At 48.5% G+C, this 115,929-nt stretch overlaps 2 protein-coding genes and 1 non-coding gene across 3 annotated transcripts in view; 1 reads left to right on the plus strand and 2 right to left on the minus strand.

The window, feature by feature from the left end:
• The window catches only part of LOC126518366 (uncharacterized), an 18,214-nt gene extending 4,035 nt beyond the window's left edge, over nt 1-14,179 (plus strand). The window contains exons 3-4 of the mRNA XM_050168230.2: nt 5,201-5,272; nt 13,855-14,179. Of these exons, the coding sequence (XP_050024187.1) occupies nt 5,201-5,272; nt 13,855-13,992 (210 nt within the window). The 3' untranslated portion in view covers nt 13,993-14,179. The remainder of the gene's footprint in view (nt 1-5,200; nt 5,273-13,854) is intronic.
• Nucleotides 14,180-31,656: 17,477 nt separating this feature from the next.
• LOC126517665 (glycine dehydrogenase (decarboxylating), mitochondrial) lies at nt 31,657-97,384 on the minus strand. The gene is made up of 23 exons (XM_050167459.3): nt 95,902-97,384; nt 84,016-84,094; nt 74,072-74,372; nt 71,251-71,328; nt 69,435-69,582; nt 66,938-67,134; nt 64,735-64,937; nt 54,667-54,806; nt 52,718-52,798; nt 52,412-52,512; nt 50,286-50,370; nt 49,475-49,516; nt 48,621-48,763; nt 47,805-47,880; nt 46,845-46,970; nt 45,620-45,699; nt 44,245-44,427; nt 41,294-41,553; nt 37,605-37,700; nt 36,225-36,332; nt 35,278-35,342; nt 33,579-33,659; nt 31,657-33,363 (listed from the first exon to the last, which is right to left on the minus strand). The coding sequence occupies exons 1-23, from the start codon at nt 96,118-96,120 to the stop codon at nt 33,247-33,249; spliced, it is 3,009 nt and encodes a 1,002-aa protein (XP_050023416.1). The 5' UTR covers nt 96,121-97,384; the 3' UTR covers nt 31,657-33,246.
• Nucleotides 97,385-113,694: 16,310 nt separating this feature from the next.
• On the minus strand, nt 113,695-113,797 carry LOC126518397 (U6 spliceosomal RNA). The gene has a single exon (XR_007596370.1). It is a non-coding gene; the product is annotated as a U6 spliceosomal RNA (small nuclear RNA).
• Nucleotides 113,798-115,929: the final 2,132 nt, after the last annotated feature.

Raw genomic sequence — 115,929 nt, forward strand, 5'->3', positions numbered from 1 at the left:
ATCAGACAAATTCATGTACTAACAGTCATTTCCATCATAGCTGAACCGACCTTAGCACCAGGTATAGTAAGACGTTGTTACGCGAACGAAAGATCAAGAACAAAAGCGCGGCAGTTTGGGCGAGTTGGTATGTCATGACTTTTTTAGGCTTGTAGCGCAGCTGTAGGCTTGTAGCTCCGCTACATGCCTAAAGAAGGATAAAGAACTGGAGACTATTTACAAAGTATATTTACAAATGATAACTGCAGCGCTGGCCAGTTCAGTCGACAGCTCGAGAGCCAGAGAGCGTTCGTCGACATTGTCGGGGCGACCACAAAGCAAAGAGTGAGGACGTCTTGTATTAGTAAGATCTTGATGAGGGCTAGATGTTCTAAGTTCTAAGTACGTCTTGTATGTACGAGACATACGATTCAGTAGAAGACTGAACTCGGGTAACAAGCTCTTTTCTAGCAGCCAGCTGCCGATCGGTGGAATTTCCAAAGAGGTCGACAAGCTTCTCCTTGAAACCATTCCAGCTAGAGATCTCGTCCTCGTGTGTCCGGAACCAGACACGAGGAGTTCCGCCCAAGTAGAATAGAACATTGGCTAGCATAATGGCAGGGTTCCAGCGGTTGTTTCGGCTAAGACGCTCATACAGGTTGAGCCAGTCCTCAACGTCGACATTATCTTGGCTGGGGAATAAGACAGGATCGCAGGGATGGGTAACCGTAACGTACGTTGTTGTCGGGGTCGCAGGAGTAGAAGGAGACGAGGTGTCGTCGTCGGGTGCCGTGGCGGAAAGCTGGATGGTGGGGCCGCTGCGGAGCTCCGTGGCGAGGACGGGGAACGGCTGCCTCCACCAAAATGTTACGCGAACGAAGGATCAAGAACTGGAGACTATTTACAAAGTATATTTACGAAGGATAACTGCAGCACTGGCCAGTTCAGCCGACAGCTCGAGAGCCAAAGAGCGTTCGTCGTCATTGTCGGGGCGCCCGCGTGCATTGTCCAAAGGAAACACGCAATATGCATGTATCAGTATAGCACCCCTATAGTAATTTTAGCAGGCAACTCTATGGCTATAGGAGCTCTTCAGCCAGCAGTAGATTGCGAAGTTTGGACAAAAGAATCAACCAACGCCTCCCGTTCGTGAGCTGGTCTCGCGTCCGCGCATGGCTTTGTTAGCTGGAGTATCCGTAGCAGGAGCAGAGCACACAAGAAAGGCGTTGGTTTCTAGGGAAATAAATAGGTGATGAAAGCATAGCGTTCTTACATCCAGGCTTCAAGGCTTGTGACACACTCCGTTTTGTTTGATTCTGTCTGCTGTATCTTGTATGCAGGAAACAAACTGTAGAATAGTTAGCTGAGACACTTTGGAGCCCTAAGCGCAACTCTAGAAGAACCCGAGCGTCATAACTTCTGGCGCAACTTTCTTTTTTTTTAGCATGGCAAAACGGAGATGTTGCCGTACTAATGCGCGGCGTCAGCTACTCCTCGACTCACGAAGATTTTGTGATTTTCTCACGTGGTGCCGTGTGCATTGATGCTATTGTACATGTAACTCATACATAACCGTATAACATACGTGTATGACGCACACATAGCAAAGGTAATACGAGCGTGTTTTGACAGAGTCTTGAAGAAGGCTTCTTGATGACAGTGGCTTAGTTCCATGTTATTAATTGATGTACCTACGCCATACGATCATTTTCCAAGGAAGCCTTGTTCATAGGAGAGTCTCGTTTATGCTGTACGTTAAATGGTAGCGCTGTTTCGTTAGCACTGTTGTTTTGAGAGTTCCTGCAAAACGTTATGCCATTCAGAATCTTAAGCGGAACTTCATGCTTACACGCAGTACTATATATGTATGAAAGAACTTGTTAGTGAAAAACAATGTCAATTCGGCATGTGAAATAATACTTTGGTGCAAAAGCACTGACTGCGGGGCTTTGGGGCCCTCCCCCCTCTCCCCCCCCCCCAGAAGTTTTCCGGGATGGAGGGCATAGCACGAACCCCCCCCCCACTGCCCCCCGCCAATGCCGAAGCCTATCCCTCGCCATCCCTAAACTATCATTACCAGAGTTCTGTTACCCACATCAAATGAGGATATTTTTTTAGTTGCCTCTACCTTTTAACTTAAATTTTATTGTTGCTAAAAGCTTCCATCATTGCTGGCGCGGACGTGCATGGCTTTTAATTCATACTTTCTCTTTATTTCTGCAAATCCTGACAATAGTAGGACAAGCGCATTAGAAACACTAGCCGCGGCCATCTCGTCCATATTTTCTTCACTTCAACATTTTTTTTTTAATTTCCACTGCGAACACCATAGACAGACTTAGAAAATGAATATGTTGCTGTATGATCGTCACGATTCAAATTGCTTTGTGTGCTTTCTTGACCCTGAAAAAGAACCTGCAGACTTCAATGACCCCTTCGGCAGAGTATTTTACTAAAGCGTGTGAAATGCACGTGAATGGAATGCGTCTCAGTATCGCTTCTTTTTCCAGTAGGCATTGCTAACGAGAACACAAGCGCACATCCGAGAGGTCCTTTTCTTGTCTTCGGCGACTGAAAACATACTTGCGGTCGACGACTGGACAAGTCTGTTTGAACTATCTGGCAATTTTGCGCGCTCTCAAAGAACTCCCGCAAAATCGATTTGAATAAGATTGCCGGCGACTTCATTGCCAGATCAAGTGCTCGAATGAACACTTTTTTTTTCACTGATGGTGATACCATCGCATCAGACAACGAACTTATATTTTTAATAGGCAAGACAAAGTCGCCAACTTACAAGTTAAAGCAAACCGCCTGGCTTAGAAAGCAATGAAAAACGTTATACAAGGGAACGAAAATGGGGTTCATAACAGCACAAACAGGGTGAGGCTTTTTGGGTACACAAAGACGCTTGGTTGCGCTAGTTGTAAAATTTCCTAGTCTATGCTGTGCATTTTCCTTATGAATTTTTATGAGTCATATGATGTATTAGCTGCTCAATAACGCAATCCACACCGTTCCTACTTGCTCTCGCGTCCTTTCGCGTTTTTGAGATATCGCTGTGTGTTATTTATTTATTTGTTAATATGGGTGTTTATTTGTGCGCCTGATAATTTATTACTCTATAATCCTCTATGCTGCGTAAGACATGCTCTGACAAGTAATTAATCTATTAAACCATTATTAAACGGAGTCACATTGCCTTCTGCTAATTTTTCGCCATAATTTGTGTTCAGAAATAGTAATATAATGTGCAATTTTTATACATGTTATGCCTTATCTTTTCAACTGACCTTTCGTCAGGAAAATATTTCTTGATTGTACCCGTGTACTAAAACTTTCACACGGCATTACATGACTTTTTAAATTGATGCGCATTTGTGCGATTTAATGCGCTAAAAAACATATTTATGTCCCTAACGTGTTTAACTGAATCCGATTGTCGCATGGTTCGTGCGAGTGACGCCAGTCTCTTGCTAGTTCGAGGAGGCTGTGAAACTGAACTGTCTCCTATTATAAGGTCTTGTAAATACTCATATATTCATGTCCTTTGCCTCTTTGTTTATTGAAATGAAAATAAGAGAGACGTAGTCACCTTATAATGGTGACGGCTACTCGTTTTCTCGTAGCGGAAACACTATAAAAATATGAAAGAAAATGAAGAGAAATGACGTTATAGGGTTAGAAATCCACAGCACAGCGTCCTATACACACAAGGCCATAACAATATAAAAGTAAAATGCAAGTTGCACCACAACGAGTTTGTGAACAAAGTCACAAACACACACAAACGACCGTGATGTAGACTGCGATGAGCATATAAATAGAGGAGGAATTGCATAGAGTTAAAATAATGAACGCACGGAATACAAAAAAAGTATAACACGTAATATACAAGCATTAATAATTACAAAATAACAGGAGCAAGTTATAGTAACATCGTGTGATTATTCAGTGCAATATCTAGTACTTGTTAAGCATGCCCGTCTCCTTGTAAAAATTTTCAAGTGCGTTCAATCTTTTCACTGTGCTATTTTCCATGGCCATGAGCCTAGCAATTTAGCGAGTGAGAAAGGCCGGTGAGGATCAATGAAGTGTAGCTCTTGTTCTAAGCTGCCGTCTTTGCATCGCATATATAGGGCATTCGAGGAGTAGAAGGCGAACATCCTCATCGTCGTCGCCCCAGGAGCAAGCCGGGGAAAGAGCCAGTTTTAGGCGGTATGGGAAATGTTTGGTGTATCTTGTCCAAAGGCGCAGTCGATGAATTAGTGTCTCGGTACTTTTCGAAAGTTCTACATCCAGCTGGTATTTGAGGTGAAGGTCCACTTCGTAAAGAATTGATTCCTTAGTATATTTATTAAACTAGGCTGACCTACACAAGTCCTTCTTTAGTACTCTCAATATGCGTTTCGTGTCCATTGGTGATAAAGAGATGAGTTGAATTTCTGCATCCTTATGGGCCGTTTTGCCAACGAGTCCGCTAATTCGTTGCCTGCTCTACCAGCATGTCCCGGGACCCACTGTAATATGACTTCATGTTTCCTTTCATTAGCCCGAGTTAAACTGTTCAGTACTGCTTATGCTATTCGTGCGTGTAGTTGGCTGTCAGCAACATTTTCAAGACATGCTAAAGTTTATAAGGAGAGTCCGTGCAAATTACCCACTTTGTTGGTGTCTCATATGTCTTGATAAAGTAAGTGGCTTGGAGAATTGCCACTACTTCCCCTATTGTTGGTGACGACGCGTGTCCTAGTCGACAAGAGTACTCTACCTGTAAGGATGGTATAACATAAGCTGCAGTCGCACTTTCTTTGATTATAGAACCGTCCGTGCAGAGGTGCATGGATTCCTGGTACTTGTCAAATAAGTAATGTAACGCTAATTGTTTCGCTGATAATTAGGAAAAGTCGCTTTTATTTTTAAGCCTTTCGATTGACGTTTCTATTTTCGGCGCCTGCAGAAGCCATGGTCTCTACGAGATGAGGTAATGCTGCTTAGCAAACCTCAAGAGCTCCGGGGGGTTTGGAAAGCTGATCCTCCCCCCCCCCCCCCCCACCTCCCCTTGAAAAAACGAAAACTTTCCGTTTATGCTGTCATGTTTGTTAAGCAGCATTAGCTCCTCTCCTGAGAGGCGAGAAATGGAGGCGAAAAACATGAAAACGGAGCTCTTTATTCAGCGGCTGACTTAATGAGTGACCCACTTTCGTTTTGCACTTGGCAGAGTTCCGCGGACGACTCCACGGGCAGAGAACTTGAATCGGCCAGCAGCCGGAGCTACCTCCATCCCGTCAAGGTGAGCCTCCCCGCTTGGAAATACAATATCGCGCTACGCGTGAACCCCTGCGATCGCTTCGTGATTTGTCCTGTCCCGCTATCATTGCGCAGTGCACAGTGAGGTACTGTCACCTCATTGTTCTGCGGTGTTCGACACTCGACGAATGTTTGTAGCTCGGTGGTTGTGTGTCCCGACGCGATCAGGCGCATCGCGCTCTTTTTTGCTGTTCTAAATGCAACTAACTTAGGTTCACGGTTGTAGCCTGTTTCCGTTTTCGGGTGACGGGACCTTGGACACTGTTTCTTCTATTTAGACATTCCTTAGTGGTGTGACCTGCAGCGACCGTGGGTACTACTGTGTTTGATCTGTACTCTGTGTGCGTTCTTAATTCCCTGAGGTTTGTCATCTTGCTCTTTCTTTCGTTCTTTTCTCCCCTTTTTTTCTATATTCCATTTCTATGTTTCTGTCTCGCCCTCCTTTCTGAAGAGTGGGCAGGCGTTGTGCCCTTTCCAGTGGCAGTTTCCAGCCTGCTCCTCTCTTTGTCTTTCCAGTTTAGTATGTATATATGTTTTGAAAACAAATAATAATTATCATAATAATCATTGCGTGTTGCAAACCCCCACATGATGCTTTTGACAAAATTCCTCGCCTGCTGTAGTGTGACGAGCAACAAACCCAATAAACGGCGAAGCGTCAGTATCATCCTCCACATTGTAGTAATGATGGTAAATCAACATTCCGACCACCGCCACCGCCGCAATCAGAATAACTCACAGCAGGATCAAATTCGTGTAATGCTTTTGTACAAGTCTTTTTTAAAATATACGTTTGTTTCTTTGCTTGTCAAAAACACGACTGATTTTGTAACAAAAATGGATCCAAAAATATATGCACATGCTACATTCTTCCACAGTCAATTAACGCTCAGACCTGGTACTAAGCATATGGCTTATACTAAATGATTATGGTTTCATGACTATAATCGGCCTAAGCGCCGGCACTAAAGTGGTTAGCTATAGAACAGAATTAGTGGAACTTTGTTAATTAGTCAACATCTAAGTGCGATCTATTGTGCAAGTAACGCCCGCCTCTGGAAGTGTTCGAGATGATGTGAGGGAATTTCGCTGTGAACTGCAGGCGAGTGTGGATAATTGTTTCAACTGACAAAAAATTATAGGCTACAGACAAACTGCGTTGTCACATTTGCAGTTGTGTAGGTCGGGATATACTACAAAGCGAAATGTTCTTCGTCTCCTTAACGGAGTTCGGCGTTCATCGTCGTTTCTTAGCCAAACATATTTGTGGATATATATAGGGAACTTAGGCTTACTGCTGTCTTGCTGAGTAGTCAACTTGGGTTACAGGATGATGGCTGCGGAGTAAGTGCCCTACCAGACAACTTCGGCACTACGTTACGTGCCACTGAGTATGCGGCCATTCCAAGTCAACGCCCCAGAATAGATGTGCCTGTGTGACACAAGTTGTACGAAGCCTTAAGCGTGTTTTGCTGCGCGTCGTGCTTCTCTGCACATACTCGTCTCATCAAAATTATTCTCCCGACAAGCATCGTGCACGTCCTTCGTCCTCGCGACGGGTACACGCGACAGCGAAGTGGTCGCGTCATCTCCGCTGCTGCTGCTGCTGCTGCTGCTGCTGCTGACGTCACTGACTCAAACAAGTTTCACGTGATTTAGATTACGACGTTGCGTTAGATCTGCGAGTTTTGTTGCGGCAGCAATTGGCACGGACACTCGAGGTGCACTCGAGACGTTGGCGCCGCCGCCGCCGCCGTGCTGTCATCTTCGATGTTTCAGGAGCGGTCCCAGCGTGGAGGTTGACGCTCTTCAGTGATGCAAGTCGCACGCAGTGCGTTTCTCTCGAAAAACGAGGGCAGCGCTCTGCCTTCCGATGATGGAATGAGCTTTTGTGCGCCACAAATACTATATTGAATTCCTCCTTTGCAACTACAGGCGTATCATACGGTGGCGTATCACGGTTGCTATAGGGCAGTAAATTTGCAACTACGAAAGTCGACGCTTTTCCGTCGTATGCATCTCGTGCAGCACATATGCGGTTCGCTTTCAACGCCGGTGGCGGCGCTCCCCCATCGCGCCAGCGTTCTTAGATGCCTGGTTAGGAAATGTTAGCTTTTCTTAGCTCGTTGTTCAGTGGCGTAGCTAGGTCGTCTGGCACCCGGGTCCCATAGGTCTTCTGAACCCCCCCCCCCCGCCCCCCCCGGGTGTAGCCGGCGGAAAGAGGGGTGTCTTCAGACGTATATGACCCTAACCCCCCCCTCCCTCCTACTGACCCCTTGCACCCGCGGCGAGTCGAACGCGACACGCTTATCGAGTCTGTTCACTGGTTGGATACAGGCCTCTTCGTAGTTCGGGATCGTCGTTCTATGTTTTCGGCGGGCTTCTTCCCGAGCCCGACATTCCCAGAAGAGGTGTTCGGCACTCGGGGCACTGATGGTGGAAACACATCGGTGTGTCCTCTTCTTCCCTGTGGCTGCCCCCTAACACCAGGAAGTTAGGGATAAACTTGATTCTAGGTGGCGAAGAAGTACCTTTCCCGATGGCAACGGACAATTGTAGATGGGTACTACTGCACGGATGGCAGCAGCCTTGCGTCCTTGAGCAAGTCTCGACATTTCTCGGCGCGGGTCACACGTCAGTATTCGTTCTGAAGGAGTTTCGTTTTCGCTCACGGGAGACGAGCGGTCAGGAAAGGCCGGGCCCGCGCCGTGGTACTGCTTTCACGCGCGGCCACCTTGCGGTTGTGCGAAGGGAATCAAATCCCCACCGAAATGCACAACGCGGCGTCTGGTCGAAACGCACAACAGATGCGCGCAGCTGTAAGGAATCGAACCCACAACCCCGATCTCGGCAGTATAAGGGAGAAGAGTCACCGCGCTGTGGGCGGTGGCGCGTTCCGATCGATCCCAGTCGGAGCGTGGACTCGATCGATGTGTTGTTGACCCATTGCAAAAGATTAGGCAGCAGGAGAACGCACATAAAGAAGAAAGAAAAATAGATGGAGCAGGAGAATCAATTGCCACATTAGGAGGTGGGGTAAAGCACCTACAGATAACGATAAAGCATATTAGTAGCAGAACGCAATATACGATAACACGTTTTTGCCATCACGGTATACGCTCAGAACGCTTCGCTGCCTAATTAGCTAGTTGTGTCGTGACGACAGGGCAAACATAAATACTGCTTTCACAGCTGAACGTAAAACGTGAGTAATGCGACACACGGTCTAATTATCTCTTAATTAAAATATATCCACGCACTATGTCGTCGAAAAGGGATCGGTACACGGCATCTATAACCTGAAATATTGCCATACTACGTATTAAAGACAAATTATTTAATTATGAACGAATGAATCAAGGTGTTTAACTGCGCAAAGCAACTAACGGGTTATCAGGAACGCCGCAGTTTAAGCACGTACAAGTTTCATTTAGTGTTCTTCACTGCGAGTCTAAAGCGAAGTACATGAACGCTTTTTTTTGTGCCTTTCACTCCCATCAGAACGCGGCCTCCACGGCAGGGAATCGAGCCCACAACCTCGCGCTCAAACGACACAGGACAGTCAATTAGGATCGCTGAATAAGTCTGCGGTCCGATTATGACATGGTTCAGTAACACGAGATAAACACGCTCTTAAGGTTTACCACAAAGGACAGTTAGGGATCGGCTCGCTGCCGCGAATCGATGACCTCGCTATGATGTAATATGTAACTTTCACTGATGTTCAAACCATCACAGCAGTGCTCTTAAAACTATTAAGGGTGCACCGCAAGTCCCTCGGGAACATCTAAATCTTTCGTTCTATACTGGAGCTCTGCATATCAAAACTGCAGTTTTATACGTGCGATAGGCGCGAATGTACACATAGCATATGGCCACTCCCGCACAAAGCATTTCATATCGTTCGTTCGTGTCTTGACCACGGCGCGGTGCGAACATTTTGCCCCAACAGTTAAGGAATAAAGAAAGGAAGGGAGAAAGTGCCTTCGGAAAGCCACGAAGAAGAAAGGAGGAGAGCGGAGGCAGAGTGCACGGCGAAATACCGGGCGCCTTTTTATCACTGGGACATTATTTGGCCGCGTCAAATGTATTGCAAGGTGCTAAAATAAAAAAAAAGTGGATAAATTATGGGGTTTTACGTGCCAAAACCACGATCTGATTATGAGGCACGCCGTAGTGAGAGAGTCCGGAAATTCGGACCACTTGGGATTCATTATAGTGCCCATGAATATAAGTATACGGGTGTTTTCGCATTTCGTCCCCATCGAAATGCGGCTGCCATGGCCGGAATTCGATCCCGGGACCTCGTGCTTAGCAGCCCAACGCGATAGCCACTAAGCAACCACGGCGGGTCTGTAAGATGGGAGAGTCGGCGCTCCTGTTTATCTTACTCCATGGACAGGGTAGTGGTGAGCGATTCCTCTGCGCGTCTGTAAATTGGTACCACCGTACAGTGGCGCTAGTAGTTAGGCAGGAGATATGCGTGGACCACACGTCGTTGATCAGATCTGGGAGGTCATCGGGCTTTTTGGCAACGTTTAAGACCACCATACAAACAGTCTACGCCGTCCGTCTACGTGATCGATGTGGGCGTTGGTGGCCTGGACGTGGCTAAGCAACACCGCTTTACTATAATGGCGAACATTCGTGCCCTTTTCGGAGACCCATCACAGACATTATCGCGACAAAGAGACCAGTGGCTCGAGGGACTGCGGGCGAAGGTGAACATTAAGGTGCATTATTACTGCACATTATTGGCGTGCATTATTGGTGTGCATTATTGGTGTGCGTTATTGGTGTGCATTATTGGCGTGCATTACTGGCGTGCATTATTTTCGTGCATTATTGGTGTGCATTATTGAATCTCAACCCACTGAAGTCAATATGGAGTTGTGCACCAAGCAACGACTTCTTGCATCCCGCCGACTTCTAAACGTGGTCTCTGCGACGACCTAATCGTCGTCGAGTCCAGCTGCTCAGCAATAAAACGACATAAGCACAGCGAGACACTGCGGTGACTGCAGTTGGTAGTTCATAGCCTGTAGTTTGGGAAATGGGTTCATTTCTGACGTTTCAAGAACAAACTGAGTGTTGTAAAGACCTTTTGCGGGAGTAAGAATTTGTCCAATATTTGACTCCATTTTGGAGAGTTCTGATACTTTCCTGCGAGGTACGTTCAACCTGCGTGCTCGTTCCCCCTACGCACTGAGCAGGCCCCACGCCGACTGCGAACGGTCCCAAAAAGGGAATTAAACGTGAGACGTGCTGTATACCATTTTAAACGGTTTATTTTATGGGAACTCCGCCATCACCATCATCATCATCTGAGCCACCGCCATCATCGGAACTCCGCCATCTGAGCCAGCAGTCGAAGAGGTAGAGGACGAAGTGACTCGGGTGTGCGAGCGGTGGTTCAAGGCTCGGCTGGGCGTTCTTGGACGCGGCCGGCCTGGACTGGGGCGTACTGGCGTGGACTGAGGGACCGCGTCGTTCCCACAATTTATTTATTTCTGATTAGCCAAGCCTGGAAATAGTGAATGTATACTGCCGCAGATGGAGAAATTTCCAGAGCTGTTAACGCGAAACCCTTCAGTGGCTCATACCCCCGATCGCCTTGAAAAAAAAAAAAAAGGCGTCGTCCACTCCAATGGCACAAAAATGAGCATCATCAGCAATGGCTCACACCCCCCTAGGCAAGCAAAAAATGCAATAGCTCATCCCTCTCCTAATGCAAAGGCTACAAGCACTCACTAACGTAGGCGTACAGTGCATACATTTATTGGGATCGCGCATACAGCGTACAAAAACTCGGCGTCTAGTCGAGTTGTGAAAAAAAAAATCGCGTGACCTTCTCAGTGGCTCAGATCACGTAAGCAATGGCTCATAGCCCCGTAGGCTGAGACTACGAGCGCTCACCAAAGTGAAGCGACCAGTGCATACATTCATTGAAATCACCCATACAATACACAGAGCACACGTTTCAATCCCATGCTGAGAGGGTGCAACGTAAAGTCGAAGAGAAACGTCGTTGGCGTGTGTCTGACCCCGCTACACAAGCGCACGAAGCCGCAGCTAACGTAGAAAACGAGCCGAAGAAGTGGAACTGCGAAAGCAGCAAGGCGACGATGCCAGACAGCGCATTACCCAAGTGTGCCCAGCAGGCTTCCGCCTTCACGTGTTACAGGAATGTAACATTCTGCCGAACGTTTGTTCTTTGATTGTACCTTCTAGGACAAGAGTCAGTTTGCTCATGTCGATATTGAAGTGCGAGAGACCGATATACAGGATAGTGTATCGTTGTTAGAAATGACCCATTGGTTAGATGTGGCGTCGGCGGTGAACATTTATTCAGACAGACGAAAGAGCCTTTTAGCCTCTCATTCTTCCCCAGAAGTTCGTTACACCAGCCCTTTCGTTAGATTTACCAAGCTATTACCACACCAAAACCCGACACATACCTATACATTACTAAGCTATATCTTACTATACAAAAAAAAAAAAAAAAAAAAAACCTGACAATTTAGTACGTGGCACGCCTTTATTTGGCATTTCTACTGAGTGTCATGAGAATCACTTTATGGTTGTACTGTCGGGTTCGGCTCGGGGCTTCCCGGCACCACAGCCCGAGAAGCCCATCGACCGCTGAAAGGGTCACGAACGTCCGTTGACGTGACCGATGTGGGCGTGCTGTACAGTGCGCCGTGTCGCATCTGCTGGAGGCGACGAGGCTCGCGACCAGTGACGTGGGTGCTCCGTTGGTCGATCGACAAACGACGCAGAAGAAAAAAGAAAGCAAAGGGCACATCTTGAACCGACGAGCTTCGCCTGCAGGCGCACGCTGTACTCCCTGTACTCCACTGCAATGACGACGCGCATGACAACGAAGCCAATGTTGTGCAAGCAGAACGACGTTCAGAGTCATCGCTTCCGTTTTTTTTTTTTTTTAATCAGACTCCTGCGTGAATCGTAATGTCTTACAGAGAATATACGAGACAGAGAAGAAAAACTCTTGAATAACCACGTTCTTGTATTTTTCATGCATTCTTCAATTGCTTGTGTTTTCTTCGATGTTGCTTGCTTATATCAATGGATGATCCCGATGTTATCTCATTTTAGGTAGATCACCTGTTTCAGATAGCATAATCCCTTGTTCTGGAATACTCAAAGGAGCTTTCATTACTGGCCCGAGAAATCGGAACATACATTCAACTAACAAACGTAAATTCTCTAATTAACGTTCTACTTCATTATTTTATGGCACATATTGCAATTTACGAATCGAAGCCTGTGAGCTTGGAGCTAGGGATGAAGTTAGAAGGGTCGTGCAAGAGATGTCGCGGAAAAAAGCGGCAGGAGAAGATCGAATAGCAGTCGATTTAATCAAAGACGGAGGAGATGTTCTTGAAAAGCCGGCGGCCATCTATAAGTAATGCCTCACGACTTCAAGTGTACCAGAGAACTGGAAGAATGCCAACATTATACAAATCCACAAGTGGGGAGACATTAAAGAATTGAAAATTTATAGAGGCATTAGCTTGATTTGAGTATTGTATAAATTATTCATAAAAATAATTTCCCATACAATCAGGGCAACGCTTGACTTCAGTCAACCAAGACAACAGGCTTGCTTCAGGAAGGGATATTCTACAACGGATAACGTGCACGTCATAGTTGATGTAGTTTTGAAATCTGTGGAGTACAATCAACCTCTCTGTATAGCTTTCATAGATTATGAAAATGCATTTGATTTAATAGAGATACCAGCAATCACAGAGGAATTGCACAATCAACACATACAGGAGGCTTACCTGAATATCTTGGAAAATATCTACAAACATTCCACGGATACCTTGCTTCTCCACAAGAAAAGTAGAAAATTACCTATCAAGATGGAGGTCATGCAAGGAGAGACAATCTCTCCAGTGCTATTCACTGCATGTTTAGAATAACTATTAAACCTATTGCTGGGAAAGCGTAGGACTGAGGATCAACGGCGAATATCTCAGCAACCTTCGATTTGCAGATTACATTGTCCTGTTCCGCGACACTGGGGATGAATTGCAAGAAATGATTGAGGACCTTAACTGAGAAAAGTAAGAATAGTTTAGAGTGCATACTGCAGGCTTTACACAAGATCCTGATGCTTAGTTATGTTTTGTGGCTCTGTTGATATGGAACACCGTCCTGTGACTCTTTAAAATGTGTACTAACTGCGTAAGATTTGTTTGCCTGTATCTGGCCCTTACACAGTCTTGTGCGGATTGTCGTCCCGAAACTGGCACGGTGGGGTAAGAGGGGCGGCGTGGTGGAGGAATCCGGATTAAGTCGGACCACCTGCTAATCTAGCCCGTTTTTTAGCTGTTTCTTCTTGCCCTCCTCCTCCTCCTCCTCCTCCTCCTCCTCCTCCTCCTCCTCCTCCTCCTCCTCCTCCTCCTCCTCCTCCTCAATCATCATCATCGTCGTCGTTGTCGTCGTTGTCGTCGTCATCATCATCCATCATCATCATCAACTATTACGATTTTTAATGTTGCTTCTTTCCATATTTTTTTTCTCTTTGCAATGCAGAAGTGGCCTATGCGTTCCCGCCTCTACGCCGGTGCCAAGCCATACGCAGACGACAGAACCAGAAGGCACGCCAGCGACCTGTTCCAGACGAAGAAGTCTGCCAAGAACGTCTGGAGGCGCCAGGACTCAAGGACGTAGGCGAGCTACGACGAAGAGTGCATGCGCCAAGTGCTGGTGCTACTGAAAACATGATGGCAGCTACGCTTGATGTGTTCGGACTCTGTGCAAACTAGGAACACGTTTGGGGACTGTAATCGTGACGTTGTGCGATTGAAGGAAGAAGTCGCTTCGCGGTAATAACGCGTAAATGATATTCAGCCCCCGATACCTTCTTTTTCTTTTCTATGAGTGATGGATCAGCTCTGGTGTCGTGTCTTCTGGGGCGAGCGCCACGTTTGGTCTGGACCGATTTGAAAAACGACTATGGACGTATGCGCACTTATGATTCTACGTGCGAGTTTCGCATGCCATATGGCCTTAACAGGCGCGACAAGGAACGTCTAACACTGGGTTCGTCTAAACACGACAAATACTAAGCATTTCCTATATAAATATCAAACAGGCAAGGCCACCAATGTGCCCTGCGTGCAATGTGATGGGAGACATAGCCCACCTAATTTGCGCTTGCAAGCTTTATACATTACAAAGAACGGCCTTAATGTCCGCGCTCAACATTCACCAACTGTCGTCCTTTGAATCGGGACACGTCCTTGGCTCGAGGACTAGCGCTACCTGTGCATATTGCGCGACGAAAGCATGTTAGTGTTTCATTAGAGACACTGGTGTCAATGAGAAACTTTAGTTGGGTGTTAAGTGCTGCGTTTCGTGTAAGTTGTGTATCCGCGTTGTGCACTGTGCACTTAATTTCATTTTTTGTCCCATCCATGATCCATTAAAGAGCACCCCCCCTCTCTCTCCCCTCTCTTTTATCCAACTCCTCTGTACGCTTCAACTACCCTTGACGCGCTACACGCGGGCCAAATGTTTTATTCGGTATAGAGTGCGAAATTTCAAAGCCATACGACAATACGACTTATGTTCCATATAGAATAGATAGTTATAGTTTAGAGCCATACGACAATACGACTTATGTTCCACATAGAATAGATTGTGAAATTTGGAAGCCATAGGACAATACGACTTATGTTCCACATAGAATAGACCGTGAAATTTCAAAGCCATACTACAATACGACTTATGTTCCACATCCACCTGCCATGACCATGAGTGGAACTGGCTGACACTCGCAGGGCTAAATATAGTACACACAGAAAAATATCCAAGATAGTAGACGGCTTGATGGCCGTCTTCCCCTACACATTCTTTGGCTTCATTACCTGCTGGCGCTATCTGGTCGTGATTAGCGAAAATCGAGCCCCTCTGTTTCCGTTCTTCTTGTTGATACGACTAATCAGAAACTCACATAGGCAGGTACTAACGACGCCATGTTAATAGACACCCCGATAAAAACTTAGTACTCTGCCCTTGTCACTGATACATATACGCCTACAACCTTATTGTCTAGTGTAAAAGTAGACACGTTATCACTGGATGTCAACAGCTTTCGGGAGGGCGCACGTGAGCCTGCCTGCAAAACGTGGCAGCAGGAAATGCTCTCATGGGCGTTGCATGCATGCTCTTTGAGGACTCCAGCACCAGCGAAGTGTCCCTATATATATCTGTGTCCCTCATCACTGTTCCTGGACATGACGTTAACTTGCGCGACTTACGGGATGAGCTGCTCGAATTACTTAATATTAAGGGTCAGCGTCCTCAAATACGAGCTCAGCTGAAAGATGATCGAGAATAACCAGGGGAGCTAGGAGGCTAGACTTTTTCTTTTCTTTTTTTATAAATAATCACATAAAGCCAACACATAATCAAAACAAGGAAAACGCGGTTGACGTTAACTGTTCTTTGGTGTAATGTGGTAATAATTGTAAGTTAGGGTTAATGCTGACATGAACTTGATATTCTTAGTAATAAAAGAAGAAACAGCAATTGGAAGTGTGGGGAAAAGACCGCCCGATTCATGGCCGATCCCCCAGAATGGGTTGCGCCATTCCACTAGGGAACAAGAACAAAAACAAGAACAAGAACTCGCCGCCATTGCAGACTCCGGGCGGCGCTGTTGGTGGTCTATATACTAGCTTAGCCATAACGCATTGGTGCGTAGCCCACACTCGTCATATTGCTCAAGTATGACGCGACGTGCTGGCTTTTTTAAGCTATGGCTTAGCGTAAATAGAGTCGATAGCGTTCCAACAACGGATACCGAGCACGCAGACGACGTTGCGCGCGCCGTCGGCCCGTTAGGTCCAGGGGGGGGGGGGGGAGAGGGGGGGGGCGACCTTCAAAGCTCGCCCTTCCCAAAGGCGTCCGTCACGAGGCGATAGCGTCGCCGTTTCTTCTCGGTATACACACCCCGCCACCCCGTGCTGTGCGATTGGTTCGGGTCACTGTCAGGGCTGCACGAGACTTGCACGCGTTCCTCGCGAAGAAGCTCGCTTTTAGGAGGTCGCCGCTTCCGCCAACAGGAGACGCGCGTCTCGTCTCTCAAAGTGGCACTGCCGCCGTTTCTTTTTTTGTCGTTTTTTCTTGTGTCGGCGTCATCAGCGGCGGCCGCCGGGAGCGTCCCCTTAAAAAACGGCACCGCTCGAGCTTCTATATACAGCTGAAGGGAGAGCCAGCGATACGGTACGGCGCGGCTTCGCGAGGGCTGAGCTCGGTCGCGTGTATGGCTCGTCCGACATGAAGCCGACGATGACGGCGGTCGGACGCCTGCACGACGTTGTAATACGCGATGTTTCCTTCTTGTTCCGCGGCGGTCGTCAAACGGGCCGAAGCTCGTCGCACTCATCGCACTCGTCGCTTGTCGGCAGTCACTGACAAACGAGCCGCTCAAAGCAGCCGCTGTCGTATAAGGGAAGGGGGGGGGGGGAGGGGGGAGACGGTTATCTGGGGGAGGTTGTAGTACATGGGTGTTGATTTTGGCTGCTCGGTCGCTATAGCTGCTTCCTCGCCGCGCTATGTGTGTAGGAAGTAACGTGGGGTTCTAGAACGGCAAGGCACCGACGAGCGATAAGTGCCGCGATAAGTCCCAAGCTAACCGCCGTTAAGTTGGGTATGAGTACAGATTCAAACAGCAGAGATCTGATTAAATCGTGGGGCTTATAACGTCCGGAAACTTTGCTCAGTTGGTTATGAGTTGTGACGTACGTAGTTGAGGGACCCGGATTATTTGGCCACCTTGGATTCTCGAACGTGCGCACAAAGCAAGGTACACGAGCGGTTTTTTTTCTTCATTTATCCCTCATCGGAATGCGGATGCCGCGACCTGGATCGAACCCGCAACCTCGTGTTCAGTAGCGCAACGACATAGCCGCGGGGCCATTACGGCGAATCAGCAAGAAAGCTAACAAACAAATAAGAAGCCAAACTGTACGGAGTCACATCTCCATAACCCCACACAAAAAGTGCAATCTGCGCCGGGGTCACCAGTGGGTATTGCACAATTGCGCAAGAAACCCAACAACAAGTTGCGAGATTGTTCGCATCACCTGCGCAAGTTAGCATTGGTGACAGTCTTTGACGCGGAGAGCATTTATTCAAACACGACCCAGCTCCTTGCACCTCTCTCTGTAGTCCGCTTGGACCAACGACAGTGACAATGGAGTTCATTTATTCTCACGACAATGCATGGAAGGAAAACTCGGAACGAAAAATTACAAAACCTGGTTTGAAAGTGTTCGAAGCCCTCTGCAGTTCACCGCCAGCTTCTCTTCCTACTTTCATTTTTTGGAGACCGTGGAACTAACGCCGTCCTATACAACGGACGACATAAAATGTTGAGTGAGCTGATAAATTTTCTGCGAATCCGTAAGGTAGAGGAAGGATCCGATAGGAAAGGCTTTCATGACGCGGCACGTTGTATCTTAGCATAAAAAAGGATGAAAAAATAACAAGCTGCTGTACCACCTCACTGTCATAAAACACATCATAAAACCCGCTTGCTAACCGTAGGCACCAGGTTGGCGACAAAAGGAAAAGAATGGGCCCGTACGCAAAGCACGGAGCGTCCTGGACGCAAACAATTCACGCCCTGCAAGCCGATCGCGCAGAAGCCTGCAGAGCGTATATGGACAGCACAGATTGCACATTTGCAGGATCATTTCGCGCACGTCCGGAATGCGACCTGCGTGCGCCTTGATTGCACACAACGCTTCCAGCATTAACGGACTCGCCAGCTCTTACCGCACGGGATCTGGGCGCAGCTATCAAAGAAAGCATTTGCATGACGCCGTGCGGAGCGCGAAACTACAAAGAAACGCGAGCGTTTGTTCCGTTGGTGTGCGTTATGGATACCACCCACGAAGCCACACACATGCGCTCACTAGCGCGCATGCGCGCGCACACACACACACACACACACACACACACACACACACACACACACACACACGCACACACACACACACACACACATATATATATACACAAGCACGCACGGCCACATAACTCGGACGTATACGCACGCATGTAATAAAAAGAACGCGAGAAGAGGTTAGCAGTGCCGGTCCATTAACGACTGGAAGGCGTTGGCCAAGCAATTCCAGCGCAAGCGACGTCCCAAAGTGCGTAGGCCTCGCGTCTTTTCTTTTTTTTTCTTTCTTCTATATGTGGCGCACGTCTGTGCCGTGTAGGTGTCGTGGCTCTGCTCGGGCCGGAAGGCGACTACATTGAAGAAGACTGCACGCACTAACTGTGAACGATAATGTCTCCGCCTGCAAAGTTAACGCGAGGTCTTTGCGGAAGCGGCCCGCAACTGCGGCAAAGCGACCATTAGCTATTCGCACGACTCGGTCACGATGTCACCATTCTCGACACGCGCGAGGAGGTGGCTTCAGACGACGTCGTGCAATTATGATAACCAAACTGTTCCAGGCAAGAAACAACAAAAAAGGCATTTACAGTGGCTTGGTATACAGAAGGGCATGATGCAAAAAGAGAGCACTATCTGACCTTGGTCGTCTGCGTTCGAGATGGGCGGTCCTTCCTTTCGATGACGGCCAAGGCACTGTAGGTCACAAATAATATCGGAACTTTCTCGGTCAGCATGCGGGAGCAATTAGTCATGGCCAATTACGTTCTCGATTGTGCGGTTTGTGCTTCGACAAAGACGCGGGCAAGCTGAGGCGACAATGCCGGGACGTTTTTTTGTGTGTTTGTTTTTAACGCGTTTCGTTTTTCATTTCAATCGCCCTTCATCATTGGCTCAGTCGCCGACGTTACCGCCAGCGTCGGTCACTCGGCGAAGGAAAATGATCGAGCAAAAAAAAGAAAAAAAAAAAGGTGAAACGGCTCGTTTCAAACTACGACACCTCGATATACTTCTGCTATCGCTTTTGAAAGCATTTCGCAGCCTGTCGCACGCTTCCAAGTTGTCTCTTAGATACTCGCTTTCACGTAGACACAGTTCAGAGATCAACGACAGGCTGCGTTTTTCTTCGTCGTCGGGACGTTTCGTAGGGTGCCACCGATCTTAGCCACGCCACGCTCGACAAAGTTGCAACGCGGAAATAAGGCTTGCTTTCGACCACAGTTATGGCTGGCGTTGTGAACCGGTTATGCCGCGGAAGAGGAATCTCTTGCGGTGTAATTGACGGCGAAAGGAACGAGGGGGGTGTCTCGGTCCGCCATATTTGTTGCCGTGGTTCTGCTTGCTGCATCCGTCTATGTATAGTATAAAAAAATTCCTTTGTTTGAACGACACCTCTTGTACCAACGAAGAGTTGCCAACATACAGAAGCGACCCTTTCGGAAGACGGCGGCAGAAGCGACGGAATCGCGCTATTTTCGGCTGATCCACCAGGATTCCCTATAGGACTAACACGTGTGCAGCATTGCTTCGTGATCTTCCCGAAGCGCAGGATCGGTAGACTAAGAAACTGTACCTCTGTACGTGGCACACTCCGTTTTAGAACTAATGGCTGCGTAGCCAGTTCCTAAGTCATGGATTAACTGCAAACGAAGATCGTGTGTGTGTGTGCTGCCAAACGCTATAGCGGGTGGTCCTACGTGAGCTGAAAGGGTGTTGGGATTAAAAATAATACAATGATGAAAATACTCCAGCCCGTACCGTTACGTATCACAGGCTCACGTTACGCGTATTAAATAGTGTGGGCAATGATAATTTGCTTAAAAGAAAATGAAGCTTATGCCCAGTATGCTGAACCGAAGCATCGCAGGCTACCAAAATTAACGAAAACAAATCGGACTGCCGCCAAAGGAGAAGTATTGAATGAAAAACAAAAATAATTAAATAAGAAAGAAAGAGTGCAAAGTATACACTGGAACCGCAGCCGAGGGAGCGGGCCAGTGGGTCAGGCAGGGTTTTGTTACACGTTTAAGAAATGATTGACGAGTTTCTCATTTTTTGCACAATTTTTAGGTCACGTCGGGATGTCTCTTATAGTGTTCTGTAGGGTCTTCACCGTTACTTGATGCCTAGGTCTGCTGACCATGTCTCCCCTCAATCTTCAATTTCGCTGGTCCGTTACACGGATGGATAGATTTCAGAGGTAAGTTTAGCCCTAGAATGCTCGCGCATTAAAGAAACCCGTTCCTGCACGCAGGCGAAACTTGCCACGCGGCCTGGCGAGTACGAACTTCGATCTCCGATATCGCTGTATACGACTGTTATCGACGCGTCCTGTGCTGAGAAGGCCGCGTTCACCGGGAGTCTGACAACCCCCCTTTTTGCTCCGACGTTGAGGTTAACGCTCTTTCCTCGCCTAACACGCGAGCGAGCGGCGGCGGAAGGCCAAGTTCATTGAAGAAGAGAGGCTCGGACGACTGCGCCTCTTATCGCTATGGCTCGAGCGTGTTTCGTGCGGGGGGCGGGCACCGCCACCCTACAGCGCGGAGGGTTGTGCTTTTGTGGTTTTGCGCGCCACCGCGGTTCCTTTTTCGTGATTCGAAGCAACAGCGCGCCCTCCACACGGCGATAACGGGTGGTGGTGGAGGGGTGGGGAGGTGGGAGGGGGGGGGGGGGGGGGGTCTCGCAGGGGTGAGCGAACTGTGAGTCTGCTTGAGGAGAGACCAAATCGCGGAAGCGTCCGTCCCTGCCGCGAAGCCGCTATGGCTTTGCAGACGACGATGATATACGCGAGTATAAACAAGGGAAAGGGAGAAAACGAGCTTCGCGATGTAACGGGAGGACAGCGAAACACGACAAGGAGAGAGAGAGAGAGAGAGAGAGAGAGAGAGAGAGAGAGAGCGAGAGAGACAAATAGAACGTAAAAGCCTTGCAAGCGGCCAAGCCGCGTCTGGAAACGGCCACTACAAGTGTGCTTAGCAAACTGGATAGTCATTGTGCTAAGGCACGAGTGCTGCTCCGAGTCCCCCGTACGGGGTCAACGTAAACGTTGGTACTTTTCATATGCGCTCTCTCAGGCTGCGGAGGAGTTCGTTATCGTGACAACATCGGCTAGTTCATATTCAGGCTGGGAACAGCCCTAAAGAGACGGACACAGGTTTGAGCCACGGGGAAAACGACAGGTTGCGCTAACAACTGATTTATTATTGACTCGACGCATTCGACGATGCGTTCTGTAGCGTAATTAAATGTTCGTCTATCACAACAAAATAAATTTGTTGTTGTATTCAGAAATACGTCTGAACTTGATGCCCATGCTTGCTTGACTTGATCTAATGACGCCTGTCGTGAACGCGGCAGAGGAAACGCAATTAGTGTGTTGGGCGTGTCCATGGCAGGCGTCGCTTAGAACGAGCCAAGCGCGGGATTCAAGTTAACATGCGTTTCTCAATACGGGGGGTTAGTCAGAGCAACGTTTCGCTTTCCATGCGCCTTCACCTGTGTCCGTTCCTTTAACGCTGTTCCCACCCAGAAGAGTCCGCCTGCTGCATACGACTGCTATAAGCACGGTGCCTGTTCTTCCATGTAAAGAAGAACTCAGAGGTTCTATTTTTGTCGGTGACAAATACATAAAGCGGGTGGACAAGAAAGATAGGACAAATGAAAGGCGGGGGGTGCTTACCGCGAACAAGCCCGGTTGACTACCCTGCACTGGCGTAAGGAGAAATGGTAGGATAAGACCCAAAGAAGGACACACACACAAAAAAAGGAAGGGGGAGGGTGATTCGACGTGCACTGGATGGGGTAACGTAATTTTTCTGTGCCAATGCCACTGCTTATACCGCGCCAACAGAGGTCAGAAAGGCGCTTGGCGCGCGTTACGAACGGGATCAGGTGGCCATGGAGGAAGGAGGACAAGAGCGACATACGGTCCATTCGATTGGCCCTGCAGTTTGTGAACTAGCTGACGAGGTGTTGCACTTCGCTATTCGTTTCACCAGTTCAACACGGCGGCACCCGCACGTCGCCCATTCGTTTCACTTGGCGCAGGCTTCGTGCAGGACAAGTTCACAGCATCCCCGGCGCTCGCCAGAAGTGTATCAGTGCAATGTTGGTGCAGGAGCTGCCGTGCCGGTTCCGCACGAGCAGGAACTGACACTGCGCTGGTGGGAAATCGTTCGCGAAGTACTGCAGGACGAATCGAATGTACCTATAGAACGGAGCGAGAGGAACCGTCATGTCATACCGGTCCTGGAGTCGCCGACGTAGTGAAAATCGGAGTGCTTGTGCCGACACTCGCGCTATGTGGTTACCTCGAGGAATCGCAGCAGTGCTTTCGTGGAATTTAAACAACGAAGTAAAGCTTCTCAAAATAAGCTGCTCAGAAGGGGACTTACGGCATATTGCAACAAAGTCCCAGTTTCATTTCCTCACCGTAGATGGTAGATGCGCTGAATACTCGTTAGCTGTTCTCAACTTCTAAACAAAGACAAGGGGAACATCTATAGCATATTATTAGGATAAAACATTGTCACAAACCATGGGAAGAACTTCTGCGCGCTGTAGCGCTCTGATCTGCTGGGAAGCCACATCATCGGAGAGGAAGTGACGTATGGCACAGGTGGTGAAGAGAGAGTTTAGCTACACCAGAAGGGCCGCAGAGTGAATAGAGCCCTGTAAGTCGCACATTTCAAAGAAACCTGCTGCCCCCACGCATATGTTAACTTACGTCAAAGAATAGTCGGCGCATAATTACAGTTACTATAGTCGAACGCATCTACAACTAACGCCTCGGCAGCGAAATGATCTGTACGACAAAGGACCGATGATGTCTCGGCTCAATTCTTACCCTTGATACGCATTGTGAGCGCTTCTGCAATGAGGACCACTACAACGAGTTTGCCTCTACAACGAAGGAATTTAGGCGTTCCCGACGGCAGATTCCTTCCTTTACAACGAGCCCCATGTCTAGTGCAGCCTACCGATATCATGTTTTCCTGCTGCACTATACAGAAATCGCTGAATTCGTACGCTGCTTGTATCGCATCAATCGGTGCGACAGCTGACGAATACGTCGCAGTTGATCGTGTCGGGTTGATATAACCATAACTTATAATGTATTTAGCCGCCCGTGGCGGAAAGGACGTGAGTGTTAACGTAGACAACACTGATGAAGATCCTGCAAACGAAAAAAGAATTTCGACATCATTCAGCAGCATTCGACGAGCTGCATCATTACCTTGCGTAGATCCGTGCGTTTCACCGCAAGGCATACTGTGGAGCTCGTTTCGATAAGGTTGGCTGAAATCGTACGTTCTATCAGGAAGTGTGCGGGAGAAAAAAAAAAGATTTATTTCACTCTCTCGTGTACTGAATGTTGACTGAATGTTTTCTTTTGTTGAACGTGCTTAGCTTGCTGAATGCTGTGAACGTTACAGTGCGCGGTATTTACAACGTAGTAGTGACCTGCATAAGGAAGAATCTTGGAGGTCCTGAGAACTTCGTCACAAAGGCGCTTGACGTATAAACTGCGTGCGCTTTCTTAAAGGAAGGGACTACGACGGTCACAAGCAAGGGAGTTTAAAAATATTCAGTGGCGATTTAGCGGTAAATGCGAGAGAAATGCGCTAAGACATTAAGTCGCGCCGCTTTGAGGTCCCGGATGAGTGATTTAAACCGCGTTCACCACATCGCAGAGTTCTTCAGGCGCTCGCTCGACAAACGTCCTGCTTGCAGGACGTTTGTCAGCAGGCAGGACGTTTGTCAGCAGGCAGGACGTTTGTCGAGTGAGGGAGGGGAGAGGAGACGGCGCTTTAGCGCCGCCTCCCCCTCTCTCTTTATCTCCTTCCCAGCTCCGACAGGCTTCTAGACTACCCACACTTTTCTAAGGTCTTCTATTCGTAAGCTGTTGTAAGCCCTCCCGTCCCCTCTCTACCTCTGCCACGTGACCGGCTTCACACACCCCGAGTAAGCCGCGGTTATTTTGACGTCACCGCTTTCGTCACACCGGGCTTGGCAACGGAAATTTCGGTCCAAGTAGCATGACGTCATAAAGCAGAGTGCACAGGCCTGCTATCTTGGAGGCGATCGTTTAGCCCAGTGGGTAAGACACTCGGCATCTGAGCGTCGGGTCGTAGGCTCGAAAGTCATTACCGCCAACGTTTTCCCTCTAAAATTTATTCTGTTTTTTACACAATAATTTCTTTAGTGCGATTATCTAGACGAAGTTAGTACGCAGGCGAGAGCTTAAGCGGTCAAGGAACGCGCGGATAACACAGGCCTCCGAGAGCGAGGGTGACGTGGCGTCGCGGCGATGCCCCCTCTCCCTTCACGAAACAGCTGGAGCGGCAGCAGGTGTTACCTTTCGCCCGCTCAGCTCCGTCGAAGCACGCACGTGACGGGGCTTCGCAACCAATGGGAATTTAGGCGCCGGCTCGCTGCTGCAGACGCCGGCTTTCTCGCCCAATGGGCCATCTGATGCTTTTGCATAAAAAAAGAAAACTCGGTGTTCCGGACCAAATTTTTAACATTGGCGAGTTGCGATATCACGATCTCCCATTCAATTTGCAAAGACGTTCAAGTTTGAATCTGAAGTCAGTGACACAAACAGGCACATCCGGAAGTGTCTATTCGGCAAAATTGGCCATGGTTAAGCCACGGGAAGCGAAGATGCTTATGGTATTTAATCCCATAGTAAGCTGGTGGCGGCCGTTTTTAGTTCCCAGACATCATTTGCACTCGTTTTTTTCTAGAACCTCTTTAATCATTACAGACTACACGACACGCCATCATATTGCATTTGTGCCCTGATGCATGTAATACAATTTCGGGCTTGGTTTTTCTGAACTTAATTTCGACGTTTCTTTGTACTAGTATTTCTTTTAAAGCGAAGCACCTTTCTTTTTCTTTGACCCAATGGTCAAAGAATGGAGTAGCTCCAATATGGGGCTCACGCATTGCCCAGGGGGCGCTGCGAAAAAGGTGCTAAAAAGCGCCCTCTGTCCTAAAATGGGTCGTACCGAGCTCGGTCGTCTGCTTCGGAAAGCACGTTTACAATATGGACTCGCCACTTTCGGTTGTGTTGTATCACGGCCTGCAGCGAATATCGGGCGCCGAAGATTTTTTCAGGAGTGGCACGCTGCGTAAAGGCAAGAAATTATGCAGTGCCGAATAAGTGTATGCCGTTCAAGAATTAAGCGGCGAAGTTTTAGCGCGGTGTCAATCGCAAGTGAAGCGAGTCGTGTACGAAGTAGAACTTCAGGTAAGGTTTGCACGCTGCTAGATTCAGGCGCACAAACGCGAGGAAATGCTTGCTCTAAATGAATCCACAGCAGCGATAAGCAGACATCATGTGTACGGAACTGCTCGAGCAGACGACGGTACGCGCCGCGACGGCAGCGGTCTTTCGACATGCCGCGAAACGGCGGGTCTCCTGCAATCTTTGTTGACTGCATGCCGCTAAACAAGTAGTTAGGCCTGCGTTGTAGTAGCGGCCATCTGTCCCTTTTAGTAACTGGTAATAACTGATGCGATGCATATGAGCTCGCACGTACGCGCGAATCGCGCTGCAGCGCGAGCTCGTGCGCTGCTCGCTTGATGTAGCTTCTAATGACAACGCTCGAAAATCGATCTGCTGTAATCAGTACTATCTTGCTGCGCTGCCTCAACATGCTGGCTTGAGGTCAAGTATGAGCACATTTAACTCTCTAACCTGTGCTTCTCGTAGCGGGGTAGTGAATTGTCACCGAATCAGCCCGGCCATTTGTGGTCATTTGCACACACCTGGACACTTCACCACTTGGCACCGATCGAATTGTTAATTGTCGCTGTGGCCGGGTTTCGAATCGTGAATCACCAGCCATGCCTGCTGCTAAGTCGGTCTGCCGTCGGGACTGTAGGTGCAAAAGACCGAATTTTAGAACCCAGATCTACAATCAAACAAGCTTCAAGACAGGTGAAGCAGTCAGCATGGCGCGAAGTTTCGCTTACCCAGCGCGACGAACTGCAGCTATACAGCGCGCGACGCTCCGCTTCGTGAGGCCTTGTAGGGAAACGATAGAATCGGATGTTCGGACTCAGGCCTTCTTGTTCATGGCAGCCCACGACGCAGCAGTATCAGCGGTGACGCTTTTTCGATGGTGAGCTAGGTCCCTCCGGATCGGCGTCGCCGATTCCTTCTGCTTCCAGCATTACGTCCCACGGCAAACGGAGAGTCCGTTTTCGTTAAACTATAGGCTGCGTCCAGCTCGCAGCGTGGTCGACGTGGTCTGTGAGAAGTGACGAGCCCTTTCGCACTCGCAACAGGCCAGAAAAAAGTGCGACTCGACGCAAAACTCGGCCTAGAAACGTGCTTCGCCACAGCCAGGGCTCAATAGGACCCAAGCTGGTACGACCCAGATGTCGTTTCCCGCGCCGCCACTAGGCGCCGCTACTATACCTCAAACTCCAGCGCAAGACGCCCATAAGAAATTTCATAAAATCAAAAGAATCCGTTAAACATCATGTGCATACCACTGAGAGGCCTGAGCGCTTTAGAGATGCCCGGTAGCCCACATTACATGCACATGTGATACACACATGTCTTATGTGGTGATTTTTTTGTCAGTTATTTACTTTGTCAGCCAGTATTACGTGCGATACGTATAATTTGGAGCATCATGACACTTCAACCGAAGTCTCGATTGGAAGGTGCAGTCGATTACGTCATTGCAAGGGATCTACAGACGAGCTAAACATCGCGCGTTACGTTTCGTATTTCTTAGTATACGTATGTGTGCCCCCATTCTGCGCCGAGAGACTGACAGCGTGGTGTGGGGCACCGTTGTCGTGGTAAGCTTCGCGTCCACCCATTCCCACGGATGCAGTGCAAGAAATTCGAGTTATTTTTGTTGCTATAGTAAGTATACGGACGCTCGATGCGCATTTGCGCAGTTTGCGTAGTCGTTGTCGTGCTGTCTTGCTTTCGATTGCAAATGCGCAGAGGATTATAGAAGGCTTCCCCCCCCCCCCCCCTAGAGGCGCGCGATGCGTTTGGCTCCAAAAGTAACGAAGCCAAATGGACGCACCGTGACGCTCCACTCATTCGGCTATGCCGGAGCCACACGACATTTTTTTTCTTGCTCCCAGCGCCATACACAGCTGAGCAGCGTACATACACAGCTGGGCAGCTGTGTGCATGTGCCACACCTTGCTGAACGTAAAGATTAATTTATTCTGATCATTTCCTTGGATGCTTATTAACGCCGATGGCTTTCTTGCGGTCTCAAGTCGCGCGCCATCCAGGTGCGACGCACTGGGTGGATATTCTATAAGTCCACCTGTAATTTCGGTCACCGCCGAATGGCTGGAGACAAGATGGAGACAAGCTGGGGGCGCTTGTTTCGTTCTTGCTCGAACAGCTCCAGCCAATCAACACTTGAGCAGCGGTCGAAATGTAATGTCGCCTAGGTGGACCCTTACTCTGCAAGTGGATCCTGCAGTTTGCTGGTACTCACGCTTTGATGTCATGCTGCGTGGTATGCACAGCCATCCAAACATTTAGTTAGGCCCAAACCCCAAGCGCCGGGTTTTTAGAGCGCAGTACTTAGGCGGCCATTTCTACATTGAGCGCCGGCCTCGGCGTAACCGGCAGAACGAACGAACCCAGCGAAGGATGAAAACAGAGAGCGAACGCGGAGCGCAGCTGAGGATAAAAGACGGCGAAAGCGACGAGATTGCGAAGAGGAAAGCCGAGGAGGAGGGTACAGCGGAAGCATGAGGAAGAAGGCGAAGGAGGAGAGTTTGGCGAAAGGGTGAGGAGGAACGCGGAGTGCCGCACAAGAGGGCGGCGACCCGCTACGAGATGGCGGCATAGCAGCGTGCGCTACAACCCACCACCCCGTTTCGAAGGGGACGCTCATAGCATGCATGCATGCATGCATGCATGCATCCATCCATCCATCCATCCATCCATCCATCCATCCATCCATCCGTATGCGCAGTCACCCAGTCGCGGCTGACGTCATTACAAAGGCATGCGGCGAGCGCACACACTGATACCATATATGGAAACAAAGTGCTGGCATGGGCTTCGGACATATTGTGCATGCGCTACTTCGCCTGCATGCGCTACTTCGTGTTGACGCTCGTTTTTTTTTTTTTTTTTTTTTTTTTTGCTGAACAACGAGCGATGCAACCGGTGGAAATGCTACGTCTGCCGCTACTGCTAGAACACCTAAACTGCTGCGCTCAAATTTCGCATTAGGGAGTATCGTAATCGTCGGCGATTTTTCTTTACGCTAGTCGCTTATATGATGGAACTAATTTGCGTTATGATCGATGTTAAGCGAATGATCAGGAAGCGGTGTCTAGAGGCTGCTTTAGCTGGGGGCCAGCTCCAATTTCCTTTTCAAACACATGTAAAAGGCCGAAATGCTGTTATTGACAACCGCGTGACAATGGTGTTTGTTGTATTTGAGAAAGTTGGACACCAACACCATTAGGAAATATACTTTTGGTTTAGGACCTAGAATGTGGTATATAATGTGGTATGAATGTGGTGTATGTGACATATGACAAATGTGGTATATGAACTTGCAGCGTCTGTAAGTTCATATATAAAAAATTTTTAAACATTTACGACGGCATTGCAAAAAGTCCTGCTTACAAATGAGTGGCATATTTCAGAGCGGTGCATAGTGGGTCAATTTTGTCCGCTTGAGATGCATTGTTAGGTGCAGTTGACAAATTTTTGATATTCATTGCGGATTTAGAGTTGTCAACACGATACATGTTTTGTTTAATGCTTCTGTTTTGGAAACTGAAAAAAAAAGAAATGGTATAAATTAAACATCCACTCGGAATTGAGGTCGCCAAGAAAAACAATTTCACCGTCATGTATTTAGATGTGATCAATCTTTAGCTCTGGAGCTAACACTCGCCGTCTCGCGAATCCTATCCATCGTAAGTGGCAGGCATACGGAAAACTCGGCACTTGGGCGCAGCCTAGCTGGATATTTCGCCGGCTGTGCGTAGACTTGCGAAAGTTTGAGGATGCGATGTGATCTGTCATATCATCAAGTCGCCGTATACCTAAATGTCACCATAATCGTTGACGTTATGTCATCGCTGTCGAGAAAAATGTTGAGTACGGTAGCATGCGTAATTCTTAACGAAATACGGCGGACACGCATGGTCACCACTGCTTTTTTTTTGTTTCTATGTCTCCGAATATGACCATCTTCGTTACTGTAACTTTTTTTTTTCTTAAACCCCCGAGCACATAGTGAACTCTGCAGACTGCCTCCAATCCAATGCCCCCGGAAATAGGTAGCGAAATAAAACAACCGCTCGTACTTTACCCTCCGTAATACCAAGAATTGTCTTGTGGGTTAGTCATTACAAGATGGCGACTATGTAATTTCTCCACCACGTTTTATTATGTCTGCCCAGACCGTCTACGTGGAGGGCTTTCTACGCCCTGCCGCAGGCTTGTGAGCTGCTTCCTCGCAGTTCCACGGGTATGGGGGCGAGCTCCACCACTGGAAAAGCTAGCGCCACCGTCTGCGTGACGTGGCATGAGGGATCACGTGGACACAGCGGCCGCGTCGACTGCTTCGGAAGCGCCGAAGCGAGCTGAAAACGAAAGTTTAAAGTCCCACCTGCGCCGCGGTTCTGATTAAGTGGTGAGGCTTTACCGCCTTGGGTGTCTGCTTGACAACATTTGGAAGTACTATAATAGGTAGTGGCTGCCTTTGGAGGCGTCAGCGTGGCAGGCTACTGCTCGGTGCCGCAGTGCCAGACGTTTGCAACGGAGCCCGGTGTCAGCCTCATTCACACGTAGCCGCAGGGCAAGGACCTGCGTGAAGCTTGGCTGGCGAAACTTACAACCGGCAGACAGCCATCGGCTACAACTCGGGTATGCAGCAAGCACAGACGCGAGGAAGATTTCTGCTACGGCGCCGGGACTGCTCGATGTTCGGTGAGTAGCAGAAAACGCGCACTGAGACGCTCGCCCGCTGCCCGGCTAACGTCATGACGGTTTCGTCTATGAACTTGTTGATGCCAGATACTGGCAAGTTCACTGGAACGGAAAGGGAGCGGTAAGACGCACATTAAAAAAAGGCACGGCATATTGTCATGTTTGTGTTATGAATTAATGCACTGGATTACAAAAAACAAGCAGAGGGAAATCGGACGCTGAGAAGACCGATAAATATACAGTGCAACGCAACTTGAGAAATAATATTGATATGTCCAAGAATTTAGAAGACAAAAAAAGATTGAATCTTCGCGACGGCACATCTCAGTCGCCGTAGCTAGGCGTCGAAGTCTCTTAACGGAATTATTTTTGAACAGTTCTGATAGCGTCCACGCAACAGTGGTTGCTAGTGTACCGTCAAATTCTCATATGCTGCGGCCTAAAGCTCACGGCATGGTTCGAAAACGCGCTCACAGCGTAACCAACACATTGTGCGCGGACACGCATGCAGACGCGCAGTCGGTCGCTGCGAACCCGTGCGATCGCTACATTGAGGCTTCATTCTGCTATGCTCCATTCGGTTATACAGACAGCCCACTATAACAACATATTTCACATAGTTTACTCTCGGCGTTTGGCTACCTTTCACGCAAGCTGGTTCGGGAGACTCCATCGCAGCGACCACGTGCAGTGGTACTCACTGTACGTATTCGGTAAAGAGATATCGTCTGTAAACGATTCTGTAAACGAAGTTTGCCCAAGATTATTATATCGACAGTCAAAAACTTCCCTCGTTTTGAGAGCACCTGCATAAATGTCCAGGAGGGCTGCCGCGTGGTGTTCTTATTGAGCGCCGTAAGCGAAACCTATGAGGAACGTTCCGCTGATCCCTCATACTACGCAAGGGATCGACAGATGGCGACTCCGCAACTCCTCGCCGCCAATAGGTAACGTATCATTGGGGAGCTTTCTTTCATTATTTCGCGCTGCTTTTTCCTGTAGCCCACTCGTTTATCGTCAAGAGTACGCTTGCTGCACTGCTTGACTTTTGCAGTGCGACGCAACTAAGAGCGCGGCTCTGAGCCCCGCATTCGCTTCTTATGCTTTTTTCTTTTGCCGCCTTCTCCTTTCCTCTCCATCTTTTTCTCCCCACACCCCTTTCCCCGTGCAGTGCTGTTGAGGCGCATGTCCTCCTGTGAGAGACAGTTAGGGCACTGCCACTTACCTCTTCCATTCGCTTCAAAGTCACTTCACACACACATACATTATTTCTGACATTTAAGGCTGCTATCGCCCCAACGACATTCATTACGACGAATTTTTCACGTGCGTGAGAATTTACCTAAAACGCAGGTGAAACAACTTTTCCCACGAAAGCAGCCATAGGCTTACTTCGACTAATGGTTCGTTGTTTGAAATGAAACAAAGTGGTACACGCACGAAGAAAAAAAAGCACACAAGTGGCCACATCTGTGACGTCCTTTAGGAAACTTCCTTTACAGTAAACAATATAATTTACAAAGTATGCGCACATGGCGGCATGGAAACCTGTCGAAGAACAACAGTCGGGAGAGAGTAATGGGCGGACTGACTTGATTCCGCCTGCTGGCCTAATGAACTCCGTTCACGCCAAAACGAAACAACGGCTATTTGATAATCACCTTGCACGTCGCTCACAGCAAAAGACGCATCACTCAGGAATGCAGTTTTGTATATCAGGAAGCATCGTGGACAGAGTCGTAGAAAACATTCTGGTAACAGCGATGAAGTCCTTGCGGCATCACACCATGACAGGAGGCCTAATGTATAGCTTGTCAACGCTGAAGCACAGTGAAAGAATGGAAAGCGACCGGAATAGTGACAGGTGGAAGACGGGAAAACAACGAATTGAGGTGTTAGTGCATTAAGAAAGGGTGCCTTATACTTTTTTTTTAATGCCGCTTACGCGAACACGTAACTCAGCGTCAATTTGTAAGCCATAAGGAAGCTACAAAGCATGCTATATGTCGTTAATGAATCGTGCAAGCAAGTTGCATCACGTGCTGTGCGCAAAAACCAACAGTCGTTAATCGGCGCACGAATGACGCGTTGCAGCTCGTCGAACGTTTCACGCGGGTGCAGAGATTAGACAGGGCGCGAGTCGTAGTTCGAACGACGTGCAAGGTTTCTCAGCAACTCGCAACCAGAAGTAAAAGCGCAAAGGAACGCAGGACGACAAGGAACAAGGACAAGCACTTTCTTGTCAACCTGTCTTCTTTTGAGTTTTTCACTCTTGTTAGACTATGGTGTACCGACTAGGCCAAACTGCCACCCTTCGCAGTCAAGATGGCGACGTGAAACAGACGCTACTTGCAACTAGATGACAACCCTTCAACAAATGCCTTACTGATTGTGCGCTACGCCTTGCAGAGCGTTTTCGTAATGTTAGTTGAGGTCTGTTCGCGATATCCTCTAACGCGACGCCTTACTTCTTGTCAATAGGCAAGTGAACAAATTCGGAACGTACGGAGGCACTGTTACAGACACCGTCATATCACGCCGCATCGTCAAATTCGCCATCTTGCGTGCTCCGATTGGCTTGCGGGGGCAGCTACGTCGTCTATACGATTGGTCCAGAGCGGCATTCGACAATAGTGGAAAATTTGCACAGCGTCCGGAACAACATGTCGAGAGGCGTGGTGCAGAGTCAACCTAGAAGGCGCGATCAAGCGCGCCTTCTTCCCGTTTGAGAGCAAAAAGCCACTGTACACAAAAGAAACAAAAAAAAAACAGAATGACGTCCGTTTTTCTCAGGGAGTGCACGGAGACAAACGCCCGTCAGGTCCGTAAGCTCGCTGCTCGAACCCGCAACGTCAACGGCCCGCGAGCACCACACTGTTCCGAGAACCACTTTGGACGCAAGTTCGCTGCCGGGATGCCTTGCGGGGCCAACCGCCACCCAGGCACGAGTCTCCGGCTCGCACCAGGCGACGCAAGCGCACCACTTCCGGTCAAGGATGACGTCCCGGACGGGTCGCGTACGACACCGAGTTGAAGACGCGAGCTCGTTGGACGTCTAGAGCGCCTCGTACGTCTCCATGGGCGGGCAGCTGCACATGAGGTTGGTGTCCCCGTAGATGTCGTCGATGCGACCCACAGTCGGCCATATTTTCGTCTCCGGCGTCACGAACTTCTGCGGGGAGACGCGAACGACACGTGAGAAGCCATACTCCTACGCCATGACGGTATTTTAATCAATCACTTTTCATTTTCGCGCTTACATAGAGATATGAGAGAGGTGTATGAACAAACAAAAAAAAAAAACGAAGAAGATTGTGTCGACAAGAAAATTTAAAAATGTTTTTTTGGCGCTGTACGAAGAGCCCCAGCAAGAAAAAAGAACCTTACCGCCGGAAATGCCGCCTGTTCCCTGGTGTAGGGAAGGTCCCACTTCGAGCTGATGACCACCTTCTGGGGATGTGGCGCCATCTGTGAATGTGGACGCAAAACGGGGTTGAGAGGGCGAAGAGAAAGAGAGAGAGTACACTTTATCTCCTTCGGTCAGCTTATCGGGACAGCTTCAGCCGATAAAACAATGAGCAGCCTCGTGGTGGCATATGGCGACGATGTGATGAAACAAAAATGTTCTGAAACACTTGTTTTGCGACGCTTTATGGCGGTAAAATAAAGAAAACGTAGCTTTTCGAAGTTTCCGTCTCCATGAAAACTTTCACATCGGCAGGTAGCCTTTGAAAGAAATACAAGGCCACGCGGGTTGGTTGGTACCGGTACTCCCGGTGTATCCTCCTCAGACCCTATAGGGGGCATAGTAAGTTTTGAAGCCGGTTGTTATTACCGACTGATGTATTTTGAACGTGAAAACACAACTTTTTTTCGTTTATGTAGCCCGGCTCGACGCTGGAGTCAGCATCTCCACGATGATGGAGAAAACAACCGTCTCTTTGTGATTCGTGTCACAAAAACAGCTTTTACTGGCCAATAGACATAGATGAAGATCTAACATAACGTGGTACGTTGACTTGTTGATCCCGCATCCTGTATTTCCTTTTTATCAACTCAAAGTAATCGAGAGTTATTGATGGTCGTCTGTGACTACATAATGGCCTAGACCGAATTGGTAGGTATTTTCACAAAAGGTTACAGCAGTATGGCGCCTGAACCACTTTGACATAGTTCCGCGTGCATCAGACATTAAATCGGGGTCTGTAATTTTATGTAATTGCAGCTGAGCTAATCCTGAAACGGAATAAGAAAGAAGATGAAGTTTATTGACTGGAAAAGGCAGAGAGGTCGGCCGGAAAATGGAGTATCTGGCCCGCCTCTCTGTGCAAGGGAAGGGGAAGAGAAGAAAGAGGGTCGCAATGGGGGATGATGATGGGAGAAACGAGATGAAAGAACACATCGCATAAGTGCTACCGTCACAAGCGCGAGTCCAGGCCAGTGTCGCCTAAGAAAGGAACAAAAGCAATGTACCCAATGGGTGCTATGGGACGGAAGAGAACATTGCTAAATCGGTAAAGCAGAATGTATACGTACTACCTACAACTGGCTGCAAAGAAGGATTGCGGAAATCGCTCTCAGTATAAAATGTCACCTTCTTATGTCAACACAAGTCACATTTAGAGTGGAGAATAACCCCACTTGCTTTAAGAGAGACACTATTAGCTTCGATTGGAAGCTCGACGTGTTGCTCTAAACACTGCAATCACGTACTCTTTCTTGTGTCAAAACGGGTCTAAACTGACCAGCAAATCAGCTTATCGACAGTCGGTCATTATACGTGACTGGACGGGTTATTGCTGCTCTTAACCACAGCAGCGGTTAATAAAAGGTCCTTTGTAACGAGTCTGACTGCGGCATCGCCGTCAGAGTCGGGACAAGTCGTCCATCGCTACTTTACTGACCGATAGTGCTCTAACACAAGATACCCGAGTACGCGTAGCCCGAGGTTATCAGACAGTAGTCTCGTAGAAACAACAACAAAAGCAAAAAAGGAGTGCCAGTACATTATGCTCCGGAGCTACAAGTCTTGCCATCGAGTTGAACGCTGAGAGAAAACAAACAAGAGTGCGGAACAGGCGGGCACCTTGAGTGGGTTGGCCTTCATGTCAAACTTGCCGTTCTCGATGTCCTGGATTTCTTGCCTAATTGCTGCACAGGAAAAGAAAAAGAAAAGAAATGGGAGATATCACTTTGGCGCAACGGTGGGTGCAGGCAGACAATTTCTGTGGACAACAGACAAGAAAGGCAGCCGCATGGATGACGACGACGGCAATAATAACAGCAGCAACAACAGCAGCTGCAACAACAACAACATCTGCAACAAAAGCAACACCAAGAGCAACAACTGCGATGGCAAGCGCGGCAGCTGCAATAACAGCAACATGATAGCAACATCGGGAACAACCTCAACAACGACATGAGCAGCAACAGTAATAGCAGCAAAAGAACAACAACGACAAGAGCAGCAGCAACAACTGCAGCAAGAGGAACGACAGCAACAGCTTCCAATCGGAACAGCACGCTGGACGTGTCGCCAAGCAAATCTCTTCCCTTTTTAATTAGGAGCCTCTCCTCTTAACGGCAATAATGACGACAAAGGCAGCTGCAACCAGGTGCGCATCTAAGCCATTACTCGGGGAGAGGCCAGCACCCCCGGGTGGGTGATGGCTATAATACATTTTTAATTTCGAGAAACACACCCGTTTATGCAGCCATATACGAAAAAACAGAGCTCCACTTAAGACACACGTGGCACGTTGAAATGGACACACTGATTTTTTGCCGCTGTGCGCTATGGGAGGACTCGGCTAAGGGAAGCAACCAGCACATTTGAGCACGTGGATACGGAAAATGGATGGCAGTTAAGGTGAAGCGAACTAGCAAAAAAATATATCTCACACGAACCCCACGGCAAAAAGCGCGCGACATTGCTTTCGATGACTGACTATAGACAGCACGGACATTGGGGATGGAAGTCACGGCAGAGGAACAGTCTCGCGTATTCCCGCACGAAAGAGGCGGACTGCTCACAGATCATGGCGTCGCAGAACCGGTCGAGCTCCTGCTTGTCTTCCGACTCCGTGGGTTCCACCATCAGGCATCCGCTGACGGGAAACGACACCGTCGGGGCGTGGAAACCTGTGATTGCGTAAGATTCACAAGAATGAGAGGGCAAAGGTCCTTTTAGCATGAGAGATAGAGAAAGAGAGAGGGAGATACAAGCTACAGAATACACTAAAGAGAACACCAGTGCTGGGATCGTTACGCCACCATGGGGGATGATGTGTAGTACGTAGATTTGTCTAATCTCTGCAGTGCTTGCGGCTTCAGACGTTCCTGTGGCTTTGTTTATTACGCTTCATCCTCTCCAAATTAAACAAACAAACAAATATAGTTACCGAACAGATCAAGGCAATCAATTTCGGCACTCATGCGTAAACACACCGAAATGTTGCCTTTAACGAGTGTATAACGCTATGTTTCGTTAACGATCAACTTTTAAAGTCGCAAAGCCGTTTGAAAAGCCATAAGGACTTAACTTTAGGCAAATCCGTGCACTAACCCTCATTTCCACGCTGGCTGAACCGCCTTGCTTGAATTAGGAAGGAACAGCGCTAAACTAAGACAATCACAAGTGGGGAGAACGACACAAGACAAGCCTTGCTTGCAGCTCTCGTAGACACTATAGTGCCATAGTCACCTCAATTAATTATTCTAGGAAACTATATACTTTTTTTTAGAGTTGGCTGTCCCAATATATGCGACTCGTAATTAAAAAATAAAGAAATAGAAAGCCAGATGAGGACGTGGAACGAAAAGCGAAGAAGGAAGTTTGTGAAACGAATGTTACGACACGACAGACAGCTGCGCACTATACCGTCCACGCAAGATAAACCCGAAATAGAAAAAACAAAAACAAATGCAATTCGAATCAGAATAGCAATATGAAGACTATGCTCCAGATAAGAGAAATATGAAGCGCCTGACTATAACTTCGACGCCCATCCCACCCCAGTTTCCGGGCGAAGAAATCTCACTTTAAAATGAAATCAAGCAAAAGTGATACAAAAATAAATTATTTTTTCGTGCGCTCTTGTTAGAGGTGTCGTGTTCACGCTTCACTTGTCCACTGTATACGGCACACGAGTGAAACAACGATGCAACTGGCAAAAAAAAAAAATTATGAGAGGGAGAACTCGGGCAGAATCTAGCTACCGCTAATTGTCAAGGCGTGGGAACGCAAGCAAACTGTTTCCCTCTTCGCCACATTTTGCGGGATATCGTTTACTGGGGCCAAGCGTCGCGTGAACAGCGACCCAATTCACTGCCGCACTATCTCCGGGATCGGCCCACTTCCACCAACGCACGCCGGATGTCTCGACGGTACAGAGGCCACGCGTTGTCACGCACCGTAGTCCTGCAGCCTCTTGGCGATGTCCATGGCCTCGACGCCGGTGGTCTTCTTGAAGTCCCGCATGTCCAGGATGAACTCGTGCGCCACGAAGCCTGCGTGCCAGGAGAATAACGCGCAAATCACGAACCATTCTCCGTAAGAGTCAACGCCAATCAGCGCTGCGCCGAGAGTTAACGATTGAGAATATTTCACTCGCGGAGTAAAAAGAGCACGCTCCGCCTTTACGTACGCTGCCATGCGCCGTTTTATGTACTTTCCGTCGGTTTCTTATTTTTTGACCAGACGCGTCAGCGTCGTCGAGTAGTAGTACCGCTTGGTCGCAGATACGCGACTACGGTGTTCGAAACTTCTCTAACGTTGTCGGCGATTAAACCGTTGTTGCGAATAGCGTTGTTCATTCTCGAGCGCCCGAGAGCGCGTAAGCGATTAATCTGGGATGCACGGTATCAATTCAGCGGACAAAAACTGGACTCGGGAGACCAGATTCGGCTACTGACGACTATGCTCGTCGCTGACGCTGTGGTTGGAGCATAGCTTGTCCCCTCTGGCCACCCCGTAATAAAGGTTTATAGTTCCTGGCTTACACTACAACAAAACGATATTATACTCTAATTTGCCTCACGCACCAGTTCTTCGACCGCGTGCACTTCGACGAATTATGAAAGCGGGCAACCGGCCGCAGCAGACTAACCAAATCGTAGTCTCGTTATAGCTCTAATTACGATATCTGTCTTCACGTATATACTCTTCGGCCGTTGTGAACCTCTTCAGGTTTGTTCTGTTTTTTTCTTTTTTTTTGGCAATTGGCGGGCAATACGGAGGCCTGAGGCGGTGTTACGTAGGGCGTGTTTTCGTTTTCCGTCTTTTCAACGATTCGTCATAGGCTCGCTAGTCACCACTGCCGCTGCGACCACACACAAAAAAAAAAAAGAAGAAAAGAAAACTTTTCGTCAAATAACCTCTGTTCTGTATACGGCGGCCATTTGAGACGTCTACGTCGTAATTACCTCTGTAGGATTTTCGGGCCTCGTGGTAAGATAATTTAGTCTGTGTAATATCGCATGGCCGATATAATATACATCAACAGCAGTAATACCTTTGTCGCACATGTATTTTTAACGTACGTTATACCACTCGGCACCCCCGACAGTAAAGAAAAGGGGGGGGGGGGAATCAAAGAAGGAATTTATGTCTTATCTTTTTGCGAAATAGTGAGCCAGACAGCCACAGTGTGGCCTAATTTTACAATAATGAAATCAAAGCTTACAACACATATTTATAAGGTTTCCAGTACTGGTCTTTAGGTACCTCGGCTTTCTCAAAGTCAAGGATTCCAAGACCTTAGCGTCAGAGAAATGCCGACGGTCGAGTCGACTCAAGGTGCATCAGACTTGGCTGCCAGGCTATAGACCGTTTCATCGGGCGAGGAGGATAGGGCGCGCGGAGAGCCTTTCCTCCTCTCTGGCTTGGGCGATCCGGCGCGGCACTGCTTGAAAGTATTGCTGTCGCGTGCTGCGGAACGATTCTGAGATGTTTTAGATGGTGCTTTGGGAAATTTACGCCATGTCCGTTCATATAAGGTCCTCAGGGAAGCCTTTCGGTGCATCGGTAACTACAGTAGGCGGAAATATCTTTTGGGGGCGCAAAAATGTGACGCGTTTTATCAGCCGCGGTGTACGCACATTATCAGTCGCGGTGTGTGTATGTGTTGTGAACTATTTTGCTTATATCGGTTTTAATTCAACAAAGAAAACCGGTGTCTCTGTATTAGCAGCATGAAATGGTAAATATGCTCAATATCTGATCGCTTGGCGTAGGGAGTAAAGCATAAAGCATAAGAGCGCATGCTCGCGCACGGCCAACCTAAGGATACCACGAAACATCTAAGCGGCAGGCGCAATCAAATATTTGGGATGCACCGGCATCGTTCTCGCGCATTTCAAGTCTATTGGGCTTCAAATTACCATATGTCTACGGTAGCCTTCCTGCGTGAGGCCGATGGCGCTGCTCAACACAGCGATCACTGCGGTTGGTGAACCAGCACGGTAAATATGTAACCTGTGCGCTTCGGCATTGCCTTTTTTGCCTGCATACAGCCATAATATATGAGGGATCGCATAAAAACAATGCGATGCCTATTTTTGAGGATGAAATTTCCGTAATACGTGTGTGTGCGTCGTAGAGAAAGGAACGAACACAACCGAAAAAGAAATTCGGTTATCATCCTCTTTCTCGAAAAAGCAAGAGAAAACGGGCTAACGCCGCAATAGGGCCTCGCATGGTCACGCCGCACAACGTTTATAAATATATAACCGCTGATGCGGTATGCTTGGACCATGCGGTATATATAGAACAAAGATATATATAATCCAGCACCTACCACTGCTTAGGACGCTCGCGCAGTTCGTAAACAGTCCCTTTGCTGGACAAGCGTAATTCAGACTGTAAGGTATGCTGCTATCACTTGCCAAAACTATTTTATTCACAGGCGGAAACCTCATCCATCGAACCAAGTGGTCACGCAATGTAATCTGCAGCGAACAGTTTGAACGCTTGTCAAAGTATAACACCACAGCTCCTATCGTAGCAGAACTGTACCCACACTCACGCTGTTACGATCGCCGCCTATGTTTCATGGCTCCTAAATCGCAGCTTAGAAATAGAGGATAATACTGCAATAAGGTCACATTAGTGATTGGAACATTCAGAAATACACAAGTGATCTCCGAGGCTGATTGTAGGCGCGAATATGCATGCGCGCACACATCGCGCTGCGTGCTCCGTCCACCTCAACGCCAGCAGAAATTCCGGCCATGACGCCTTAAACCACTTCAGCACGTCTCACAGAACCGTTTACCACGTAGAAGACACACGTCATACTAAACAGACCGCACGACCGCGAAAGCAAGCGCCAGAAACTGCCGCCGAGCGTATACCTGCCATGCAAAGGACCGCTTTCACCCAAGCCAGTATGGCGCTGCTCATAGGCGGCGCCACTGCGTTCACAATATGGCGGCGCCTACGAAAAAACGGTCTATAGATACGCCACGTATAGTGAGTGTCCCTCAACGTTCGCGGATTTCCTTTCCTCCCCCCCCCCTACTCTCTCCAATCATGGAGGGTAGCTGACTGGACAATGTCGTGTTAACATTTCTGGTTTAATTCCTCCATTCCTTCCTTCTCTCTTTCTCCGATGACTGTTAAGTGAGACATCTTACGCGGTTAGCACAATATGGAGCCTTTTCTTTTCTCTCCGCCCTTCTTTCCGTCTTTCACTTCCCCCTTACCCTCCCCCCTGTGCAGGGTAGCAAAATAAAATCTCATGTGGTTAACCTCCCTGCATTTCCCATCCCGTTTACCTTTCTCTATCTCTCTATAGAAGTAGCGTGCCCAAGCGGTTTTGCGTGTACCCCGAAACCCAAACTCCTTTGTACGCGCTTTGTGTTCGTTTGTACTCCTGGTCGATAGAATCCCCCAGGTTCAATAGTACGCATTGCTGGGCTATTCGGTTCACACAGAACAATTTCATACCCCGAGATTTATGGCTAGTTAGCGCAAAAATGGAAAGCGAAAGGGCTTAGGGGACGAGGGAGCGCTAACTTCAGGTCCCCTATTTCTAAAAAGAAAAAAAACTCCCCCAATAACCTATAGCGGGGGTTCCACGCTGCGCGGGGGGCCCACGTACCGTTCTTTCCGAGGTAGAGCACCTTGTAGTGGTCCTCGAGCCGCTTGCGCATGTAGTTCGCGTTGAGCATGGCCACTTCGGTGGCCCGCCGCAGCCCCTGCGAGCCCATCATCTTGATGTAGGCCCACGAGATGGGCAGGATGGCCGACGAGCCCCACGGGGCGGCGCACACGACGCCGAACGAGCTCTGGCCGCCGCCGCCCAGGGACCACGGGTCCACCACCGGGTGCGAGGGCAGGAACGGCGCCAGGTGGGCCTTCCTGCGCGCGGGTGCGCGTGATTACGGGCCGCGGCCTCCTCGGACACCGGCAAAAATCCCTAGTCCCCCGCATTACCTCTCAAATTCGTCTGGAAAAGTGCGAAAGACCCTTCCTGGATCCGATGTCACGGGCATATGCTCGCTGCAGCATATGCCCGTGTATGGGGACAAAGAGTCCCTTTCCCCACTGTGTTCAGGTTAAAGCTTGTTTATTTCTTCGTAATTTTAATTTTGTAATAATGAAATAGAGAAAAAGTCATAATACACATACATACACAGATTATATATATTACAGTACAGTTTTTCGGGTACCTGTGACTTCTCAAAAGTAAGTCAAGGCTTCCAGGAATAAACGAGGCACTTAAAAGAGCCTTTTTTATTTCCTTAAACAATTTGACAGAAATACGCACAGATAATGTTTTTTTTTACCAGCTGATTTCAAAATTTTTCCTCAGATAATTGTTTTTGTGATATTCAAAACAAGGTGTTCTTTGTTTAGGGCCTAATTTGTTCATTAACAGCAACTTGAACAACTTGCAACACGAAGACTCGATTCTGAATGTTCGTCGTGTGTAGGAAGCTATAGATAGTTCCTTCAGGCCATTATTAAGCAAAGGTATAGGTTGTCAGAATTAGTCACAAATAATGCCCACCTTGATACTTTTCTATCATCAGGGTGGGCATTTTTTAATGACTGAAGTTTGACAACCTGTAACTTCGCTTCAAGATTGCCTATATAGAACAACGATTTACAGCTTACGACACACTATGAACATTCAGAATCGAGTCCGCGTGCTGTATGTTATCGTGAAAGTTGCTGTCAATTAGCTGATTAACGCGGCATCCAATGTATGGATGCCGCGTCCCGATGTCTGCTAGCCAGCAACGTGCTTACATGTATGCGTACTGCACGTGTAACTTTTAAATATCGTTCGTTCCGTTGTTGTAGCACACGCGTGAGTGCTGGTGTGCATTTTTTTTATGACGGCGTAGACAGACATTTGACCTTATTCTGTAGACTTGGCGCTGCAATAAGGCCAGTGATTGCATGTGCCGGGCTCGCGATGTGTGATCGACGTTTCCGGCGGTCACTTAGATCTTCTTGCCGCATTGTTTTAAGCACATCCCCCCCCCCCCCCAAGAAAAAGGAAAAAAAAAAAAAAACATTCTACAGCGTTTTGAACAAGTGAAGTGGTCGCTGCGAAACCTGAATGGAGGAGGAGGAGGGGGAGAGGAGGAGATTTTAACGAAGAGAAAGGAGGAGAGGTCGGTCTGGAGAGAGTGTCTCTAGCCTACTACTCCTCACTGGGGAAAGGGGAAGTGGGAAATACAGGGAAAGGTAGGTGGCAGGTCTGAGTGGAGCGCTTTAGCTATTCCTTGCGGGGATGTGCGCTGATCATTGCGCAATCGTGGTGAAAACCACAAAACGTGAACGACATGGCGTAAGGGTAACTCGCCAGCACGAAAAAAAGAAAAAAAAGAATCGTAAGCACTCGCATAACATCACAGGATACACCTCATCTTATACGTGTACAAGTGCAGGACTTAGGATAAGCGTTTACGCGAGCATCCTTTTAGCTGCTCCTCACTGTACTTATATTTAAGCGGATATCCTACTACGCGGAAATAAATTTGCCTCGCATGTGAATTTAGGCGCTTTGAACACTGATTCTTAGTCTCCCGACGCCCGCCCCCCCTTAACCCCATCAAGGACACAATAAAGCTTTATCTCTCTCTCTGCTACAAAAAAGATAAAGAACTATAGTATTACAAGAGTATACGTCATGTGTGACGTTGCAAGGCGCATGACGTCCTAACATGCGGGCTATAGAATGCTCTTTAGCGTGACGTCGTTAGCTTGACGGAAGGTACTGGCAAAAACAAACAGGACGACGTAATGAGTTCGGCCATTGAAATAATGCGGACTTATTTGCATCACTCCCAAGCACATCTTCGCGCAAGCACAGCTTTGTGCTCGAATGCTACGTTCCTTGCTGTTACCGCGATAAACATTAAAACGTGCGTAAGGTCACACGACGATCCTGCCACTGAGCTGTCACTCATTGTGGCGCACCGCGTTTAACTGAACTTCATTATTTTCAATTTGAGAGAGAATTGAAAAAAAAAAAAAACAGGAATTAAAGGGAAAGTTATGTAGGCGTACAAGCCGTGAAGTAGAGTGCACAGCAACTATACATTTTAACTTGATTGTATAGGAATACAGGCATTTTTATAACCAATGCACGAAAGGCCAGAAGCCGAGTTTTTCGGGAACACTTCCAACAGAGTTGGCACAAACGCAAGTCGAACACGCACAAAAAATGCACCAAGGAAGTACCCGAAAAGAGATCGTGATATGAAGGTTATAAACAGGGATAAGGTGCCTCAGAAAGGCTGGCCAACATTTCGATAGGAGGGACCTTGTTTATAACCTTTATACCACAGTGTGCTCTTCCATCTGCCAGCCCCTTTCTTGATTCCTTGACAGAGATTGTGTTTTTTGGGCTTGTTTTTAAGCACAGTCAGCCCGTTTAACTACCCAAGAATCTGTGCAATTAAATCGCTCAAAGCGAAGCGCCGACGTGTGCGTTGTAAACGGGTATAGACGGTGCTGCCCCCTACAGCTCGGTGCCCGAGCGATCTGGCGTACGTCCCAGCGAGAGAGCCACACGCGGCTCGGGCATGCACTCACACTCCGATGGGCCCCATGCCGGGTCCTCCACCGCCGTGGGGTATGCAGAAGGTCTTGTGCAGGTTCAGGTGGGACACGTCCGAGCCGTAGTCGCCCGGTCTGCAGATGCCCACCTGGGCGTTCATGTTGGCACCGTCCAGGTACACCTGGGCACCGGTCGCGTGCACCAGGTCGCACACGTCGCTGCAATGCGCGGCCGCAAACAACGCGTAAGCTTCAGATCGCTTCGAACGAACGAACGAACGAACGAACGAACGAACGAACGAACAAACAAACAAACAAACAAACAAACAAACAAACAAACAAACAAACAAACAAACAAACAAACAAACAAGTGGACAGTTCAGACAACGCCACAGCTCAGAAAGCCCAACCTTCTCCTCAGTCGCTGAGCGTAACCATTGAATAGGGGAATCGAAATAATAATGGAGCATGTAAGAAGGAATACGAATACAGAAGAGTGGTGTTGGCAGGCGCACATAGCGAGCGCGCGCTTTTTATTACCTTCGTAAAGGAGCGCATCATCACGGAAACCGAGTATTTTAATATATACAAAAATTTTATTTACCTAGATACTATTTTACATTTATATATGTATTAGCTCAAGAATTTTATTCACTGCTCGCGCGAATAAACAAAGAGCCCATAATGTATTGGTGGAATGGTCTTATTCAGGGGGGCTGCGCAGCATCAGGAAAAACTAGCTCTTTCATGCAGTGCTGCCCCTCCCCCCCACTACACCCCCCCAAACCACCCTCGAAAAAAAAAAAAATAACCCGGGGACTGCTGATGAATTTTGACTCCCTCGGGTTCTTTAACACGCATCGAAATCTAAGTACACGGGCGTTTTTCCATTCTGCCCCCGTCGGAATGCGGCCGGAATCGAACCGACGACCTTGAGGTCAGCAGTGCAACGCCGTGGCTACTAAGCTATGTCGCGGGCGGGTTGGCCAAATTTCGAGGTGATGATAATGGCGCCGACAACAACCCGTCCGCAACGAGGCCGTTCAGCCCCAATCCCCTTCTCGGTCCTTCGCAAGCCGGATAGAAACGTTGCACGACAGCCGGTGTGTTGCAGGGACAGCTGTTGCACTGAAATATGCACATATCCCCCGCACAGTATCGCGAGGCAAGTTATTGGAGATACGCACAAGCGCGTCATCTAACGTGGAACTGTATGGCCAATTAATACATTTGCGCCACAATATTGCTACAAATTTCGTTGACAACGTTTTTTTTTTCTTTGTCAAGCGACGATTAGCAGCCAGTGTCACTTAAAGGCACCAACTTCTCCTATCATACCACGTCAAAAAATAATAATCTGTGACACGCTTTCTTTGCCCATATTGGCACGTTCCACTGGGAAATTCCGTACCAGATTGTCTCCTCGTAGATTCCGTTTGTGGACGGGTATGTGATCATGATGCAGGCCACCTTTTCTCCGTGTTGGTCCAGCTGCAGCGGGCGCAAGAAACAATAAGGTCGATGTTGGCATAAAGCGCAACACACTACCTGTGCATTCAGCTTTCAACTTACCACACTTCCAACTTACCATTGAAAATGACTAAACAATCAACAAACAAAGATCACGTTGTCATTACAGGTCAAATATTACTGTGGCGCAGTTTTACGGAATGCAAGCACGAACTGCAAGATGAATTATTATCAAGATGAAACAGTCGTTAGTGCGTTGTGCAAGAGAGAAATAAACAATGAGCGCTAACAACTGATTGATCGATCAATCGGTTGATTGATTGACTGGGTATAACGTCTCGAAGTAACACAGGGATTATGAGGGACGGCGTAGTGAGGGTTTCCATTATATTTGTGAGGATTTGGGGTTCTTCAGCGTGCGCTTAAATCCAAGTACACGCGCATTTTTTTGCGTTTCGTTAGAATTAGAATTAGACGTCCGGCAATCGAGCCTGCGACCTGCGACCTCCTGCTGAGTACAGAAGCCTTCCCTATCTACAGACTTTTGGCAATTACAGCGTGCTTGAAAGCGGGACCACGGACAAGCAAGCACAAGCAAGGTGACACCAAGACGATCGAAAGGCACTACCGACAGCCTTGGCGCAGGCGTACAATGCCATCTATTGCTGTGACCCCCCCCCCCCCCTCCCTGTCGACAGTCCCTTATCAAGGATTACAGCTAAGATTGGTCAACGTTCGGACAGAGGCTCGCTGGGGTCGTCCGCTACGCTGCTACATCTATCCCCCAAACGAGTACGAGGCGACTGAGCGCGAGTGTCAAAAACATCGCAGTGACCCACGGGACCACATACGGCGTCGTGACGTCATGACACAGTAGAACCGAAACCTTGAAGTGGCTGCAGAAAACGTAATATATTAAATTATCCGCGGCTTTGTGGGGCTCGACAATTTTTTTTTTTTTTTTTGGGTTGTAGAGGTCTATGACCTTCATTCGACGAAAAATAAAAATGAATAGTCGAAAATATCGTGTCGGTAGCGCCGTAACAACGGGCCCGATTGAGTGACCCGAGAGAGAAGGCCGAGGAGGAGAAGGTACGCTGCACGGTGAACAACCACACACAACCGGTGTGGAAGGAGACAATGCCGTACACCCCCATACAACGCACCTTGGCCTTGAGATGTGCTACGTCCACGCTGCCGTCCTTCTTGATGTTCACCGGGTCGACGGACATGCCGGCCATGTGAGCGCTCGCCGGGTTCGTGCCGTGCGCAGACATCGGGATCAGGCAAACCTGCGCCAAGGAGCGTTCTGTTCGGGCGCACGAATAGCGTTGTAACGACGGCACTGTTCTGCGTCTGCACTCGACTGCGCCGTGACCGGGTCTCACAGCAGACTGTTCTAGTCGCATCGTTTGCACTCCCCATGCATCTACAGTGCTCAGCGATTATCGGAACGCATGCCTGACGGCGCTATCTTTTTTTTTTTTTTTTTTGTGCGCCACCTGCGGGTTCTAGGGACACAGACCTCACGCAGTGTGGTTTACTACGAAGCGAGAGCCTGTGCGAGGCATTGCGTGACTGCATTTGTACCGATCAGATAAGATGAAAAAAAGAAAGCATCTGCAGATATCACGCACTTTAGTAATCAATGTTATGTCAAGCATTTTTACAGGTAGCTGGCTACCTACCACCGGTTGGAATTGCCGTGAGTGTGAGGACATATGCCATGAATACGCGTGGGGCCTAGTGGATCGATCATCCGGCTATAGCACTGGACGACCCTGGTTCAGTTATCACTGTCAGGTACGTAATTCTTTTTCGTCTTTTCTTTGGAGACAGCTTGTGGGACACACCGCTCGCTGGCCGGAAGAGGCAAAAAAAAAACACTTTGCTTTGACGGTGGCGGCGAGTCCTACACAGTGGAGCTCTTTTCGATCAAGTACACGCCGTCCAGAAGGCCCATGATACGGCGGTAAGGTTAAACCTTACTGTCCCGACGTGGGAGCCGCCTGCGTCAACCTAAGGGTTGATCTTCAGGAGATTAAATAAAGTTCATCATACCATACCATACCATACTTTGCTTTGAAAATCCCCTGCATCTCAATGTAGATGGCGTTTACACTTACCTTCCTGTGCTTCTCTCCTTTAGAGGAGAAGTACGATGAGATCGCCCTCAGGCCGGCGTACTCGCCCTGCGCACCGCTGAAAGGATATGACGTCACGTGTAGGTTACACGACTATGAAGATAGGAAATGAGCAGAGAGCAAAACGTGCAAAGTTCACTACAGATAGCTGTATACTTTCCACCTTGAAAAAAGCGCCTCTCGGAACTAACTGAAGCGCAATCGCAGAAAAGTGTAAAGCTGCTTGACACAATTTGTTGGCGTTGTAAAAAAAAAAAATCACAATACAAAAATTGCGGCCGAATCCTAACTTACAAAATAAACTGGAAAACTTATATTGCTTTTGCGAACGTCGTTCGCAGTCTGAGAAGCTTATAGCGTTAGGAAATTGCTTGCACTTTACTGCAGAGCTTTTTAGAAGGGCGATGTTTAGGCTACTGTATTCGCTGGTTTGCTGCGAGCACATGCTGCAAGTTAGTACGCATAGGTACGATACGGCAAATGCCACCAAACGAATCTTCTTTTTTTTTACTGTTCGATTGCTCAAAACTACGTCTGCGGAATGAAAGTCGCCGCAGTGCGATGATCCGGACTAATTTTCACCCCCTGTGGTTTTCTTTTTTTAACGTGCGTCAAGGTCTCGCTGCATCCCTATTCTACGAGTTCAAGATTAATCACAGTGATGCCCTGAGCCATCATTTAAATATAACATTTTCTCTCTCTCTCTCTCTCTCTCTCTGACATCGTGTCCGGCGGCACAACGCGACAGACGCTTCAGTGGGCCATGCGAATCCCGTTTAAAAGGCAGCTTGCACATACCTGTTGGGCTGCAGGGACACCTTGTCGTAGCCCGTTATTTCGCACAGGTCCTGCTCGAGCTCCTCGAACAGCCGGAGGTAGCCCCTGGCCTGTTCCAGCGGCACGAACGGGTGGATGTTGGCGAACTCCGGCATAGAGCACGGCTGCGCGACATCGGTGGAGGAAACAGAACGTTGTCCGAGGAGAGAAGTTGGGAGCACCCGACGTGCAAAAAAAGCTCCGAAGCTGAACGTTCGTTTTGTAATACGACGATTTTTTTTTGTTTCGTAAGTAAACAACTGCCCTCGGTCACACGCTAAAATGCACGACGTCACAAGCAGCTAGTGCTGCCGCTTCCTTCACTTCGCTTCACCTGGCCGTAAGCAGTTTCCCAGTGCTTCGAATAATGCGACCTCGTGCGGCGATCCGCTATAGCCTTTGAGGTTAGCTCGGAATGTGTAAACGACCACCCCGGGTAAAGCCGTTGGCCTTGGGTTATTCAATCCTCGGACCAAAGTGAGTGAGTGAAAACTTTATTCGAAATGTCCGGCGATTTGGCCAGGATGCAGATAAACTTTTTTTTTTTCTTCGGCCGCGAAAACTTCAAGGTAACGTCGCCGCTAGACTTTCGATTTGTAATCTTGCGAGCTGGAACATAAAGCTTTCGGTGTCGGACATGTCTACATCGTACCAAAAGAGGATTATCGTGCCTCATTTGTGGACATGTCGTTATTGTACTATACGAAGAAAGGTAATCTGCAAAATAGGATTGAATACATACTTTCATGTATATGTACTTTAAAAAAACTATAGATAGCTTTTTTAAAATAATTACGGCAGAACCTTACAGCGAACGGTAAGCAACGCCTACTCACCATCATTTCTACGGTGCTGTTGAGTTTCATGGTGCAAGAACCCTGCGAAAATAAAAGAAAGAAAGGAAAAGGAAACTTTAGTGTCATCTATAACCACTGCTTTGAATTTTAAAGAAATCTTCAACTATTCGAACATCTTGACTGGCTGTCATCTGTAGCGTAACGTGTGGAAGATCGGGTGTGATTAAGCTCGACCGTATGAAAAAGCAGCAAAAGCTGCCACACGAGTTGTTAATAAGGAACAGTACAGCAAGATAGCAGTTTCAGATTTACTTTCGACACCAACGAGACTCATCTAATGAACAAGACAAGCAAAATAATTTTAGTAAATAATAATTTTTGAAAATAGAAGCAAAGGTTACAAGCCGAGATTCCGCTCCGGTGGAGGCAAAACTTTGGATATGGGACTCCGCGTCGTAAGCTGGTGAGCGTAACCTCGCGTTAACCGGAGAGGTACCGGAGAGGTTCTGGAGAGGTCGCGTTAACCGGAGAGGTTAACCGGAAAGGTTAACCCGCGTTCCGTGAATAATGTAAACGCCGGAGTGTGTGTCTGTACTCGGTTCGTCGCTTTTACAGGCCGGCGCACTGAGCGTCTCTGGAGACCCTCCACACATACTACGCGCGAGCCGCGCATGCGCCGTCGATACCGGGACAGCACGCCGACGGCGCAGACAGCCCCCCAACGCGCCTCAAATGTCTGTAATATTGCTATCGCAGCAATAGTTTGCAATTAACGGCGCATGGCTCGGAGTTAAGCGGCGGCAAATCAGTGTCAGCTGCGCGCACCGCATTGCAAGTCAAGCGAGCTCACCAGAGGTATCATGGAGTGCACGAGCGAGATGTCCTTGTTCTCGAGCTGCTTCATGAACCGCACGATCTGCGTCTCGGAGTGGTACCTATAACAGATAACACAAACGACATTGAAACAACGTTGAACAATGTTGGAACAATGTCGGAACAATGTCGGGAAAATGTTGGAACAATGTCGGAACGACGTCGGAACTATGTCGATTGCACGGTCGCATTTACGCTGCAGCATTCGACGGCACCTAATGACGGTCTCTTCTGTTAGTCGTACGCTTGAAAAAAATGTCAGCTGAGCAACGGTTACTTGGCAAGTTCTGAAATGCGTAACGAGAAAGCTGTTCGCACTTGACTGTCTTAAAAGTACAGAAAGTAACACAAACACTACCAATTTCTCCGGCTATTTGCTTACTGCATTTTCGTTTTCCGTATGTAATGGCCACATCCCTTGCGTATATATAAGTTTTTCGTAGACGCGTATGCTCGAGGCCAACTCAGATTTCCTATTCAAATACATGCAAAACGCGGAAACGTTCTTGAGCAAGCATAATTCGATGAATTGAAAGAAAAAAGTTCCGTCATTGTGCCTATTAGCCTAGATATCTTAAATCTGACACTCGACTTTTGACAAACGTTTATGCATTAAAAAGAATGTTAAGTAAGATACACACATTTTAAAACTTCACATACTCTAACTACGCAATAGAACCAATTTTGAAAATCACATTTAGTTAAAATTTAATAAACCTGATATACTTTCTTTCGTCTAAATTATATCGCTAATTGGCCAGCATGACTGCTGCAGAAGTGGCGCAAATAACGTAACGAGTCCATGCAGGCTGTAAAATAAATTCGATCTGTTTGCTCTATATGCTCTAATAAATGCTGTTGGCAAAAAGTGGATACCTCTTTTTTGTTGGAAAAAGTTTTGATTTTCTAAGCGTTGGTCGTCAACATCTCTGATATTTAGAGACTCGCGACAATTTTTCTAAACATTTCAGTCTTTGAAAAAGAAAATTCCACGAAGAGACACTAGAATGCAACGTTTTCTATGAAGTGAAACAGATGTCACTCAAGTCGGCTCCCAAAGGAAACATTCCTATCGTTCACATGCATTTCTACCAGGAAACCCCGAGCTAGAGTTACAACTTACTATGTATATATATATATATTTCCCTGTAATTAGCGGATGTAACTGCATGTTATTAAATTAATAAATATCGTTGGAAGTTAGCGCTCATCTGTCATCTCCTCTTTGCTGGCGTGTATATCTGCGCTACAATTCACCATTATGCAATACCAAGAAGCCAAAACAGCCACATTGGTGAAGTTCATGTTTCTTTTTGTCGTCGCGCAAGAGCTAGTTTGTCTCTTTCCAGATCATGGCTAGTTTGCGTCTGCGATCCCAAGCTTTCCGCAAGCTATAACAGAGGTCGGAACGCACAGCTTCGGTGGGTTGGGCCCAGCTTAATTTCTTTAAAATGAGCCTAACAACCACGACACCTGCTCTCGTGCAAATTTCCACCACTTATTTGCGCCCGACGTGACCAGGCGCCGAATCCGAAACTTTGCGCTGGGCAGCGAAGTGTCAAAATTCATGCAGTTAAGGCCGCATTCGAGCGAAATAAAAGTGGTTCGCAAGCAGGGTACCCAAAAGTGCCATCGTGTTTCAATGTTTCAATCTTTAAGAAATAGATGCTGATTATGACAGAACGAATACACTTTATAACGGGCTGACACGTTTTTAGCGTAGCCGCATAGCGGAACAAGAGAGCGGAAGCGCTGACGGCGGCTACTTGCGACGCGGTATTCAATTAGGGTGGATTAGAAGCACTCTGGCCTTCGCGAGCGTTTCCAAATTATTTTAAGAAAGTCGACTAACAAGAGAACTAAGAATATATCGTTTACGCACATTCGTACCTGCACATACATGCGGCGTGAACGCGTTGAACTATAGTTTTGTGCGCTTTAAGTTCGACCTAGCAGCGCGATATTGCGCCACCAGCATTGCAATCCCCCCCCCCCCCCCCCTTCCCCTAAACGTTCACGGCATATCGCAGTATCACTCAGCCTTGTACGCTGACCCGCCCACACGGCGGTGCTGCGACGCTCGACTAAGCATCAGGTGCTCACGTGTTGAAGACAGGATGCGTGAGAAATTGGGAGGTCCTCTTGTGCTCGCTGAACAGCAGGCTGTCGGTGGGCTGCTCGGGCACGTCGCTGGCCAGTTGCGCCTGCAACCAACCCACAGTTTCAATCGGCTCTCGCAATCTTTTCTGTAGATAGTTATCTTTTATTTTTTTTTGCTCCTTTGCGAAAGGGTAGCAAATAGCAACGAAACAAACCGTGTACGACTTGTCCGGGATTCTTTACCCAGTCGATTAGGGAAACAATAACAACAACAACAACAGCGCGTGACAAACATATTCCCATGCTCACCGCCGTCTTTTTACTCTCGAAGATCCAGAGGAGGTCGTCCAGGTCCTTCTCTGTCACGGTTTCGTCCAACGAAACGCCAACCTGCGACACACGGCACATGTAACAGCGGCGCGCCACTGTAGGTTCTACGGGACAAGCAATCTTGAGTTACCTTGTACTTTCATTTCGCGACCCATGTAGCATAGCACGCAGATAAAGCTCACGTTTCAGTAATATTGCTTACGAAATAACGCTAACATGAAAGCTAGAAGCTGTTTCACGCGTACAAGATACCGCTTAACTGTGTTCTGATGCGTCCTGGCGTGCGAGGGCAGAATAATGTGGCTGCATTTTTTTAGTGCCACAGACAATGAAACCGGAAAAAAGCATAACGACGGGGAGGGGGGGGGGGGGGCGTGTATTGTTACGTTTATTTAAAGTGTAGGATGAATAAGATATGTGCAAATGAAAGTGGACAAATAGATAACTCGCAACAGGGGAATACCGAACCACCCCGTCAGCATTACCGGCGTGGTACTTTACCAATTGAACTACCATGGCGGCCACCTCCTCACTCACTTCCTTCGGTGCTTGCGTGTGCGTACAATATTAGCACAGAGAGTGTTAGCCAACGCTCCTCACGGCCAAGGCGGCGAGCGCGGAGCGTCCTTTTTCTATTATTTTTTAATAGCAGGCGTCACGTAGTCCGTTAGTTTAAGAGCAGGCAGCTGGCAAAGGGAGACCACGTAGTCCAACTTCTAACAGACATACTAAGGCATCCCGCAGTCCTAACAAAGCAAAAAAATTATTCAATCACAGCATATAAAAGCATCTGGCAGAGGCTAATTTCCTTCGACATGCTCACACAAGTAGCCCTCACATTCAATTCCAAGATCATCACTCACCGCATTAGCATAAAGACTATGACATTGTGCCGCTGAGCGCGAAGTCATAGGTATGTGCGTGTTTGTGTGTATGTATGTGTGTGCGCGCGCGTGCGGTGTGTGTGAGTGCGTGTGTGGGCAGATGAGTGTGTGGGTGCGTGAGTGAGTGAGTACCTCAGGGATCAGGGTATGATCACTTCTGTCTCAGGGATCTTTACTTGCCTAGCAAAGTCTTCACGATAGAAACACCGTTGCAACTTCGACATCTTCAGTTTGTATAAACCTTCCCGCAACTGCCTGCTGAATAGGATTTATGTTTTAGCTATTAATAGCATCCCCATTTCACATGTCTGTCGGATTTTTCCTGTTCGATATATGCCGATGAAGTTGGTGATAGTTAGTTCCGTGTAACCGGAGTTCTGAAAAGATACGTTTCGTTTAACCCATAGTTTATTAACACTGTGCCTATGGGCGGCTGATCAAAGTTGATATCATTGTTTCGTTTATCCGGAAGTTCCGTTCAAGCGAGATTCGTAGATGCACAGCACAGTTCACTGCAATTACTTTGCTAATTAAATTAAAACTCTAGGCTGCGGCGGTGGACGAATGCCAACACTTCTGTGCAAACATTTAGGTGCTTGATGGTAAACCGCAGCTGTTCAAAACGCAAGGCTGTGCATCGTACATCTTTATCCGCATTCGTCCTCGAAAAGCAACACACACGCAAGAACGTAGTTCCCGGTAGTCTTAGCAGTACTTACGAAGCCATGTGCAGCCGGTAGCCGCCTTATTCCGCAATACTGTGCAACACTGACTGATTTCGTGCGCAGCATTGCGAAATCATATGCAAAACCTACCCATTCTGCATGATCATGTGACGACAGCGAAAAACTGAGTGGTCCAGTTTGCAGTAATAAAGAAACTGCGTTTGCTGATACACCTTTCTGCGTGCGTTTACAAATGTTTTTTTTTTGAATAGTTACAAGCGACTTGAAGCTTGAAATATACAGCAAAACAGTTCTGCTGGCAATACGCAGCTGCAACTTTATATTTACGTGCATCGCACGTTTAGCGAACTGAGCTTACCGTGCCATCGACGAAATACCGGAGATTGACTTCTTTCTCAGTCGCTCGTTTCTTGACAGCCTCTTGGGAGTTCGCCGGCTTTATCTTGAGGGTGTCGAAAAACCTCGGGTGGACCAAGTGATGGCCAGCGCTTGCGGCTCCTACGAAACACGCAAGGAGACAAAAAGTACAGTTTTCAGGGAAACAATTGGAAACTGGCTTGAGATTGCTTGACTTTGTTACGTTTCGCCTACAACGCGCGGTAATGCCGGCGCGGATGCAACGGACGCCGGGGCTTTGTTCAAAGCGGCGGACATTTTGGCCCGTCCAACGCCGCCGCAACGCCTACCCGCCAAGCGTGTCCAGGCGTGTTTCAGTGCCACGTGTCTTCGTGTGTGTGTGTGTGTGTGCCCACGCTTGTCAAAGCGCGGCATCAGGGGAGCGGAGCTCCCCAAGTGAAGGTTGGCGATGCGTCACTACACTCGGTTCAGCAGGTCTCTCGGCCCGACAGTTCGCGCCGTCGTGGGGTCATGCTCCGCCGTCCCGTGACCTTCATCCCGTGACCTTCATCCCGTGACCTTCTCTTTTGGACCGCGACGCCGAGGGTATAAGAGCAGCTGCCCCCGGACGCCAGGAGAGAGGCTCCGATTTGTACTGTTGAGTTACGTGCTCTCCCGTCTCTCCACTTCGGTCGACCTGACCGGCCGCTCTTTTGCTATGTTAGAATAAACAAGTTGTTCTGTTACCAGTCTTCTCATGCTTTGCCGGGACCTTCGGATGCTTCCAGTGCCCCAGGCCGCCAGGCCAACGCTACCCTTGGGGCTTGCGACCCATTGGCAATAACGGGCGTCAGCACCGAGACCCCAACAACTCGTGCCAGCGGTGCGATTACAACATCTGGTTGCCAGCGGTGAGATCGCGACAACGGAGGCCAGCAGCGAAGAGATGCGGTTGACTGTATGCTGAGCAGCACAACGACCATCCGGGAGCAGTGCAACGAGCCCTGTGTGATGACTGGTTGCCTGCAGCGGAACGACTGCGCTGAAGTCTTGGCTGCGAGGTTTGGTGAGTGCGGGACTTTCTTCTTCTGAGTTTTGCCAGGCTTTTGTTAGTGTTAGAAACAGAGCTGGTAATTGTGGTTGTCGTTGCTGCCGGGTTAGTTTGCGGCAAGACAATAGTAGGCAGTAGAGAAAGCAGCATTCAGAGCAGCCATGGATTTGAAGTCGTTGCGCAAACCGATATTGCTGGAGCTTGCAAGAGAGTTGGGTCTGGATGTCTCAGACAAACTCAGAAAACCAGAACTGCTAAGGGCTATTCTTGAGTTAGAAGCTGAGGATGACGAGCTGTCGGATTGCCTTGAGACCATTGAGGAGCGGGCAAAAAGACAGGAGCGCGAACTTAAAGAACAAAAAGAGAAAGAAAAAGAAGAGCGCGACCGTCAACACGCTTTGGAAATGAAGCGTCTCGAGTTAGAGATGGAACGCGCTCGTAATGGAAGTCAGGCACACGGTGCAGGAGAACGAGTATTGTTCAAAATGACTGACCTGATGCGGCCGTTTAAGCTTGGAGAGGACATTGGTTTGTTCCTGGTTAACTTTGAGCGAACGTGCGAGAAGCAGGGGTTCTCTCGGGAAACGTGGCCACAGCGCTTGCTCACTTTGCTACCCGGCGAGGCGGCCGACGTAGTCGCTCGCTTGGAGAGAGAGGAGGCAGAGGATTTCGACAAAGTGAAATCGAGTCTGCTAAAAAAGTACCGGCTGTCAGCGGAGGCGTTCCGTCGGAAGTTTCGGGAAAATGAGAAAGGCAGAAGTGAGTCATATACAGAGTTTGCGTACAGGCTTATGTCAAACATGCAGGAGTGGCTCAAAGAAGAGAAAGCGTTTGGTGACCACGAGAAAGTTCTGCAGTGTTTCGGGCTAGAACAGTTTTATAGTCGGTTACCTGAGAACGTGCGGTACTGGGTCTTGGATAGGCCAGACGTTAGTACGGTGGCTCGAGCCGCTGAGCTAGCCGAGGAGTTTGTGACGCGTCGGGCTCGCGGAGCTAAGGACGGTCAAAAGGGTGAATTTGGCTCCAAGTTTGAGAGGCCGAAGTTCACACCCATGAGAGCAAAGGGGGATACACGTAGTGCGGATGCGAGTGAAAGCAGTCCGACCGAACGTACGGAGACGGCGGCAACCGAAGCCGAACGCAGAAAGCGGTTCGAGACGAGGCAAGCGCGCGTTTGTTATACGTGCAAGAAGCCGGGTCACTTTTCGGCGCAGTGTCCAGAAACAAAAACAAAAGTCGTGTTTTTGTCTATATGCAGCACTGACGAGAACATGAAGCTTCTCGAGCCTTACATGCGAGACCTCCTCGTGAACGGGAAAGAGTGCCGAGTGCTTCGCGATTCCGCAGCTACAATGGATGTAGTTCACCCCTCTTACGTAGAACCCGATATGTTCACGGGCGAGTGCGCATGGATCAAGCAAGCAGTGGAAGCTCATAGCGTGTGTCTGCCGGTAGCAAAAGTGCTTATTGAAGGACCTTTCGGAGCACTTGAGACGGAGGCCGCAGTGTCATCTATGCTGCCCCCCCCAGTACCCGTACCTATTTTCGAACAGGTCCGATCACCTCCTGCGCGAGAAGGGGCTTTTGTTTGGTGAGGCTAGCGTTCAGGCCTTAACCAGATCGAAGGTTCGGGAGCTCGCTGCAAAGGCGGTAGTTGCGGGGCCGACGTTGTTGAATGATGAGAAAGGGTCAGAGGCGCAGCAAGCTGGTATTCAGAGCACGCCCGAACGGGATAAAATTGAGCCTGTAGCGTTAAAGGCAGCAGATACTGGAGAGGAAATTCCCGACACGGGAAAGTTAGAAGAGCTGTCTCCAGATTTGCTCATCGCGCCTACGTCAGACGGACTTAACAGGTTGCTAAAAGTCAGCCGGTCGGCTTTGATAGCCGAGCAAAAGAAGGATGGCAGCCTAGAAAACATACGCTGCATTATCAAGGAAGGTATCGCCAAGAAAAATGCTCGCTTTGTGGAAAGAGGTGGGGTCCTGTACCGGAAGTATCTAGACCGCAGGGGAGTGGAGTTCGATCAGCTGATCGTGCCTCAATGCTATCGTCAGGATCTGTTGCGCTTGTCGCATGGGGGTTCGTGGTCCGGACACCTAGGAGTTAAGAAAACTAAGGACCGTCTCTTGCAGGAGTACTATTGGCCAGGGTGTTTTCGGGACGCAGACCACTTTGTGAAGACATGCGACACCTGTCAGCGGGTGGGCAAGCCAGGGGACAAATCGAGGGCGCCGTTGAAGTTGGTACCTATCATTACGGAGCCTTTTAGACGGCTCGTTATTGATACAGTGGGACCTCTGCCGGTAACAGCCACGGGGTACCGACACATTTTGACTGTGATCTGCCCAGCGACAAAGTTCCCTGAAGCAGTGCCGCTTAAAGAACTCAGCTCAGTTGAGATAGTCAATGCACTACTGTCCATATTTGCGCGAGTTGGTTTTGCTGCAGAAATCCAGTCAGATCAGGGCACAGTGTTTACTAGCGCTTTGACGACAGACTTTCTCGAAAGGTGCGGGGTAAGGCTGTTACACAGCTCAGTGCACCACCCCCAGTCGAATTCCGTGGAGAAGCTCCACTCCGTCATGAAGCGCGTGTTGAGAGCATTGTGTTTTGAACATCAAACTGACTGGGAGCTGTGTCTGCCTGGAGTGATGTTTGCATTAAGGACCGCGCCGCATGCGGCTACGGGGTTTTCGCCAGCTGAGCTGGTGTACGGTCGCTCGCTGCGATCTCCGCTTCGCATGCTTCGAGAGTCATGGGAAGGCAGGGGCGACGACCCAGTCGTGGTAGAGTACGTGCTTAAGCTCCTCGAACGCTTAAGAAGGGCACAGGAGTTGTCAGGTGAAGCAATGGCAGAGGCCCAGCAGAGGGCCAAGGTTTATTATGATCGGACAGCCAGGGCCCGTCGTTTTGAGGTGGGCGATGAGGTCATGATATTGCGCACATCGCTAAAGAACAAACTCGACGTGCAGTGGGAGGGCCCAGCACGGATTGTTCAAAAACTGTCGGACGTTAACTACGTGGTGAGTCTGCCAGGAAAGCGGAAAGCACAGCAAGTTTACCACTGTAATCTGCTCAAACCCTATAAGCAACGGGAAGCAGTGGTGTGCATGATGGTAAACGTGCCCGAAGAGCTTCCGGTCGAGCTTCCGGGACTAGGCTCAGTGACGAACAGGAAAGACACCGATCAAGTCATTAGTGACTTAATAAGTAAAGCATCGCTGTCGCCTGAGCAGAAAATCGAACTACACCAGCTCTTACAAGAGTTTCAAGGTCTGTTCTCTGAGAGGCCTGGTAGGACTTCTGTCCTTACTCATGACATAGAACTTACCTCCCCAGAGCCAGTACGATCCAAGGCGTACCGGGTGTCACCCCGCCAGAGCGATATTATGGAGGCTGAGGTAAAGAAAATGCTACAGCTCGGTGTTATTGAAGCGGGTGAGAGTGATTATACCTCCCCTTTGATTTTAGTTGAGGTACCGGGCAAGGAACCTCGTCCTTGCGTCGACTACCGCAGGCTTAATTCCATGACTAAGGATCAAATTTATCCGATCCCTAACATCGAGGAGCGCCTTGAGAGAGTGAGTAGCGCTCAGTTTATTTCCACCCTAGATCTTGTCAGGGGTTATTGGCAGGTTCCACTTACAGAAGAGGCTAGTAGGTATGCGGCGTTCATTTCACCAATGGGGACATTCCGTCCTAAAGTTTTGAGTTTTGGTTTGAAGAACGCGCCATACTGCTTTTCAAGCCTCATGGATAAAGTGTTGCGGGGACAGCAAGAATTCGCTTTACCGTATCTAGACGACGTAGCGATATTCTCCGCATCCTGGCCTGAGCATATGGCGCACTTGCGGGCAGTGCTAACCCGCCTGCGCGATGCGGGCTTGACAGTCAAGGCTCCCAAGTGCCAGTTAGCACAGGCCGAGGTTGTCTACCTCGGACACGTGATTGGTCGGGGTCGTCGCCGCCCCTCTGAAATAAAGGTGGCCGCTGTGCGAGACTTCCCGCAACCGCGCACGAAGACCGATATTCGGTCGTTCTTAGGTGTCGCCGGCTACTATCAGAGGTACATCCCCAGGTACTCTGATATCGCGGCTCCCTTGACGGATGCTCTAAGAAAGACAGAGCCGCAAACAGTCGTCTGGGATGAGACGAAGGAAAGAGCTTTTAGCGCCCTAAAGAGCGCCCTAACAAGCCAGCCTGTGCTACGATCGCCCGACTACACAAAAGGGTTCGTTGTTCAGTGTGATGCTAGTGAGCGAGGCATGGGCGTTGTACTGTGCCAACGGGAAAATGGAGAAGTAGAACACCCCGTCCTGTATGCTAGTCATAAGCTGACGAGTCGTGAGCAGGCGTATAGCGCCACCGAGAAAGAGTGTGCGTGTATCGTGTGGGCCGTTCAGAAATTGTCATGTTACCTAGCCGGCTCGAGGTTTATCATTGAAACGGATCACTGCCCTCTCCAATGGCTGCAGACCATCTCTCCCAAAAATGGCCGCCTCCTGCGCTGGAGCCTCGCTTTGCAACAATATTCCTTTGAGGTGCGTTACAAAAAGGGGAGTCTCAACGGTAACGCCGATGGCTTAAGTCGAAGCCCCTAACGTGGGAATCAGCCTCAAAATTGCTTGTTACTGATGTTTTTCTTCCTGAGGCAGGATTTTTTTTAACTTATTGCTTTTGTGTAGTGTTTCAAAGTGATGATGTGCTTTCTAGTGCAATTTTTCGATTTGTGGACGCGTTCTGAGTGCTGCTAAACTACTGTAAGGAACTAGGCAGCAGTAAAAAAGGGGAAAGAGCCTGGCAGGGCTTAGTGAGGGTTGTGCCGTGCTTGCTGACTGAGCGGTTGACTTTTGGCGTGGTTCTAACGCTTGCCGGAAACGAGAACAAAAATGTCAACTCTCCCGAAGTCACTTTGCAGTGTCCTGTGTGCACCTGAACGTGAGAACGAGGCCTTCTCTGTGCGCTGCGCTCAAGAAACGCCCAAGGACGCCCAACTTCGGTTATGAGCATCATCGAGCGACATCCCTCCGGACAGCGGATGCAGTCCCCTGACCTTCGGGATCTCCTTCCCCCGGCGGGGCGGTCTGTTACGTTTCGCCTACAACGCGCGGTAATGCCGGCGCGGATGCAACGGACGCCGGGGCTTTGTTCAAAGCGGCGGACATTTTGGCCCGTCCAACGCCGCCGCAACGCCTACCCGCCAAGCGTGTCCAGGCGTGTTTCAGTGCCACGTGTCTTCGTGTGTGTGTGTGTGTGTGTGCCCACGCTTGTCAAAGCGCGGCATCAGGGGAGCGGAGCTCCCCAAGTGAAGGTTGGCGATGCGTCACTACACTCGGTTCAGCAGGTATCTCGGCCCGACAGTTCGCGCCGTCGTGGGGTCATGCTCCGCCGTCCCGTGACCTTCATCCCGTGACCTTCATCCCGTGACCTTCTCTTTTGGACCGCGACGCCGAGGGTATAAGAGCAGCTGCCCCCGGACGCCAGGAGAGAGGCTCCGATTTGTACTGTTGAGTTACGTGCTCTCCCGTCTCTCCACTTCGGTCGACCTGACCGGCCGCTCTTTTGCTATGTTAGAATAAACAAGTTGTTCTGTTACCAGTCTTCTCATGCTTTGCCGGGACCTTCGGATGCTTCCAGTGCCCCAGGCCGCCAGGCCAACGCTACCCTTGGGGCTTGCGACCCATTGGCAATAACGGGCGTCAGCACCGAGACCCCAACAACTCGTGCCAGCGGTGCGATTACAACAACTTGCTCACGCCAACTCAATGCTCCGCAGTGATATATTGAATGCCGTAAGATTCCGTGACTTCGGTCCTTTGAGCCAATCGGATATGCCATGCGTTCCTCTCTAAGCCAATCAGAGCAGTAAAGAAAACTGAATTACCAAATTCCACAACAGTGCCGATTCGAAAAGTAGTAAGCACCCCGTTCGTTTTCTCCACTGTCATTATTGAAAGAACGCTTACTGCACGTTTGCGATCATTAACTTGACGCTCGGTAGCTGCCTTCGATGTACCTGCCTGCCCTTTGCAAGTACTGCAACGTATCTGCGCTGTACACGTTCTGGTGCAAAGTGAAAACATAATGCTAGAAACAGCAAGGGTTCTTGGGCGTTTGCTCGTGAATACAGACGACTCGAAGCACTCGCGACCCACCCCACAGGCGCTCCATGCCCAAAACCTTGAATCCCCAAGGGCGAGCGTGCACGGTTGGTGCTGCGTTATTGAAGTTTTCCGGCGCATTACGCACGCACAACAGAACGGACACAGCTGGCGCTGTGTGGGCCTCCAGCCTGTTGGTGTCAATGTGCTGGGAAACATCAGTCAATACATGCGTGTGCGACTTTGTGAAGCTGGCTTCACCGCAATAAATGTCCCTGTAAGGAGAAGCCAGCTTCGCACATTTCCCTTTTTTTGTAAGTCACGCACACGGCCTGTGTATGATGAAGCACTAATTGCGCGTGCGTACCTTTAACAGAGAACATCACTGCGAGAAATGAACGAATGAACCGGAACTGACCCAACGTGAACTCTCTCGATTCCGAGATCGACGCTCGATCGCTAGATCCACCAGGACGCGTATAGGCTGTTCCACATGGCGCGTGAACGACACATTGCTTTACGTCGCTCTACGCCAATCGCGACTGTCGCAGCTTCCCGCGACTGATTTGCATAAAGTCAGTCATGCCGTCGAAATAGAGGCTATTCTGACGACGTCTGTTTTACGACGTTCTCGTGTCGGCGTCTCCGCTGTAGCGGACTAAGCAGTCGTAAAGGTACAGCGCTATTAAGGACCACCTAGCATGCTACTTATTCCATTTTTAAATAAACAACAATATTTGACTCGTTCCCATGCTGTTTTTATTTAGCGATGCACGCGCGGATACTCTGTGAGTGGGGGATCGACATGGTGCGTCGTTGCGACGGAAATCGCGCTGTCGCCGACGCCTGTGAAAGCTGTCAGCGAAAATCGCCCTGCGACGCACGTGGCAACAGCGATTTTTTCTATTTTTTCGCACCAGTCGCTGCATGTGAAACAGCCTTATGACGCGTATGCACTAAAATGCTATCCCATGTATCGCGACGCAGAATGAATCGCGCGTGTCCGGAGCAGAATTGGAGGATCCAATAGGACGCTGTAACGGCTGGACGACGTCCGTAACGGACGTCCATCACGTTGTTCTTGACGATAACAGAAGGGAGCCACTTCGCGGTATACAGTCACGCGACGAACGGGATCGCGGTCGGAGTGTTTAAGCCGAGATAAAAGCATCCGAAAACACGCACGGACTGTCGCACTCGACTCTCCTGTCGCACCTCACAGTACGCGATACCGCGGAAGCTCCGAGTCTACGGAAGCGCCGCGCGGTAGCATTACACTGCGACTCCTGTTACATCCGGTCTGTCGTGCACCTCACGAACCAGTGCGAAACATGGCGGTAGCCGCCGAGCATGTTACAAAAAAAAAAAAAATTACCGACGATTACGTTACTTCCTAATGCGAAATTTGAGCGCAGCAAATAAGCTGTTTCACCTTTTCGATACATTGAGGCAAAGAAATCGAGCAACACATGTATGCGCTATCACAGAATTTTTTTTTTTATTTTTCACACGTATTCCTTTAACAAAGACTCCACTAACAGTTCTTGACAGTCATGAAGGAAGCTTTGTGGTCGGAGAAATAGACTGATATATGTTCGACTTGGTACACCAATGCTTGATTCTCAAAGACGAGATCTATACAAGTGCCTCGCGAGGTTGTCACAGCCTTGGGACGCGTTACGAGCGAGAGGAACGGGATGTTCTCCCGCATAAGTGTTAGGAAATTGCTGTTTGTCTTTATGTCAACATTAAAGTCCCCCACTACTAACATCGGTGTGGATCGATGGACGGTTAATGCGAGTTGCAGGAAGTGCACGACGTCTTTCGTGAGTGCGGTAGGGGCGAAGTAGGCAGCTACTACCAGCAAGCCGTTGGGCAACTTTGCGGCGCACAGTTCGCCAACTTCATGTGACGTGCCAAACATTTCGACTGGTATTGCAGAGAGACCTGTGCGCAAGTAGATAGCGACTCCCGCCGCTCTGTTGTGGTCTCTGCGAGCACCACAGCAGTATAGGAAATCTATGATTTCGAGAGGCTCTTCGGGATCCATCCAGGTTTCAGCAAAGCAAAGTACAGAGGAATGGCGCAGAATGTGATCGTGGTGTACGTCCTTGGCATGTGCGGCAAGGGAGCGTACGTTAAGAGCGGAGATCAACAAGTAGTGCGGCTGTTCAGTCATGGCGAGGCACTTGGCGGTGATGGTGTCAAGTTTGTGGGACTGCAACCGACGAAATTCATCGGCTAGCTTTCTGTCCGGATTGGCTTTTCCGTGGTAGAATGTGAAGTCGAAGAAAGGAATTAAGTTCGAGCCGGCGCTTTGACAACCGGAGACTCGCAGGAAGAGGGGGGAGGGGGGCGGCGTGTACACCCAGCGGCAAACGATGGGGGCAGAAGCGCGCGCAGCAAGCGGACAACACGATAAAGGGAGGAGGGAAGAGATAGCAGCGACTGACTGATGCCGCTGACGCCGATAGTGAGTCAACCCCAGCTGCGGAGTTGGTTTCAGGGACAACGCCGCCGATGCCGACACAAACAATATGATACCCTCGCTTCCGCAGCGCTAAGAACCAGGTCTAGCCGTGGGAAGGTGGTCACGTATTCGTCGACGTGCCGGGGCCTACGTGAAATAACCGGCGCGTCGGCAACTGAAGAGCACCCTATCCGCCACACAAGAACAGGGGGGGGGGGGAGGGGGGGAACCCTTTTCTCCTCTTTCTGCATGGCGGCGACGGTGTTCTATGCGGTCACGTTATCTTGACTCTCTAGCGGCGTCAGCGGCATCCAGCGGTATCAGTCGGTCGCTGCTAGCGCTGGGGGGATGAAAGGGGGGCGGAGCTGGTTACGAGGCCGACGACAACGCCGACGACGACGCGAAACCCAGGAACGGACGCCAAAGAGCTGCGCTCTAAAATATGTATATATAATAAGGTGGTTCACCTCTGGCGAGAAGCAGCGTGGCGTTGTGCACCCTGGTGGCGATGTCGCGCAGTCCCTGTGGTCCGTGATAGATGGCGTACAGGGCGGACATGTTGGCGAGCAGCGCCTGCGCCGTGCAGATGTTGCTGGTGGCCTTGTCTCGGCGGATGTGCTGCTCGCGCGTCTGCAGCGCCAGCCGGTAGGCGCGGCCGCCGGTCGCGTCCCTGCAAGGCCGTCGGTGACACGCGACAATGTCACGTGTCGCGTTCAGACTCTCCTTCGCCCCTCAATGGGTTTCGCGGGAATCACGGAACCGAGGCGGACGTCTTTAAAATGCCACTGAAGGAAGCAGTAATTATAGGTTTTCGGAAGAGTTCGCGTCCAAAATGTGACCCGTGTTTCACGAGGCAAGCTTCATGAGCTCCGGAATAATGTTGGCCCCCAATGATCTTTAGTGAGAATCTAAATTGGGCGTTTCTTTTTTTACTTGCCCCAACTGGAGTGACAATGCCGCGGTCGGGAACCGAGCAGTCGTCCCGTCTACACCCTTGGTTTCTCTACATCGTCCCATTTATATCCTTGTTTTGTCTACATCATCCCGTCTATATCCTTGGTTTGTCTATATTGTCCCTTCTATATCCTTGGTTTGTCTATATTGTCCTGTCTATATCCTTGGAAGAAGAAAAAATGATTACGGTGTTGGGCACGTGTCTCCTTTTGTACCTTGTAACACTGGTACAGTTTATTAGATTCCACTCAAGTGCGGCAAGGCTTACATTGGGCACAGCGGCAGGTGCCTCAGTATCAGACTAAAAGAACACAAACAACCATTTAACAACCCTAATGCTTCATATCCTGCGTCGCATTATGTTAATTGGGATTGTAAACCTTTGTTTGAGGACACAAAAGTCCTTTCGAGACACACATGCCAAACTACACGCGAAATAATTCAGTCATCTCGCATTAACAGATTACGAGAGACTAATTGTGCTAGCCAAGCACCAATACCACTGTTATAAAGCGAATTTCAATATCTTCCCAGCACGTGCATCAATCTCAAGTAGCACCGGTTCTTGGGTTGGTTTTTACGGCTTCCCTATCTTCCGATATGTTTAATTGACAGTCTTTATACCTTGTCATGTTTGTTTGCTACGGTTTTTGCAATCAGTTATAGATATGTTGATCGTTTCAATAAAGATTTAGTTGAGAGTTAGCGCTCGTCCTGTCTTCTGCAAGCCTTCATCTGTGTCACTTCGCGCTACAAACGAAGAATATGTCACCGTACGAACTCGACCAACTGTCCATCCGCCCACATCGTTTCTTCCTTAGTATGCGTGTCTTCTTCAAGTGTGCGCTTTCAACTTACAAGCTGTAGCAACCACCTAGGCAGTTTTTTCGCCTTGACGGGAACCGAACCCACGACATCTTGCTCGGCACGACACCGTCATAGCCATTGAGGGAGAGTCCATGGAAAGTAGGGAGTGTGCGGATGGCGATTTCTTTTTTCTGTGACCAAATCGAATACGAATAGTGCCAGAAGCGAATCGAATACTTTTCGAAATAGTTTTCGAATAATGGTTGGCAGTCATCAAAATTACGGTAAAATGGTGTTCCCATTCCAGTTTTCTTAAGATTAGCGAGTTGATGTCATTACATAGTGCGCTACAATGCGTTGCTTATCAAAAGCACAAACGGAGCATAAAGAGCAAACAAGTAGTTTCTTCGCGTGCACAAGGCTCTTAGGAGAGTGCGAATGACCTCTCTACAGACTGTAAAGTATGGCTACCTAAGCGACGTGGCCTGCTCCACTACGCTAGTCCTCATGCTTTATGTCTATACTATTGCCCGCAGGGGTGAAAATTTTACCGTACTTCTGCTCCAATATTATGTTTATTTGATCGCAGTTGACGTTTAAAGATATTCGAAAAGTATTCGAAAAAATACTCGCTTTTACGAGTAGGGACTCATTAGATTCGAAAACCTAATCGAATATAGGACACTATTCGATTTGTTATTCGAAGGTTTCGAATATTCGGACCCCCCTCTGAATTGGAAAAAAAAAAAAAAAAGAGAAGGCGTCACACCAATTCTCCTCGCGCGTTCGAGTCCAGCCCGAAGCCCCGCCCGATTTCGGTTCGAAACGCAAGTTCGCTGCTCTAACCTCTCGACGACTCACAGGGTACCACGCGGTTCCCAGTGAGCCACTGGGTACCGTGCCACCCACCTGGTGACGCCGACAACCCTGCCGGGCATGAGCCTCGTGAGCGAGCTGCGCACGGCGAAGAATCCGGCGTGCGGTCCGCCGTAGTTGAGCGGCACCCCGAGGCGCTGGCTGGTGCCGATGGCGATGTCGGCGCCCAGCTCTCCCGGGGGACGCATCACCGTGAGCGCCAGCAGGTCCGTGGCGCACACTGCCAGCGCCTGCGACCAGAGACGACGCCAAGGGAGACGCTTGTTGTATATGCGCCCGGTAAGCGACAACGCATCGCTCGGGCTGGGTCGACAGTGACCGCGAACCCGTCATTCATTCATTCATTCATTCATTCATTCATTCATTCATTCATTCATTCATTCACTCACTCACTCACTCACTCACTCACTCACTCACTCACTCACTCACTCACTCACTCACTCACTCACTCACTCACTCACTCACTCATTATTAGTATAACCTCAAGACCCAAAGGGCGTTACAGAGGGCGTGAGTACAATGCAAATCCAAAACAAAACAATAAAAGGAATTTACAGGAAAGAAACAACAACATTAGTTTGCAGCTACACCAAGAGACCCCAAAGATACCCAAGAGATGCCGGCAAACTCGTTTCGGCTTTAGAGGACGAGGGTGTGTTCTCACGAAAAATTGAAAGTGGAACACCTTTACGAGAAAGCATGCGAAATGCACCTCCACAATTCTTTGTTAATACAGGTAACTTAGTTGCAAAGATCGCGCGCAGTAACACTCCCGATAGAGCAAGCCGTAAGCACAATCAGCAAAGGGGAAAACGGTTAGTTAACATCAATTCAAGGGGTACTTAGTGAAAGAAGTCGCTAATTTTTCAGACGCACGTCAGTTGATCTGACGGACCGTGCGACTGTTGGCCGATCTCGTGGCATCCACGTTCGAGGCATCCTCGGCGGCGGAACCTGACAGGCAATTCCGCAAAAAGCATTGAATGTTGACCACTGCATATCCCTTCTCAAAGTTCTTGGCTTGTCTGCAGGAGGGCACAGGATATCGTAGCTCTTGCGGAGTCCAAACCTTCTCGCATTATGTTTTCTGCGGCATCGACCCGACGCGTTCAATATGCACCGCAGCTCTGAGGCGGCTACGGGCTGCTACGTGCGCTCGTTGTAGAGCAGGAAATCAGCCTTGGGTTGACGCCTGAATTCCTTCGTTGTACTGGCCAATTCACTGTAGCGGTCTTCGCTGTCGAGGCACTTACAATACATATGGAAGACAGGCATTCCACCAGTATCTATTATCGATTTGCCGTTACGCTATATACTTCTGACAGCGCGATTTGTATTTTCCTTAATATGTGTGCCTTTGTTGCTTTTTCTGCCAATGATACTGACATATATAGTCGGCCCTATCTGTGGTAAAACTTCCTACACCTTACATTTCATAAAGAAAGAAGGGACATAAGAAACTCTTTCGTTATACAGGTGATTTCGTTGTAGAGGCGTTCGTTGTAGAGGGATTCGCCTGCACGTCCAAAAAAAAAAAAAAGAACCTTGAGAGATACATTTAAGGAGACATTGTGTACACAGCTGCGTGCGCAAGCCGAAGAAAGTTATGCGCTTATTTTTCTTTTTCGTTAGCAACAAGCCTTTCTCAGCCAAATGAGCCAAAGAAAGGTTTTCAAAAAATAAATAAATAAAATGTTCTGCTAGCCTAAAGTGATTTAATGTTTCTCGTTAAGAGGAAGCTTTAGCTCGGGCCCAACTCCGACGCGGCCTATTCAAATACATGTAAAACGCAAAAACGTTTTTCTTAGATAACCCCTGGACCGATGTTAATGAAACTTGTTGCATTTGAAAGAGAAAGTTAAATTCTAGTGACTGTTGGAAGCGGAATTTCTATTTGGGGCTTGAATTTTCTTAAAACGATTTTCAAATATTTGACCGTCTGAAAAAAATAGAAGCACGAAGTTTACAAATTCATAGCTCTGCATCAAGAACTGATATCGCGGTTCTGTAAAAAGCATCCATTAGATCATTCAAAGCGGACAAATTCAATATGTCATTTTACATATTACGTGAATTTGTTACGTTGGTTACAAGGGTGTTGCAAAAGTATTATTTCCCTATTACTAAATTTTTTTATATTCATGTGTAACGTATCAATTTTGTCCGCTTTAGATGTACTATTAGATGCAATTCACAGAATTGTATTATCATTTTTCGTTGTTGAGTTACAGCGTTGTAAACTTGATAGTTTCGTTTGTGCAAAATTTTCGATTTTTGCCAATTTTTAATAAAAAATTGACGTCCTAACTCAAAAATTCGAAACCAACAGTCACTAGATTTTAAGTTTTTCTTTTAAATGCAACAAATCTTGTAAAGTTTGGTGCAGTGGTTGCCGAGAAAAACGAATTCTCCTTTTACATGTATTTGGATAGGAGCATCCGAGCTAAAGCTTCCTCTTAACGGCCTTTAGCACGGGCGATAACCTTTTAGCAGACCGCCTTCAGACAGTAGCTGGCCGCCTGCTAATTACCTTGGCGTCGTGGCAGGCCTTGATAAGGCCTTCGAAGTTCTCAATGGATCCCTCGGTGTCCGGGTACTGGAAGAGGACACCACACACGTCGCCTCGGGAGAAGTCCATCTGCGCGATGTCCGACACCACTACGTCGATTTCCAGGGCGCTGCAAAAAAAAAAGAAAAGGGGGGGGGCGGGCGCAAGCTCCGTACAGTCACAACTAAATAATACCAACAACACTGCTAGATAGATTTACTCCTCCCAGTTATGGAGGTTTCGTATAGCACGCTTTTATGACGTCGAAAGCGGTGTCGGAACTGGCCTCGCCTCGACCAAATCATTATGCGCTAGCTTCTGCAGATGCGTGAAGCACAAAGCTAAGTGCTTCTCTATGTCCATATTTTTTTGTGTGTTCCGTACACTGTAGCAGCATGTGTAAAAAAAGGGGAGGGGTGCAAATTATCCAGCGAACAAAGGCATGAACTTGCCTTCTCCGTAGCTGCATAATTTTTTTTTTCATCACGCAGTGTTTTGAGGCAATGTTACGTTTAATACGAGTTAGTCATTAGTTCGTTATTAGTCACAAATTTTAAATGTGAAATAGAAAGTTTTGCTACTATTTATTCACAGTCCAGCTGCATTGTACGTGTGCGCGTACGCGCACTCTCACACATGCACATACTCTCTCTCTATTGAAAAAAGTTTTAACAAGATTTATTTTCTTATAAGGCCGACGAAGATTTAAATAAATTAAGAAAGGAATGGGTGTTTAAACAAGATATATCGCCAGTGTTAACGTACAAGCTAGAAATTTAATGAAACCAACATCATTACACAATATCAGCTATAGTAACAGAGATGCTGAATTAGCTTGTGTTGGTAATGGAGGCAACGGAGGCTGGAAGCTAACTCAATTCGGTGTTTCTTTTGAGGGACAAAATAATTGAAGCGTGTTTGAGTGCTACGAAAGGGCACGCAGACCTTGAACCGATAGTCGCTTCGAGACATAATGTACAACAGACGCAAACGAAAAGAAAAAGAAACAACACTTCAAATTCTCTGTCATCAGTCCTATGTTCTATCGCCCGTCACACTCCTTCCCAGCGAACAAAAAAAAAAAAAAAGGAAGCTATGCAATTATCTTCGCACCAATTCTACTGAAGACATACAAAAAGTCAACAGAAAGATATTGGGGTTTCCGCAACTGGTTTTGTAAGGGGTGCCTATTTTTTTTTCTAACTACAACCGCTACAGCGCAACGTCATCTAGCGTCTTTGTATAAATCAATTACCCGACCATTACGCAAGGTTACACAGTCCACTGGAGAGCCCTGCCTTGCTGTAGGGCTGCGGTATAGCCCGCCAGGCATATCCGGAAGTGAAGGAAACGAAATTACGTGGTTTGACCTCTCAAAGCGATGAAAGCGGGAGCTGCGCGGATCAACTTAGATCCACCTTGCGTTGTCTGAAGTGTGTGCCAGACGAGCGGGGCGCACGGCTGGCTTCTGCATACCGCTGCCCTCGTAATGCAGGACGCCGCGACATAAAGGAATCGAACCCGCAACCTCGTGCTCCGCATCGGAAATCCGTAGACCACCGAGTCACCGCGGAAGGCCTCGAAAGAACGAGGAGCGCTGTTGCCAACGTGTAGGACTTGAGAGGAACGAAAAAAAGACTGCAAGAAACTGAGCAGACGGCGTCGGAGCGAGCTTTAGGTGACGAGCTAGACGCGTTCCAAGACGCGTTAGATGTTAAAGAGGGGTTATGTAGTTGACCTTGGAACTTTTTTCACAGATACTGTTGTGTTTTTCCTCAAATTAATAGCGCTCACTCACTCTGCTCGCGTCTGGACCACAGCGAGAGTCTGCGGGTGCACTTTGTCGGAGATGAGCATCGTCTTCTTCTTGGTGAACCTGCAGAAACGAGACAGACATAGATCAAAGTTGCTGTGAGCTCGCACAAAGCAGGTGTTTTCTTTTTTTTTTTTTCGCGCAACAAACGCTGGACTATAGGTGTCTACAACGATCTGATCGTGCAGACATAACACTATGAATACTGGAAGAGATCGCCGAGTTAAAAGCAACGCACATTTTAACGAAGGTGGTGGTCACGCACTAAGATGGCGAGCTGGGCTAGTTGGTTGACGCTAATGTTTGAAATTTGATTGAAGCACACAAAGATCAAGCAACTAGTGAAATAGCTGAGGCATACCATATTAGGAAAAAGGGGTAGTGATTGCGTCAGTCAAACAACCATTACGCTGCACGATAAAGAGTATATGCGTATCTAGATAGACAACAATCACGATAGAATTTTGAAGGGTCTGAAGTCTTGGCGCTGGTGTCATGAGTGTCTCATCTTGCTTTGTTGCGCATGCGCTAGAACGCTGTAACATCTTGATGAATGTTTTTTCTGTCCATCAATAAATTCAGTTGAGAGTCAAGCGCCGTCCTGTCCCCCTCCCTATATGTGTCCCCGCCTTATGTGCACTTCAATGAAATTTCCAACATGGTGGTGGTTACGTCATGGTGCATTAGTCGGCGCATACGGCTGGGGTCGACCTGGTAACACAGAGAGAACGTTAACGTCATTCACTTTTAGCCACTAAACTAGGTCGATATGCTAGCGATACTTTCGTAATGGGCAGCCGCCACCGGTCAAGCTTGCCGCAAAACATGCCTTGCGCAAGTGTATACTTCGTTCCGGCCGCGAAACATTGGTGCTCTGTCATGCGTACATCGATAACGCCCTCGAACAGGACGACTGCAAGCTGGGAAAATTGGAACGAATTCATTTTGAAAAAAAGGAGCGAAAAACGAAGACACGTACTAAGCAACAACAACAACAACAACAACAACAACAACAAAACATGGACGCAAGGTTCTAACGACCGAAGAGAAAATTCCCAGTCAAGTGCACAAAAATGTCTTAGACATCACATTTAAGTATAGAAATCGAACGGCCAACGAGACTGCAGAGGCTTCCCGCATTAACTAGTCAGGTGACCACTGTGTCAGTGAGGCTTCGATAGCGCTGACGGAGAAAAACGGTTTTATATCCTAAGCCGTTCGTGACTGTGAGGTGAATTTCGGTATGGTCGGATTTATCGCGGACGACCTTTCCTTGTGCTGATGCACGTGGGAGATGCGAGACCGTACCACGCTGCATATTCTCTCTTCTTACGTGTATATGCGACTGCGTCAGTTCCCATTAAACACTGGCGATTGCGCCCAAGTAAACGTCGTGACGGAACTGTGCCCGTGTCTTTCCGCGCCTGAAGATTTCGTTTTATCGCGATACTAATCACACAACAACACGAGGTGCGTTCACGCTGGCGGCGCCACGGTGTTGTCGCACGAACTACGGCGTGTAAGCGTGGTGCGCGCGCACCCACTTCGCCGGGCGCCTTCTGGCCGCGCGGCCGAGCGGATGGATGGATGTTATGAGCGTCCCCTTTGAAACGGGGCGGTGGGTGGCGCCACCAAGCTCTTGCTATTATACTGCCTAATGTCCTACCTATGTTAAACAAGAGAAAAAGAAAAAAAGATGTGAACTCCCACAACCAAATTTTCTGGTCCCCTATTGCGAACTGTGCTTTTGTACGTCTCCGTTTTTTTTGTCGTTGCCTTACTTTTCTTCCACCAATCCTCCAATCACCTCTTACTAATGCCTATTGCGGACATGTTTACTTTTCCACTGCTCTCGCTGAACCCGAGGGCTTCAAGGAGGCCGGTGGTGCCTAAATCGACAGCTGGGCAGACGTCTTCACATTCTAATAAAACATGCTCCATAGTTTCTCTAGCTTTACCGCAGCCAAGCACGTGCTTCTTCATCCTTCTTATATCTCGCTTTATAGGTGCGTGTTCTAAGGCATAAGGGGCGAACTACGCGACTCGAGCGCTCCGCGTTGGAGACGGCGTCATCTGCTGCCGGCGGCCCGGCAAAGGGCGAGCCCGAGAAGGCTGTCGGCTTGAACGCGCGCGGTCTTCTCGCGCGGCCGCGGTGTTGGAGGTCACGTGGTCTGCCGAGTTTTGGGTGCCGCGCGGCACTGTTGTAATGGCAAAAGGAGGCACGGGGTGCGCGGGGCGACGATCGCTTCGGGACAAGAACGTGCGCGTCCCCGCTGCTCTGCAGTCTCCGTCCCGCTAGCACTGCGACTGCGAGCAACCGCGGTCATCGAGTGACCTCAGCTCGTGTGTGTCTTCCAGCGCGCAACGCCACGTTTATTGCAATTTACAGCGCGAGCTCCTTGCAGTCGCCGTCAATGCTTCGCCATTCGGGTGAGTGAGTGAGTGAGAAAACGTTAGTTTGAATCAGAACGATTCGCGTCCGGCGAGTTAGTGGGCTGGGGCACCCGCCGAGGTTACGGCCAAGAGTTCTTGCCTCCCGGCGGCTTCCTTGGCCCGCTGGACCACCCAGAGTTCGTCTTCCAGGTTCGAGCTGAGCAGCGCGGCCTGTCATCGCGCGCGGAGGCTGTCGATGGAGCCTTCGCTCGCATTGTCCTGTATTAATTGGTTCTTGGCATTCCCATAGCACGTCTGCCAGCGTGGCTCTGGCGCCACACGCTTTGCATCTATCTGTTGTGCATATGTCTGGACTGCGACATTGTATTTTTTTTCCTCTCCGTCTTTTTTTTCAAAGTAGACCCTCGAGTACCTGGTGCAGAGTCCCATCGCCTCGGCGGCGGCGGTGCCCTCGTCGAGCAGCGACGCATTGGCCAGGTCCAGGCCCGTGAGGTCGGCCACCATGGTCTGGTAGTTGAGCAGGTTCTCGAGGCGACCCTGCGCGATCTCGGCCTGGTACGGCGTGTACTGCGTCGTCCAGCCGGGGTTCTCAAACACGTTGCGCACTATGGTGGCCGGGGGCAGGCAGCCGTAGTAGCCCATGCCGATGTACGAGCGCCACATGGCGTTCTGGGAGGCCAGCTCGCGGGCGCGCTCGAGGAGCTCCTCCTCGCCTGCGACGGGAGAGAGAGAGAGAGACTGTGCTCAAAACGCTCGTTACACAACAACAACGAGGAGGAGGAGGGTAACGACCACAGCTAGGAGGACGTCAAATAGGATCCAGCAATAACAACAAGAACGATAAGTAATGCCTAAACGTTACTAAGCATGATTTTAGTATACTTTACATTTCGGTAAACCAATCCGCGACCTTTGGCAGAAAAGTTGCAGGGCTGAGTTCTTAAAGAAGGAAAAAAAATACTATGCAACTTACAAACTAATTATTGTAGTTCTTGTATATACCCCGTGCAGCTGCCACCGCTCCTGGAGGTCATGGAAGCAAGCACAGAAAGCGTCGCTTGGGATGCTCTCAGTACATCAGTGTCGCAGCAGTTCGGGTATATTCGTGACGTTTCCATTCTGTTGACGTTTTTCATACAGAAAAACGAAAGCAAATCGAACGAATACGGGTATAGGATGCGGAAAAACAGGAACACGGTGTTTGGCCGGATATTCCATGTCGGACACTGCGGCACACTTTGCTTAGGATCAAACGCTATGAATACGCACTCCGGTTAGCGCAATACAATGAAACATCGTCGATCGTAATCGCATCTGGCGCGCGGTCTGCTGAGACAGTAATGAAACAAAGGCACAGCACGTCACCAGAGGCACGTGGTTAAGTGCAGCGCTCGTTGAAATAGCTAAATTCAATGCTACGGCCTATCAAAACGTTTGAACGAAATTCGAACATGGCGAGATTGGCCCAATAATACCTTTGCTTTGCATAAATCAAGACACACTGCTGGGTTGCCTAAGACGAGGAATGCGAATTTGTCGACGGGTAACTGTTGTGCACATATGACGTTCTCCATGCATTTGCTTTATAAGTGGTTTGCTTGCGCAACAACAGTGGTCCTCCTGCTGTAAAAATCATTCTGAAGAGCCTCCACTTGCATCAGCCTTTCCTCCTGCTGACTGCAGCCACTGTCATACCTTATAGCACTTGCAGTATTCAAACAAAACGAATATTCGAACCCTGGGATAAAGGAAGTACGCGAAAATGTATTAGTGGTTTGAATTTGAGAACTTACCAACTCGAAGACTATGAAAGATGAATCGAAGACACGTTCTGTAAGTGGCTTTCATTGCAACAGCGTAAAACTGACCTTCATGCTTAATTTAACTTCATCCTTAAGTTATGCCGAGTAACAACACAAGCGAAAAAAAATCGACAACTTTGAATAGTTACCTCTCGAATCGAATGGTAAATACTATTATATTCGTCGAGATTTTAAATATTTGTGCACACATAATAGCAATTCACCTCCCCTATACTGCGTAAGGCCTCGTTGTCTGTTTGCTAGTCACCTCGTGTAATTTTAATTGACTAGAAAACGAGTTCCTAGGGCTCATTTAGCCTTCTCGCTCGCTGAGACAGAGATATGAGGCGGCGCGAAGAAATCGATCACAGCCTCCAATTTCGAGCAAGTTCCTTGACAGTGTTAGGGTTCACTGTGTAGGACTGAATAGAACGGATGCCAAGCGCCTGAGACACGACGTGACCTACGTTCAACCCTTCTACGCAAGGGAGTGGTTTTCCTCCGTATTCCTCTCTGTAGATTGCTATAGGGAGTGGTTTTTCTCCGTATTTCTCTGTGTGGATTTCCGGGGAGTGGTTTTTTTCTCCGTATTCCCCTGTGTGGATGTCCAGGGAGCGGTTTTTCTCTATTCCTCGGTGTGGAATGCCAGGGAGTGGATTTTCTCCGTATTCTTCTGTGTGAATTGCCAAGGAGTGGTTTTTCTCTATTCCTCGGTGTGGATTGCCAGGGAGTGGATTTTCTCCGTATTCTTCTGTGTGAATTGACAAAGAGTGGTTTTTCTCTATTCCTCGGTGTGGATTGCCAGGGAGTGGTGTTTCTCCGTATTCTGTGTGAATTGACAAGGAGCGGTTTTTCTCTATTCCCCTGTGTTGATGTCCAGGGAGCGGTTTTTCTCTATTCCTCGGTGTGGATTGCCAGGGAGTGGATTTTCTCCGTATTCTTCTGTGTGAATTGCCAAGGAGTGGCTTTTCTCTATTCCTCGGTGTGGATTGCCAGGGAGTGGATTTTCTCCGTATTCTTCTGTGTGAATTGCCAAGGAGTGGTTTTTCTCTATTCCTCGGTGTGGATTTTCTCCGTATTCTTCTGTGTGAATTGACAAGGAGTGGTTTTTCTCTATTCCTCGGTGTGGATTGCCAGGGAGTGGATTTTCTCCGTATTCTTCTGTGTGAATTGACAGGGAGCGGTTTTTCTCTATTCCTCGGTGTGGATTGCCAGGGAGTGGATTTTCTCCGTATTCTTCTGTGTGAATTGCCAAGGAGTGGTTTTTCTCTATTCCTCGGTGTGGATTGCCAAGGAGTGGTTTTTCTCCGTATTCCTCCGTGTGGATTTCCAAGGAGTGGTTTTTTTTCTCCGTATTCCCCTGTGTGGATTTCCAAGGAGTGGATTTTCTCCGTATTCTTCTGTGTGGATTGCCAGGGAGTGGATTTTCTCCGTATTCCTCTGTGTGGATTGCCAAGGAGGGGGTTTTCTCCGTATTCCTCCGTGTAGATTGCCAAGGAGGGGGTTTTCTCCGTACTTCTCTGTGAATCGCCCAGGGAGCGATTTTTTTCTCCGTATTCCTCTATGTGGACTGATCAGTGTGTTGTCAAGGCCCTATACCAGGGAGCAAGAGAGAATGAGGTTTCCCGGATGGTGTAGGGTATAAGAAGGCCAGCGAGACGCCACGTGGATATCTTTGCCCTTGCGTGCAGGAGCACGCACACCAAACGTTTCTGTACCTTTTTTTCTTGGAGCACATCGCTCACCCGTAACGATGTATTAAACTTCTGTTACTTGTTTTTTTTTTACATAATCTCGTCTTCTCTTCCGGACCCTCCCGACGGTCATCCTGGTTCGAGCTCTAAGCAGACGCTGTTGAAGGTCGCCGAAACCCCGTCCTCGTAACTACTGATGGCAGCCTTAACAACGGCAAGCCGAGGCCTAACACGAGCTCGCAGCGAACCGCCGAAGACTTCGCTTTGCTTGCGCCCCTAATACGTAGACAAAGTTCGCGGTGCCGCAGTCGGCTCCGATTACGGCACTCGACTGCATTCGCAGCTCGTGTCCATATTTGGACGCCGGCATATCAGCGTCCCCATTATAGCCATCAAACCCCGACCGCAGTACAGCAGCACTGTGTTGAGCAACACAAAGACTCTCTCCGCGAGCAGTGCAGAGAGGCAAGCGACTCCGCTGTGGAGAGCTTATCGCAAGGCGCTCCACTTCTGGCACCCTCGTGGTTCGCGCGTGACAGACGACGGACAGACGTCGTCGCGCTGCCCTTGCGCCCAGTGGGCTTCCTGGCCCACAGTCATAGTTCCGATAGGAAGGCTCCGTGACGCTGTCGTATCGACGTTATCTGAACCGCGTCTCGGCGAGAGAAAGAGGTCAACCGCCTCCGCGCGGTGGGTACAGGCAGGCGGACACACCTGCCTCTCAACGCCTGGAACGGGCGCGTGACCTTCGTCTTGTCAGTCTGCCCACTACAGTTGGACGGCCAGTGAAGTCAACAAGAGCGAACAACAATCGGTAATAATTCAGGCGCACAAAACAACATCGGGCATTCTCGATTCGTCTAACCAGCTCGAAAGAGATATGGGACGCGGAGAAGAGACTAGCGTGCTTACTTTTGATGATGTGCAATACAGTGAAACTTCCTTGGCTGACAAAGTTAACGATTATTACTTAAGTAGTGACGCGCCATGCCAATCGCATGCCTGAATAGAAGAGCTGGAACGCCGAACCAATAATAACCGTTACTAATATTCTGTGTGGCCCATTATGCCATATATGTGAGAATGCTATAACCACTGGCGTTTGTTCTTGATAGCATGGACATTGCCAGAGTAGTTGTCTTGGATAAGGGAAGCTCCCTTAAATATACGAATAATTACAGACTGATATCTGTCCTGCCTCTCTTCTCTAAACTATAAGAAAATTTTTTGAAAACAGTTAACACAATTTTTGGGTGAAAAACAAGCTTTGCCTACCAACAATTTCGTTACCGCGAGAAAAGGTTGACAAAAATGGCACTGCTTTAAAGAAAAAAAATATTTAATAATTTTGACCACAAGTTGTACACTTTACTTCCTTCTTTTTAGATTTCCGGAGGGTCTTCAATTCAATTAAACACTCCGTATTATTTCATAAGCTGACGTTTTACGGAATCCGTGGCGTTGCCTTAAACTTGATTCGTGGTTACTTCTCCGTTAGATTACAATATACATGTCACAATATTTTCTGCTCACTCACGAAACAAATAACATTATATCGTGCCCCTCAAGGGACTATTATAGGTCATTCATTCTTTATTATGTACGTGCATGATATTAACAGCACACCACTTCGGACATCGTTTTGTACTCTGACGATACTAACGCGTTCTTTTCGGGTCATCGGCTATGTGGATTAAGAACGTACGACGGATATTTGGCTAAATGAGCTGTTACTTTGGCTATCACTGAACCGACTTCAGTTATAACTTTAGTCATAGCGAAATATGTTGTCTTTAAGCCTCAAAATAAACCTGATGACATCAATATATTCAGATTGGTTTCAACAGCTACACGATAGAGCGCACGTCAGTCGTTAAATTCTTAGGCGTTCCTTTTCGGAGAAAATTAAAGCTGCTCAACACATGTCAGTAAAGTTCCTTCTACAATCTCCCGGTCTTTAGATGCGCCACTTAAAATTAGGCACTTGGTTCTATCGTGGTTGAAGCGTCACTTGTACTACAGACTGACTCAGAATTACACGATACTGTTTGCTTACTTGTGACGTTATCATGAAATTAATGTGAAACGAATAACTACTCTTCGGAAACAAGCTTTTCGTTGCGTTGAAGACCTTGGTCGCCGTGATCATACAGCTAAGTTCTTAAAACACGGGATATTAAAACTTAGTCGACTATTTCATCTGAAGCTCGCTGTGCATGTATAGACTGAACTAGCTCAATGTTACTTTCGCTGAAACATCTCTGCAGCAATAGACAATACGATCTTAGGCAAAACTACACTGATGTTCTTCGATGCCTGAAGAACTATGGTACTAAACAACTTCGGTATCTAATGCCATTTTTTTTAAACGAACATCCAAGCGCGTTTGGTGTTATAAAAAAAATCGCCAAATGATTTCAAGAAGGCTGTGAAATCGCATCTGGTATCTTCAGAATGACAGTATGTCAACATATACGGCTTTGTGGATATGTTTCCAAGTTTTCTGTACACTAAATAGAAGTTACTCAATTTTTTTTTCTTATTCCCGCTCTCTATTGATTGTATAACGTTTTCTTGTTTTCCGTCGCACTTCCTGTGCGTGTTGTTTACAAAATTGAAGTGTGTTTGCTTCTCTACTTTTTTTTACTTTTCTATACGACTGCTTTCATTACGTATTCGCTGTCTTGTAAATCGCAAAAGGGAATGATACTTCTCACTTTTGTATATGCCACCTATCAATTCTGCAATGTGCGGGTGACAAGGCCTAGGTCAACAGGAGGATTTCTGCCTTTAGCCTTGCCATCCGAGACCATCTTTGCGTAATAAACAATTGAAAAAATATACATTTTTTAAGTATTCTGCTTTAGCTTTTGAGTACTCTCTGTTTTCACGTCTCCTGTCACGTCATTTTCACGAATCGCTGACTTGTGTTATTTCGATATGTTCCGTTGCTAGCGTCGCTTTACCCACAAATCTGACGTGGAAACGACGAAAGCTAAACCTCGGATAAAACGCAAAGAGAGCCTCATTTTAAGGTACGTACAATCGCAGAACTCAATCGCTGACGTTACCATTATCCTTCGTATTTGCAGTTTTTCTGGCGCCTAGAAATAGGGGCTTTTTGCTTTAACTCGAAAATAAATTTAAACTAAAACCTTCCTGCATGAAACCCGAACACATAATGTCAGCTCATAGGCACCTGTGAAGCAGCACGTCCTAGAAATTAAATAGCGCATTATATTCATCGTTTTCTTGCTTAATTCTCTATAGCTTATCCATAGGGTATGTACCAGTGTATGTGTGCCGAATCTTGGCAAATACTCCAGAATTGGTATGTGAAAGTGCGACACAAAGGCTACAAAAGTTTTTTTTTTACCTTTGCAGTGCGTAACATAACCATTGCAAGAGAGTCCATAGGATGAAAGTAAACAATTGTACGCGTCACCGTCGGTTAAGTAGCATTTATTTAAGCACTTGTCGATGGATGGATGGATGGAGTAACTTTATTGAAAGGTCCTGCGAGCTACGGGGCGCAAGGTCCCATAGAGCGGGCTACTCCCACGTTGGGACCGGGAGTTGTAACTCCCTGGACGCATCGTGGGCTCGCTGGACAGCCCAGAGCTGCTCCGCCAGGTCCGTGCTGCGTAATGCGTCTTGTAGCCTGGCGGAGTCTTGATCCCTGTTTGCGTGGGTCCGACCACACGGCCAGAGCAAGCGATGTACGTCTAGTGTGCTATGGCAATTTTCGCAATATGATGTTTTGTATAGGTCAGGCATATAGTGATGTAGTCTGTTCTGCGTGGGGTACGTGTTTGTTTGAAGCATACTGAACGTCAGGGCTTGAGGCCTGGTGAGCTTATTGTGAGGTGTGCTGAATATTCTGCGGTCTAGATAAAAGTGCTTTATGATCTCGTCATATGTGGAGCGAGGGTCCCGATTCTCGCTGGGATGGTCACGACCAGAATAGGTGGCGTCGCGGAGGGTTAGGTCTCGCGCGCTCCTGTGAGCCATCTCATTAAGATTGCGAGGGGCGTCCTCGATCTCTCCGAGGTGTGCCGGGAACCAGCAGATGGTGTGATGCTGCAGCGGTGCGGATCTATTGATTATTTGTAGTGCTTGGCTTGCAACTGCTCCTTTCTGAGCGTGAATCGCTGTAGACGTGGGTGGTGGTCGGGTCTGTGAGCGCGAGTGCGATGGCAACCTGTTCTGCTATCTCGGACTTGTGGGTCTTGACTGTGGGAGCGTTTCTGACTTGACCTTGCTTATTGATCGTGGTGGCAACGAAGGCCTTCCTGGTCGGGTACTGTGCCGTGTCAACGAAACAGGCTAGGATCTTCTTATCACGTATTTCGCGCAGGATGAACGATCCGCGTGCCAGCCTTCTGGGTTGATGGTGCGCGGGGTTCATGTTCCGCGGCAGTGGGCGAACCGTGTAGGAGTTGCGTGTGTCCGTCAGAACTCTTTGATATAGATTCTCGATTACTGTGGTGTCATGACCTAGTTTGGCTAGGATTTCTCTACCCGGTTTGGTTCCAGAGAGTCTTGTCCATTGAGCCCGTTCTTGAGCTTCGGCGATCTCTTCTAGTGTGTTGTGTACCCCCAGTTGCAGCAGGAGCTCTGTCCCGGTATTCTTGGGGATTCCCAGCGCTAGTTTGACTAGCTTCCTCAGTTGTACATTGAGTTTGTCCTTCTCCGCTACCTTCCATCTCTGCATGGCCGCCTCGTAGGTGAAGTGGCATAGCGCAAAGGCGTGTGTTAGCTTGAGGAGATTTTCTTCCTTAAGGCCGTGTTGTCTGTTGGCTACGCGTCGTATGAGATTCAAGGCGTTATTCGACTTTGTCACGATCTTCTCCACTGTCGCGGCGTTAGAGCCGTTGCTCTCAATGAACATCCCAAGGAATCTGATTTTGCTGACGTGTGGAATGGTTCCTCCGTCTTTTGTTCTGAGAGTAATGACGTGTGTGTCTCTGATTTCGTTCTTTGGTTTGGGACCGCTCCTCGACGGTTTGTAGAAGAGGAGCTCCGACTTCGCAGGCGAACATCGCAGGCCGGTGGGAGCGAGGTATTCCTCGATCACGTCGATCGCTTCCTGAAGAGCGCTTTCAATTGATCCCAGGCTACCTCCGGGGACCCAGAGCGTTACGTCATCGGCGTATATCGTGTATTTGACGTTCTCTATTTGATCCAGTTTCTTGCCTAGGCCGGCTAGCGCAAGGTTAAAAAGCGTCGGAGAGATGACAGAACCTTGCGGGGTGCCCCTGCCTCCGAGTTTGTATTTCTGGGACTTGATTTCCCCTAGACGGAGGTTGGCCGTTCTGTCGCTCAGGAACGATTTTGTATGAGCGTAGAGTATCGTGCCGAGGTCGAGGTTGGAGATCGTGTCGAGTATGTAGTCATGTGATAAATTATCGAATGCCTTTTCGAGGTCTAGCCCTAGGATTACTCTCGCGTCTCTCTTGTCTGCGTCAATGATCTGATGCTTGAGGAGCTTCATGGCGTCTTGGGTGGATAGCCCGGGTCTAAAGCCGATCATTGCTGCGGGGTAGACATCTTTATCTTCGAGATGTTTCGAGAGCCTGTTTAGGACCGCGTGCTCGGCTACCTTGCCGACGCAAGACGTCAGCGAGATAGGTCTGAGGGTATTGATTTGGGCGCCTTGCCAGGCTTTGGGATGAGCACGATAAGGGCCGTTTTCGTGTCTTCTGGTAGCGCTCCATTCCTCCAGATTTTGTTGATTTCCTCTGTGAAGGTTTCGATTGAGGTTTCGTCGAGGTTTCTAAGTGCCTTGTTAGTTAGGCCGTCCGGCCCCGGCGCTGACTTGCTGTTTAGGTTCTGAAGCGCCGTGCGTATCTCTTCGGTTGAGAAGTCCCGATCTAGCTTTGGGTTGGCTTTGCCGCGATATGCATCGGCGGTCGTGCCTCTAGCATTTTCGGCCAGCGGGAGGTACTTGTCGGCGAGACGGTCAATGAGCTCATTTTCCGTAGTAATTTTGAGTTCCTCGTGCATGATCCTGTTCAGCGTACGACCCTGGTCCGCTTTGGTTCTGGTTCTATCTAAAAGATGTTTGAGCAGGTGCCACGTCATCCCGCTGTTGATGCGGCCGTCCGCGGCATCGCACACCTCGTTCCACTGCTGGTTAGATAGTTGCGTGCAATATTCTGCAATCAGCCGGTTGAGGGAAGAAATTCTTTTCCTGAGCCGTCGATTGTGTCTTTGTTCTTTCCATCTCCTGGTGAACGATTGTTTGGCTTCGAGCATGTGAGCCAGTCGGCTGTCCATGCTGTGAACGGGGAGATCTGTCGCTATTTCCTTCGTGGCCGCCTTAATGTCGGCGAAAGCTTCGCCTAACTCACGTGGACTCCTACGTGTGCGTTGGATCTGCATTTCCTTTAATTATTCGCAAGGCTAACGAAAAATGGTGCACATAATATTTTTCAACATACAGATTCAATGGGCACTTGATGGAGAAGTCTTTAGTGCGTCGCAGGTATAAGCGCATAAGCACATTTTCGGAGACGCTGTCACGTAGTTTTACAATAAAGAGACAGTGTCGAACAGTGGTCCAACAAAGGCTGTCTGTCTAGCACCAGCGTTTCGACGACAACGGTTCGACTTGTCTTCGCCACGGAAACAACGATACCATGTCGCCTAGTAAAAACGTTGACTCTTTAGCGTAGTACATATCTCGTTTGAGACCTGTTCATGATTTGGACTCCGCATTGTAACGTGTTACCGGCGGATCTGACAAGGAGCCGTTCGCAAAATAAACGTTCTCTCCTTCTGGCTGCAATCATGTCTCGCGTCAATCGTAAGATGGGTCACCCGCGGAAGCAGAAGGAAACTATGCAAGTCGGACTCACGCAGAGGCGGGTCTATCTTCATCTCCCTGTTGAGTCGGATGCCGGAAGGGACCGTCTTGTCGATCAGCTCAGCGATGTTCTGCGAAGCAAGATTACATGAACCCAATGAACAGAAATGTCAGTGAAGAGTGCAATCGCCATGCCTTTAAGGTATGAAAAGTTTATCTGAAAAGAAAAATAGTCATCCAACTGAATCTAAGAAAATAAAAAAATAGTCTGGAGAGTGACATTATTTTTTTTAAGCGACGAGATATTCTTCTTTTTTTAATGAGATTATAAAAACGTCTTCGCTGAAGATGCCACTCTGTCGGTTTCTTAGCCATAAAAATACTGCTTAGCAGAATTTTTTTTCTCCTAGCGGGCTATGAATCCAAGGCTTTCCGTTTTTAAGCCGGGTTCTCTGCATTAACCACGGCAGCTAGTTTGTCCTTTCGTGCTGTTTAAATTGCATTAAATAAATAAACAAAAGCATGCAGAAGACGATCTGACAAACTGGTGACAGTCAGAATGACGGAAATATTGATCGAACGAAACAATTAACAGATAAGCTAACTAATGACTCGGCTGGCGCGTACACAGGCACATCAACACGCACACACATAGAGGAAAAGAGAATGTTCATACTCCCGAGCGAAATTATTACGATTATGTTTTTTTATGCATACGTTGCACTAAAAGTATGGCAAGGATATGAAGCATTACAATAACCCTTGGAATATCTCGCAACGCTGTCCTACAATTTTATTTATTTATTAGTATATGCGAAACGCGATGCAGGCAGCTAGGGAATGACAGTCATTTTTTTTCCGCGCGCTGGAATTTTCGTTTTTTCGCTGGCGTGCCAAGACTTGTACCGTGAGAAATAAAGGAACGACACAAACGCATATAGGAAAACATGGAAACGCATGGAAACAGGAAACGCATAGGAAACAGTTTTATTGACTGCTCTGAGGTAGACGCGTCTATCTGTCTCCTGTGTATTGAGATATGTAGGGCAGACTCGTACATGGCTAAAATGTCAGACTACAGGAGAAAAAAAATATAATCTAAATGTGCATAAGGGTACAGGATGGTTTTGTCGCATTGCATTGCAATCAGTGTGGCCGTGTCCTGCTGTTTCATTAGGCGTCGTTGATAAATACGCAACCGATTGTACAAGTATGACAGTTGAGGCCGCGGTTATTGCCAAAGGTGATTTGACATTGTCCGATAACGAATTGACATACCTTGAACGCGCAGAATGTATAGGGCGCGCTCCCTATCTATCTCGTTTCTTCTAAATAATTCAGAATTCTTGAGTACATTTTCCTTCATTTTGGCAGGTTGGCCAAGCGCAGCAGCGTTATCGGAGGTCACGTGTATCCGTGCGTGCTTTTGAAGATAACACCATCGCTAGACATCGGCGCTCGTATCCACCTCTTCTGTAAGTTTCCGCATCGCTGGTGCGCTGCTATTATATAACAAACTTCGCAGTTTGTGCTGCAAAGTACGCAAAATTCGCGCTCGCAGCATTAGGAGCTTTTGAACGATTAAGTGCCTTCGTTTTTGCTGCTAACGTTTAAGAAAAAAAAAAAAAACGAAAACGAAGTGTCTGCCCGTGCCGACTTGAAGTCCCGCGAGCCCTCCCCATCCCGTCATATCGTTAAAGAAAAAAAAAGAAAGAAAGGAAGGGCAACATGCCAAGTCTAACGCAAGCTCCACTCAAAACCGGCGAGGCATTCGTGGAAACGCGGAGTGCGAACATCACTCTCCTCGCCACTGACGGCGACAGTATCCCATCATTTCCTTTTCTCTTTCCTTCTTCTGAATGCTAGATGACGCTCAGACGCCAACCGCATACACGTACGACCACTCGAACGTTATATCGATCGAGTGGTGCGATATCGCCGATCATCCGACACGGGCCGGGAAGAACGGCGCCGACGTTTCGTATATACGCTTCCATCAGATAACGTCGGTGCTGTCGAGCGTACGATGATACGGACGCCTGCGCTCCGCCGCAAATTGTGACAGCGATAAAGACTGCATAATAAGTGCACACTTTACTAAGCTTGTATCGGAGGAGGACGAGGGGAAGAGAGAAAAGGAAAAGACAGAGGTTAACTAGTGCATAGGGCGGTTGGTTACTCTGAGCTGAGGCAATTTCTATTAGACCGCACGCGTCAGCGAACTCACCGCTAATTTCCTTCTCTCCTTCCCTCCTCTCTCTCCCTGTCATCTTTGTTTTCCCCTTTCCCATTTCCCCGGTGTAGGGTAGCCAACCGGACGTTATTCTGGTTAACCTCCCTGCCTTCTGCTTTTCTCTTTCCTCCCCCCTTCTGAGCTGAGGTAAGGGGGTAAAGGGAATTAGGGGTGATCGAACAAAACACTTGCACAAAAAAAATTAAAATGCACGAAAGAAAAAAAAAAAACACGCAGCGTGACGTAGCGCACAGCAGTGCTCAATCTGTCATTCAGTCATTATCACGTGTACATCATGTGATTCGCATGTTCATATCTGGAAGACACGTGGACCGCATCACGAAGCGCAACAACGCGTTCAGCGTCTCCTGTGCTAAGGACGGTCTGTACCAGTGTCCGACGATTCTGTCTTCTGGCACATGCCAATTGTCCAGTCTAGCTTCAATGCCGTTGAAAGTTCTCACACAGGAGATGCGTAATTGTCTCCAGGAGACCACAGTCGCCCCATGCACGGCTGTTGACCATTCCTATGCGGAATTAATAGGCCAAGCCACACGCTGCAAAGTAGTGTTTGTTCAGATCGTGATGTCCCAGGCGGAAGACGGAGCTGTAGACGCGGATCCAAGTAACATGGAGACTATACTCCGTTTCATACATCAAGTGCAACGCTGTGGAGGCTAGAAATACTTTTTGCAGCGGCTGCGTTCGCATTTAGAAATAGTGCGGTGTTTCTTGACCCGATTTTTGTGAAAAGTTTCTTCATATAAGCTCAGTTCTGAATGACCAAAAAAAAATTTACCCATAGAAACAATCCATGAACTTATACGGCAGCTAACACATTGTTTTAAATCAATTTGCTTTTAGTTATTTTTGACCCGCCGTGGTTGCTCAGTGGCTATGGTGTTGGGCTGCTGAGCACGAGGTCGCGGGATCGTATCCCGGCCACGGCGGCCGCATTTCGATGGGGGCGAAATGCGAAAACACCCGTGTACTTAGATTTAGGTGCACGTTAAAGATCCCCAGGTGGTCGAAATTTCCGGAGTCCTCCACTACGGCGTGCCTCATAATCAGAAAGTGGTTTTGGCACGTTAAACCCCATAATTAAATTAAATTAGTTATTTTTGAATTGTAGCCCGTCGCGGCAGCTTTGCGTGCATGCTCGCGCGAGCAAACGCCGCTGGCACGCTGCGAAGCATAGACGGAAACGGCGCGGAGTAATACACTTTGTGGCCGGACTACTTGCGTAGCTTCCTCAGCGTTGCAGCTGATGTATGAAACGTAAATTCCATTGAGTTCCATTGTGCCAGTACAAGCTCGCTTGCTAGCGAGCCACCATATGTAGCTGCATCGGTTCTAGACAGGGATAGTGCTATACAATGGATATAATCACGGCCAATGAGGCGGCCTCACCCGAACGGTCTTGACCACATGTGCCGCAAGGGCCCGATATCCGCTGATATGCTACGTTGCTCCATTTGTCCATTGCGTAGTGAAGTAGTAGCCTTGCGTCGTTAGATTAGCGAGGAAACGGCGAAATAGGAGACTGGAGATCTGAACAAACAGCCCACGTGACTTTTCACGTAACTTTAAAAAAAGGACGCGCACTTTATCATTTGAGGGACAATCCATGCCTTTCCCGAGGCGTGTTCAGACAGAGAAATTATTTAAACACGTAATTAGAATTTCGTTATGCACGATATAACCATGGGTTCATCGCAGTCGAAGAACACTGCTTGTCAGGTGTCGTGCCTCTTAACTGCGCCCTACCGAAGCGCTTACAACATTCCCTCTAGAAGACTCTGCAAATAACTTTTGTGTTAGTGCACTTATCGCGTTTGTGTGTGTTACTGTCCGTACGCTATTCTTTTTTATCCCACTCTCACTCCTTACCATCTCACCTGGAGCTGAGCGCAAAAGCCTGTCGCTAAGCTAACCTCAACAGGCACTGCGGAACTTTCTCTCCGCTAAAAAAAAAAAAAAAAAAAAAAATACACAGGTTGCTCCTCTACAAAGCGCGCACAGCTTGCTCTTCTACTATGGGCACAATTGTTTCCGAAATTACGGCAAATTGATCACCTACATTTTTAGTCGCATGTAGGCGTCCTCGGAACTCAAGACGGGTCTCGTTTATCGACAAATTCGGGGGGGGGGGGGGGGGGGGGGCGCGTATAACCGACTCCACAGATGTAACTGCCGCCAAAAGGGCGCGCACAAACCATCGGACACGAAAGAAAACGACCACGACGAGACGGGCTCAGAAGCAAGTAGACCAACTAAGCAAACAGTAAGGCACTTCTTAAAACGACCTCCCAGCGCGGATATTCCTTGGATCCAGTGCTGGCAGTCGAGCACCACCTTTGAACTGCGCGGCGGCTCCGAGTGAACGTGGCCCCTTCATTCCTCTCTTTATCAGGTCGATTGTCCTGCGGTCCCCCAATGCCGTAGTGACAGGTCGCACGGCGCGGGGATTAGGAGGAAATCGAGCGATAGCCTTATCGGGATGCCACGATCGAGAGGACAGATGCGGTGGACAGTTCAAAAGCGACCTTATTTAAGTGTTGGGAGCACCGCGAACGCGTTGGCTCCGGCGCGCTTTACAGCGATATAGTGATAACCGCCTGAAGGCCGTGTCGTAAAACCCGGAGGATTATACCCCTTAACATACGGCCACTCCAAAGGCTTTCGGGACTGGATGGGAACACCGTTCACTCAGTGGGACGCACGACAAAGATTATCTGCTCGTTGGTAGACGTCACTTGCAGAACGAGGGATGTTCGTTAACCTTTTATGAGTCTATAGAGGGTTGGCCACACGTGCGCATCTCATGCTTAGAATAGGACACGTCAACACGCTATGTGGAGACATATCAAGTCAAAGTGTGCAAGTGCCCACGTGTGTTTCGCTAACGTGTCGCGCAGGCCACGGCACACACGAGCTGCATTCGGCCCCTGTCGGAATGCGGCCGCCGGGGCCAGAATCGAAGCCGCGACGACTTTGCTGGGCAGCACAGCGCCGTAACCACTGATGTAGACCACGGCGGGTCTTGATCACGCTTTATGAGAAGAGACACCGCACACGTTGCCGCATTGCTACACACGTCGTCAACAAATTTGGCCCTTTGTCCCGACGTCGCGGTAACGTCGATGACGCCAGGGGGCGGCATATCGATGCAACTTTAGTATGAAATCAGAGTATCCTATATATTAAAAAAAAAAGGTCACAGGCCTGCGCCGCACAAGCAGCACACTCACAGCGTAAGCTGGAGGAGCGGCTCCGCAGGAGCCCCCATTTCCGGCACCACGCACTATCCAGGGTCTTCGCGGCGAAGTCTCTTATGCAGGGTCTTCGCGGCGAAGTCTCTTATCCAGGGTCTTCGCGGCGAAGTCTCTTATCCAGGGTCTTCGCGGCGAAGTCTGTTTGCGTCGTTTTCACGAGAACGATCTGAAATGTCCGCCCGACGTCAGCGGCGAGGTGCGGCTTGTCCTGCTCTATGCACGTCGGTCTGCTGAGCCCGAGGTTTTCTGGCTGCAGCCGCGCGCGTCGCTCCACGATTCGCTTCTTCGGGTTCGTATCTTGCGAGGAAGCGCCATAACGTGTACCGAAGAGTAAACACGGGTATCCAGACTAGTAGCGCACATATCACATCCCTTGACCAATGGCACGGTACGTTGCTTTTGGTGATGGTGACAATGATGGTTTATTGGCATCCCCTTCGAAGCGGGATGGGGACAAATAGTCACCTAGCCTGCTTACGTTAAAAAGGTCCAGCTAAAATGTAGCATGCAACTGCTACATGTCGGGACACCTGGTGGAATATAACGGAACTGCAAAGTTTGTACGTGTCAACACTACGCGGCGCGCATGTCAAATGGCACGATACGATAGTAATGAAGATAGTGATAATGATTCAATAACGTTCCCTTTGAAACAGCCGGGACGGTGAAAAACAGTCACCTAGCGTGCTTGAATTAAGTATGCCATACATGTTCTTCCTTACATCAATACTTATACACCTGCATAATCTTCCTTTTCTTCCTCAAGATTTCTGTATCTACTTTGTACCGCTACCTATGCAACTGCTACATGGCGTGCCACCAGGTGTAATAATATGCAACTGCAATGCGAAGGGTGCATAGACGCTACGCGGTCCGCACCTCACATCGCCATACAAGTGGCACGATACGATGGCAATGATGATGATGATGATTTATTGTCATCCCCTTTGAAACGCGGCGGCGACATAGTCGCCTAGCCAGCTTGATTTAATCAGGTACATAACGCATATTTTTCCCAACCATTCTTGTATACATCTCCTTAAACTCGTATTTCTTCCTCAAACCTTATTTAAATGCCTTGTACCGCTACCTGTGCACCTGGTACATGACGTTCTACCGGGTGCAATAATATGCAACTGCAATGCAAAACGTGCATCGTGTCTCCTAGCGCGCTAGGACACGTTTATAGGGCATTTTCCGCTGCATACTTGCAAGGACTCTACACCTAAAACATGTTTATGTTGGACTTGATATTCAACCAGACTGGTACCTCAGTTTGGTGAGGTGCCTATCCTGTACCATCCTTCTAAAACAAAACTAACGTTTCCACCCAAAGTATAAACGCTGCCTTCTCTGTGTGCGACTTTCATTGCGCCCTCCATTCCATGACTATGCACAACTGGTGAATGTTTCATCGTGTTGAATGCTGCTGCAATAAATATATTGAAAGAAAAAAAAAAGTGCTGGCGTGGCTCAGTGGTAGAGTAGTTGACTTCCACGCGGCGGGCCCGACTTCGATACCGGCAGGAGCTAGGTATTTTTTTTTTCTCTCATTCCCGACGGTGTATAGCTGCTACGGACATCGAACACCGGCGGCGGTAGCAGCGAACACCATTGCTGCCCGAAACGGCTGTTGGAATGAGCCCGTAACAGCTTAAGCTGTAAAAAAGTGTTTCCTAACATTCATACTCGCTAACTCGCAACCTTTTCAAGCTCGAGAAGAGTTTTAACATCGTGATAGAATCGCACCGCTGGCACGAGTTGTTGGGGTCTCGGTGCTGACGCCCGTTATTGCCAATGGGTCGCAAGCCCCAAGGGTAGCGTTGGCCTGGCGGCCTGGGGCACTGGAAGCATCCGAAGGTCCCGGCAAAGCAAGAGAAGACTGGTAACAGAACAACTTGTTTATTCTAACATAGCAAAAGAGCGGCCGGTCAGGTCGACCGAAGTGGAGAGACGGGAGAGCACGTAACTCAACAGTACAAATCGGAGCCTCTCCCCTGGCGTCCGGGGGCAGCTGCTCTTATACTCTCGGCGTCGCGGTCCAAAAGGGAAGGTCACGGGATGAAGGTCACGGGACGGCGGAGCATGAGCCCACGACGGCGCGCACGGTCGAGCCGAGAGACCTGCTGAACCGAGTGTAGTGACGCATCGCCAACCCGCCCACACGACGGCGCGAACGGTTGAGCCGAGAGACCTCCAGGCTCCTCATTCGGGGAACTCCGCTCCCCGGCTGCCGCGCTTTGACAAGCGAGGGCACACACACACACACGCACACACGAAGACACGTGGCACTGAAACACGCCTGGACACGCTTGGCGGGGAAGCGTTGCGGCGGCGTCGCACGGGCCAAAATGTCCGCCGCTTTGAACGAAGCCCCGGCGTCCGTTGCATCCGCGCCGGCATTACCGCGCGTTGTAGGCGAAACGTAACAATCGTTAAAGACACGTGTCTGTGGTCATTGAACTGCTGTGGCAGCAAAGGCGAAGCACGAAAAAGCATCGAAACAAATCTGTTTCCCAGCCCCGTTTCCTGTCGAACGCATTCGCGGGCCAAAACCAGTCGACAGTTATCTGTACCGACTTCTGACTTTTTTTTCTCACAGGATAAAGACAAAAACGGGGTGTTCGACTTCTACAATCACGACAACAGTCATCCCTCTCGCGTGCCAAGAAAGAGTGCTGTCGCTTCGCGCGGAGAGATATGCGATGTTTGCGCGAAGAGTATTTCTGTACACCATCCCTTATCGTAAAGCCTACCCAACAAGTACTTAAAAACAAAGAAGGAAGTGTGGAACCACAGATTTGATACGGGGAAGTTAAGGCAACCTCTCCTCTATCACAATGGGAAAAGAGCGAACATCGTCGCGACAGATCATGGGGTGATGGGCAACGTCTCTGCCGTTGCTGCACACCCCTAAATGTTGTTCTGCATAGGTTACAGTAAGTGTAACATACATGCGAAAAATTGTTCCATCTACTTAGCGGAACTTACGCGGAACAAGATCAGGGGTGTACGACTCGTTAGACAGCCGAGCGCAACATTGCCTGCTTTAATTCCTCATTAGAGCCGCTGTTGTATGAAGTGTAATTCACCAAGGTTCTTTTTTCTAAGCCTCTTTAACTACCGTAGCGTTTCACACTAACTAGTTTTGAAGAAAGTGCGGCACTATTAGTGTCTGCACACGCCGCGGTGCGGCAGTCATCGCAACGATGGACATTATGCGTATACATGAATTTGCGCTAAGCCTTGTTCTTCCGGTAACAAACACCTTTGCGCTTTCTACCATTCAGGTTTTCTGAAAGTAATTTGATCTAACTATGCTCGCTATATGGTAATCGCTGGCTTCACTTAGCTGCTTTAATATTGCGCGGTTTGTAAAAAAAAAAAAAAATATGCAAAGAACGGTCTCCCAGACCAATCTCCATCTTGGGTATGAGCCATGTGTTGAGGCGACGACGACGACATCAACAACATCCGCAACAGTATTCATTTAATATCGATCTTAAATTACAAAATTCTGTCGAAGTATTGTTCCCTTCTTTTACCTACTGCCGCCCGATTCATGGCCGATCCCCCGTAGTGGGTTGAGCCATATCCGTAGGCACCAAGCCAAACCAAACAACGACAAGTCGGCTTGGTGTGACCACCGTTAAACATAGAGCGCCTTTCTGCAAGTCAGCGTCGCCATTCAACGAGCTATTGAAAGCAGCTCAATAGCAGGAATTAGTTATACAGACGTAAAATATATCAGAAGTACGGTTGCTTGGGCTAGTTGGTTAGACACAACAATGGGGGTCATAACGCTGGAAGACACGGACAAGAGCGTGACGACAGGACGAGAAAATATGTCGCTTCCGCAAGCAAGCATACTGCGAAGCGAGCTCAGAAGATGCAACCTCATAAGAATATTTAAAAGAAAATCGCAATATCCTCCTTCGATGAGACCGCACGAAGCCGTAGAGAAATCCATGTACTATACGATAATAATATTGACACCTGTACTTGTTCATCTTTATCGGGTAACCACGTTTCACCGCCTAACAAATGTTATCGCACAGCGCAGGACGCGCCTGCACGTATAGGAAGTTTCTGGAATGTTATCGATAGTTCCATCCGCTGTCTGTTGTCACCGAACCTTGTGTAATCTGATTGCATGTATGCGCGACGCGAATGGCGTAGAACTTTGTCGAAGGCACGCGGGTCCCAGCGATTACTCTGGAACATTCGAAGACTGATGTATAAAAGCCGACGCGCTTGACCCGCTGATCAGATTATCGACGATCACCGACGGTGTTCGCCGCTATCGTTGCGCTTTAAGTGTAACTTGCTTTTGTGGGCACAAGTTCGCCCAATAGAATGTGGGCACAAGTTCGCCCAATAGAACGCTAGTTTCGCCATTCACCCCCGTTTTGCTTTCTTCACCGTCACTACCACGTGACAAGATGAACATCGCATATAGGCAATAACTTTAGCGCTTGCTCATCGTGGCTGAATCACAGGTATCATACACTGAATTTTCGGGTGACCCTTAGAGCTGGAATCTGTTTAATTCGGCCGTAGAACATTTAGCATTGCCGTGCAAGCCTATAATGTTAGCACGGCTTTTCGCCCACATCAAACACACACCATTTAAAAAAAAAATATTCACTGATGTATCTCGCCCGACGCCTAAAATTCGCGCGCATCGGCGATTCGTATGGTGTCAACTGAAGTGCGAATTTCCTTCCAGTACGAAACGCAACTTGCTAGTGGATTTAGCAAGGTGAAAGTTGCGGGCAAGTTTTCTTCATTGGCGAGCACCAAGTGTACGTGACGCAATCTCGAAGGGCAATACACGTATAGTGCCGATATTCTTGCGCACCAAATGCCGTCTGTGATAGCTCGTGTCAGTGAATTTTTCCCAGCAGTTTTGAGAGAGCGTAACTCTTGTCATGACGGTGGCGGGCGCGTGGTATGCGCTCTCGAAGGCGTGTCATTTCAAAAACAGAGATATATATGTGTGCGACAACCCCGAAACTTGACTGAGCCTCAACACTATAGTTTTCACTGGGTAATTGGGGATATCACGTGCTACCGACCCACCTACCTGCGCACCCGAGGACTACCCCAAACGGCGAACTGAGTAAATGTCGGTGAATACGTGCGAGCATGCAGTTAGTACAGTAGCCCCAATGCGATACTGGGACCGTATACGTGCGAGCATGCAGTTACAGTCAACCGCAAAAGTTTACGGGACACAAAATCTGCCAAGAAGCTGAATTCTCGGGAAGTGTGGTCACACAGCCTCGAATTAAATGTTCCAGCATGTAGTAGCCTTCGCCACCTACACAGTGATTCAATAAATACGAAGCGTCATGCCTTAACAGCGCAGAAATTCACATTTGAAGGGGAAACTGCATCCCGTAAACTTTTGCTGTTGACTGTACAGTAGCCCCAATGCGATACTGGGACCGTTTGGCGGACGGCCGCTGGGCGATCACTGGGGGAGGGTGGGAGGAAGGGGGCGGGAAATTCCTGACACCATGCGTCACAAACGCTCTCGTCCTCATCGCATATACGACAATGCACCAGCTCGGTGTGTCCATAGCGCCCAGAGGTGGCGCAACAACCGCCGGCAGCCATGCGCTCAGAGAGTCGCGTTTGAATCGCTGAGCACTGCACCTAGACAATATAATGGGTTTCACGGCCGACTCGGAGAGTGAAGGGCGTCCAGCGACAGGCGCTCTAGACAGCAGCCTGTTATCACGAGAGGGAATTCTTCGGACAGTGGTCTCGATTGGGGGCAGGCGCGACGACAGCTCCACAGGTAGTAACCTTTCGAACGTGGCACTTTTATCGGCAGTACAATGAGCCGAAATCGACCGTATAGGCGGGCCATTTCCTTTACCGGCGAAGCGTCCTCCAAACTACTACATCGAAAACACGCGGCTATGCTTTCTCCCTGTTTCAAAGCTGCGAGTAAGCTGACATTATTTAATTGTATCTGTGCTTATCGGTTGTTTTTACGTCCCGCACAGATGCAGCGTTTAGTTGTTTTATAGGACACGATACTGCGTCGACTGAATCCTTACTTCTGGTGCAGACGATTTGACGGTTGAAAGTACTGAGGTGCGATGGTGCATTCTCGTGAACGCTGGGCTTAAAGGCGGCTTCACGTAGCGCATGGAACGAGCACATATTTACCAACGCATGATCGCCAGAATATTCAGCACCGCGAGAGAACGGGACTTCGGTCGGGGCAGGGACTCGAAGTCAGTAGGTGCGTGTGTGCCGTGTTGCCCACCAAACGACTGCGCCTGCGCAGCGGCACCTAGCTAGTTACAGCAGACGCCGTGCCAGCCGAGCATCCGCGCTCACTGCAGACGAACTAAAACAGGTGGAACAGAGACCTTGGAACTAAAGCCCGCTACGGCAGGGGCGCGCTGCTCACCTTGAGTCCCAGGTAGTCCAGCATCGCCTTCTGGTCCTTAGTCCTAGGTCCCAGGTGCCGGCTGCAGAAGTCGTCGTGAATCGGCAGCAGACGTTCGAGCGCCGGCGTCGACGACTTGGCCCGTCGCAGCAGCAGACGGCCTGCCGCCTCGCCAAGCTCGCGTCGTCGGGCCAGCAGGCCTAGCGCGCACGACGCCGAAATCCTGGGTAACCGCTGCATATTCGACGCCTTCGTGCGTAAGGGGCCGCGGTCGCAAGGGCTTCGAGGCGAGGAAGGTCGTCGGCGTCTTCCGCTCGACGCACGCTGCCCGATCGACGGCTGGACACGTCGGCGTCGACAACAACGGACGACGATGCGAGGCGCGCGATAAGACGGGCGGCCGCTAATCAGCGCGGGCGACAGCGAGCAGGCCCGAGCGGCAGATGACGCGCGGGAGCAGACAACCCGAGCGGGAAGCGGTGCCGACGGCACGGGGTATACGAAACGGCCGCACGACCGGGGGCTACGAAATTCGCGAAGCCTCAGCAACGGCCGACGGTGAACGAAAGTACCGCAGCCAAAGGGTCTCCTGCGATTCCTGCGGGCTCGTAATGTAGCGGCGTCGAAATCGAGGAATGATCGAGCAACGTGCAGGACCTACCTAGCCGCGAATACCACGTGCTGCCGACTAACCAGTCATAGTGGGATATGCTTCTTGAGAGTCAAACGTGCAACCAACAGAAGCGTCACACTCCAGCAAAGCCAATCAGGTATCTTCTATCAACCGCAAAATCCAAGAAACGATCGGGTCAGACGAGACGGTCAAAGAAAACTCGAAGAACTCAGCTCTGCGGGGAGTTTCTATCCCAAAGCGAGAATCAGAAATGTACGGCTGTTTTTAGAGAAGTTGAACCGTGCTGGCCGTGAAACAACGGAAATGCGGTGAATATTGCGACACTACGTGTCAGAACTTCGCGAAAGCCTGCATGCACAGAATTGCTGACGTTACAATTCAAGTCTGCACGGGAAATCGTATTCACAAGGCAAGCGTGGACTTTTATTTACAGCAGTAACTAAACGAAAAAAACGTTGCCTGAGATTCTCCGTTGCAAGAAATATCTATACCATGCTAAAAACGCACGCTATTCCCCATCAGCGAAAGACTAACTGCAAACTGGAGTCGTGCACAGCTTCAAACGGTGAACTGGCTGTGGAATAAACTGAATAAAGGCACATCAGCCAATTTCTTCGATTTCGTGAGTCTCAGCCACTTCAACAAAGGCGGACGCCGTTGACGCTGGACTTACCGCTGCAGTTCAGGCACCAAAGTAAGCATGGCACAAGACGGGTACTTGTCAAACAAGAATCCCTGGTCGAAGTCTACAAAATAAGCGGGCCACAGCTTTGCGCAACGCAAACACAGCATCTACGTATTGCCACGAAGGTTTATGCCTTCTTACTAGATCCCCGAACACACTCTTTTAGAACACACAGTAATCTGCTTGCGCTCAGGAAACGCCCATAGGCGTTGAGACGGTTTTTGCCTTGTTGAACGGCTGCTTCGGTCCAGACAGCGCGCCTCCGGACGCTGCGGTGAACGCCGATCCGTGTATTGGCGTGGCCCATGGTTGCCGGAATGCGGCTTGTATTCGCGCTCTATTCAGCAGATTTCAGTCGCATCTGTTGATTCTGTTTAGGTTGAATTCCCAAAGAAACAGGTGGGCAGACGTGGGTTATCAGTCGCACTAGCGAGAAGGACTCCTGGTTAATGGCACCCACTAGATTTTCAATCAATCAATCAATCAATCAATCAATCAATCAATCAATCAATCAATCAATCAATCAATCAATCAATCAATCAATCAATCAATCAATCAATCAATCAATCTCCTTATTTAAGCATCTGAAAACATGCGTCTAAAATAAATTTCCTATAATAAAATTTGATACACATTAGGTCAACCAGGCACAGGTTTGATCAAGAGTAAGAACATTGTTTAATTGAACTAGCATTAATTAACGGAAGAAGAGTTATCACATTTGATTAGACAAGCATAGACGTTTACATGCAAGGTCAAAGCTTCAGGCCACAGCAGCCGCTCCGTGTTTTCGCGCCAAAGAACTCATAATCGTTGAGCGTACATATTGCTGCAATTGACGAGCGCATAAATCTAAGTACGCAGGCGTTTTTCCATTTTGCCTCATTCTGTATGTCGTTGTCGCAATTGGAAATGAAACGCTCATTGTAGTTTTCTTCCTTTTTTCTTTCTTTTTGAGATAGTTACGAAAATAATGCGTTTTGAACATGATCAGTATCGTCGGTGCTATTCCGCACGAAGATGTCAAACTTTGCAAAAACTGGCGCGGCGTTTCCCGTGATAATGAAGGTCTTCTATTGAATTGAATTGGATTTATTGATAGGAAAGACAGAGAAAGGTCCTCTAAGTTACTAAAAAAAAAAAAAAAAAACTATAGAGATATCCAAGCATCTATCACGTATCGAAGCATTCTACTTTTATTCGAGCGTGTCACCGTGGTGAGCTGTGCAACAGTGTTTTTTAACCACCGCGGCGTTAACGCGTAAGCATTCATTCTAATCACTTATTTATTTATTTACATATACTGGAGCCCAATATAGGTCTACAGCAGGAGTGGGAACATTCTACATTACTATACATTACGCATTAAAAACGCACATAAACACAAAAAGATGAGTGATCAAAAAGAAGCGCTTTACATGTTAGCGAAGTGCTTAATTACCAGCGGTAGCTATGAAGTTTTTAGTGATAGTGAACGAATGTTACCGGGCAGAGAATTCCAGATCTCTATTGTACGTGAAAAAAGAACTTTACATTTTAATGTGTTAGTGTACGGACATAAATAGGCGTTATGTTCAAAGCGTGGGAGCTACGGGTACAACTTGCGTTAGTAAATGCGATATAGCTACAATCAGAAAGGCCAGAGGTGGAGTTATTAATTGCGTTATTAAATGCATATAAAAGGTTCATGCTGTCACCAAGGTGCGAAGAAACTCTGCTGTATACCGGCTCCAGCTGTGCGACGCGTTTACGAAGCCTCGCCCCGCTCGCTCATAACTGTATGAGCGGATACCCACCCATGTTCTCGCGGACAACGCTTAAAGCGAAAGCTTTACTGGCTGCAAACTTGCGATTTCACCATGGCGGTACCCCGAGGAGGCACATGACGTCACAACGCGCGCCTCGCCGCAGATATTTCTCTCTTTCCCTCTCTCTGGCTCCGTAGTCACTACTGCGCATGCGCCATTATAGTAGCACCGAGCTACAGGTGTTCCGCCGCTGCGCAGTGCCGCGCCTTACCCTCGCCGCCGTTTGGCATGACGTCACACCGCGTCGTTCCTCGTCGTTGCGCTCGCCTCCGCTCGCTTCGCCAGCTGCGTCGCATGCCTGATAACGTGTCGCAGGATTGAAAAGGAGAGCTCGCGTGCGCCGCAACCAGTTGAGGTGGCAGTATGGACGGCGACAATTCTGACAAGCAGGAGGAGGCCTGGAATCGACATCGGAACGAGGTGAAGAGGAAACGAATCGCCCAGGAAACACGAACAGCGCGCCGAACGACTGGCCAAACGCCGCAACATAGCTAGACAACCAGAGTAACCTGGACTTGCAATCAAGATTAACCAAGGTTAACTATGCTATGCCTTAGCTTTCGCTACGTATATCTTGGCATAGCCGAGCTAAGCCAGTGCCATTTTTTCCCCGGCAATGAAAGAAAAGCTACGGAGCCGAAGCGCGCACAAGCGAGAGCGCTTCTGAAGGTAGTCCCACATTTTCATCGGCGTTAAGCTGGGAAAGGGAAAAGATCAGCACCTTATCTACACACAGCAAAATGAGACGAAAAACACATCGCTGAGGGTCTAAAAAGCTGACTTATTCCTTGCGGCTTTTCCAAAATTTGTGCGTCTGGGCAAACGCGAAACCGTCGTACCTGCTGGAAGCTGCGTCGATTCTGCGTCTGTTACGAGAAACGAAAAAGCGCTGCCGAACGCTGCCGGACTACTTGGCGCGGTAACACATACGCAGAAGCTCCGCCCCCGTAGCTTTTCCCAAGCTCTCGCGAAATTTCCCGCACCTCGCGAAATTCCGGAGAACTGATTTGCCTTGTATTCAGTGTCCCTGCGCTTCGTGCTGCCTATTAATTCGCCTTCGCTGCTTTATAGCCTCCTGCTTAGCTCAGATGGTAGTGCAACTGCCACGGGAAGGCGTTGGTCCCAGGTTCGAACTCGGGGCAAGGACATAGACAGACAGACAATGAACTTTTATCGAGGTCCTGAGGGACTAGCCGGTGGAGACCCGTTGGGGCCCCCTGCTCGCCGCTGGCTGCTCCCATGTCGGAATCGGGAGGCCAAGCCTCTCCGCTCTTTCACGGGCCCTCTGGACGGCCATGGACTGGAGCTTGAGTTGCGTACTAGATATGGCCTCGTCCCAGTCCCGTTCGCTGGTGAGGGACGTATCCCGTAACGCAGGACACTGCCAGACCATATGAGGTAGAGTGCTAACCTCCCCACAATCCGGGCACTGTGGGTCAATTTCTAGATAAATCCTGCTTAAGAAACCTCGCGAGGGATATGACCTCGTCTGAAGCATCCTAAGCGTGATCGATTGTGATCTGCATAGATTTGGATGTGGAAGCGGGAAGCGCCTGCGTTCCTCTTTATAATGGGAGACGATCTCGTGAAAGGTTAATAAGGGGTCGCTGTGGCCGAGCTCCTCCGGATCCAATGTAGCCCCATCGCCGTCGCGGCGCGTTAATTCTCGCGCACGGCGGTGAGCAATTTCATTGGGGTTCGGGCGGTCCGGCAGCACGTTGTCGCCCATGTGAACAGGGAACCATATAATATAATGCACGGGGTCACAATTAGTTCTGGACTTGTTTTTCAGAATCGCCTCCACCTGTCTCGCAACCATTCCCGAAGCGAAAGCCCTGACGGCCGCACGTGAGTCAGTGTAGATATACGGCCTCTCGGGGCAAGGACGAATTTTTTTTTCTTCGGCTGCAAAGCCTTCTTTTTTCCCGAAGAAACCCGTAGGACCTTTCTTTGTGGCTTCGTGCTACATTCGGGTGGATGACAGTCCTTTCTTTTGCGTTCGCAAATAGGAAAGTCGTGAAAACTTTGTCGGCCCCTGAACGGACATGAGGCAATTCCTTTCACTTGACCACTGACGTGCGACGCACTTGGCAACATAAGCAACCGCACGTAAACACCTCGGAGCGACGCGTTTATCGCGTAGATATCGCAGGCAGTCGTCGAATGTGTCGCAATGTATACAACACGCGCAGGGTGCTGCAAAAAAATACTTGCGTCCTTGAGGGCGTCGCGGGACAAATGACGGGGACGTGATAAACGACGGAGCGCGCTATGACTTCCGGCCGCGTCCACGCGAACATGTATGTACTGGCCGGACTTGAGAGATCGCCGCTAAGTAGACAACAGTGCAGAAACCATCGACGATGATTGCCCGTGTAAGCGAGCATAATTAATTAAATTCTAAGAATTCTTAAAAAAAAATAAAATAACGTTTGATGCGCGTTCACAACGCGTCACTCGAAGGTATTCGAATTACGAAATTTCCGTGTCGAATCGATTACTCACGTTCGAGAAAAACGGCGTCCGAATATCGAATCGAATGTCGAATATATTGTTTCCAAGCACAGTGAAATATAAAGCTTCTGCGGAGTGTTCTATGTGCGGAAGACAGGTTTACATTGACGTCGTTTACACGGGTTATGTAGAGGCATATTTAAATACACGTTATGCCGTTCGAAAACTGGGCGTCGCGTCAACTGAGGAGCGCGTAAGCCCGAGAAAGTGCCTTCAGCTATCATGTGCATCGTGATAATCTGGTAACGAAAAGAATATGCCAGCATTGGGAAGACAATAAACGTTGTATATATATATATATATATATATATATATATATATATATATATATATATATATATATATATATATATGTAACTTTCGCTGACACTGAGATAAATCTCATAATTTCACTGACAAGGCGTTTCGCAATCGTCAAGCATGCTTTACGCTATTTTCTTTCAAAGGAAACTTTACTATATACCACTTTTGAATGCGAAAGTTTTATGTTTATTTATATCAGCATGACCAGTCTATTTCTGTTCAACGCCCCTTTAGGTGACCGCAAACCATTCGGAAAGCATCACTTCATCATCGTAAGAACAAAAATATTAGGTTAGAAATGCAGCAGAACCTGTCAGCAGAATGGAACGCCTTTGTACGTCCTTTTCTTAATTTTCCTTGTGCGTTTAGGGCTTCAGTTACTTATTATAAGGCCAAGTACCAGCAAACCCAAACTTCTCAGTTTTCCTGCTTTAGTTTCAAATACGGATGACGCACTTACAGAACAAAACACGTTGAAAACGATGAGCTATAAGCAAAGGTTGTCAACCTGTTTCTGTTACGCGATAGATCTAGTTCTCCTCGGTGGACGAACCTTACCCACGAATTGTGCCAGCTACCTATGGCACGAGCAAACAAAGGAGAGACGGGTTAGGCCAACACCTCTTAGATAGCAAAAGGACTGTTCCCTCCAATCCATGACCTCATGCTACCTGGCCCGAAATTTCCATTGCCAAGGCTGGTGTGACGAAAGCGGCGACGTCATAATTACCACGGCTTACTCGGGTACATCCCCATTAGATCCTGTGGCAGTCGGGCCTGGTAGCATGACGTCGTGGATTGGAGTGAACAGGCCTTGTGCTATCTAGGTGGTGTTGGTTAGGCTAACCAGACTAAGATGCAGGGGCGAGCTGCGTCACTGTTGAAGTAACTAGGTTTATCTGGCGAAGGTCAGCACTTTGAATTTTGCGAACACACTACCCAACACATTCCACTTACATAAACTATACAAGGTGGCTTGTATAGTTTATCGAGGACACCGGAGAAACGAAGTATGTATTTCTTGTATCACTCGCGAAAGAAACACACACCTAAAGACAAGGTTTCAATAATGATTTCCAATGGTTCAAGTCAAAAACATGAAAATTCTACCGCAAAGTACACTTGAAATTCCCCGTTTTCACTGAATTTGAAGTTGGTGTCTTTTGTCGTTGTTTTATGACCTTGGGAAGCATCGTGGACAACCACAGCGTGACACAATATAAGCGCTCTGCCTGAAATATTAACCGAGGAGACCGGGCAAAAGTAACTTTATGTAAAACGCGTAAAATTTTGGTGAAGACGAGTACTGAGTAATTATTATCAAAGTGCACAATTAAGATACACACTTAAAGCTTTCAATACATGTCGCTCATAGAGTGGCCCCCGACTCCTGAATATACATCATATCTGCGTTTTTTTTTTAGTCTTCTGAGGCAAACGGCTACACTTTTGAAACATTTCATATAACGCCTCAAAACGGGTCGAAAACGGTGGCACAGCAATTTTCATTAGCTCCTAAATTACACAGAAACTTGACAGTTTTTCTGCATACTGTCCCTGCTGTTAGCCACACTTCTTTTTCTTCGCTAAACGTCAACTTCGTTGGTTATGTATAGTTCTTTTCAGAAACTCGTGAAAGCTGGCACACAGCGTTTTCGAGCGCTTCTTCATGTAGTCGCGCCTCAACAGCTTCGCTGTAATATCTCAGTGTTTCGCCCGGACTGGCTAAGAATCGAGAGCTACGATAGCAAAGATTAGCGGTGCGCTGAAGGCGTTATGATGACGCTGCAGCGGCGTCTGCAAGCTTCGACATCCCCCGCGGCGTGCAAGACGAGACAGAAGGAGACAACCATGTGTGCTTCTGTCAGCGGCCGCTTGGAGTCGCCGCGAGATGCTGTACGGCCTCGCTACCTAATTAAACTTAGCTACGGTGGACCTCGCTGTCCAGTTGGACAACATGCAGAGAAGGTCTTCGATGTGCTGTGTATGTCAAATCAGTTCTGAGGAATTCCGCAAGGGAGGAATGTTGATGAAAGGAAAGTTCATGGAAGGAAAGGGAAAAGTTCATCGACGGTTGCGATACTCCATAATGCGAAATTTGAGCGCAGCTCTCTGCGTGTTTTCATTTCGCGACATATATTGATTGGCGCGGACAATCTGTCTCGTGCGGCGCGTTGCAGACGGAGCCAAGTGAGGCGCGACTGCCTCGCTAATCGAGAGATCGCGAGAGGCAGCGCGTGGGTGACGTGGGGGGACAGACCTCCGCTGAAGCGTGAAGTCTGTCCAAGGCCGAGCGTGAAAAAAGCTCCCAAATACACGCGAAGTGCCTCGAGCGGCCAGTCGCGCGGCAATTTTGCGTGTATTCGCGGGCTTCTTTCATGCTCGGAAAAACACTTTTAATGTAGCACGTATTGAGCAACAGAAAGCTGTACCTAGAGTTTTTCGTGTTGCGCTACAATTTTCTCATTGGCACTTTTGATAGAATTATAATATTTGAGAAGTTGATTAATTAAGACTAATTATACAATTAGGCGGAATGCAAAAAAATAATAGTATGGGAATATACAAGCGACGACAAGCAACATTACCTTGGTTCTGTTCAGCTACGTGACATTTGCATAGTTTTAAAGTTTGGCTCAAGTTACGTGAAACACCCTGTAGGTCAAGCTATAGGCTTGACCATTGTTTACCGTATACGGTGAACAACGGCTACAGACGCTTCGCGATAGAGAGCTCTAAATTTGGATCATACATCAGCGTGATGTATAATACGTTAGGTCCTGTTACGATCGGCCTGCAGGGGTACTGCTCTGCAAAGCTATCTCAGCCCGCTGCAGGTGCTTCGATCGACCCGCGGTGGTGGCGCCCTTCAGAGAACCGGCGAAGAGGACAGCGCTAACCGACTATGAACTTCCTACGGGGAACTGGGGACTACGGCAACGTTAATCCTCCATGCCCCTTCTTCGGAGAGTCGGCGACGGCAGCAGGGCTGGCCACGTTTGGCGGACCGTGTATTGTTGGTTGATTTGCCGTGGCCTTCATGGTCTATTTGCAGCAAGAGGAGCTGCTCCAACAAAAGGGTGCTTTGCGGTACGTTTTTCCTCGGGCCCCAGGGTTCGTCACAGTCTGCTGACACTCGTGGCGACTACCGGAGAAAGTCAGCTCTGGAATTAGAGGCGCCGGCTGGGATCAAGCGTGACCGCCTGGCTACGAGGACCTTCTCAACTCGGGTTCTGGAAATCCAAAGTGTGTATGCGTGCCCTCCCCCTCAAACGCGGGTCGACTACGCCTCAACGACTGTGGAAGGTCCGATTGGACGAAGGTTGGACGATGGCTTTCCCTCCCCGAGGGATCTAGGTAGGGCAGAGGCTTTTTAAGCAGCAGTTTGTCGGCTGCTGGGCTGTGCTCGTGATCGACAAGCGGTGTGCGAGAGTGCTTGGAGTTCCTGTGCTGTGTACTTCGTCTTGCGTGCTCCATTTAGGAGTCGTGCTAGACTGTTTAAATGTATCCCTTGTTCTAATGTAAATATATGTAAATAAATCATGTTCTCGATGAGAGCAAGTTCCTCCCTACAACCACGTCCTAAGCGTGGGTGAGCGGGACGACGGTATGGACCAGCTACCACATAGTTCATGCCCGACTACAAACCTTACAGCTGGATACCAGCGGCGAGATCGTCCTACAACTCTGAGAGCCCACTGTGCCTGTACCTGTTCCACCACTGACTATAAGGCAGCAACTTACCATGACTGCGTAACAGCATGGCGTCGCTCAGGCCAGTCCAGATGGCCCAGGCCGGCCGCTTCAGTTCGAATGCGCACTGTTACGTTTCGCCTACAACGCGCGGTAATGCCGGCGCGGATGCAACGGACGCCGGGGCTTCGTTCAAAGCGGCGGACATTTTGGCCCGTTCGACGCCGCCGCAACGCCTCCCCGCCAAACGTGTCCAGGCGTGTTTCAGTGCCACGTGTCTTCGTGTGTGCGTGTGTGTGCCCTCGCTTGTCAAAGCGCGGCAGCCGGGGAGCGGAGTTCCCCGAATGAGGAGCCGGGAGGTCTCTCGGCTCAACCGTGCGCGCCGTCGTGTGGGCGGGTTGGCGATGCGTCACTACACTCGGTTCAGCAGGTCTCTCGGCTCGACCGTGCGCGCCGTCGTGGGCTCATGCTCCGCCGTCCCGTGACCTTCATCCCGTGACCTTCGTCCCGTGACCTTCTTCCCGTGACCTTCCCTTTTCGACCGCGACGCCGAGAGTATAAGAGCAGCTGCCCCCGGACGCCAGGAGAGAGGCTCCGATTTGTACTGTTGAGTTACGTGCTCTCCCGTCTCTCCACTTCGGTCGACGTGACCGGCCGCTCTTTTGCTATGTTAGAATAAACATGTTGTTCTGTTACCAGTCTTCTCATGCTTTGCCGGGACCTTCGGATGCTTCCAGTGCCCCAGGCCGCCAGGCCAACGCTACCCTTGGGGCTTGCGACCCATTCGCAATAACGGGCGTCAGCACCGAGACCCCAACAACTCGTGCCAGCGGTGCGATTCCAACAGCACCCATACGCTGTCCGTCGCGACGGCAAGAAGTAAATGGTAAAACTCAGATGTCGCTTTATACCAACTTACGTTGAGGTCGAAGTGCTAACGATATCTTTGTCGTTATTATCCGGGTAGGTCAGCTGTTTGTTTTGACCGGAGGGGGTAGCAGTGCTGGTATGCGAATGTGTGTTTTTTTTTTTGAGACCGAATCGAACACGAATCGAATAGTGCGTCATAAGCGATTCGAGTGGAATATGGAATCATTTTCGAATAGGTTTCGAATAATGAACAGCCGCTATCACAATTGTTACAAAACGATCTTCCCATACCAGTATTCTTAAGGTTAACTAGTTTCTGTCATTACATAGTACGGTGTGAAGCATTCTTTAATAAAGGCACAAATGGAGCTTTAGGAGCAAGCTAGTAGTTTCGGAGAGCGCGAATGCTCGCCCCTGTAAAGTATGGCTACGTAAGTGACGTAGCCGGCTTTACTGTGGGATCAGATGTTTTATGTCTATCCTGTGCCCGGGGAGCGAAAATTTATCGTACTTTTGCTCCAGTTTTACGTTTGTTTGGGCGGAGTTGACGTTTTGAAATATTCGAAAAATGTTCGCATCTACGGATAGTGACCGTTCGATTCGAGAAACCGAACAGAAAGGCGCTATTCGAATCGCCATTCGAAAGTTTGGAATATTCGCACACCCCTACGAATGCGCCGTTCGTTTCTGTTCTGTGTAGGGGCATGCTCTTTTGCTTGTATGAGATGTGTTTGTACGTATACTTCTGTGTAGGGGTTGCTCTGTTGACTGCATAACACGTGTTTTTATGTAAAAGTGTCATTGTGACCAGCTGCTGTTGCGAGCCGGGGCCGGCTCATCATAATGTGAATCTGAAGATAATAATAAACGCTGCCGTGTTATTTTTTCTTTCTTTCTTTTTCTCGGGTTTTAGAGACGTTAGGAAAATACTCCGGTTAATGTCGAACGTGCGGTACATCACCGTGTCTCCCTAAATAGAGCGAGTGGCCCTCTTTCTTTTCACTGAGGTTAGCTTGCAGGCTTCCTTTGATTAACTCAGTTCAGGCTAAATTGGCAAGCAAAAAGAGATTTTCAGTTAAGACACGGCAGCCAATTTGCTTATAAAACTCAGTATACGAAAATTTCCGAAAATCTGAATTTACACGCAATAGAGCCTTTTGGCCGAAATCAATAGAACTTGAAGGAAAACTGCAGATGTTTTTGTTAGCGATTACGCGGAGCTAAATCTCTGTAATAATTAACTGACGCGAAGTGCATCTCGGAGCTACAGGTTGCAGCCCGCCGCGGAAAGAGTGGACCAATGAAACGCGGACGCCATAGTCACGTGGAGAAACGTCACTGGGAACTGCGGCGCCTGACGCGGCTCGGTATCACCAGAGAGCGCGCAAATATCGAAGGCGTCAATGGTCGCAACGACGCATAAGGAACTGACCAACGCGGTCGAGCAGTGCGTCCTCCCCTTCCATAGCGTGGGAACAGTTTCCCGCGCCTACAGCACAGAAAGTACAGGGTGTACACATCCGTGTGAAAGGACACATCCAATCGGTATACTCAACCGACAACTATACCAGCAGAGTGCAACCTCAGAATCCACTCGCTAAGCCTTGCTAAGTGCTATACTACGTCTGTAGCAACAGATTTCAGTGCGAAAGCAAGAAACAATTTTTGCTGTAATGAATGTGTGTCGATAAGGCGTCTTCTTTCATGACTGTCCCAACCGCACCTGCTAATTAATGGGTTCCTCAAGAAAGAAGGAAAGAAAAAAAGGAAATATAAATTTACGCAACCGCGGCTCACGCGATATCGTCGAAGACGTCAATGACCGCTCATCCGCTCCACTGGCCTCGTAAATCGTAGCCGTCGGGGTAGCGCAAGAATGGCTCCTTGCACCCGGCGGATCGTTTATCTAGGCGCAAACACGTGCGATACGAGGAACCGCGCGAGATAACGCGATCGCGTGGCCCGCGCCAACCTTGACGGGGATGCGCTGGCTTCGCGCGTGGTTCGACATATCGCGCAAGTCATGCCACGCTGTCTCTGATCGGGGATGAGGGCACCCGATAAGCAAGTAGGTGGAAACAAAAGAAAGAAAAAACATCGTGGTCGTCTGCACATAAGATACAGAGCTAGACGCTGTGGCAGCTTGCTGCGCTTGCAGTATATACGTGTACGTCTGCTCGGGGCGCACCTTGGCATCTCCCACCTGCGAGACGCTTCTTGAACGATCTGGACGGCTGGGCACGTGTGACGTCATCATCCCGGAGCGCCTCATCGCTGCGCCGGAGATTATGTTCCGTTCTCTCTTCTGCTCAGCAGGAATTCAGGGCCACGGAAGAACGGTTGCTTGGGTTGCCCACACACACATTTTACTCTGAGCTTCCTGTGCTTCGAACGATGCCCAGCCCATATCCCCCTGTACTGCTTCGTTTGTGGTTTTCTCGTGGGCACCTAGTGCTAATCTTCCCACAGCTCTCTGATTTACGTCTAGTTTCGATTGAACCTCTGCCCTTAAACACAGGACCGCATTCCCGAAAGTAAGCCCCGGCACCATTACTCCCTTCCAAATGCCTCTTAGTACCTCATACCTGTTGTACCCCCACAATGCCCTATGCTTCATTATCCCGGCACCTCTTCGCCCTTTTGCTATGAGAGACTGTTCGTGCTTTTCCGTGTACATCTGCCCTTTGTTTATCCATACCCCGAGATATTTGTATTCGGCTACTCGGGGTATTTCATGGCCTTGTATCGTAAGCTCCTGATCAGTTATATCGTTGAAAAACATCCCACAGAACTTAGCTGCACTAAAACTGAAACCTAAACTGTCTCCTTCGTCTCCGCAGTAATTAGCCAGAGTTTGCAAATCTTCCTGGCTCTCAGCTAACAGTACAATATCGTCCGCATACATTAAACCCGGTAGTCGTTGCTCAACAACCTTTCCGCCGAATCTGTACGACAGATTATACCCTAGATTGTTTCGTTGTAACCTTCTTTCCATACTTGTCATATAAAGCATGAAAAGCAGCGGTGATAGAGGACAACCTTGCCTTAATCCTTCGTGTACCTCGACAGTTGTCGTACTTTTAATTCCTTCACATGTTATTTCAACATTATTTTCTCTATATATTTCCTGTAGAAAATCAATTACCTCATGACCGATACCTTCATCTTTTAATATGTTCCACAGGAGTTCCCTGTTCACGTTGTCATATGCGCCGCTTATGTCCAGGAAGGCTAAATAGAGGTCTATTTTCCGCCTTAGCTATTTCTATGCACTGGGTAAGCAAGAACAGGCTATCATCTAAGCGCCTACCACTTCTGAACCCGTTCTGAAGTTCTCCGAGTATTCTATTACTTTCTTCCCATGACTGCATTTTTAATTTCACCGCCTGCATCGCCAGCCTATATATAACTGATGTTATCGTAATCAGCCAGCTTATATGGTTCCAGAATTTTCTTGACCTCCCTTTATTAGTTGCATCGCGAACTTCAGCCAGCCAGCGATCAGAGGAATGCTTTGATTCCCATTTTTGGCCTATTTTCTCTTCAGATAACTGCGCCCTCATGTGTTCCCGAGATGCCAACCGTCGTTGTTCGGTAGCCTCCCTAATTTCCTTATTCCACCAACTCCGTGGCTTCCTCTTTCCTCTCCAGCGGTTTACTCCTTTTACTTCTTTTATTTTTGTACTAATGAGTAGTTCTAACTGATTATATTCCCACCTTTCCATCGGATGTTTCTCTATTGCTTCCTCTATGCCGGCCGCTATTTGCGCTATTTGTTCGTCATTTAATTTTGCGTACTCTTTTTGACTTCCCTGCATTTCTCTTTTGAGCAGGGCTCCCAACTGTAGACTAATACGCTTATGATCACTTCCGAGGCTGTACTTCCCCTCTTCGTCTATTTCCATTATTGCGAGCTTGCTATACAACCCCTGCGACATTAAGCAGTAATCAATGGTCGTTTGTCTGTTACGGGATTCCCACGTGATTTGTCCCTCACACTTAGTTTCTCTATTTACTATAACTAGGTTTTGTCGCTCACAGAAGTCTAGCATCAACCTCCCATTACAATCTGTGTATCCATCCAGATCCTCGATGTGGCCATTCATGTCACCCAGCAGACAAATATCGGCACCTTCCCCAAACTGCTTTATATCGTCATCGAGACACTTCACTAGATCCTTGTTCTCTTGCCTGCATTTGGCCCCTGTCCCTAAATAAACTACTCCTAGCCATGCCTCTTTACCGGCAATTGTACCTGATACCCAGACATGTTCTTTGCAAGTTAACTTTATTCTTTTCCAATTTGTTCCTTGATGTATCAGCATACCTACTCCTCCTCCCTTCCACTCCGTTGTTGTTCTATTGCTCCCTTCCCAGACGTAGCCTTCAATAAACGGTGGGTCTTCTAGATCCCTGAGATGTGTTTCGCATAGCGCGTATACACCTACTTCTTCGTCCTTTAACTGCTGTGGTATTTCTAACCACTTCGCTCTCTTTCTACCGCCTTGCATGTTTATGTACCTGATCCTGGTGTTAAACTTATTTTTTTTTTTTAGTTTTCTTCCTGGACCTCCTAGTGGCCATATTATTGGCGTCAGCCTCTATTGTTGCACTTTCTACACTGTTTCTATCTACCCCTACGCCCTGAGGCGCAGTGGACCCCCTAAAAAAGCTACTGCCCGACCTGCCAGGCGCCAGCCGATCTCGGCTCCTAGCCTTCCATTAATGTGGATGCCATCTCGTGTAAAGCCTCCGCCAAAGGCTGCTCTATGCACTTCTCTGTTTATGTCTGCCACTTCAAATCCTTTCTCCTGGCTTAGCTTTCTTATCTCACGATTAACAGCCACAACGTCCTTGGCAATTTCCCCGTTCCGTCCTTGCACCTCCGGCACTGTGCATACCACGATCTGGACTTGCTGTGCTATCGCCCTTAAATCGTCAACTCCCTCCGCTAATCATTCCACTACTTTTGCGGCTTCACCATTCAAGACATCGTTTAGCCCCGCCGCTACCACTACCAAATTGCGCTCTGCAACATTCTCAGAAAGCTCGCTTTTTGTTTCTCTCAGTACTGCGTCCAGTGTCCTGCCTGGGAACGTCCCGACTGCTACCCGCTTATCACCCTTTGCACGCTCCATTATAGCTCTTTTGCACCTCCTCATATTTGAATCCCCACCGATAAGTACTAGGGCATTCCCTCTTTTCCTCCTAACTTCCAGATTATGCTGCCTCTTATCATTGGCTATGAGCTCATTCCTTGGGGTTAGCTTGTTCCCCTCCTCTCCTAGCGCTCTTTGGGGCCCCTGGGGATACAGGGGCGCCAACGAGCGCGAATACAGCTGTCTACCCGCCGCGGTTGCTCAGTGGCTGTTTGCAAGGAACCGGGCGCGCCGCTTTACGGCCTCTGAGATTTGCGCGCACCGGCACGCGCAAATCTCGGTGGCCATAGCTGCTCTAGGAATGGTAGAAATGCTGGATAAAGAAAGGGTTCGTGCTTGAGTTTCCGCGCAACACAATTGTTTCCTGCTATCTTCAAATTATAATCACACGCTATCCTGTCTGTAGGCTGTGTTCAGGTTGCACTTTATGATTTTCTTGACGCATGTTGCCTTCCGCGCCACGCGGAGAGCCTGGGTGGTTGTGGACCCGAATGATTTTTCGCCAAGCGATAGAGGACGGACAAAGCAGCGGGTGAAGACCTCCGGGGAAGGCACAAGGAGGAAGACTCCCCTGAAGAATCCGCCCCAGCCGCAGAAAAACACAATTACTAGAGCTCAATAAAGTTTTCACTCACTTAATCACTCACTCATTCGCCAAGCCATATACTTTCTATATAATTATATATAATTTATATAAACTATATAATTTCTTTCTGTATGGCCAAGAGGCCGGCGCCAACATAGGATTTTTCGCAACACGGGGCCCTTAACAGTATCCCGTTAAAATCTTAAAGTACAACCTAAAGACACGATAGCATCGGATTGTAATTTGAATATACCAGAATATATAATTCTGTTACACGGAAAGTATAACACAAAACCCTTTTCCAGCGTTTTCATTCATAGAGCAGCGTGGCCCGCTCGGTTCCTTGCAACAACACCATCCAGATGGCGCTCGCCTCCGTGCATCCACAAGAAACCTCGGTTGCCGGGAAGCGTGACAAGCAGTCAGGGATCATTTAAGAGGAAGCTTTAGGCTCGGGTGCTCCTATGTAAATACATGTATAAAAGGAGACTTCGTTTTTCTCGGCACCCACTGCACCAAATTTGACGAGGTTTGTTGCATTTCAAAGAAAAACCTAAAATCTAGTGACTGTTGGTTTCGAATTTTTTAGTTGGGTCGTGAATTTGTTATTAAAAATTGGCAAAAATCGAAAATTTTCAGAAAACGAAACTACGAAGTTTACCACTCTGTAACTCAACAAGGAAAAATGATATTACAATTCTGTGAATTGCATATAATAGTACATCTAAAGCGGACAAAATTGATTTGTTACACATGAATATCAAAAAATTTCTAAATACAGCTTTTGCAGAACCCTAGTAACCCACGTAACAAATTCACATAAGATGTAAAATGACATATCGAATTTGTCCGCTTTGAATGATCTAATGGATTCCGTTTACAGAACCACGATATCTGTTCTTGATGCAAAGCTATGAATTCGTAAACTTCGTGCTTTTATTTTTTTCAAACTGTCGAATATTTAAAAATTTTTAAAACAAAATTCAAGCCCTAAGTCGAAATTCCGCTTCCAACAGTCACTAGAATTTAACTTTCTCTCTCAAGTGCAACAAATTTCATTATAATCGGTCCAGGAGTTATCTCAGAAAAACGTTTTTGCGTTTTACATGTATTTGAATAGGCCGCGTCGGAGTTGGGCCCGAGCTAAAGATTCTCAAGCAGAAGCTTAAGCCTCCTCTAAATTTTCCCGCCCACTGTGAACGTTAAAAACGTGACATTCGACAGTAACGCATCAGAAGACTCCGTGTACGTGGGGAGCTCTGACGTGAACAGGTACATGTTATAATTAAAACTCCCGCAAGTGCGTCAAAAATTGGCAGAGCACGCAAATTAGAGAACGATAACGACAACAAGAAATGGAAACAGATGTACCTGTAAAGGGAAAGGAAAGTGATGGCTTACATTGTACGTCAGGTTTAACAGGCAGCGGAACGACAGCCGCAAAGCGCAAAACGGACGGGAAGAAGTCCGCAGAACTCACAATCAGGTTTGACAGGCCGCAGACCGACAGCTGCAAAGCGCAGAACAGGAAGATTCATTATCGAAGTCCGCAAAATTCACGAAAAAATGTGGAACGCTTCACGATTTTGCGTGTCATCCTTGCGCAGGGGCCATGCTAATCTTCTCTGTATCGTTCCAATTTTAGTATATGTACTTTGGAAGTACAATGCAGCAACCTGTCTTCCTGTATATATAGCCATCCTGTTAAACCCGCCTAGATGCTGGTGGCGAAAGCCAAGTTGAACAAAGTTTTGAAAACGTTTATCGATAGAGAAGTTTACTGTTTAGCCCATTACGTACAGGAAATGAATTTACGTTAGCTTTTTTATGTAGACCAATAAATAAAGTTATAATTACTTTATGCATTGCGTTTGCGTTCCCACATAAAACTGCTCCAATGTCTTCGGCGGTTAAGTTAGCTAGTGTCACCTAGCGAACTTCATAACAAACAAAATTGGCTGCCGTATGGCCTCCGTGATTTGTACGCACGGCGCAATATTAAGGCTAGGACCCGCGCCGTTTAAAAATTCAGTTGTCGGGCGTAGTGTTCGTGTTGTCTGTTGTGCAACGTTTTCTCGAGCACAATGAACATGTTATTCAACGGCTTTTCGTTTCGTCCTATGAATAAGCATATAGTTGAGGTGGTGTTCCGTGCAACGTTGATTTCATGCATATCGATCCACCGACCTATTGAGATATTGTCGAGTGCCCATCTGCATTCGTTTCAGTTTTCATATTATCCGAATTTAAGGCGCAATAAATAAAAATAAAAAAAGCAATGAGACCTGGCCTAGACGAGCGCTTAGTCTATGGCTTAGTGCCCACGCACATCTTTTGCCGGGCTTCCCACGTTCCGTACAAAATAGGACCGTAGGATGTGCAAGAATGCAACGGTAAATGCATCTGCTCCGCCTTTCGAGTATTTCCATGACGTCATGGTGAAGCCGGACGTCCTTTTCGGCGTCTCTTGGGAACATGAAGGAAACAACTAATGGTACATTCTACCGGTTCCTACCGCGCTCCAACTCGGTTTGCAGCGATGCGGTTTGCAGCGAGATTGGGACCAGATAAAGTCTGCCCCATTCGAACGTGCTAGCTAGGTGCTCCCAGTTCTAGTACGCTCTACTCTCATTGCAATAACAGTAGCCACGGGATCGAGTTCCTGTAGGTTCTCGGTCGCGCTCCCAGCTCGAAGGTCAGAACGCCCGGAGGGCACTCTGAATGAACCAGCTGAATGTGTGCTGATCGAGCGCTTGATTTAGACCAACCAAATGTAAACCGCACCGCGAGACCGATCTCGAGCACTCAAAAGTGACCTGTCAAATATGTACCATAATGCTGGAGCGTCATGTGAAGAAAGTGGAGCGGGAAAAAGGCCACCCAGCGCGTGACCGTGTATGTATGTCGCGGTCGGTTTTTGTGTTTACTCCCGGCCGCGCTCAGTGAAAAGACAATAATCCCGCCGTAGTGCTTAGTGGCTATATATGGAGTTGGTTTGCTATAAGCACGAGGCCGCGGGGTCGTATTCCGGTAACGGCGGCCGTATTTAGATGGGTGCGAAATGCGAAAACACCCGTCTACTTAGATTTAGGTGCACGTTAAAGAACCCCAGGTGGTCCGGATTTCCGAAGCCCCCCACTACGGCGTGCCTCATCATCAGATCGTGGTTTGGCACGAAAAACCCCATAATTTAATTTATGATTGTTAAAAAGACAATACATACGTGCCCCCCCCCCCCCCCCCCCCCCCCCCTTCTCCCGGTACACCTTACAAATAAAAAAATTCCGGCAACGCCACTTAGTACGAGCGACCTTCAGCAATGTGCGGCTACCATATCCTCGCGCGTTTCAACTAAGACAGTAAATGCATACATTGCAATAAATGACCTAAGTTGCACATGCATATCGGGAGAAAATGCACAGAGCAGTTTGCAAAACACCAAAACAAGTGCTCGTCAGTTAAAACCTATCAGAACCAAAGACACTGGGCTGAGTATATAGCTCACGGTGAAGTGCTTGGCATACTTTTTGGATTTACAGGAGACAATAAGGAAAGGGAAAGCATTATGGGGGATTGGGTTGCGCAGGCTGGCCGCATGATGATATGCTCCTGCCTAGTGTCTCTCCTTCTCCAGTACTCAATCTGGCTGGAACCATGTTTTAGAATGGCCAGGGCAGGTGCAATATTGTTTCTTAGGATAGCTGTCACTGAGTACAGCTGCCTCAGATTTCCAAGTGGCAACTTCCACGCCTGGTGTCGTTTCCCATACCAGAGATTGCAACATGCTGACACATTTT

The sequence above is a fragment of the Dermacentor andersoni genome, chromosome 11 (assembly GCF_023375885.2).
Source record: "Dermacentor andersoni chromosome 11, qqDerAnde1_hic_scaffold, whole genome shotgun sequence".
Lineage (NCBI taxonomy): Eukaryota > Metazoa > Arthropoda > Arachnida > Ixodida > Ixodidae > Dermacentor > Dermacentor andersoni.

What these genes read in the sequence shown, in the direction of transcription:
- LOC126517665 (XM_050167459.3), bottom strand. Translation starts at nt 96,120, where the DNA reads ATGCAGCGGTTACCCAGGATTTCGGCGTCGTGCGCGCTAGGCCTGCTG. An exon ending in GTGTCCCTGCAGCCCAACAG is followed by an intron (nt 47,881 to 48,620) that starts GTATGTGCAAGC and finishes ATATCCTTTCAG; the next exon opens with CGGTGCGCAGGGCGAGTACG. An exon ending in GGCATGGGGCCCATCGGAGT is followed by an intron (nt 41,554 to 44,244) that starts GTGAGTGCATGC and finishes ACCCGCGCGCAG; the next exon opens with GAAGGCCCACCTGGCGCCGT.